We start from the raw sequence: 111,935 nt of genomic DNA, 5'->3' as shown, positions 1-111,935 counted from the left end.
TTTTTTTTTTTTTTTTTTTCGGTACGCGGGCCTCTCACTGCTGTGGCCTCTCCCGTTGCGGAGCACAGGCTCCGGATGTGCAGGCTCAGCGGCCATGGCTCACGGGCCCAGCCGCTCCGCGGCATATGGGATCCTCCCAGACCGGGGCACGAACCCGTATCCCCTGCATCGGCAGGCGGGCTCTCAACCACTGCGCCACCAGGGAGGCCCTGTTGGTGTTTTTAACAGTAAACATTAGCAGAAGAATAACCTCTCCAGCAGCACGTGTTCTGAAGACATGGAGACGGTGTTGCAGGGACTCAGTGAAAGAACTAGGCCTTGTGTCCAGGTCTCTGGATTCTCAGTATCATGCTTCCTTCTCTAGCCCATCTGTCTTTCTTCCAGTTTTAGAGCTGGCCTTATTAGATGTTTAACCCTGTAGACTTGATCTCCTGTGTGTCAGCTCCAGAGTAGTGTGTCTCTTCTTGGTCATCATTACTGTTTTTTATAGGCTCTACTATAAATTCTGAAACTTGGCCCATCAGCTTGCTTTTATCCAGTGTATATTATTTATTAAATGTGTGAAAAGAGAAAAATAAAAAGATTAAGCTGTTAAAAACATGCCCCAAATTTATATTTTTAAAAGACCAAAATTTGGTCTTTCCCACTAAAATAAAACCTTCAAAATTATTGATTATTGTTCACACAGGAGCTTCTCCATCCACATTTAATTGTCATCCACTTGCAGAAGGGTTTATGGTGTTCAAAATATTTTAGTTTGAAATTAGCTACAGGAGTCTGTAAAACCAAGAAGTTGAACAGATAATCTAAGTCTAGGGAAAATACTCCAAAAATTTAATTTGTATAATTATATAACTTAGTATGGGACATAACAGTTGCAGTGCATAGGATTCAACACACTTAGTGTTTAGACAAGTAAACAATAAAACTATCAGAAAACCCCATCATTCAGAGAGGTCCAGGTCAGGAGTGATGGACTCTGATGGGCGGGGGAGCTCAGTGGATCCATAGAATATGCAAATTTGACATTGGCGTTGTCATGTTGTAGTGCCTCTGTTTCCCTTAATGTGTGCTAAGACCATATTTATAGAGGTTCTAGCTACTAGATCAGATTTAGAGTTTGCAGAGGTTGGAGGAAGTTTTTTGAGACATAAACTTGTTCTGAAAATGGGCCCCAAGCCTGGAGCCATTAGATAAGCCACAGACTGATAAACTTGGGGAATGCTGAGGGAAGAGATGGAGTATGCTGATGGAGCTGTAATCCTTTTCCCCGCTACCTTCCTACCACTCATTCTCCCCACTTAAAAATCCGCCCCCCCCAGCTTTATAAAGGTCATTTGGTTGAATTGTTACTGAGTATTACAATCTGATGCCACATTGAGTTTGCATTTCTTTTTGACTTCCAGGGGTTTTCTTTAACACGTTTGATTCATAGTTCAGTGTGGAGATAATAGAAGAAATTGTCCTTTATAGTCAATTAATTTATAATTCTATATCAAGAACATCACTGCTTATTTGTGTGATTCTTGGTTTAAATAGGGTTTTGTTTAATTTACACTCAATTTGTGGTACTTTCCCCTTTAAGAGAAAGTGATAAATCATGGAAAATGCTAATATTTGGGATTAATATTTTTAAAAGGAACTTACTATTTACACTATGCTTCAGACCCCTCACCTACTAATGATTAAAACGATGACCCAAAATGCTAAAGTAATCTCAGTCACCAAGGAAATATTTGTTTGGTGTACTTTACTTAGCAATGCCAAAAAGATAGACAAATAACATTTTAAAAGTATTTCCAACAATAAACAGAAGAAAGGAATTTTTGCTTAATCCTGAGTTAACCAGAAAAATCCCTTTTATTAAAATACCTCTTAAATATTGCTCATCAATTTCCTGTACTTGAAACAAATTTTTCCTGAACTCCTGAGCACCATTTAGGATACATGAAGAAAGCTGATGTGCTTTATTCTTCTGTGTTACCTGAGTATGGATACAACTTTTTAACTCCTTGCTCTTTGGAGACATTGGGAGCTATTTCTATGGAGTTGCCTGGGTAAGGATGGCAGAAATGATTTGTAAAAACACTGCAGATGGCTCTTCTTTCCCAGGTTTTATGAAGAGAGGTGTAGAAGAGAAAGTCAGATGATACCTGCTGGTCTTTGGTGTCCATAACCCTGTGCCCCATGCATCCACGCAGGGCCTCCCTCCCTTCCTAGAGAGTATGGCCATCTGTGCAGCCAGGCCACTACCACCAACTGTGGAGCCAGCTCTTAAAATTTGACATTATGTCTAAATTAAGTATTGCTACTTTGGTGTCTAGTTGTTGAAAACATTAGCCCTATCTTAAGATTAAAAATCAGTTATGTGATCTGGATGGGAGTGAGGAGAAAGAGCCACCAGAGATGCACTTTGAAGACCTTTCCTGTTTCACTCCGATCTCTTTTCGCATCTCTGGCGCCCCCGCCCCCCCATCAATAAGGATTTGTAGATTAAGACATGGACACCTTTATCTTTTCCAAACTCGGTGTGCATTTAAGCTCTTTTTAGAGCTCTGCCCGCCCTCTTTGCTGCTGCTCACTATTTACTAAAGAGCTACCTGATGGGTAACTCAGAGCTTCACCCACGACATGTGTCTTTCCTATTCTTGTCTAAAGAATACATGGATTAGTAAAAATAATAATAATAATGATAATGGGAAAGAAATAATAAAAGTCTATCAAAATGGCCAGGCAGGGGGCTTCCCTGGTGGCGCAGTGGTTGAGACTCCGCCTGTCGATGCAGGGGACACAGGTTCGTGCCCTGGTCAGGGAGGATCCCACATGCCACGGAGCAGCTGGGCCCGTGAGCCGTGGCCGCTGAGCCTGCGCATCTGGAGCCTGTGCTCCGCAACGGGAGAGGCCACAACAGTGAGAGGCCCACATACTACAAAAAAAAAAAAAAAATATGGCCAGGCAGGAGGCTCTACATAATTTATGTTCTGGGGAAATATGAGTTTCTCAGTGAGTTAAGGAGGATTTGGAGCTGGGAAAAATTACCCTCTGTTTCTCACCTGTCCAAGCAAACAAACAACCACACAAGATGGAGGAAAGCTTCCCGCACAAGCCCACTGGCGATCCAGTCAGTCCATACAGAGACCGGGGTGTGTTAAAATGGAGTCGTCGAGGAAGGTCAAATTTTCAAAGTTACGACATACAAACGGCATCAATTTCTAGGGTTAATGTTACGATCTCCCAAAACATTAACCTTTGGTTAAATAGATGAGCATTAATCAGTCCTAAGCTGAGAAAGAAGGCTTGGTTTATAGAAAGTGGACTGGACGGAGACCTACAATTTAAAACTCATGAGTGTTGGCCCATGTATATACACGTATACACGTTATAACATTTAGCTTCAAATTACATCGCAATTAGACTTTTCAAAAGACTCCTTTTATTTTTCCATCTTTTAATGATAACAGTTCTTGAACATACCAGTCTCGGAATTATCAGGGATTATCAGGAATGGTCAAATAAATGGACAAGATATATCTTAATACCAGAGAGTGCAAGGGGTCAAGTTCTCTGATGACCCACCACCTGTGGCCAGGAGGTCCTCCAAAGCGGACTTGGATGCAGACAGAAATCCAAGTAAAAGTCATCCAACGTTGTGTTCATGAATTTAGTTATTTAAGCCCAGAGTCTTACCATGCTTCCTGAGGCTAAACTCTTCGAGCACCTTTATCATGTTGTTTGGGAGCCGTTTTTATCACCCCTTTCCCACTTTTAAAGGTATGGGATGTGTTTCTCATAAAATTTTGAACCGTATCATCTCTGCTGCCTCTTGCTGTTCTTGACAGATATTTTTTATGTTGAAAGAATTTTGCCTTCTGTAATACATCTTCTTTGAGCGTAGCTTTATGTGGTCCAGGAAGGAAGCTATACAATGAAAGAAAAGAAACCCCATAGAAGATAAATACCATTTCAACTGTAACATATTCTATGTTAACCCATGTTCCTAAATAATTGTGCACCCATTCCTTGTTGCATCCTTCCTTCAGGGTAAGTTTATTGAGATGATTCAATTGGGGATTTACACTGAACAGATATATTAGAAGCTGACGAATAAGATATCTTGTCAAAGTATGCAAAAGTATAATTTTAACAGCAAAGTTTCTTCTTCATGGAGTATATTCCACTCAGAACTTCACATGGTTGGCTCCTGTTTATTCAGATGTTGGTTCAAATGGTACCTCCTTAGAGACCACCAGATGCATAGTTTTCCTGGTCCCAGTCACGCAGCACAACATGCTCTTATTTTTTTCCTAACACTTATCACTATCTGATTTTTATTTACTTTTAAACTTTGTGATTTGTTCCCCACTCTTCCACCATCCCAGACAGAAAGTGTCATGAGACCATGTCTTGTCACCATAGTAATCCCAGGAACCTAGAGGAGTGCTTAGCACATGGTAGATATAAGTATTTGTCTAGTGAAAGCATCAATGAATGCCTCTTCTTCCCTCCCTTTCTCCCATCCATCCATCCATCCGTCTGTCCGTCCATCCAAATGTTCATGCTTTACGGAAGGCACTGTGTTAGGTACAGTGGGGGATGCAGAAATAGCGCCCAGTTTGGCAGGTACACAAGGGGTTTGGTTGGGAGTCAAGAGTAACCCAACAATAAAGGGAAGCTGGGGTCAGACTCAGGGAGGTCTTGAATGCCAGACTGACGACGGGGAATCAGAAGCCAAGTGCTGACCAGAAGTCCTAGCCTGTCCAATCAAACTTTCTGTACTGATGGAAAAATGTCCTATGATCTGCACTGGCCAGTATGGCAGCCACTGGTCACATGTGGCTATCGAGCACTTGAAACGTGGTTAGTGTTACCAAGAAGCTGAATTTTTAGTTTCATTTAGCTGAAAGCTAGTGGCTAGCACGGAAAGGGAGCCATTTCAGACCTCATCTCACAGGGAGGCAGTGGAAAGAGCCTTGGGTCCTGGAACATTCTTAGATTCTAGGTCCTCTAGTTACTAGCTGGGCAGCTCTGAGCGGATCACTTAACTAGAGGGAACCTTGTTTCTTCAGGTGTAAAATGAGGACGAAAACCACCAATGTTGCTGTGAGCGACAATCGAAATCCCATGGTGTCTGCTGGTTACAGATGAGGAGACTGAGTGTGAGGCTGCAGGAGAGGCAGAGCTGAGGCTCCAATCAACTCTTCTGATAGAGTCCCGTGTGACTTCCACTCAACTAGGGTTTTATCAAGACCTATCAAGATATTTGGAATAAGAAAGTGAAATGATACATGTCATGCTGTCAGAAGCACCTGGATATGGGTGCAGAACCACAGGTGGGCAGGTGGCCTGGGGCAGAAGTTAAGAAGCTATGTGGAGCCTGGCACATAAGCTCTTCATAAAATTTTTAGAATAAGTGAGAGCCTGGTGGCATAAGAGAAACTAACTGAATTGTGGTCACGGGAAGAGTCATGAGAACTCCAAAATGTTGAGACCAGGAGGACAGTGGCAACATTCACCATATGCACCATGATCCATTCCTTTGCATTTGGATTTTTCTGTTTTATCCAGCTATAAATCTGATCTGTCTCACAAAAACATCACTATTTAGAAAATGAGTAAAAGTAGAGAATGTAAAAAGACTTTAAAGTTACTTTGCTTTCCCCTTTTTCTCTCTGTCTTTGTCTCTCACAAACACTCACTGCATATTCTTCTTTCATCTGTAATGAGAGCTGAGGGTAAGGGAGACATCAAACCAACCGAGAAGCCTACTATTCATGTCACACAGACCCTGAGGCCTCCACACCTTATATACTGTATGTCTGGGCTTCTGTCGGTGCTACCAGGGATGTACTACATTGATCAGCAAACTCCTCCCAATCACCAAGAACAGCGGCCACAGCTAAATTCCAGTGCAAATACAATTTCCTTACACCTTCCCCCATTTTGCTCTTCTCTATATTTTCTTGTTAATTTCCAGACTAAATATTATGAACCCAAATCCTCCAAAGTTGTAACTGTATGCACAAGCTATGGCCCCACAGATCGTGAGGGGACATTCTTTCAGGTCTGGAACATACGGTTTCCATGGCTTGAGTTTATCTTGTCTATACTGGTCTCTCCCCTCCACCCTCATTCTCTTTCCCTTTGCATTGGCTCATTTTTATAGTAAATTTAGTTAACTTTGTTGTCTTCCTCCCTCTTTGTTAAGAAAAAGTTGTTAAATTGGTAATTGCTTCTATAGTATTGCGTTGCTATTTTTTCCTCTCAAATATTTTTATTCTTAAAAGGGTTGAACATGATAAACACCACATCTCTGAATTTCCACCTTTTCCACTGTGTCATACGTGGAGTTGGTATTGGAGAAGCATTTGATAAGAATCATTTGATTACTCTGGGAATCATACAGACTTTCTGCTTTTCTTTCTCCCATTCTGTATTGCTTAGATACTTCTTTGCTGATGGGTAACTTTGACAATACGTAATCAAGATAAAGAAACAGGAGTGAAATACCGTCCATTCATTTTGCAACGTGTGCCCAGCACCAGTAAAGCTTCTAGAAAGAAAGATGTGGCAAGTAGGTAAAATGCGGTGGGTGGAACTAATTGTAGATTTCAATCCTCTGTGATCACAGATTCCTTCGACCATGCAGACAACCAGGAGTCAGCCCAGCTGCATTTATTAGTTGACTGGATGCACTAGAGTGGAAAATGCAGGCAAGATTACTTTTATTTTGAGAATTCTTTTTATCTTAATACACATTTTTGTGTGTCTAGAAAACACACTTTGGAAAGCAGAATTACAACAGATGTATATTCATATGACACTGGCGACTGTGTCCATTTTTACAATTCAGTTGTTCCGGTTCTGGCCTGTCATCGCTTTCAAGTCTGGCACAGGTGCTTGTCTGCCTGGATGAATAGGCAGGTGGCTTTCAGTCTTTCACTGTCTCTGAGTGGATCTAAGTGCTTACATAGAGGCTTCCCTGCAGTCTCTCCTTCGTGGGCATCTTTCTCTTGCTTGTGGTTTGGTTCAGTGTCTTTTACCAGAGAAGAACAAGCTTTTACCTGTATTTCTCAGAATCTGACAGCAGAATGATCTAATTCTCGCGTGGCAAGTCATCCTGTGTCCAGGCCTCTTGCCTCTGCATCCCTTCTGTTGAAGAGCTCAGGCAGGCAGTTTCAGAAGCAGCTGTGTGCTTGTTACCTTTTATTATAGTCTTTGATTACTTAAAGAAGGCCCGGGGAGTCCCAGCCTAACACATGGTCAGGGAGTCACTGATGGCAGTGCGGATTTCATGTCTCAATTCCTTATGCCCCAGTATTTCCTGACATTTCACCATTCCAGGTATGTGGGAGAATCTGAGCCTCCAGTGTATCTTAGGGCAATGTGCAGAAGCGGGAAGAAACACAGGGTGGGAATGGTTTCCAAAAACGTCTTTAATTTGTATAAGCTGGCTCCCGCACCTGCCTTTGCAATTATCTATAATATGTGGAGCCTGATCCACATGCAAATTTGAAGCCCCTTTCCATGCTACCAGACACCTGCAGCAGGGGGAGCCCTGCTCCTCCTGGACTGACCACACAGGCCTGATTAGACCTGACTTCAGAAGCATTTGCTGCTGGACAGTTCCCCTGCTTCCCAGCAAGGTAAGAGGATTCTTGGAGCTTCTGGAGCTGGGGCTTCCGGGCTGGGGGGGAGGGCCTTGGGCCCCATCACCACACAGGAATGCACACACTGCACAGTAGGAGAAGCCACACTGTCAGAAGCATCTGTCTAAGTGTGATTCTCAGGGGCTGGGACACTCTGATTTCAGTCAGATGTGGGGCACGTATGCGCGTGTTAGCATGATTTACGCTGAAACAAACAACCACCAAAACCCCCCACTCTCCTAACTGCTTGATTTCAATTATTTTTTAATTAAAAAATAAGTAATATTCATACATGCAAAGGCTATGATATATATGTATATTATTATTTTAAAATAACTTTTGCCTTTGTTGCTGATAAATTTTTTTTAATTAAGATATTTTAAAAAGTAAATTCTACTCTTATTCCATTTTTTGGGTATATTCTATTTTTTTCTATAACATCGCTTTAAAATATTTATTTTTTTAAATTAAAAAGAAGTTTTTACATCTTTTAAAAAATGAAGTATAGTTAGTTTACAATGTGTTAATTTCTGTTTTTGTGTGTGTGTGTGTGTGTGTGTGTGTGTGGTACGCGGGCCTCTCACTGTTGTGGCCTCTTCTGTTGCGGAGCACAGGCTCCGGACGTGCAGGCTCAGCGGCCATGGCTCACGGGCCCAGCCGCTCCACAGCATGTGGGATCTTCCCGGACCAGGGCACGAACCCGTGTCCCCTGCATCAGCAGGCGGACTCTCAACCACTGCACCACCAGGGAAGCCCAATTTCTGTTTTTTAATTGTATTTCTTTATTGAAGTATTTTAAAAATTTTAGTATATATTTTTTCTATTACACCTTAAGAGCAATGTTTAGCTCATTAGCTTTTAGAGTTTAAAAAATTTTTCCTAACGTACTATGGAAAACACTATGGAGGTTCCTCAAAAAATTAAAAATAGAACTGCCATATGATCCAGCAATTCCACTTCTGGGTATTTGCCTGAAGAAAATGAAAACACTAATTTGAAAAGATATATGCACCCCTATGTTCATTGCAGCAAAATTCACAATAGCCAAGATATGGAAGCAAACTATGTATCCGTCGACAGATGAATGGATAAAGAAGATGTGGTGTATATAGACACAATGGAATACTACTCAGCCACAAAAAAGAATGAAATAATGTCATTTATAATATGGATGGACCTAGAGGGTATTACGCTAAGTGAAATATGTCAGACAAACACCATATGATTTCACTTATATGTGGAATCTAAAAAAACAAACAAAACCCACAGAAACAGATACCTTGATACACAGAACAAACTGGTGGTTGCTAGAGAGGAAGGGGAGGGAGGATGGGATAAAATAAATAAGTCACGGGGATGAAATATACAGAACAGGGAATATAGTCAGTAACAGTGTAACAATTTTAAATGGGGACAGATGTAACTAGACTTATGGTGATCATCTAGTAATGTATATAAACGTTGACTCACTACGTTGTACACTTGAAACTAATATAACATTGTATGCCAATTAAAAAAATTTCCCTAACATAAGAAATAAAACTATAAACTTATATGTATGACTGATTCACTTTGTTATAAAGCAGAAACTAAAAAAAAAAGCTATAAACTTTCCTAAAATATGAATTCTGAAGCATCCCACAAGTTTTGGCATGTAATATTTTGATTATTATACAGTTCTAAGTATTTTTAAGTTTTCACTATCATTTTTTCTCATTAGTTATTTAGAAATGTGATTTTGATTAAAAAACATATGGGCTTAAAAAATATTGTTTGTATTAATTTCTAACTTAATTGCACTGTGATCAATTTGGACTGTATGAAGCCAGTTCTTAGAGATTTGTTGACACTTGATTTATAAGTTAAAAACTGCACAATGAACACCTGTACACCCTCCACGCTGATGCAACAGTTGTTAATGTTCCGTGTGTTCAGAAGAATGTCTCATTCTTCTGTGCAGGATTCTATACCAGTCTATTAAATCAAGCTTGTTACTTATGATTAAATCTTTATATCTTTAATTTTTGTCTGCTTGACCTAACAGTGTTCAAACTGATGTAGCGAAATCTCCAACTCTGATGATATTTTAATGCCAATTTCTCCCTTTTCAATTTCCACATTGTATATTTCAAAATTATTTTATGACCCTCTTATAAATTTAGAATTGTTGTATCTTCTTCATGAATTAAACACTTATCATCATGTACTGACCCTCTTTATCTCTACAAACTGGTTTTGTTTAAGAGCATATTTTATAGGGCTCACTTCACTTAGAAACTAATACAACATTGTAAATCAACTATACTTCAATAAAATAAAAATTTTTAGGTATATTTTATCTGATATTAATATAGCATTTCCAGTTTTCTTTTTAAAATATTTGCCTGTTAGACTTTTTTCCCATGATTTTACTTTCAACTTTTCCATGTTCTCATTTTGTAGCTGTGTCTCTTGAAAACAGTTATACCTGGATTTTCTTTTGTTTTCTTAAATCTGTCACTCTCTAACTGGAACTGGCATGCTTAGTCTGTACATTTTTGTTATAATTACTGATATATAGAAGTGGATTGGATTCGGCTGTCTTACTTTGTGCCTACCACTTGTCCTTTTTTTCCTTTCTTGCTTTTTTATTTAAAAAATACTATGTTGTTGTTTGTTTTTATTCCATTTCCCTTACTACATTTTGGGTAGTTACCTACTTTTTATTTTTTTTCATGTGTGCCCCCCAAATTTTAATGTATTTTTATTAACATCTTTATTGGAGTATAATTGCTTTACAATGGTGTGTTAGTTTCTGCTTTATAACAAAGTGAATCAGCTATACATATACATATATTGCCATATCTCTTCGCTCTTGCGTCTCCCTCCCACCCTCGCTATCTCACCCCTCTGGGTGGTCACAAAGCACTGAGCTGATCTCCCTGTGCTATGTGGCTGCTTCCCAGTAGCTATCTATTTTACATTTGGTAGTGTATATATGTCCATGCCACTCTCTCACTTTGTCACAGCTTACCCTTCCCCCTCCCCATATCCTCAAGTCCATTCTCTAGTAGGTCTGTGTCTTTATTCCCGTCTTACCCCTGGGTTCTTCATGACCTTTTTTTTTTTTCTTAGATTCCATATATATGTGTTAGCATACAGTATTTGTTTTTCTCTTTCTGACTAACTTCACTCTCTATGACAGACTCTAGGTCCATCCACCTCACTACAAATAACTTAATTTTGTTTCTTTTTATGGCTGAGTAATCTTCCATTGTATATATGTGCCATATCTTCTTTATCCATTCATCTGTCGATGGACACTTAGGTTGCTTCCATGTCTGGCTATTGTAAGTAGAGCTGTAGTGAACATTGTGGTGCATGACTCTTTTTGAATTATGGTTTTCTCAGGGTATATGCCCAGTAGTGGGATTGCTAGGTCGTATGGTAGTTCTATTTTTAGTTTTTTGAGGAACCTCCATACTGTTCTCCATAGTGGCTCTACCAATTCACATTCCCACCAACAGTGCAAGAGGGTTCCCTTTTCTCCACACCCTCTCCAGCATTTATTGTTTGTAGATTTTTTGATGATGGCCATTCTGTCTGGTGTGCAGTGACACCTCATTGTAGTTTTGATTTGCATTTCTCTAAAGATTAATGATGTTGAGCATCCTTTCATGTGCTTGTTGTCAATCTGTATATCTTCTTTGGAGAAATGTCTATTTAGGTCTTCTGCCCATTTTGGGTTTGGGTTTTTTGTTTTTCAGATATTGAGCTGCATGGCCTGTTTGTAAATTTTGGAGATTAGTCCTTTGTCAGTTGCTTCATTTGCAAATGTTTTCTCCCATTCTGAGGGTTGTCTTTTCACTTTGTTTATGTTTTTCCACTTTGTTTATGTTTTTCTTTGCTGTGCAAAAGCTTTTAAGTTTCATTAGGTCCCACTTGTTTATTTTTGTTTTGATTTCAGTTTCTCTAGGAGAGGGGTCAAAAAGGATCTTGTTGTGATTTATGTCATAGAGTGTTCTGCCTATGTTTTCCTGTAAGAGTTTTATAGTGTCTGGCCTTACATTTAGGTCTTTAACCCATTTTGAGTCTATTTTTGTTATGGTGTTAGGGAGTGTTCGAATTTCATTCTTTTACATGTAGCTGTCCAATTTTCCCAGCACCACTTATTGAAGAGGCTGTCTTTTCTCCCTTGTATATCCTTGCCTCCTTTATCAAAGATAAGGTGACCATATGTGCATGGGTTTATCTCTGTGCTTTTATCCTGTTCCATTGATCTATATTTCTGTTTTTGTGCCCGTACCATGTTGTCTTGATTACTTTAGCTCTGTAGTATAGTCTGAAGTCTGGGAACCTGATTCCTCCAGCTCCGTTTTTCTTTCTCAAGATTGCTTTCTCTTTTCGGGGTCTTTTGTGTTTCCATACAACTTGTGAAATTTTTTGTTTTAGTTCTGTGGAAAATGCCATTGGTAGTTTGATAGGGATTGCATTGAATCTGTAGGTTGCTCGGGGTAGTATAGTCACTTTCACAATGTTGATTCTTCCAATCCAAGAACATGGTATATCTCTCCATCTGTTTGTATCATCTTTAATTTCTTTCATCAGTGTCTTATAGTTTTCTGCATACAGGTCTTTTGTGTCCTTAGGAAGGTTTATTCCTAGGTATTTTACTCTTTTTTGTTGCAATGGTAAATGGGAGTGTTTCCTTAATTTCTCTTTCAGATTGTTCATCATTAGTGTATAGGAATGCCAGAGATTTCTGTGCATTAATTTTGTATCCTGCTATTTTACCAAATTCATTGATTAGCTCTAGTAGTTTTCTGGTTGCATCTTTAGGATTCTCTATGTATAGTATCATGTCATCTGCAAACAGTGACAGCTTTACTTCTTCTTTTCGGATTTGGATTCCTTTTGTTTCTTTTTCTTCTCTGATTGCTGTGACTAAAACTTCCAAAACTATGTTGAATAATAGTGGTGAGAGTGGGCAACCTTGTCTTGTTCCTGATCTTAGAGGAATTGGTTTCAGTTTTTCACTTGAGAACGATGTTGGCTGTGGGTTTGTCATATATGGCCTTTATTATGTTGAGGTAGCTTCTCTCTATGCCTGCTTTCTGGAGAGTTTTTTTTATCATAGATCGGTGTTGAATTTTGTCAAAAGCTTTTTCTGCATCTATTGAGACGATCATATGTTTTTTCACCTTCAGTTTGTTAATATGGTGTATCATATTGATTGATTTGCATATATTGAAGAATTCTTTCATTCCTGGGATAAACCCCTCTTGATCATGGTGTATGATCCTTTTAATGTGCTGTTGGATTCTGTTTGCCAGTATTTTGTTGAGGATTTTTGCATCTATGTTCATCAGTGATATCGGCCTGTAGTTTTCTTTCTTTGTGGCATCTTGGTCTGGTTTTGGTATCAGGGTGATGGTGGCCTCGTAGAATGAGTTTGGGAGAATTCCTCCCTCTGCTATATTTTGGAAGAATTTGAGAAGGATAGGTGTTAGCTCTTCTCTAAATGTTTGATAGAATTCGCCTGTGAAGCCATTTGGTCCTGGGCTTTTGTTTGTTGGAAGATTTTTAATCACAGTTTTAATTTCAGTGCTTGTGATTGGTCTGTTTATATTTTCTATTTCTTCCTGGTTCAGTCCTGGAAGGTTGTGCTTTTCTAAGAATTTGTCCATTTCTTCCAAATTGTCCATTTTATTGGCATATAGTTGATTATAGTAATCTCTCATGCCCCTTTGTATTTCTGCAGTGTCAGTTGTTACTTCTCTTTTTTCATTTCTAATTCTATTGGTTTGAGTCTTCTCCCTTTTTTTCTTGATGAGTCTGGCTAATGGTTTATCAATTTTGTTTATCTTCTCAAAGAACCAGCTTTTAGTTTTATTCATCTTTGCTATTGTTTCCTTCATTTCTTTTTCATTTATTTCTGAACTGATCTTTATGATTTCTTTCCTTCTGCTAAGTTTGGGGGTTTTTTGTCCTTCTTTCTCTAATTGTTTTAGGTGTAAGGTTAGGTTATTTATTTGAGATGTTTCTTGTTTCTTGTTTCTTGTGGTCGGCTTGTATTGCTATAAACTTCCCTCTTAGAACTGCTTTTGCTGCATCCCATAGGTTTTCGGTTGCCGTGTTTTCATTGTCATTTGTTTCTGGGTATTTTTTGATTTCCTCTTTGATTTCTTCAGTGATCTGTTGGTTATTTAGTAGTGTACTGTTTAGCCTCCATGTGTTTGTATTTTTTACAGATATTTTCCTGTAACTTATATCTAGTCTCATAGAATTGTGGTCGGAAAAGATACTTGATACGATTTCAATTTTCTTAAATTTACCAAGGGTTGATTTGTGACCCAAGATATGATCTATCCTGGAGAATGTTCCATGAGCACTTGAGAAGAAAGTGTATTCTATTGTTTTTGGATGGAATGTCCTATAAATGTCAATTAAGTCCATCTTGTTTAATGTTCATTTAAAGCTTGTGTTTCCTTGTATATTTTCATTTTGGATGATCTGTCCATTGGTGAAAGTGGGGTGTTAAAGTCCCCTAGTATGATTGTGTTACTGTCGATTTCCCCTTTTATGGCTGTTTGCATTTTCCTTATGTGTTGAGGTGCTCTTATTTTGGGTGCATAAATATTTACAATTGTTATATCTTCTTCTTGGATTGATCCCTTGGTCATTTTGTAGTGTCCTTCTTTGTCTCTTGTAATAGTCTTTATTTTTAAGTCTATTTTGTCTCATGAGAATTGCCACTCCAACTTTCTTTTGATTTCCATTTTCATGAATATCTTTTCCATCCCCTCACTTTCAGTCTGTATGTGTCCCTGGGTCTGAAGTGGGTCTCTTGTAGACAGCATGTATACAGGTCTTGTTTTTGTATCCATTCAGCCAGTCTATGTCTTTTGGTTAGAGCATTTAATCCATTTACATTTAAGGTGTTTATCGATGTGTATGTTATTAATGTATTTTTTTTTTTTTTTTTTGCGGTACGCGGGCCTCTCACTGTTGTGGCCTCTCCCGTTGCGGAGCACACGCTCTGGACGCGCAGGCTCAGCGGCCATGGCTCACGGGCCCAGCTGCTCCGCAGCATGTGGGATCTTCCCGGACTGGGGCACAAACCCGTGTCCCCTGCATCGGCAGGCGGACTCTCAACCACTGCGCCACCAGGGAAGCCCTAATGTATTTTTAAAAGTCTTCAATAGCCTAACCACCAGCCCAAAGAACACAGATTCCTAGAACAGTTTAATTCCATTCACTTCCCCAGGACATATTATTGCCCCTTTTTTCAGTGCTGTCTTTCTTCCGTTTAAAACTCAAGGCTTCATTTTTTAATAACAAAAGATAATTTTATTGTTCACTGTCTTTTCTCATGTTTAAATAATTAATATTTATTAATACTTATATTTATAGTGTTAGTACAACTTGTTTTTTCTGTTAAAGCCACCAAGGGCCAAATGTTTTATTTTCATAGCTTTGTTAACAAGTACAGATTTTTGGTAACCCTACAAATTTGATATGACTATAATTTAAAAGTGCAACACTTATTTAGATTTACCTAAATATTGACAATTTTTTTATCATCTACTGTTCTTGCAGCACAGCCCTTCCTTCTGCGGTCTTTATTTTCCTTAAAGCACATACTTTTTTTTTTAACCTGGGCCCCCTGCATTAGGAGCGCAGAGTCTTTTTTAAATTAATTAATTAATTAATTAATTTGGCTGTGTTGGGTCTTAGTTGCAGCATGCGGGACCTTCGTTGTGGTGCATGGGCTTCTCTCTAGTTGTGGTGCGTGGGCTCCAGAGTGCGTGGACTCAGTAGTTGCAGTGTGTGGGCTTAGTTGCCCCATGGTATGTGGGATCTTAGTTCCCCTACCAGGGATCTAACCCATGTCCTCTGCATTGGAATGCAATTCTTAACCACTGGACCACCAGGGAAGTCCCTGAAGTACATACTTTAGAAGTTCCTTTAGCAAAGGTCTTTTTGTGATGAACTATTGTTTTTGTCTTTCTAAATTGTCTTTGTTTCACCATTTTTATTTTTTATAAATTTATTTATTTATTTTTGGCTGCATTGGGTCCTTGTTGCTGCACGCAGGCTTTCTTTAGTTGCAGTGAGCTGGGGCTACTCTTCGTTGTGGTGTGCAGGCTTCTTATTGCAGTGGCTTCTCTTATTGCGGCGCACGGGCTCTAGGTGTGTGGGCTTCAGTAGTTTTGGTGCACGGGCTCAGTAGCGGCGTGTGGGCTTAGTTGCTCCACAGCATGTGGGATCTTCCTGGACCAGGGCTCGAACCTGTGTCCCCTGCATTTGTAGGCAGATTCTTAACCACTGCACCAGCAGGGAGGCCCTCATTTTTTTTGAAAGACAGTTTTTCTAAGTTGGCAAAATTTTTTTCCCACTATTTAAAGTGTTCTCAATAGTTTTGTGGCTTCTACTACTGCTACTGATTATTCAGTTGACAGCCTAATTATAGTTTCTCTGCAGATGTCCTACTCTTTATTTCTGGCTGCTTTTAAGTTTTCTTCATCCTGGTGTTCTGCATTCCCCTACACCATTCCAACTGCTGCTTCTTTCTATTTAGCCTGACTGTTGTATACCTTGTCTTTTCTTCATCTTTTAATTCATGTCTCTCATAAGTTCTTGAAAATGATCTTCCCTGTACGTCTTTGAATACTGTCTCTCATTTGTTATTTCTATTTCATCTTTCTAGAATTCCACTTAGCTATATGTTAAATCTTTCCAATCTGTTCTGTCTCTAAACTTCTTATATTTATTTACCTTCTTTGCATTCTGAGTAATTTCTTCAGCTTTATTTTTCCAGTTCATTATGTTTCTCTTCAGATGTGTCTATTGATCTGTTTAATCCATCCACTGAGTTTTACAAGTTATCTTTTTACTTTGAAAATTGTCAAATTCACAGAATATTGTAAAGATCAGAGAACCATGAATAAATACTGGTATATCTTTCATCTAGATCAGTGGTCCCCAGCCATTCACCAGGGACTGGTTTTGTGGAAGACAATTTTTCCACGGACGGGGTGTGTGGGGGAATGGTTCAGGTGGGAATGTGAGCGACGGGGAGCAGCAGATGAAGCTTCGCTGGCTCTCCTGCTGCTCACCTCCTGCTGTGAAGCCCTGTTCCTAACAGGTACTGGTCCTCGGCCCAGGGGTTAGGGACCCCTGATCTAGATGGGTCTCCACCTGTTACCATCTTGCTACGCTGTGTGAGTGTACACACACACACACATACACACACACACACATATATATATATACACACACACATATATACATATATATGCATATACACATATATACTTATATATGCATGCACACACACTTTACTTCCTTTTAGGAAACCATCTGAAAGTAGGTTGCAGCCACCATGCATGTTACCCCTAAATACTTCAGCATACCTCTCTCAAGAAAAAAGACATTCCCTTACACAAGCATGATACTTTACCACACATAAGGAAATTCACATGAATCAATAATATTACCCAACATATTGTTCATACTCAAATTTCCCCAATTATCCCCCAAATGTCATTAATATAAGCTTTTTTTTTCTAATCTAGGATCAAATCAATGTTCACACCCCTACATTTGGCTGTTATGTCTCTGTAGTTTCTCCAATTCTAGGACACTACCTCACATCCCTCTGCTGTTCATGACATTGAAACCTAGGAAGAATATAGGCTGGCTGTTCTGAAGAACATCCTATATTCTGGAATTGTCCAATGGTTTCCTCATTATTAGACTTGGGTCAAACATCTCCAGCCAGAATCCCACATGGGTGATACTGTATCTCCCCCTGCCTCCCCTCAGGAGACACATAGTGTCAGATCCTGGTTACAGTGGGTATGGCCAGACCTCACCATGTAAAGGCATATTTCCCCTCTGTCATTAATAAATATGTGAGGGGTTCTGTGTGACTGTAAATAGCCTGCCCCCCAACTTGTCACCCACTGGTTTTAGCATTCCTTGATCCTTGTCTGACTCAGTTATTACAATAGGGATTACAAATTGGTAATTTTCTAATTCTACCACTTTTTCTATATTTATTAGCTAGCATACTTCTATAAAAAAGAACTTTTCCTCCCCTCCTCTCTTTTTGGGTCTCTAGATAGATTTGTGGATTTTTAAAATTCAGTGTTGTAACCCATTACCATCATTAGTCTTTCTGATGTTCAAATTGTTCAAAATCGGGCCAGTGGGAACCCTTTCAAGACAATTCCTTTGTCCTTTTGACATGACAGTTTTTGCTGCTTTCTTGATTTCTGGCATAACAAATGTTCCAGGCTCACATTGTACTTTCCCTGTTACAGCTTAGGATTAGTTATTTCTCCAAGAAACCTGGTTCCTTTTAGTGGGGAATGATACTTAGAAACCAAGATCTGGTTATCAGGTCTGCTCATTGCCACTGGGGTGTCCCATTGGTTGTTTTAGTTCAACAATTAGATTTTCTGTTTTAAAAAACTCTTATTTGATTGTTTTCAGATCAACCTGGTCATTTTTTATTATCTCTCGTTCCCTCAAATTATATTTTATTATCATGTAGAGGTAGATTTTGTCCAAATAGGATAAAGAGGGAGAAAAGGAGGAGGAGGAAGGGGGCACATTCATTTATCAAGTAATACTAAGCAGGTAATACCTTCGCAACTGGCGCAGGGGCTGCTGCGGGTCTGCAGAGCTGAGTCTGTAGCACTTTGCTTTGATGTTTATTGGTGGATATTTGTTGATTGCACCTAGGAAGAAAAGAAATATGTGAGGGGACTCATTCACAGCAATTAACGTTACAGCAATCTGCTCTGCATGCAAAGTGTCCCTTCACTGTTTTCAACATCCATCAAGGGAAGACACCAACTAAGGTGGCCATATGAGATGAAAGCATATTTCTCAGGGTAGTCTCTAAAATTGGGTTTAGAAAATGCATGACTGTCAAATTTATAGGTGGAAAAGTCAACTTACTTTTCAATGAGATACCCTTAGCTGCTAAAGTCCATCAAAAATTAGAGGAGAAATCACAAGCCCATCCTAACAGTCTGGCCTCTGACATGAACTAATCAGAATAGTTATTTTTTACTTGCTCCTTTGGAATATTAAAATCAAAGGGAAAAGGATATTTCCTTTATGGTCTCCATATCATTAACAACAACAGTAACTACAGTGCCATCTTGGGTTTAATTCATTATAATTCATTTCATCTGAAGTATATTAATTTTTCATAATATGAAAGCATGCCTCTTCCCACACGATTTAAACATTTAGAAACCATTTTTTTGATGAGAAACTTTAAAAAATGCATTATTATTTCCATGAAGCTTTTAATTTAATTGTGTGTTAAACACAGTTAAATCTCTTCCTGGTGGTCCCAGGTTGTCATAAGTAACAAGTTGGTCCTGGGCTGTGATCCAGTACTACTTTCTGAGCTGCTATTGTAGATTGGGCTGTGTGTTTCTAGACTGAATGGCCAAGACTGTGATGTTTCCTTTATGTATATCTGATTTTTAATTATCTGTCTTAAGGTTGTCAGTCAGTAGTTCTGCATAGAAAATATGTCGATTCTGATGTGAACTGTGTCTGATAGCCAATTCTCTCACAGCAGTGTGATAAAAAAGAGTCACTTAGAGAGGGAGCTGGACTGGGATGACTAGGAGGGTGAGGACCACATCTGTTTTGGTCCCTCCTTGATAACCCATACCTCAACAGTGAGTGGCTTAAAGTAGGTACCTAATACATACATGTTAATGTTGAGGGGTGAGTGTGGGTCTGGGGGCCTGCTATTGAATGGAGCATGTAGGATTGAATATGATTATGTTAACGTCTTTTCAACTTTTTGTACTTTCACAGCTATAGTTTAAAGATTGGAGATTTCTAGATACTTAAAGTTTTAGAAAACTTTAAACCCCAAGTAATTCTTCTTAAAACATCTCTTCCCCTTTCCCTGGGTGATGCGGGTGGTGTCATTTATCTAATCATACAGTTTGACTAGTTACCATGAAACACCACTAAGAATTTTGCTGAGTTGGGGAAGGAAATTCCATCTTAACTTCCTTTCAACTTTCTGCCTCATAAGGAGTGTTTCTTTACAAGTTGCTGAGAGTCTTTCAAGGTGTTCTTTTGTTTTACCCTTACAAATGCCTTGTGATTTCTTTTTTCAGAATGACCCCTGGCCTTCATTTATTTTTTCCCTTATTTTTTTCCAGCTCCTCTTCCTGGATCCTATTCCAGAGCCCATCCACACAAATTTCATTCTGGGAGCAACTGCTCCTATACCAGTGTTTCTCAAACTATAATGTATATATGAATCACATGGGGATCTTGATAAAATGCAGGTTCTGGAACAAAATGTCTGGGGTGGGGCCTGCGATTCTGCATTTTTCACAAGCTCCCAGGTGATGCTGGGATGTTGGTCCTAGGCTTACACCTAGAGTAGCAGAGGACCAGAGGACATGACATTAGCCCCGCCGACTATTTCCCAAGGCTCCTCAGACCTCACTGACCCTGACTAGTCAGTGTCTTTGCAGCCTTAACTGTTCTCACCATGAATGTCAGTGACAAGTTTGAGACACAGTCAGAATTTTCCTTAAGCTACACTGGGTGCCCTTTAGCCTGTGTGTTCACTTTCTTTTATCTGTACTCCAAAAGTAAATTCACCACAAAAATGATCAGAAATCTGACAGTGCTTTTCTTCAACCTCCAGAGTCATATCAGGACATAGCTTCTCTTAATCCATCCTGTTGCATTCAAAATGAATTGCATACTTTCAAGGCAAGCTCACTCCAAGAAATACAGCCCACGTTTCTTTTTCATGGGCACCAGTTACACTAATACTGGCATCATAAAAACTCATTAACAAAGCTAAGAAAGTTTTGCAAGGATGTATCTTTTATTCTGACAGGTAAAATGGTATCTCCTAATACTTCAAACTCTGCCTTTGGAACTTGTAAAAGCAAAGCCAAGGATTGTTGAATTTTTCTCTGGCTTTCTCTTTTGGGGTGTTAACCAGTCAAACTTTTCATCAAAGGGCAGCATGATAATGTTACATGCCAAGCGTTTCTACTTTGTAGCTAACAGTCCAGGCTGTGATTTCACACCCCCAGACTGTGCTGCTCCATGTAGACTGTGAGCAACTGCTTGTTATGATTGTTTCTCCATAGGAACCAGAAGCATAAAAAAGATGAGCCAGAAAATTCAATGCTTAGAAATCAGAGGCTTCCTCCCTCCACATCCATCATTACATATTTTCCTTGCTGAGCCTGCAGTGCCCTTGAAGACAGAGGTTTCCAAGAATCCATGTCAACTCATCAACCCTTCTTTGGGGAATACCAAGTATACTCTTAATGTGTAAGAAAGAACAGATTTTATGACTTACGCCTGACTGAGCTTATAAAGGCCTTCACGAACTTCACACCATATCTGTGGTCAGGCTTATGAATGCGGCCAAGCTGGACCAAGTGGTGATCCAAAGGGTAGCTGGCTAGATCCTCCAGTTCCTGGTCGTTCCAAGAAGGGCCAAGGGAAAACACAAATAAGGCATAACCTTGACACTTGGCTCTCAAGGATTCTTTCTTTAAAGTTTCCCTATCCAAGTGACTGGTTTCCCCAGCAGATATCACAAAAATGACTTTATTTTTTCTCAGATTGGGTGTACTCAAGAAGATATTGTTCAGAGTCCACTGTAAGGCATGACCAATAAAAGCATCTCCATTGAGCTGCTGAACTGATTCTTCTATGTGTCTCTTCATGAGGCGTTTACTCTTGTAGGTGGTAAGGTTGAATTCACTTCTAACGGGACTCCTCTGAGTGTTGGGTAGGAAGTGGGGGGGAGCATGGCTTAATAGGGCCACCCGGTCTCCAGTGACAGAGGTCTCAGGCTCTGGGGTGATTTCAAAGTGATCTAACAGTGCTCCCAGGAAGCCTCTTATGTCCTCAAATTCTGCACTTCCCACATGCCGGGAGCCATCCAGAAGGAAAGCAGCATCCATGTAAGATTGCACGGCGAGTGGTCTGGCTTGGTTGCAAGAAGCATCTGGCTTGCATACATCTGCAGACAAAAAGTCACTTAGGGTTACTAAACAGAAACGGACAGAAAAGGAAGAGATAAAACATTTTGACATTTGGAATCTGCATAATCTTTGACGTTAAAGTAGTAACTAAATGACTTTGAGGTCAGCAACAGGAAGATTTCCTAGTACGTGGTTTGCATTTTGTTCCCCAAAATACAGATTTTTATACACAGCCCGTGTCTTGAGTTCCATTCACTAATATTACCTGACTTTTTAAAATTAGGTTGCTTTCAACAGAAGTTTCATCTTGGCTCTGCTTTAAGTTTATAAAGATTGAAGTGGACAATTCATCTCATGATTGTACATGATATACTGTATCATGACATAAAAATGAATGATCTCTCTAATTGACAATATACAGGTTAAACCAATGACCCCTATCATCCCACGCACACTGCTTTACTATGAAAAGTAATCTGCTTAAAAAGTAAGAGTGAAAAAAGCAATGCATCTTTTATTTCAAGTTAAATAAAGGTTTATAACTCTAAGTCTATCTATGTAGAGACATTAAGGACAAAACTACCGCTCATGTCCTATGTCCAAAGTACCTATTAGTTGAAAGCTCAGTATGTGTTTGTTAAATAAATGAATATAAATACTACATGTTAACGGACTTTCATAAAATATGAAGTCATTTTAATAATTATGCATATCTCATTTTTTTAAAAGTATAGTAATAAAAACAGAGAGTGCATTAATTTATTGAACCTGACCACAATGAATATTCAGAGGAGTAAAAAATAACTTGGAAATGAAAGGATCTTAGAGGTCACCTAATCTTCTATATTTACGGAAGAGTCTGAGGGCGGGAGAATAGAGTTATTTTGCCAAAGGAGACACCAGCATTTCTAGAAGGGTCTGCGTATGAAGTCAGTGTGGTACTGTTTGAGGCAAGGCCACATAGTACAGCAGAGGGGAGGCCCCTTGGCCTGAGGGCCAGGATGCCTAGGTTCTGGTCTAGCTGTCCCCTGGAACAAACATGCTGTGCGCCCCCGTCCAAGCCAAGACTGGGCCTTAATTCTACACAACTAGGTGCTTGGATTAGATTCACTCAGAGAGCCCTTTCAGGGTTGATATTCTGCAATCCTAGATTTCCAATAACAGTTGATGGTTAAGGATGAGAATTAAAGAGAATTTTCTCTTTAAAAACAAAAGAGAAATGGAAAAACACACGTGTGGACAGCCAGTACTTAGATATGGGCCTGGCCATGAACAAAAGCTATCAGATGAAAGGTTAATAACCAGAGTGCAGATCCTTAGGGGATGGAGCAGACTTCAGAACTTCAGTCTTACTCATGGACTCAATAAAGATATAAGCTCTGAACAAGTTATGATTCCCTTCTTAAAATTCAATAAAATTTGATGATGCTGTTTAACAGTCAGATGACAGCACAGTCACCTGTGTGCAAGGCAGTTTCTAAAATCAGGGACAGTAGCCTGCCCATTTACTCAATTTTGTGGGGTTTCTTAGTTGAAGGAAACAACAGCCAAAATACCTTCCATTATATACCTCAGAGACAAAACAAGGATTTAAGCCAAGAAATGGAGTCAAAATATATCCCCAGACACACACTGGCAACTTCTGACCATGCATCAGACCAGCGCATGCATCACTGATATGTCTATGCACAGGTGAGAACTCGGGGGGGATGTATCTGCCCATGGTGTGGTGAGCTCTTCGGGAGGCGGGGGGAGGAAATGATCAGAGGGCAAAAGAGGGGAAGACAGAAGGAAGAGAGGGTTATTAGGAGAAATCCCACTTCTCCCTTGGAGTTGCCACCTCCCTATGAAGTCACTCACATGACCAGAATGAGCATCTCATTGACACACATGCAGAAGGAGAGGAATTAAACATTTTCTTCAAGGCCAAATACAGAGTTTCAGGGAACAGCATAATAGGATCTGTGTTTCTCATAAATTACCAACTTTCTTGGGTTTGATCTAGCTGTGAGCAAACTATTTCATCTCATCTGTAAAATGGAGCCAATAACATTTCAAACATTTTAGGATGATTATAAGGATCGAATGAAACAATGAGTGCTTAGAACACAATAAACCCAATAGCCTAAGCATTAAGTATCATCATCATCACCATCAGTGTTATATAAAGCAATTAGAACAGTGTGTGGCTAATAATGAATGTCTGATAACTGTAAGCTATCACACCCACCAGTAACCTCAGTGGGTCCCACTCTCTTTGTAATTATTAGAACATTCAAATTATTAGAATACTCGAATACAGGTCTGTCCGGTTCTCCGGCTAGAACTATAGATTGTGTATAAAACACAACCACAGATAAAGCAGCATTGCAAATCTTTCTGGTGCTTAACATTTGGGAGTCCGAGAAAACCTCTTTCCAATGAGAAATGCATGAATTTCTGCTAATTTCCACTCCCACTGTAAAGCATTTCTTTGGGGTTGTGAACATTTGAGATTTAGAAAACTCATAAATATACAGCATGAAAAAGGTGGCAGTGGGACAGGCTAAGTTTATCTAAAAATGATTCCTGTTTCCTAGAAGCTGCGTGAGCTGAGAGGCTCCATCTGTGGATGAGGCTGTGTGGCGAGGTGAGGCCAGAGCCCCAGAGAGATCCTCCCAAGGCCACAAGCGTCTCTGCTGCCAAGTTCCAGCCGCTCCTGCCAATGGTGACTCACTGCACTGCTTAACGGGCCTGATCAAGTTATGTTCTCCCTGTGGGTCTCACCGTAGCAGAAAGTGCACCGCTGGAGTCCCTCTAGTGCTGGTGCAGAGTCAATCCTGTGTGGAACCATGATGACTTGGAATCTGCCAGTGTCGTCAATCTGCAAGAAGCAGAAGCAAGAGGAAGAAGAGCTTCATGGGTGGGGCTGCAGGAACCTGCCAGGATGGTCCAGAGAGCTGAGATCTGCAGAGGGAAGTGGGAGCCCCTCCCTCTAAGAGGGTCCTGGGGAGGCTGAAGGGCAGAGGGGCTAAGAGCACTGTTGGTTTAACCCATGACTTTCTCTTTAGCTGGATGACAAGTGGCTTTGCCTCTGTTTCCACATCTGTGAACAGAATAGTCATACTACTCCCTAAGAGGGCTACCGTGGGCACTAAATGAATTCATAATTGAAAAGCACTTACTGGCACCAGGTAGGTGCCATGTGGGTCATCAGAGACCGCAAAGCACTTCCATTCACAGCCCAGTGAGATCGTTCTTAAGTTCATCATTCCCATTTTACAGACGAGGAAACTGAAGCTCAGAAAAAAGTTAAAGGACTGATCAAAAGATACTGGACATGGAAACCATTTAAGGAAAAGGACCAGGGACACCCCTCTTCCCAAGTCCAGACAAGTGTGTGAAACCACAGATGTGATTTAGAACCGGCTTTGAGTTCCCACCATGAACAAGGCATTGACCCTGGCTTTGAAGTGCAGACCCAGATTCACCTCCAGCCAGCTCTCCTCTGAACAACTTCCCACCCTTTCCGATTTGGCCCTATTATTAGTAACCTCCCCGAGGAATTTGAGGCTGGAGAGAGGCAGACAATATGGAGGCTCCAAATAATGAAGAATAATTAGCTTGTCAGTTAATTGACTCAGAGATCACTGACAGTTGAAAGCGTATTGTGGGTGTGATCCTACCCAATGCCTCAGAGATGTGTCACACAACATTTAGTCTCTCCTGTGAACCCATCTGGCTAACCCCCTCCCCTCCTTCTCAGGGAAGCTTCCTTCCCATACTTGATCCACAGAGGTGCGACTCAGGCAGCTGTGTTGGTGTGGGGTGGCCCCGTCTCTCAGCAGAGTGGATTGCATCACGGACACCTGAGACGATCAGAAACCCAGAACTAGGGTCCTGAGGGCAGTGCGTCTCCCTGTCTTAGTGGTGAGCACGGACAGGGCTGCAGGCTGGTCATCTTCTATGTTGTTCACTGAGGAGCAACGGACATGGGAAGGGGGGGTGGGGGCTTTCCTGAGAGTTATCTCTGTTTCTGCACATCTTTTATTCTCCTGTGTATAACAGATGGAGAAATCAGCACTCCCCTGAATTCCTCTCTGGGAGACCACTGTGTTTGCCTTCCTAAGCCATCTGGGTGACAGGGGAAGGCTCAGAGGGAGTAAGCGGTAACTGAAGCTTTTAGCTAAATTTCTAGGCACAAATGTATAGAGAAAGGAAGGTATGGTGTCTGACAAAGACTGAGAGGGAAGAAACAGAATGAGAGTGAGCATCGTGTGGTTTAAGAGAAGAGAGAAAAAGAAAAGACTCTGTGATGAAATTCCACATATAAGCAAGTTTTTAAAAATGGTACAAATGAACTTATTTACAAAACAGAAGTAGAGTTACAGATGTGGAAAACAAACTTATAATTACCAAGGGGTAGGAGGGATAAATTGGGAGATTGGGATTGCCATATACACATTACTGTATATAAAATAGATAACTAATAAGAACCTACTATATAGCACAGGGAACTCTACTCAATACTCTGTAATGACCTATATGGGAAAAGAATCTAAAAAAGAGTGGATATATGTATATGTATAACTGATTCACCTTGCTGTACACCTGAAACTAACAACATTGTAAAGCAACTATAATCCAATAAAAATTAATTTAAAAAAGAAAAGACCTTGTGATAGTCAGGTGGCAGAAAAGGGACAGGTGGTGGGGACATAAATGGGGACATTTTGTGAATGGGGACCTGTAAACACAGTCTTGACTCTTGATTCTTGTCCACCAGAAGACACAAATAGCCTGAATTATTAACAGCTTTTAATAGGTGTCTGGGCAATATTTCCAGTGAATCTCCATTGTTTCATCTGGACTGTGATGAGGGACAAGGAAACCAAATCCAGAGAGCATGGATCAGTCCATCTGATAGGGGCAAAATAATTTCTTATTTCCAACTATCAGGGTCCAGGAAAAAAAAGTCACAGAAGGCTTGAGCTAGAAGAAATCTTAGAAGCCAATCCCACCATTTCATAGATGAGGAAAGTTAGCCCAGAGTGGGAGGAATACAGATGCCTCCAGTTTAAACTTTGCCTCCTGCACTGTTGGTGGGAATGTAAATTGATACAGCCACTATGGAGGACAGTATGGAGGTTCCTTAAAAAACTAAAATTAGAACTACCATATGACCTAGCAATCCCACTACTGGGCATATACCCTGAGAAAACCATAATTCAAAAAGAGTCATGTACCACAATGTTCATTGCAGCTCTATTTACAATAGCCAGGACATGGAAATAACCTAAGTGTCCATCGACAGATGAATGGATAAAGAAGATGTGACACATATATACAATGGAATAGTACTCAGTCATAAAAAGAAATGAAATTGAGTTATTTGTAGTGAGGTGGATGGACCTAGAGTCTGCCATACAGAGTGAAATAAGTCAGAAAGAGAAAAACAAATACCGTATGCTAACACATATATATGGAATAAAAAAATAATGGTACTAATGAACCTAGTGGCAGGGCAGGAATAAAGGCACAGACGTAGAGAATGGACTTGAGGACACAAGGGATGGAAGGGGAAGCTTGGGTGAAGTGAGAGTAGCATCGACATATATACACTACCAAATGTAAAATAGATAGCTAGTGGGAAGCAGCAGCATAGCACAGGGAGATCAGCTCCATGCTTTGCGAGGACCTAGAGGGGTGGGAAAGGGAGGGTGGGAGGGAGACGCAAGAGGGAGGAGATATGGGGATATATGTACACATATAGCTGATTCACTTTGTTGTAAACAGAAACTAACACAGTACTGTGAAGCAATTATACTCCAATAAAGGTGTATTAAAAAAACAAAACAAAACAAAACAAAAACTTTGCTCTCCCCACATAAGACCTACCTTCCACCCTCTGCCTGAGCTACTTTGACTGTAGTTTTGTATCAGGGGGTTCTAACTTGATTTGGAACAGTGTTCTCACCATGTCACCCAGAGATTGCTGCCCTTTGTTCACTAGTTTGTGTTCTGTGTGTCTACCATGTGGCAACTTCCATCCTTCTGGCAGTGGCACTAGTTGATAAATTAGGCTTCACATTTAACCGTGTATCAACATGTTGGTGTCAACCTAAAGCCATACTTTCCACTCATTGATTCTAGTGCGTCTTTTTTTTTTTTTTTTTTTTTTTTTACTGGGAGAGACCTCAGGGGGTCTGTGCTCTCCACTCCCCTTCCCCCAAGTAATTTTCTAATCAATAAAGTTTGGCAGATGTGGTCTTAGAGATCACTCATCCTACCACACGTCATTGGAGCAACTGTAATTAGCATATTACAGAAAAATTCCCCAAGATGAATGTGAGTTGGGGATTTAAAATAAAAGGGTCCCATGTGTCACTTTTCTTATTGCTCACTTTCCTGTGGATTCAAAGATGCACCAGCTTGGATGACCCACAGATGGGTAAAATGAGCCTTCAGTACATCATTCTGGATGATACCCTGCTCTTTGCTTTCTCAACATCATGGGGCTCCATGAATTGGTGCATTCGAAAAAGATACCATTAACACTCTTTAGACAATTCTCTATTAACAAAGGAAATCCATTTAAAAATAAAAGGGCAGAGTGCTCAGAGTGCTGAAGTTTCCCATTAACCCTCTCTCCCCCCAATTTCAGCTCTGTTTCTTCACTAGAATAATCTGTAATGTCAACTATTACACCTAATGTTTCTCTCACCCGCGACGCTAAACAGCAGAGTAAAGGGAAGAAAATAAGGCTAGCTATAAAGGACACATTTCTTATACATATATTAGAAAGGGAGACTCAGCCCACATTAGAATTCTTCACGGGCAGCAAATAAAATTTCACCAGAATTAAGAGGTAATTGCCCAACAAATTTAAAGGAAAAACCCTACGGACAAAACAAAGCTGAGATTGAGGTTTTTCCAATCAAAAATGGTCTTCCATTCCAGAAGGATGAACAGCTCATCACTCGGCTTCAGAACATCATGAAAAATTTCCAAGATGGTTATCACACAACACATTTGCTCAGAAACATAGGGAAATGAGCCCATGTTTTCAGAGCAGCTGCTTCTGAGACCTGCCACACGTGTCTACACAGGTTCCAAATTTCAGTTGGATTCTATTGAACTCTCAGACGAATCAAGATATAGAAAAGTCACAATGGTTATGAAATGAACAAGGGGTTTTGTGATATGGCCTCCAAATAAAAATTTATTGTGTCATTAAAATTTTAAGCTCTGTTCTTAAAGTACTAATAAATGACAGTTTAAGAGCAAGTGAAGAGAATGGATAGAAGAAAGAAACAGAAGGGAAATGGAGAAGTAGTAACATCATCTCTCTTCTGCAATGTCAGGTATTGGGTTCTCATCAATTTGTTTTGAGCCCTTCTAGACAACCCTGCATAGCTCCATCCTCTAATAGGTGAGGTCTTTTGGTTTTCTACTTAATCTTGTGTCCGCAGAGCCTAGGATGGCACCTGGTATATATGAGCTGCTCACTCAACATCTGTTGGATGAATGAACCTTGGGACCAAGTCCGACTTCTGTCTGCAACTCTAACTCTTTTTCAACCCAAGGGATGTTGGGGCCAATACTGCTCCAATCTGTGAGGGTCATTGTCAAGAATCTGAACCTTCATTGGTGCTCTTTTGAGATAAATTCCTTCAAGAAAGGAACAAGGAGTCTCTAGGTGATATGGGTAGAATCTCTAAGTGGGACTGTTAACACTCCAAAGTTTAAAAGAAAAACTCTACAAAATATATTTTCTAAAGTTATACGCTATGCACATACCTTTGAGAGGGTAGGTGGAATTGCATCTGTTTAAATTTGTATCGCAAGTACCATCAATCATTTGTGTCAGGATATTAAGCTGTCTCCTATTTTGTGACTAAATAAAGCCAAGGGACAATGGGCACTCCCAATAAACAGAGGGAATTAGGAGGACTCTGTGTGTAACCAAATCCACTTACAGAATCTTTGAGCCGCTGCCTCTCAAAGCAGCTTCATTAGCATAAGCTGGCCCCAGTCTTCTAATTTATGTGCATTTTCTTTTCTGAGCCTCGTAGATCAGGCTGCTCATTTGCATAATTCTGAGTTAGTTTCAATGATGCTAATAGCAGTTTCAGCTTCTTTACAACCCAGACTTTAATACAGTTAAACAGATTTTAGTTCACCATCAAGAAACTGATAACAATAATAATTAAAGCAAGAGCTACCATTCTTGAGTGTTTGCTATGTCCTAGGCACTGGTGCATGGAGTTACATAATTTCTTCTTCACACCAATGCTAGGAAACAAGCGCTGCTTTCTGCATTCTACAGAGGAGTACTATATTTCAATTCTGGTCTGCTTAGTTTAGCACTTTCACAGAAAATTAGGGAGCTGGAGAGGGTCTCAAAAAAGCCACTTAATCCTAGTTCTCCAGGAAAGACAGAAGTCACCCTTGCCAGGTGAGTGACCATCCCTACAAAAGGCCTTCAGAGAAAGGTGGTGTCATGACCACCTACATTTAGCCATCTGGCCCATGGCAACGTTAAGTCAATCTTGCCTTCAGAAAGCTCTTACTCAAATCTAAACTGGAGTTTCCACTGCTATGATTCCCAGTTTCTCTAATAAGAGATTTTACTAACTTGGAGTTGGCTGACTAGTTTTCTCCAGTAATAATCCTCCACACACCTGAAGGCAGTGACTCGGTCACTTCTCACTTTCCTTTCTCTACGTGAATTAATTTTTAAACGCTTGTCCTTCTGGTTCAGGTTGCATTTTCCAATACCCTTTGCAGATGCATGGGGTCTCTCCTCATGGCTTCCCCATGAATGGAGAACAAAACAGCATGTTGGGTGGTCACAGATGACCAGAAGGACACTCTGCCAGGTCCAGCAGGTGTTTTGTAAGGAACCCCTGCCACTGAGGCTCTATTGATAGAGGGTTTTAAAGGTCGCCATGATCCCAGGTGGTTTATTTAGAAATGCTACACAATAAGATTTTTTTTAAAATTAGTTAATTAATTATTGGTTGTGTTGGGTCTTTGTTGCTGTGGGTGGGCTTTCTCTAGTTGCAGCGAGCAGGGGCTTCTCATTGCTGTAGCTTGTCTTTGTTGCAGAGCACGGGCTCTAGGCGCGCTGGCTTCAGTAGTTGTGGCGCACAGGCTTAGTTGCTCCGTGGCTTGTGGGATCTTCCAGGACCAGGGCTCGAACCCATGTCCCCTGCATTGGCAGTTGGATTCTTAACCACTGTGCCACCCAGGATGTCCCCACAGTAAGATTTTAATCTTCAACCTAAGAAGCTATAACTGGAATGGCTTTTCCTTTATAAAGTACGGATATTTACATGATTGGTGAAGTTATAAAATCAGTCCTTTGGTTTCCATTCCATGACCACATCAGTGACATCCACAAATATTTACTGGCTACCCAGATTTAGTATCTTTACATCCGGAGCCAACTCAGAGAGTCCCTTGGAGAAGCACTAGAATAGAGGCCTGGATTCAAGCCCTGACATTGCCACTTGTCAGCTGTGTGAACCTGGGCATAGGGTTCACTTCTCCAGACTCAGTGCTCTTACCCGTACAACGGGAATAACAATGATTCCCATCTCATACACGCCGCTTGTGGGAACTAAACAGGATGATGCATATCAAGGGCTTGACATGTTCCTGGTACATAGTAATAAACACTTAGTACAGCTCCATGCTTTCTTGTAAATGCCCCTGAATACAGGCAAAAAAGAGAGAGAAGAGTTATGAGGCAGCTAGCCTTTCTTACCACAAATGAGCGTTTGATGGCGGGCACCTGGCTGAAGGCAATCACCACCGGGATAATGTCCAGGGCGCTGAACTCCAGGCCGGCCGTCGTGATGGTCTGGGCATCCGCAGATGGGCCGCCGCTGAAGAACGTGGCGATTCTTCTGGTGTGAGCCCCTGGGAGCATCCGCTTGAAGACATTCCTGGAGACAAACCTCATGGCCTTGCCAATGTCCCTGCTGGACGTGGACTGCTCGTAAGGAAGGGCCTCGATCTCTCTGAGGAGTCTGTCCTTCCTGTAGGCGTCGGAGAAGCGGATGAGGAGCCTGGCGTGGGAGTCGTAGGTGAGCACGGCCACGCGCGCGCCCACAGGGCAGTGGTTCTCCCGGACCCGGAGACCGCCCAGCAGGGAGGTCATCATCTCCTTCATCCGTGCAAACTCTGGCTCCGTGACGCCCCGAGACTGGTCCAGCGCGAACACCAGCTCCGTGGGATGCACAGGGCACCGCGGGGCTCCTAAAAGGCCAGAACATGTGCCTTAGCACGAGAACACTCGCTTAAAAATGAAAAAGAGATATGCACATAGAAGGCGAAGTAATTTAGATGTTAAATATTAAAATATGGAAACACAATCATTAAATGTAAATAACTTAAATAGCAAAACAAACACTTAAATATTTAAATCTTTAATAATTAAAATGGTATTCTAAAAACTGACTTTGATCTTTTAAATAAAGCAAAAGATGAACTCATTTATGAAACAGAAACAGACTCACAGACATAGAAAACAAACTTATGGTTACCAAAGGGGATAGGGGTGGGGATATATTAGGAGTTTGGGATTAGCAGATACATGATATTATATATAGAATAGATAAACAACAAGGTCCTACTGTATAGCACAGGGAACTATATTCAATATCCTGTAATAAACCATAATGGAAAGGAATCTGAAAAAGAGTATGTGGGTGTGTGTGTGTGTTAGTTTCTGCCATACTCTAGAAACTAACACAACATTGTAAATCAACTATACTTCAATTTAAAAAAATACAAGAAAAGTCTATAATTCAATGTGAGTTTTAATGAAATTTGTAAGTTCATTACTAAAACTCCTAAATAATAAAGAGCTCATGGACATGCCCTTTTACCTACAGAGATTGGATCAATGGTACCCTGTTTGTTCCTGGAACTTTGTTAAATAAACTAAAACATACATTCTTTACTTAATGAGGAAATTTAACAGGGGTTAAAAAGGTATGGATGTGAAAGCTCTGTTGATAATTTCAGACAGATTGGGATTTACCCTCTCTGTGCCTCAGTTTGCTCATCTGTAAAATGACAGCCCTAGCCGCACCCACTGCCTAGGCCTGTGTTGGGGATTAAGCGAATCAACACAGGTAAAGAAAGCACTTAGGATCACAGTGCCTGGTACACAGCAGGTGCTCAACTAATGTTCACCATTACTGTTATTATTACAGACTTACTCATTGTGAGAGAGAACAGCTATATTACTTAAAAGAATGAGGAAAACTTCAACTGATAAATCTTTATTTAACAGTTAGAAATGCAAGTTTAACCAATAAATATGCCTTATTACTTAGAGAAACTCTGAATTAGGATTGTTAAACACGAATGTAAGTGTTAGGATTTATTCATTGATCCCAATTCACTCATTCTAATCCCAGTATCCTGCACTTATCACAGCTGGAGATTTATATATGTTTAATTATCTGATTAATGCTTGCCTCTCCCACTACTTTATGAAGTGTGGAGACAGGGATGATCTCTCTCTTGACTGCCAGATTCTTAGTCCCTGCCATATAGCTGGGATCTCATAAATGATGAATGAAAAAGAACCAAACAAAGGACAGTTCTTTGCAACAGGTACAGGAAAAACAGAACTTTCTGGATGGGTGAGATGCCTGGTGTTGAGATACATGTTGGTAAAAGGAAATCTGGCTGATATGCTCCCCTTGGAGGGGGCTGTCTCCTCTCATTCAGAGGCCAGAAACTCAGCTCTTGCCAGGTGAGCTCAGGACTCAGACCCACCAGGACTGGCTAGGTTGGCCAGGCTGGCCCAGGAGGGGTCTCCCTCTCAGCTGGGCTTCATCACCTTAGTGCTAGATTATCATCTCCTCTGGTCCTAGACTCTGTGACCTTCACAGGCAAAAGGACCAGTAAGAATAAATGTTCAAACCCAATCAAACTGTGTATCTCAGTGGAGACAGGACAGGATTTATTAGCCTCTAAGTCTAATTTAGTGGGCTGAGCAGATATTAAAACAATCAAGGTCACGTCAATTTTACAATAAAAAATGGGTAAAATTATGACCAAACATGACAGTGGTCTGCTAGCTCTTTGTTTGGGCTGCTATTTCATATGGGAACAACAGCAGTGATAACAACAATGCAGCTTCAGCTGTAATTTAGAGGTAAAGGGGAAAAAAAGATGTAAGCACTGGCTGTTACCAAGTTTTCAGGAAAAAAAACACCTAAGGGCTAACTCAGCTTGTTGCCAGGACCCCAAGGATCTTGAGGAAGGCTAGGCTGGACTGTGGAGGCACCGAGGAGGCCCCCCTCAGACGTGGACCCCCACATGGAGACCCAACTTACTGACCACAGCAGGTGACAATGAGTAATGAGGAAGGCAAACCCAACACCCACCATGTGACTACCACCCAGCAGTGGCGGCCCATCCAGGCCGCCGCCGTATTTGCCTGGAATAGCTTCACATGGCCCCCTCCCCCCAAAACTAGTCCTCTGGCTTTTATGCTTCTCTTCCCTACAATCCACTCTCCCACAGTGGCCCAAATGAGCTTTAAAAAATTGTTCATCAGTTCACGTTTATACCTTCAATACTTTTAATAAGCTCTTTAATACCCTTCCATTCCAATCTGAATAAAATCCAGCCTCCTGATTATAACCTACAAAACTCAGTGCGATCTGGTCCCACTTCTTTCTCCATTTTTGCACATGCCATGTCCCCCTCCTCACCGTGTCTCAGTCACACTGGGCTTCCGTCAGCAGCTAGAAAACACCTGGGTCTGTTTTGTATCATGGCCTTTGCACTAGCAGGATTCCCTGCCTGGATCTTGCAAAGCTGGCTTCTTTTTATTCTTCATCCAAACTTCAATGTCATTGTCTCAAAGAGGAGCCCTCCCTTCAAAGGCATTTCTCCCCTCCCCTAGTGTCATTTTGTGACAGGACCTTCCATTTTTTATCTCTTTCACAACTACTAAAGTATTCTGTAATTCTTTCCTTTGTTTACTTACTACCTGGATCCCTCCACTAAAATGGAAGCTTCTGAAGACAGGAATTATGTCCCTCTTATTCAGCCCTCTGTCCTCAGTGTCTGGGACAGAGACTGGAACATAATAGGCTTCCAAAACACATCTGTTGAATGAGTGAACAAGCAACCAGAAGGCATGGATTGATGGATTTATACAAAAGGTATAAGGGTATAAAATATAAGAGGGTGATGATGGGTTTATACAGAAACATCATGTAATAAGCTTTTGTAATATTCCTGAAAGCTGGCCCAGAAAGACATTAAGCCAACTTGGTAATTAACATCAGCCAAGAGCTCCACAGATTTCAGCACTATCTGAGCTGCATATGCAACTTATTTGCTATCTGATCATCCCTACCATTGTTCCACACACTTCTGCCCTTTGCATCTTAATCCCTAACCACCAGACTACAGAGACAGGATAACAAATGGAGAGAGAAAATGGAGGGAGGGAGAAATGTTTTTGAAATTACAAAAAAAATCTATTGGTAAGGTAAATGGCAATGTTAGTCATTAAAATATAAATAATTAAAAAATCAAACCACTTGGTTGGCAAAGAGCTGTGAGACTCAGCTTAAACTCAAGTGATTTATTGGAGGCAGAGCTGTGCTACCAGTATGAGGCAGCAAAGAAGTCCAGATAAAATTTTTATCATTTGTCAGGCAACACATTGTTCTAACTCATCTTTCCATATGTACCACATTTTGGAGCTTGATTATAATATGCTGTAAATAAAGATTACTCACCATGTCTGCCAGCTGGGGAAGAAGAACAGAGGAGGTTGGGTTATTATTGGGTAGGGGAACAGTGTTCTGTATTGTGTAAGAAATCATGGCAGCCAAGGCTCCGCCTTGTGAGCTTTTTGTAGATGACTCAAAAACCAAGGCAACAAATAGGGTTTGGAGAAATGCAGACAGATCCAACATGTTGGTAAAAGCACAGGTCCTTCCATAGGGAACGGGATGGGAGAAATAGGAGGGCCATAAATCAGCAGCATACAGCCAGCTGTCAGAGGAAAAGGATTTCTGCCTGGGCGGGAACATTATGTTGCAGAGAGGTGCACTGAATTTGGAAAGTTAAAAGGTCCTAAACACTCTTTACTCTAGATTTTCCCCATGTAGATATCTATAGCTATCAATTACATATATGTATACATATATGTGTAAATATACGTGTGTGTGTATATATATATAATATATATATATATAAACATCAGAGATGGATTTGCTCATAAGTAAATGAAGCTTAAACTTTACGACTGTACTGTCCAATATGAAAGCCATTAGCCTCATGCGACTATTTACACTTGAATCAATTAAAATTAAATGAGGGACTTCCCTGGTGATCCAGTGGTTAAGAATCTGTGTTTCAATGCAGGGGATGCCGGTTCGATCCCTGGTTGGGGAACTAAGATCCCACGTGCCGCGGGGCAACGAAGCTTGTGCGCCGCAACTACTGAGCCTGTGAGCCACAACTAGAGAGCCTGCGTGCTGCAACTACAGAGCCCACATGCTCTGGAGCCTGTGAGCTACAACTAGAGAGAAGCCCGTGCACTGCAACAAGAGATCCTGCATCCTGCAACTAAGACATGACACATCCAAAAAAAAAAAAAAATTTAAAAAAAATGAAATAAATTCAACTTCTCAGTTACACTAACCGTCTATCAAGGCTCAAAGTCCCATGTGGCTAGTGGCTACATATTGAACAGTGCAGTGGATACGTCCATCATTGCAGAAAGTTCTGGACAGCACTGCTCTCGACCTCTCACCCACGGGGCCCCTTGCAAGGCCTTGAGAAGGGCCCTAGCCATGTGTTCACATGATCATATGATTTTATAATAGAAGTCAGTGGTTGTGATTTCCTTTCTTGTCCTAAAGGACACTTTTGAAGTAGTTTTGTACCTACTTTTGGATTTATAATTTTGTATTGAACCCCTCAAATTTTAAAAGATCAGTCCTCATCATACTTAGATTTATCCTTGAGTCATCATAGTTCACATGGCTCCCATGTCAGAAAGCCCACTCTGCTAATCCAGCCCCAGAGCAACCAGTCTTCACCACCCAATGCATAGATTTTGATTCCCACATACGGATGGCTCCATTCTGCTAAAAAAAGGCAGAGTTAAGGTCAGCACTGCATTCAAAGCTTTCTAAAGTCTGTGTCTTTGAGACTGATGCTCTCTACAGAAATGGGCTCTAATTTGTCTATCTTCTCCCTTCAAATACACTTTCATTTTAGAAAACTGAGAGACTTCCAAAAAGCCTGGAGGGAACTGTGACATTCTTTTGAGTCCTAGTGTTTATTTGGGAAGTTGTTACGCATTTGTAGGTGAACATTAAATAGCCGACTCTCTCCTCATCTTGTCCATGGCGTTCTTTTGATGCTGCTAACACGTATTTTGATAGAAGATGCTGCTATAAGGGTCTCAAAGCAAATTCAAAAGAGCATTTGCCAAATCAAAACGCCTTTTTGCTTTTAAAATTTTGAGAGTAAAGAAAATAAAGGCAGAATGAGTAATTTTAAAAGCAAATGAGTCTAATTCAAGGTAGTCAAGCACACCTTCTCAGGGAAGGAGTAACAAATGATAAACAGAAGTCAGGGCTCCCACCCACTAGGACACCCCTTTGGCATGGCTGGCTCTTTTACACCAGCTGAATTCAACACTTAGTTATTGTCAGGGGTTAATCACTTTAAAAAGTTTAATGTGACTCCCCACTGATTGATTTCACCATCAGGGGAGTTCTGACCTTGTGTCTCCATTTTCCCCTGATTAAAAGCACCAGATATAGCCTGACTTAGTGCTTGGAAGCATTTCTATAGACATGCTGGCAGCCAGAGAGGGAGTCAATAGTCACCAGTGTATGCTGCCTCAAAATATACACAGTGACATCTCTAATTTTAAGAAATTGGCTGGTAAATTGTCTCAATTTTGAGTGCAGAATTTGCTGCTTTTCTTCTATGAATGCTGACACCCCGGGTGATCATTCTAAGTGGGGTACTTACGACTGTGGTCCTGCACATGCTGGATGAGCTCACATGTCTGCTCAAAAATAAAACAGAAGGAATTAACCAACAGACTTCCAGGTCCTAGAGTTGAGAAATAAATGTCACAGGGCGCTCAGGCTCCTTTGGAGTTATCAGGTACGTACGGAGAAGGAAGGTAATCCTTTGGCCCCTTTCACACCCTAGGGAAACAAAAAGAGTGTGGTTTCAGGGCTTTGGACACACACATCAGGAGCCAGAATGTGCATCAACATTACTCTAAGAAAAAAAATAAATTCTTAACGTTTTTATTCTAAGTTCAAGGGAGAAAAGAATTCATGTAGGATACTCATCACCTAATTAACAATAACATTCTAAGGGGAATAAACTGTAAGCAGCGAGCGTCCAATGGCCACTTTCCCCCAGATGCATCTCTGGATGATAAAGGTTGTCCAGAAGCTAAGGATGGAGCTGACAATGAGACACTGGCAGGGAGACTCTGGAGCAGGTCCTCAGCCTAGAACTAAATAAGCCTGAACCATCCCCTGTGCCTGCCCGTCCTTAAGGCAGAGGTACAGAGTTCCCCAGTGCTTGACCTTGGCCACTGGGCAGCCGCTGAGCAGAACCTAAATCTATTCCCGCCACTGGTTGGATGACAAAAGGAACAGACTCAAACTGAACTTCTGGAAAGGTAATCCCCATTGTCTTCCCAAAATGAATAGATATATCTCTGGGTTGGGGATAGAAAGAACAAAGTGGAATTGGTTTGAATTTCATGTGTTCAGTCTCATCTTTGGAACAGGAAGAGTCTGGCTGCTCTCATACAGAGACAGGGAAAAATGCGATGGTGCCCCACCCAAACTCCCAAAGAAAATAAGTTCCATGTGAATGCAGCATTGGTAACTTAGTTATTAATTTCCTCTCACTTTCTTTCATTCACTGATAACTTACTGACTGTGAGAAAAGGGCAAGGATTGGCCAGATAAATAAAATTCACTGATCATTGAGAAATCTCATTCTAGATGAAATGAGAAATCTCTTTTCATTTCCTCCCTCAATTCTCCCCACCACCCAAGAAATGGCAACTCATATTTAATCGACATTTTTTCCCCTCCTCTGAGCACATTAAAGGTGGAAAAATAGTGAAAATCGTTGCCAAACTGCAAAGACTGAAAGCACACACATTTGGATAATGAAGACTTCAGGCACTGACTTTTTATTTGGAAAAGGAGCTGATGTGATTTATGGGTTTTCAATTTACCTTGCGTCCAGGAGGTCCCAGCTCCCCAGGGGATCCCGGCTCTCCTGGAAGCCCAGCAGACACCTCAAAGCAGAATTTATTTACTTTAGAATTATACATACATGTTTGTGTGTTTGTGGGTGTGGGTGTTTTACATTTCAAAAGCAATACACTTTCATTTTAGAAAATTGAGAGATTTCCAAAAGGCACACAGAAGGAAAAAAATCCTCAGCAACCTCTTCTCCCCAAATAATCCTTGTTGACATTTTGGTGTCTTTTCCTCTGGTCTTTTATTTGTTTATCCTTTTCGTATTAATCTACACATATTTTAATATATTTTTATACTTTTTCCTGTTGCCTTTTAAACTAAATATATATCTTGGGGCATTTTCATGTTACTAAATATTTTTTCACAAAAATCACCTTTCATGGCTGCCATAGTATTCTATTACATGGATATACCATGATTTATTTAATCAGTCCATTATGGTTGGCATTTAAGTTTGCTGTTGTTGTAATAAGCATGCCACTATAAAGTCATATGTGAAATTCTGATTATTTCCTTAGGGAACATTGTTAGAACTAGAATTGCTGGGTCAAGGGAGAAATTTTTATCTAAATAAATTTTTATCTCAACTTATCTAAATTTAGTAGGTGACTAAACTGAAAAACAAACACATGAACAAAACCCCAGAAAAATAAAAATTTAAATATAAAAACCTTTGAAGTAACTACAACAAAAAAATATTTAGCAGTTGGCTGGAAATATTTGTAGTAAAATGGGGAATAACAGCAGTAAATAAAAACAACATTTGTTCACTATTTACTTTATTCATGTGCATTCAACAGTATAATTTATCATAAAGAAAGCTAGAATTTAGTTTAAGAATTAGGAAAATATTCCTTTGCTCATTTACAATGTCATGTTTTTTATAAGAATAAAAAACAAAGTTGTCTAAAATCAACTTAATTTGTAAAAGCATTGCCTATGGAACAGCAAATAATTATTGATGTCCTTTAGGTCTTCCAATGATATTTACAGCACGCTGGGTTGAGTAAAAAAACAAACAAACAAAAAAAACCTTACTGATCATATTTTATTTAGAAGATATAGATTAAGCTCCAGGGCAAAAAAAGGCAGATTGAACATTGGCATTTACTTTTGCTCCCTCCAGTGTCTTACTAAAATAATAGTAAGCATATTTTTTAAAAGGCAAAAATGTGACAAGCATGGGGAGAATGAGAAAGGAGACAATAACCATCAAACTTCAGAGGCTGGAAAGCAGAAGTACCAGTGTTAAATGACTTAGAGCTGAAAAAGCTGAAGCCTAGGCCAGCAGCAGGGAAAGCCAAGAATCTGTGTGTTTTATAACACACTCTCAGAAGGTACCTCCAGAAGTGGAGGTAAAGGAGAGAGGTTTAATAAGGCAGATTGGTTGAAGATCATTTTAGGAATCCCCAAGCCTCCTCCCCATTCTCTACCATTGGATGAATGTCCCTTCTTCCTCCTCAGTGACAGAGGTAAAACCGAGGTGTCTGCACTAGGAAACCCCAGGCAGAGCTGAGGGCCAGTGGTATACCATCCAGAAAATAGGGTGATCAAATGAAGGTGTGGAATAGATGTGAGACCCCTAGAAAGCTGGGGTTCCCAGAAAGCTGGCAGCCAGAACTTCACCCTGAGGCAGGAGATGGAAAGAATCTTCTCAGGGGAATCTGACTAGATTTGAGAAGAAAGACCCAAAGATGCTGATATTAGACGTTTGCTAAGTAACAACTCAGATCACTCTTCAGTGACAGTTGTAGTTGATGAGCCCACCCATGTCCTCGGGGTTTCCAATCGGAATTTTTGTCCTCAACTCTTCAATAGAGAGAGTTAGCCCATTCCCCGGAAACATGAGAAAGAGAGAGCAGGACAGAAAAAAAAAACACACGGCAGGGAACAGACTATGTTGGGCAAAGAAGGCTCCAAAAATACTAATTTATATCCTCAGGGAGATGAGATGTTTCAACCATAAAACAAGAGCAGGATAGTATAAAAAAGAAATATTCTGACAGCAAAAAAATGAGTGCTTGAAAATTAAACTATGAGAGAAGCACTGTAAGATAAAGTCAAAGAAATCTCCCAGAAAGTAGAGCAAAAAGCCAACTTTCAGTGAAATAGGAGCTAAGTGGCAGAGGGATTGTCAGGTTTTCCTAACAAACCTTGTGAAATTAGTTGACTCTCTAAACCAGTGGTCCTTAACTGGGGGGTGGGGGGGAATTTTATGTCCCTCAACCCTGACTCCTGTAGGGACATTTGGTAATGTCTGGAGACATTTTTGGCTGTCATAATGGTGGGGGAAATGTGGATGATGCTGACTCTAGTGGGTAGAGGCCAGGGATGCTACTAAACATCCTTCAATGCACGGAGCAGCCCCACAGCAATTATCCAGCACAAAATGTCAGCAGTGCTGTGGCTGAGGAACCCTGCCTTGAAGTATGTGCATGTGTGTCAAGTTGATAAAAAGTATAAATAAATACAAACATACCTCTATACCCAAAATAAGATAGGTTAAAAATCATGGCAAATTAAAAAAAAAAATGCTTCAGTTGGGGGAAAAAGGTGAAGATTTAGAAAACTGAAACTAGGAATGTAATCATTCGAAGAGAACTAAAGAGACACTCAAAGATTTATCACTAAAACCTTCCAATGGGAACCTCTGATCTTTCAAAGGGAAAACCTGGAAGTTTTCAGTGTCTAAACTTCAAATTCAAAAATACTCACAGAGATGTAGAGAAAGCAGCATGGCAGGTGAAATAAGCAAGTTAAAAAACAGTGATGAAGGGCTTCCCTGGTGGCGCAGTGGTTAAGAATCCACCTGCCAATTCAGGGGACATGGGTTCAAGCCCTGGTCCGGGATGATCCCACATGCTATGGGGCAACTAAGCCTGTGTGCCACAACTACTGAGCCTGTACTCTAGAGCCCGCAAACCAAAACTACTGAGCCCACGTGCCTAGAGCCCGTGCTCTGCAACAAGAGAAGCCACTGCAATGAGAAGCACGTGCACCGCAATGAAGAGTAGCCCCCACTTGCTGTAACTAGAGAAAGCCCGTGTGCAGCAACAAAGACCCAACGCAGCCAAAAATAAATAAAAATAAAAAGTAAATTTATATTTAAAAAAAAAGTGATGAATTGTCCAATGTGGGAAAAAAATTCAAGTAACCAAAGGCCAAGAGAAAAAGATGATATATTTATTCCCCATTAGTTTATTGTTTTTTAAAAATGATTAACGTGCCATTGGGCAGGAAGGGAACCCAAGAAACTGCTGACCATGTTTGCATGCCTCCAATGTTCAAGGGTAAACTACCTCATTAACAAGTAGAGGGAAAAGATCCAGAGATCTGGATTAATTTGAAAGTCTTTTCAAATTATCTTTCTTTTATCAGTCTTCTTCTTCTTCTTCTTCTTTTTTTGAGAACAAAAATGTTAAAGGATAGTCATCCAAAAACATGTATGAAGAAAAGAATTATATCCAGGAAACAGTCCTCTTGGGAAAAGCAGGATGGAGGGAAATAAGTTTCTTTATTTTGTACCCCTAAAACCCGCATAAATAATCTCTTCACATAAAGTTTTTGTTATACTTTTTAGGAAAAAAACAGATCAGAGTAAAACTAACTATGGTGACAAAACTGAAAAACCACCTCAAATAATAGTTTTATCAGACTTTGTGTTTTTCTTGTCCAGCAATTGACATGGTATCAAGATCAGTTTACCTGATCAGTGCTGTTCTGAAGAAAAGAGATAAAGATGGTCTCAGGAGATAATTGTCATAAGATTTTGTCTCTTATAAAGCCACCATCTCAGTTTTGCAGCTTATGATATATAAAGAGTCAGCAAAGGCAAAATCCATTCTTAGCACACGAGAACCCAAGGCAAGCTCGGGATGCTGATGCTTCTGAGGGTGCTGGAGATGGGTGTTTATTCTGAGTGGCCCAAAGCATTAGGCAATGTCCAGGTCCTCCAGGGAATAAAAAGGACACATTCATTACAGTACATTATTTTACATAATAAATGGAAACTATCTCCTAGAGCTCAAGAGATACTTTCTTGAGCTGAATTGGGAGAGGACCACCTCATTAAAGTAGTTTAATGAGACCTTAACAGGGGAGACAAGATGCCAGTGGGCATTAAGTTACACGAGATCTGCCGGGGGAATGGGATTAAACTGGCCATATTTTGTGGTGCAAAAACAGTTTTGACCACAAGGATTCCTTAAGAAACAACACACAACTTATTTCCAGTGTTAAGAATGGTACCTTGTCAACCAGATCAGGTGAACTTGGTCACTACGAGCCTTATTGCTGGCAATGAAGGATGAGTAAAATATCCATTTCCCTTTCCCAAGTTTGCCTTAACAAAAACCACACGTTTTACAAGTCTTTGGGACCAAATGACAACTCAAATGACTGTAAAAGCATGAAAAAGGACTTCCGTGGTGGCGCAGTAGTTAAGAGTCTGCCTGCCAATGTAGGGCACACGGGTTCAAGCCCTGGTCTGGGAAGATCCCACATGCCATGGAGCAACTAAGTCCGTGCGCTACAACTACTGAGCCTGCGCTCTAGAGCCCGCGTGCCACAACTACTGAGCCCACGTGCCACATCTACTGAAGCCTGCACGCCTAGAGCCCGTGCTCTGAAACAAGAGAAGCCACCACAATGAGAAGCCCGAGCACCGCAACGAAGAGTAACCCCCGCTCGCCGCAACTAGAGATAGCCCGTGCACAGCAATGAAGACCCAACGCAGCCAAAAATAATAAAATAAATAAATAAATAAACAAACAAAAAAGGACTTCCCAAAGTAGCTGAGGTTGTAAGGCTTTGCAGCCTGAGAAACTTACCATCTTGCCTCTAGTGCCCTTGGGTCCAGTTTCTCCTAGACCACCAGGGTCCCCAACCTCACCCTAAATAAGTTCAGAGAAATAAAATAAAATGGTTAGTAAAATCAAAGGGATATATCTCATTGTATTTTTATACTGATTCCAACATGAAGACATTTTTCACATATATTTTTATTTTTAATAGTCTTCTTTGAAGTGTTCCCCTCAATAACCCCTCATTTTTAAATTCTCAACACAGTACACTGGAGCCTCACTGTTTTATTTCTCTGTCTCTCCAGCCAGAACACAGCCTCCTTGGAGATATGAACTGTGCTTTTCATTTTGTCCCTTGATCCAATCACAGGACCTAGCATTTACTGAGCTCAGTCAATCTTTCCAGCAGAAGTGAAAGCCTTAAGGTAGAGGACAGCATCCCTAACTTATTTTCTGAAGGTGCCTTATAAACACGTTGGGAGAATTGAGGCAGGTGAGATCAGGTAATTTTGGTTTTCCTTACATTTTACTTCCTTTTGAGCAAAGAGGAAAATACATATGGTAAAGGGGAAGGAGTACACATGAGGAGAAAAATAAGGATGATTTCTTCCTTTACTTATGAATTAAAAACTAGAAATGAGGGACTTCCCTGGTGGTGCAGTGGTTAAGAATCTGCCTGCCAACGCAGGGGACACGGGTTCAATCCCTGGTCCGGGAAGATCCCACATGCCGCGGAGCAACTAAGCTCGTGCGCCACAACTACTGAGCCTGCACTCTAGAGCCCGCAAGCCACAACTACTGAGCCTATGTGCCACAACTATTGAAGCCCGCGCACCTAGAGCCCGTGCTCTGCAACAAGAGAAGCCACCGCAGTGAGAAGCCCGCGCACCGAAAAGAAGAGTAACTCCCGCTCTCTGCAACTAGAGAAAGCCCACAGGAAGCGACGAAGACCCAATGCAACCAAGAAATAAATAAATTTATATTAAAAAAAAACTAGAAATGAAATATTATTTTTAAAAGTCTGCTTCCTCCTTCTCCCCTTTCCCCATAAAGTTTTCTTTTTATTCATTTATAATTAACTATCCTTCTATTATCCTATAATACATTTCATAAGCCCAGGAGTATCTCTGATTGATCCCTAGTTAGTATGAAGTACACGGTACCTTAGGTCCAATTTCTCCAGGGAATCCTTCTTGCCCCTATAATCGACAGTGGAGAAAATTAATATATGCACATATCACCAGGATAGGCTTATATTGACTTTAATTTTGCCTGCTGCCTTATTTAGTTTAAGTGCCTCTGAACCGAGGAAGGGCCAGAACAATTGAAAATGAAACTGTATGGCACGATTTGAGAAACTAACTCCAATTTCTAAATTAAACTATTTACTGGTCTCACCAAAATATCATAACAACCTAAGACCAAATGGGTAAATGCACACATCTGAGGAATTACACATCAGCTCTCCTTCAAATGTAGACATTCGACAGGATAGCTGGCCATCTGGCCACGTGTTTCTGAAACAGTCTTCTTAAATGGGTTTCAATTTTGGGGAAGAAATTGGGGAAGCCTGCCGTCTAAATTTGATCATTTGTTTTCTGGTCCTCTGTTTACCTTCTTTGGCCACAGACTATAGTTGAAGAGGTATGATAATCCTCATTTGATGAAAAACATATTTTATTAATATAAAGTTTATTTTCTGATCATTAAAAGTAAGATCTCCTCAGATATATTTAAAATATAAAAGGATAGAAAGAAGAAAAATCACCCAAATCTCACTTCCCATACTGTTACTATAAATATTTTGCATATTTTCTTTAATCTTTCTAAATGCATTTCTAAAATGCATTTTAGCACAATTGGGATAAGTGTTTTTTCTTATTACATTCTGATTTTTACTTGACATTGTCACAGAAGTTCTATACAATTATGTATAAACATTTACATTCATTTTAAAGAGTGGCTAATATTTCAATGCTATAAGCTACTCAATAGTTCCATTTTTAACAAATATTAAGGTTGTTTTCAATTATTCTCTATTCTAATGAAAATTTCACTGGAAATACTTCATTCATTAGGGTTTTTTTTTTTTAAGAAATTTTAGCTGTTTGGGGTTTGTTTATTCTTCCAGACAAGCCTCTTGCATCATTCCCATTGGGATTTCATTTAGAATTACATTGATCCTTTATAATGTTTAAGACTTTCCAACAAGAACTTGGTATGTCTCCATCTATGAAATTTTATATCTCAGTAATTTTGGTCATAGGTCTTGAACATTTTTGTAGAAAGGATATTCTTAACTATATTATGTTTTTGTGGATGTTATTATGATTTCTAAGTGGTTATTGTTGGTATATAGCAATCACTGCTTTTGATAAGTTTATCTTACTTCCAGACACTTAAATATTCAGTGACAATATAAAGTTATAATTCTGATAGAAAGTTACAAGGTTTAATTTTGAAGTTACTGCTTGGCCCAATGCATTTGGAAAGGCTCTGTAAAACTTCTCACTAATGATTAGAGTAAACATAGAGGACAAATTTTGGAATGCCTCCCTAAGGCTCTAGATTAGATGTACTATTCAGGCTGAACTAGTCAGGCCCTGGCTGCACATCTCTGCAAAGAACAGAAAATTAATTTCAGGTTTCACTTGTTGCCTGGCCCTTAGGTTTAAGTTGTTTTCTTTTTTTCTACCATATTCCCCACAAAATATCAGCAAATAAATGATCAAAATCTATCTATAAAGGTCCAAGTCTACCTTATTCACTACTTTCTTTTTTCTCTTAAATGTGACCATAAGGAGCAACAAAAAATAAATGGAAAATGACCAGCTTTCAGTCGATGTGTCTTACCTTTGCTCCTTTACTTCCAACACTACCATAACCTGGGTTGCCATCATCACCCTGTAAACAAAGCAATTATTTACAAACATCCCTTACTGCAGACAGAAGCAGGCTTATTCACAAGAGAACTGGACAGACGGTTTTTTGGTTTGATTAGGAAAAATTAGGCAGCAGGATTCTCCCTCTGGGGCAGGCCACTGACATAGTGGCACTAAAGGAAACTCTCAATAACAGGCACAGACAATGCACTGTCCCTTAATCTCACTTGTCTCATCTGTAAAGATGAATAATAATTGTACCTGCTCATCATGTTATGAGGATTAAATGAGAAAATTTCAGGTGTGTAATAATCTTAATAAAAGAAGGTAGAAGTGTTATCTCTCCTGGAACACATTTGTATTTTAATACCTTAGCTCTAAACCATTTTCAGTTTTCTGGATAAAAGTAAGATCTCCTAAATGTCTGGGCACTGGCCACTGTTGGATCCTTGTCGAGGTCTTAGTGAGAAGCCCCGAGCACCGGGGGAAAGGTGGGCTCAGTTTCCCATGAACAGGTTTGGATGAGAGGAAAGAATGCAAGAAAGGTTATGGGGTTGTAAAACACAAGTTTTGTCCATTTTATCATTTGGCTTCAAAAGCATCCCAGCCAGGATGCTTGGTACCTGGGAAGTTGCTACCTTGGAAAAGCTGGTCAAGAAGAGGATGAAATCTCAATCACTAGAAAGCTCTACAGCTAGATTGGGATGTTATCGTCAACACGCTCTTCAGAGAACCACACCTGATGTCTATTGAACTAAAAGGATTCCAAGAGCCAGATCAAAAGTAGGAATAAAATGCAAACCGGCAAGCCTCGAGGACCCCAAAGGCCAACGGCTCCCTTTTCTCCCATAACGCCAGGTTCTCCCTGTCAAAGAGAACAATGAAATGTGTCCTTATTAGATTGTTTTTGTAAAGGAAATTAGAAATGATGGCACCAAGACAAGAATTTTCAACTGCATCCATGTATATCACAGTGACAATGACTTTGTGGCCAGGACTGTGTCTGTAAGCAATACAAGAGGAACTGCTGTTGTTGGTGAGTGAAGTCTCCTCCATTGATAAATGAAGCCCCAGCAAGTCTGATGTATTGTTTAGTGCAAGTTGCCATCTTAGCAGCTCAGTGCTATGAGCCGCACCCTTGGAAATGTCTTACCATGAGTCAAAGAGGAGGCTCTGTACTGTCTTAAAAAATTAACAAAACAGTTTTCCATGATGATCCATGAAAATCTTCTGGCTGCTGCAGAAACAAGAGGCCTATTAATCTACTTTAAATCAAGATAGCCAAGGTAGCACGACATCCCTGGCAATAGTTTCTGACTTCTGACTAATAGAATACCTACTGTGGATTATAAATCAACCTCAGTATTACGGTGAGGAAATCCAGCTACTTGGGAAAGTTAACATAGGTTTACAAAAGAAGGTTAACTCCTCTTCTTAAAAAAAAATAGCTTTTGGGGCTTCCCTGGTGGCGCAGTGGTTGACAGTCCGCCTGCCGATGCAGGGGACATGGGCTCGTGCCTCGGTCCGGGAAGATCCCACATGCTGTGGAGCGGCTGGGCCCATGAGCCATGGCCGCTGAGCCTGCGTGTCCGGAGCCTGTGCTCCGCAACGGGAGAGGCCACAGCAGTGAGAGGCCTGAGTACCGCAAAAAAAAAAAAAAAAAAAAAAAATAGCTTTTAAAGTTTAGATTTTAAATGTACAAAATGTTGTGAAGACAGTACAGAGAGTTCCTATACATTCCACATTTAGCCGCCTCTATTGTTAATATCACATTAGTTACATTAGTAGGAACATTTGTCATAGCAAATACATGGATATTAACTCATTAACTAAAGCCCATACTTTATTCAGATTTCCTTAGCTTTTACCACTTAGTCTCCTTTTCCTGTTCCAGGACCCCATGTCTCTGTAGGCTCCTCTAGACGAGGAGAGTTTATCTGGTTTTCTGGTTTCTGATGACCTTGACAGTTTTGAGAAGCATTGATCGGATATTTTGTAGAATGTCCCTCAGTTGGAGTTTGACTGATGTTGTGCTCATGATTATGCTGTGTTTTATGAGTTTGGGGAGAAAAGACCACAGAGGTGAATTGCCCTTTTTATCACATTGTATCAAGATTATATCCTATCAACATGGCTGGCACTGTTGATGGTAACCTTGACCATCTGGCTGAGGGAGGCTTGGCCGGCTAAGTTTCTCCACTGTCTAGTTATTCCCCCTGCCCTTTCCACAAAGCTCTCTCTGGGAGAAAGAGTGTGGAAGGGTGCCCAGCCCATGCTGAAGGAGTGGGAGTGGTTTACTCATTGTTAAGGACAGAATGGCAACACAGTACATGTGAGGAGTCCAAATGAACAAATGTCCACCGGCACTGACTGACCCTGGGGGCAGGCAGTGGGAAGAGAGAGGGTTCCATGGAAGGGAGGCAGAAGATCACCTGCTCTGAAGCCTTTCTTTCAGGGTGGTGTCCCCCACAGTGTGCTCTGGGGGCCACCTGCCTCCAAATTACCTGGGGTCCACGGGCAAAAGGAAATTCCAGGACCCCATCGGTATCAGTCTCTGGTGGTGGAGCCCAAGGATATGCCTTTATAAATAAGCTTCTCAGTGGATTCTTACGCACACTGAAATTTGAGAACATCTGCTTTAAGGCAGGAAGACAAGGGAAGCCATGAGGCTTGTCCAGGGTCAAACACTTTATTATTGGTTACAGCCAGGTGTTGAGCTCAGTATTAATTGCTGGGTTGCTTGCCTCCCTGGGAACTTGAGCTTAATAGAGTAAGGCAGGAGTAAGTGTCTGGGGCTCATCTCAGTTAATTATGAGTCTAGAAGACTTGGTCCACCTTGGGGCGGCCCAAAGGGTTTGGGTTTGCTTTGAGGGCACTTACCCCCCAAATTCTTGCCTCTCCCATTCAAAAGTCCCTCTTATTAATAATGATATTCTTTGGCACAACTACCCTGCTCCTATCTATCTCCTTCCATACTTCTTTCTACACGCTCAGCTACATCCCCCTCTAGGGTCCCTCCATCCCTGTCTTGGTCCCTTCCAACACACCCCATGGAGTGCCTTCATTTCACATGCAAACCTTCACTATACACCCATGATGTCTGCACACACACATCCTCACTCTAAGATAAACTGTGTTCTTACCAGTGACGCCACTTCCCCTCCAGCCCTCTCCAGGGCAAGAAGGCAGCAATGTATCTCTTCCAAACTTTCCTTTCCAGACCATTATTGCTACACCACATGCTCTAGTAATCCCTTCCTTTTGGAGCTGATTATCCTTGTCATCCATGGATCACATTTCATCCTGCAGTCAGCTGTCTTTGTAACACTCGGCTGCTGGCTCCATCATGTCCGCCCTTCTTAGCAGTTCTCCATTCCAATGCTCGCCCCTCTGCTTATGCCCTCAAGAAATTTCTCCATTAATTATCTACACTTTCTCACATCTTCAACTTCCTCTTTTCTCTCTGTTTTTCTTTTCTGTTTATAAAAGTAAACTACAGCCCCTCTGCTTATGCCCTCAAGAAATTTCTCCATTAATTATCTACACTTTCTCACATCTTCAACTTCCTCTTTTCTCTCTGTTTTTCTTTTCTCTGTTTATAAAAGTAAACTACAGCCTCTTCTATCATTGAAAACAAATAAATAGCCTGCTCCAATCTGTTCTAGACCTTGCCAATACCAGCAGTTAATGTCCCATCTCACCCCCAAAGCCTAGTTTCTCCAAAGAGTAGTTTACAGTCCAGCATCCATTTCCTCCTCATGAACACATTGTTCAGTCCTCTGCAGCCAGTCAATTGCTACATTTTGGAATCTATTCTTTGGCTCATTTAGCCATCAGATGTGGTGGCTTCTCCAGTCCTCTCTTTCTTACCTGCTTGATGCCAGCTGAGACTCCTGACCTCCCTTTCTAGGACTCTCCTTAGCATCCAGTGTACTTTTCTGCTTCTTTCCCATCATCCACTTACCCTTCTTACAAATGGTCATCACCAAGAGTCCTTTTAAACTCCAAATGATTCTGAAACCTCCATCTCCAACCAGTCCTAGACCCTCTCCTCTATTCCCCAAACCAAGCATTTTGTCTCACTCCTATTCCTCACTCTGACTTTCCCACTTCTGTGATGGGGTTCCTGCTCATGCTGGAAGCCCAGAGTCATCCAGCCCTCTTCTCTCTGCCTCAGTTCCCTCTTGAGAGAGCCCTACAGAGTCATCATGGGTCTCTCCTGTCCTCACCCTGTTAAGTCATCCAATCACTGCTGGTCTTGGAGACTGTGAGAGGACACCAACCTGCCTCCTAGCTTCTAATCTCTCAGCCTTCAAAATAGTCCCACATTGAGTTGCCTATTTAAAACCTTCCAAAGTCTGGCTGTGCTTGTACATGCCAATCACAGATTGTAAATAACACTGTGCTGGCTACCTAGTCAAGTCAGTCACCACAGACTTTCTTGTTCTTTATGGTCCCCCACACAGGATCGTTTTTCATCCCCCAAATACCGGCTCATGGGGTTTTTCCAATCCTGTGTTTTCCTTCACATTATTTCTTCAACCTAAATTCCTCATGCCCCCTCTGCTTGCCAAATACTTCTTACCTTCCAAAGTCTACTCAAATTCTATATCCTTATGATGCCTCTTTTCCCAGCCCAGAAATACTTCTATTAACACTATGTTTAAACCTCCATTTCAGTCTACTATCCCTGACTAGTGTTTCATGTCATAGATTCTTGTCTTGAAAATATTCTCAATTCTGTGGGGTTGATTCTATTTCATATTTATCATTACACAATCCAGAAATTCTTTCATGAAACAAATATTTTCTAAGCACTTATGACATGTCAGGTACTGTTCGAAGCTCTAGGGATACATCGGTGAGCAAAACAGGCAAAGATATCTGCTCTCCTGGAACTGACTTTAGTCCAGCTGAATGGCAGTGTAGTGTCTTGGTCTTTAAAGTTATTCAGCGAGAGTTTGTATTAATGGAGGAAAGAAATAAAGGAAGAATAAAAGAAGAGAAGGAAGGGTGGAAGGTGGGGGGAAGAAAGGAAGGCCTGCCCTAGAACAGTTCCCCTTCCCTGATATCCCCAGCTCAGATTGGGTGTAGCCTCTTGTGAGATGATGCTGAGCTGGATTCCCTGACTTCATCTGGGTCCACACCCATGTCCTTAGATGCTGCTGGCTCTCTAAGAACCAAGCCAGGGTATAGGGACAATGAGATATGTTCTCTTTTGTGTTGAAAGGGCTCTGGCTAATATAACCAGACACACTTCCCTTGAGGAGAAAACCTCAGCTTTGGTGTGTATAAAAGAATGTGACTTACTTTATTCCCTTGGTTTCCCACATGGCCTTGACTCCCTGCCTCTCCTGCTGGTCCTGGAAGCCCCTGAAACAAAACAAGGATTGCAAATATAGCTGAACATAAAGCAGCTTTCCTTGAAACATTCTGTGTCTCTTCTAAGAGGAAAATGAACCACAGATGGGAAGAGTTATGGCTTTGGAAAAAAGTATCACAGCTGTCAAATGAAGACTAGTAAATAAAAGAAAATTAATAAAGTAATTCAGGCCAGATGTTGCCTAAATGATTGTGTTTCCCTGTGAGTCTTCTCTTCGAAAGAGATTTTAGTTTCTCACTGTTTTGCTGTTATAGCAGATGTTGCTAAAATGTCTAAAATTTGAAGAAGGCATTTCAGATGACGTTTGCCTTGGACTGTATTATTCCTGGTTCCTCGTTTTGAAAAATCATGTTGTTAAGGTTAGCTTATCTTTATTTGCAAATAATATGATTAATACAATAGAAAACTCAAGAAACTTTACTAACAATAATTAGCACTCATAAGATATGTTCAGGTGGTACAAGATAAATATTCTGACATCATTTTCTCTTTCCTAGAAAAGTTAGAAAAGTAAATGGAAATAAATTTCCATTTATCAATATGAGGAAAAAACTGTAAAATACTCAGAATAAATTTAACAAGAAAGATAAAAGACCTACATAAAGAAAGTTTTAAGATTTTACTGAAGAACATAACAAAATTTAAACAAATATATAAATATACCATGCATCAATATGGAAAGTCTATTTGATATAATAGAAGTCTCTCTAATATTCTAGAAAGCATACTTTCTTGGAACAGCTTTAGAGCTGAACATTAAAAAATTCCAATTCAGAGGCAGCCCAACTGCCTTCCTATGTTATTGACACTTGGGATCGGATTTTTCCTTGGGATATCCAAACATATGGCAACAGAAATCTCTTTTGGTTAAACTGTTTACAGGTACTTGTAAATTGTCCAAACACCAGTGAATTGAAATCATTTTCACATTTTTTTGCCATGGTTACTATAATTTAAAAATAAATAAACCAAATCTGTGTAATAAGCATGATACTTAGTAAGTTAATTTTATGAGAAAAAAATTAACATTAACCTTTTCATCTTTTAAAGAATTAAAGATGTAATAAGTTGGACATAAAAAAAATTCCTAATAGGAAAGATTGTTGAACAATGAATTAGTTACTAGGAAAGATAATAATGATCTTCCCACAACCTTCCATTTTCCTCTCTTCTTCATCTTAAAAAAGAAGTCTCAATTTCTTCATCCTCCAAAGCTCTTAACACTTTCCCTTCTAACTTTTACCTCCATCACTGCATGGAGCTCCCATGACCTGCATGTTCAATCCAGTTGACTTTTTTCTGCTCTTACCTTATTTGAATTTGATCATGTGTTCTTTGAAACTTTTCCATTAATTTCTGTAACATCAAGTTACCATGGTCTTCCTGGCCCCTTTCTGGTCTCTTCTCAGTAAACTTTGAAGATTTTCTGTCTTCTATTTGCCTCTTAAATCTCCATGTACCCCAGGGCTCCTCTAACCTTATTTTCTCACTTCATCCCCTCTTACTGAGTGACAGCCCATATATTTTCACATACCACTTCCACAAAATGATTCCTAAATATATGACTCTGGTCCAAACCACTCAACTGAACAGCAGAATCATCTATTAAAATGCCTATTGGGTATTTCATAGGAAATGATTACCAAAGAAAATCATATTTGCCACAAGTCATGCTCAGTCCTATTCTTTTCATAAGGAATGGTGTCACCCTTTACTCTCTTGAAACCCAATCCAGAAACCTAAGAATCATCCTAGACCCCTCCCTCTAGTTCATCTCTCAAAATCAATCAGCTACAAGTCCTACAGGTTCTATCCCCTTTCTGTATCCATCTCTCTTCCATTCCCATGGCCATCACCTACGTTCAGGCCCTTCTTGCATTCTTGCCGAAATTCCAGGCTTCCCTGAATGTAGCCTGGCCTCGTTCTAATCCATTCTCCTTCCTTTTTCTCTTTTGATTTAAAATGTCAGGCTGACGATGCTATCGCTTTGTCTGAAATTCTGAATTCTGAGTAGATTTCAGAATAAAATTGAAGGTCTTTATTGATATGTAAAATCCCTCAAAATGTGGGTATTGCATGCCTCTGCAGTCATCAGTCACTCTATGGTCATGCTCATCAAACCATCTGAAGTCCCCAAATTCTTCCCATTGTCTTATGTCTCCACACTTATGCAAGATGTTCCCTTAGCTGTTCCATTTTCCCATCTAGGGAGAGGTACAATCTCCCTTTCTTGAAAATCTTACTTTTAGCATCACTGTTTCAAGAAGAAGACCTGAACTCCCTGGCTGAATTGGGCCACATAATTATCCCACAGATTCCTCTACTCTGTAGGTAGTTGTTCATTTATTTCTCTCATCCACTAGATGCCAGCCTGTGCACTCCTTGAAAGAAGGGGCACATCTTATTGAATTCATATCTGTGGAACTTAGTATTGTATGTAGAACCAATCAATCCACCCATCCATTTCTCTATCTATCCATCCACCTATCCAGGAATGGTCCCCAAGAGGGATGAAATAGTGTGTTTAGCTTGTTGGTCTTCCATATGAAATTTTCATGAAACGTACTTCTGAAGTAGAGAGATTTTAATTGTCCTTGACAATAAGAGGTATATTGGAAATCTTGCTTAAGAGCTCACTTTTTGTGTTTCCTTCAGACATAATGAGCTCTATGAGATGAAGGAGATTTCTCAGAGATTACTTCCTGTATAGTCCCCACAAGCACACGCAAGCACAATGAGAGATAATCCTGTTTGAAACTCCTTCAAAATAAAAGATTTCTTGGATGGATGGATAGAAATGGACAGTCTTGTAATTAGAACATCAGAAAACCTGATCCTGTTTCCTGTGCAGAATCACACAAAGTACCAAACCAGGGTTTGTGACTGCTTGAATGGGGCTTAAACTTCAGTGAATTGTTACCCAGATATATTACCTACTCAAATATAGCTGGTTGTAAAAGAGACTATGTTTGTAAAGGAAAGAAGGAAAATTCCCTGCCACCCCTAAGATATCAAGAGTCAAAAATTTGCCTGGATCTGAGATCAAGAGCAGCTGTGGAGTATAAAGAGGAGCTCAGGGCATCTAAAGGGAAAGAGCATTAGCCAAATCTCCATTGGCTTTGTTGTAATAACAGCCCTTTATTGAGCATTTATTTTGTGGAAGGCACTGTACTAAGAGGTATATATTTATATATAGGCTTCTTCAATCCTTACAACAACACAATGAGATACATATTCTTTTTTTCTTTTAACATCTTTATTGGAGTATAACTGCTTCACAATGGTGTGTTAGTTTCTGCTGTATAACAAAGTGAATCAGCTATACATACACATTTATACCTATTTCTCCTCCCTCTTGTGTCTCCCTCCCACCCTCCCTATCCCACCCCTCTAGGTGGACACAAAGCACTGAGCCATGAGGCTGCTTCCCACTAGCTACCTATTTTACATTTGGTAGTTCAGATACATATTCTTAACACCATTTTACCACTCAAAAATAGATTCTCAAAGCATTTAACCACAAATTACTCGGTTAATAAGAGGATGAGATGGGAACGCAACCGGATTCTGACTCTAAAGACTGAACTGCCAGCCACTCTGTCTGCTGTTCTGAGGCCGATGTCTGGGACATCTAACCTCCAACATGGGAACTTGGGCTGGGGATCATGTTCACTTTGAGACTCTGACACAGAGTCCTTGGCAATCACAACTGCTTAAGTGAGGATAGAGAGGAGGTGTTTAGAGGAGGTGTAAATGTTTTAAAAATGTCCTCAGGTAGCATCTTATCACAAGGGATTGTACTAGGAGTTTGGGATAAATGGCTGGGGCACTGCCAAGAACACTTTGACTTTGGATGGGATATGGCAGGGCAGGGGCAAGAGGTGTGGGTTCTTCCCATACTTAAAAGGAATTTGTCTCAGTTTTATGGGGGTAAAATCTTTTCTACACTCACAACCAGCAAATATCATGCTGGGATGGAACAACTCAAGGAGATTAAATGCTCAGCTTCTGTAAGAGTCAGATATGAGCTAAGTCTGAGAAATAAAAATCAAGAGACCAGCAAGGGGTGGGCTAATGCAAGAGCAAACCCCAAGACACCTGAGAAGATGCTGCCCTGGATGGTGCTAGTGTAGGAGATGGCCCCCAACCTCAACTTCTGATCCTTTTTCATGCACCCTACACTCCATCCACATTGAACCATTTATGGTTTCCCAAACTCACCTTGATCTCTTTTCAGACAACCTGGTTCCTTTCCTGTGCCTGCCTCTCCCTTGGACACCTGGAAAACACCTCCTTATCCTGCAAAAGCTAAGCCACTCTTCCTCCTTTAACTCCATCCATTCTCTCACCACTCTACCTTGGGTATAATTCTATTTTAACATTCAGTATGTCACATCTCAATTTGTTTGCATGAGTTTCCTTTATGAGATTGGGAGCACTTTAGGCTAGGGTCTATGTTTCATTCACCCTTTTATTTTACTACAGGGCCTGACACACAGGAAGTGCTCAGTACATGTTTGTCAAGTGAGTAAAAGAAATGGTTGATGGGGCTTCCCTGGTGGCGCAGTGGTTGAGAGTCCGCCTGCCGATGCAGGGGACGTGGGTTCGTGCCCCGGTCTGGGAAGATCACACATGCCGCGGAGCGGCTGGGCCCGTGAGCCATGGCCGTTGAGCCTGCGCGTCCGGAGCCTGTGCTCCGTGATGGGAGAGGCCACAACAGTGAGAGGCCCGCATACCGCAAAAAAAAAAAAAAAAAAAAAAAAGAAATGGCTGATGGATCATCCAATCTGGATTATGCAGAATGATGAAATTCAATGACTGCAATATAGATTATATATTGTTATAGTGTTAGTATTATTATGGCCTTCCTTGGATTGGCATTAGCATGCTTTGGGCATAAAATGAGCCTGTTAACTTAGGTAATGTTGATGCAATATAGTAGTAAAAACATTTATATGATGCGTATTATATTGCAGGCACTGTTCTAAGCTCTTATATATATTAAAGCATTTAATCTTCGCAACAGTTCAATGTGGTAGCTATTATTACTATTCTCAGTTTACAGCAGGGAAAACTGAGACACAGAGAGGCTAAATAATTTGCCCAAGGCCACACGGCTAGGAAGATACAAACCTGGCAATCTAACCCAGGCAGGCTGGCTCCAGACTCTGTGCCCTTGACTACTATGATATGCTTTAAAAAAATAACAACAGAAATTATACTTTGTATCCCAAATTTGCACTGAATGATTTCAACCTTCCTTGGTATTTCATATGATGCTTGATATTTCATATGATATTTCTAAGTATTTAAAGAATAATTCCAGCTCTAACTGGAATTAGTATTTTACATCTGATTTTCTATTTCTTTTCTAAGCATTGGTTATATTAGTGTAGGACTTGAAGGTAAACCAAACAAGAAGGGAACAAAGGAAGGTACAAAAGAATATGCCATTCCTTTCAAAGTTCTTTCTTCTTTCTCATTGTACCATGGACTGTACTTCTTTTATCTCATAGCTATATACTTGGCTGGATTAGCACGTTTGATCTAAGCAGAATTCCCCAACAGTGCATAAATTAATGTCTTCAGAACACTGTCAACAGAAATCACATCCCTTTTTCTAAATGTACATCCTAAGAAACACTTTAAAGCCTGCAGTTAGAAAACACTCATGTAGATTAATCTCCAAAATTTATAAGCAGTTCATGCAGCTCAATAGCAAAAAAAAAACAACCCAATCCAAAAATGGGCAGAAGACTTAAATAGGCATTTCTCCAAAGAAGATATACAGACTGCCAACAAACACATGAAAGAATGCTCAACATCATTAATCATTAGTGAAATGCAAATCAAAACTACAATGAGATATCATCTCACACCAGTCAGAATGGCCATCATCAAAAAATCTAGAAACAATAAATGCTGGAGAGGGTGTGGAGAAAAGGAAACACTCTTGCACTGCTGGTGGCAATGTGAATTGGTACAGCCACTATGGAGAACAGTATGGAGGTTCCTTAAAAAACTACAAATAGAACTACCAGATGACCCAGCAATCCCACTACTAGGCATATACGCTGAGAAAACCATACTTCAAAAAGAGACATGTACCAAAATGTTCATTGCAGCTCTATTCACAATAGCCCGGAGATGGAAACAGCCTAAGTGTCCATCATCAGATGAATGGATAAAGAAGATGTGGCACATATATACAATGGAATATTACTCAGCCATAAAAAGAAACGAAACTGAGCTATTTGTAATGAGGTGGATAGACCTAGAGTCTGTCATACAGAGTGAAGTAAGTCAGAAAGAGAAAGACAAATACTGTATGCTAACACATATATATGGAATTTAAGAAAAAAAAATGTCATGAAGAACCTAGGGGTAAAACAGGAATAAAGACACAGACCTACTTGAGAATGGACTTGAGGATATGGGGAGGGGGAAGGGTAAGCTGTGACAAAGCGAAAGAGAGGCATGGACATATATACAGTACCAAACGTAAGGTAGATAGATAGTGGGAAGCAGCCGCATAGCACAGGGAGATCAGCTCGGTGCTCTGTGACCACCTAGAGGGGAGGGATAGGGAGGATGGGAGGGAGGGAGATGCAAGAGGGAAGGGATGGGGAACAGATGTATATGTATGACTGCTTCACTTTGTTATAAAGCAGAAACTAATAAAAAAAAGAAAAAAGAAAAAAAAAAGAAAACACTCATGTAATTCCATTCAAGAGGCTGGTCCTTGTGCTGTAAAACATTATGAAGCCTATGTCAGTGAATTTATAGAGCCAATAAAGAATAATACTCTCCTGTCTATCTGACTGTGTTTGTCTCCCATGGTTTTCCTTTGAAAACAACAATTTTGAGATCTAATTCATCACCTCCTGAGCACAGAAAATTCTATACATCTTTGAAATGGCACATTCACTGTTTTGACAAGGGTATTTCCAGAAAAGCAATCAAAGAAAGAAACACACTTTCCAGCCAGTTAAACGGAAGAGCTAGGCTAGAGGGAAGTGGTGCCTTTTGACTAACTCTGGTGATGCCAAGAGGCTGGATGATTTATGACTATGACCATTCCTGCCAAGGTGAGATTAAAGGGGACCCTCTCGTAGAAGTATGCTACAGGGCAAATGGAATATCTTATTTGAGTAATAGCCACTTGGATACAATTTTGGATTCTAGAGCAAGGGAATTACCAAGCTCTTTGGATTTCAAACCTTTTACATCTCAATATTTCATATAAACAGATGAGATAATCACCACATATATGTTTCCTTTGGCATTTACTGTTTTTTTTAAAAATCCCGATTTGTGGTGCCAGCAATGATTCAAGGATGTGAATCCAAAATAACTACATTTCATCAGTTTAGTCCTACATGAAATTTTAAAGTTTTCATGCTTTTTGAAGGGGCACATTCATCAAAATTAGGAACAAATATCATTATGAGCAGGAATTAATATGCTTTAAAATATTGTGTCATGAGATGCAAGTTCGTGCAAATAGCTTCTGAAAAATTTTGATGATGAACATATCCACTTAAGCATTGGACCACTGCCCAGTTTAACTAATGGACACAAAGTAATGGATTCCCTTTATCTTCATGTTAGCCCAGAGCACAAGTCCCAACTGAGACTCATTCATTCATTTACTGATTAATTCATTATACAAATGTGTGTGGAAGCACTCTTATTCTGGGCTCTGGGACAAAGTCCTAGCCCTCACAGAACTTACAGTCTAGAAGGGAAGACACACAGCTAAGCAAATAAGTATATTCTATAATAGCTGGTAGTCAAGGACCAGATCATGTATAGGGACTTGCTATTCAGAGTGTGGTCTGGGGACCAGCAGCATCAGCATCATCTAGGAGCTTGATGGAAGTGTAGCATCTCAAGCCCCATCCCACAACTACTCAATCAGAATCTGCATTTAAAAAAAGTTTATTTATTTATTTATTTATGGCCATGTTGGGTCTTCATTGTGGTGTGTGGGCTTTTCATTGTGGTGGCTTCCCTTGTTGTGGAGCACGGCCCCCATGTGCGTGGGCTTCAGTAGTTGTGGCACGTGAGCTCAGTAGTTGTGGCTCGTGGGCTCTAGAGCGTAGGCTCAGTAGTTGTAGCACACGGGCTTAGTTGCTTTGCAGCATGTGGGATCTTCCCAGACCAGGGCTCGAACCCATGCCCCCTGCATTGGCAGGCGGATTCTTAACCACTGTGCCACCAGGGAAGTCCCCAGAATCTGCATTTTAACAACTTCTCTATGTGATTATTATGCACTTTGAAGGTAGAGAAGTGCTGATATTGGACAGTTAATTCCCAATTCTGGGTGTGTATATTAGAACCACCTGGAGAGAATTAAGATTTAAGTGGTCTGGGGAGAGTTCCAGGTGGTAGAGTGTTTAACAGTCATCCTGGGAGATTCTCGTGTGGTTAGTTGAGAACCACTGAAGTAGGTTGTATTCTGGGTGCAACGAGAAGCCCCTGAGGATGGGGATAAGGAAGTCACGTGACCTGATTTACACAGAGGAGGAATTCTTAACCTCATAGTAATGGCTGAGCTGCCATCTTCTACCTCTGTGTCTGATTCTGACATAACAACACCCACTCTGTAAGGTAGGGAACAGAATGTGATGTGGCCACCACATCGACCCCCAAAGTCAAACTTCATACACTTTGCTGGTTCACAGGCCATAGATAACTCCATTGGCAGGGAGGAAACCATAAGGACATCCACAGTCAAGCCAAGATCAAAGCCAGATGCAGTCACTGTCTCTCATTACATACCTGGGGACCTTTACTTCCCAGACCTCCTTTTTCTCCTTTCATACCAGCCTCTCCTCTTGGGCCCTACAACAGAGAATTAAAGCATTATTCTCTCCCTAAAAGAGAATACTAGATTATTAACTTGAATACTAAAAATGGAAATGCTAAGTCAGTAACGTGGACAGAAATTGGAAAGAGAACTTCACTCATGGTTTTGGTTCTGTCTTGATCGGTCGAGCTCACCCTCTCTGCAAGGATACAGGGTCAAAGCTGGCCCTTAAATGGTTGGGCATTTGTAGTCAAAGTGAAGAAATACTGAACAGCTGAATTCTCCGGTATTGCTTTCTAATTATCCTAAGCATGTTTGTACTCAAAAATAAATGTATTTCTTACATTAAAAAAATAATCCTTACTTATGTAAATCTGAAACTGGGATAATTAAGTGGATTTTCTGTTTAATGACCACACTGAATACTGGTCATAAATAAGACATGGCACATGGTAAGATGAAATTTAGATAATTCTACTTCTGTAATATTATGTTGACTATTAACTTTGGCTTGATATGTTATGCAGAGGAACCTTCATGCTGTGTTTGGTTTCTGCATCTCCTTTTAAATTATGTCATAAAAAAGTAAGAGTCTATAAAATGGAAGAAGAGATGTAGTACTACTTGTTTAGTATGAAGTAAAACCAGCCAATCTATTGAAACGCTTCCCCACCATCTCAGTGGCAAATATTTCTCACTTGAAGGTAGGAAAAGTGAACATTCCTCAGCTGCCAAGTAAGACAAAGAAAATCCATTGAATCAGAAAGAGACAGAGGTCCCAGGGGCAGACTGTTTACTGCTCTGAAATCTTGGTAAAATGTGGATTAAGTTTCTCCTCTGATGTCTAAGGATATTTTGCCCAACTTCAGTGCAGCAGGCTGTTAACATATAATAGTTACTTCAATTTTTTTTATCTATGTGAATTAAAACTTTGAAAAATTGCAGGACCATTGCTTGTCCTGCATTTGCCAAAGAGAAAATTTACTTCTCAAGATTTCAAAAGTAAAAGTTTGGAGAGAAAAAAAAGTGTTCTAACTTTCTTATATCTGACCTTTCTTTCATCTCAGCATTTTTGAGGACTTCCTTTCCCTTCTCATGATTATTTTAGGCTATATTTTGCTCTTTCTGGCACATGCTTCCTTTCCCCTCATGTAATCAGGGTAAGAGCCAACCATGGCTTGTTCCCTGCAAAGGAAAAAGTGCTCGAGGCAGCTCTCTGGAGAAGTGAACTAGAAAGATGACTATAGATAACCCCACTGAAGACCTCAGCTCTATTTGGAACAATTCTTTCCTAGGCTAGAGTCACTTTTTCTACATCACAGGCATCCAGATATAAAACACTGAGCTCTTACTGTGCTAAATTGACCAAAATTTCCAGTTTTGAGGCTCAGTATTTTCCTTGGCTCGTCTCCCTAGGATACAATAGCCAGCCTGGACCCTGTCCTGGACTAGCCAGCACAGGGACCACTACCCAGCGTGTTCATTCCCTTTCCACCTCTTGCCTGGGACAAAACTCAGATAAAGGAGACCAAATGTTGTACAAGTCAAGACTGTGTTGCTTCCTTACTTTACTACCCTGAAAACACTTGAAACATCTGTACTTCTGCAAGGGAGTTGGAGGTATTCTATCAAGGCTTCAGATTCTTCTTTCTGTTCTCAAAGCCTGACTAGTCTTTTTTTTTTTTTTTTGAACATCTTTATTGGAGTATAATTGCTTTACAATGGTGTGTTTCTGCTGTATAACAAAGTGAATCAGCTATACATATATATATATCCCCATATCTCCTCCCTCTTGTGTCTCCCTCCCACCCTCCCTATCCCACACCTCTAGATGGTCACAAAGCACCGAGCTGATCTACCTGTGCTATGCGGCTGCTTCCCACTAGCTATTTTACATTTGATAATGTATACATGTCAATGTTTCTCTCTCACTTCGTCCCAGCTTACACTTCCCCCTCTCCATGTCCTCAAGTCCATTCTCTACATCTGCGTCTTTATTCCTGTCCTGCCTCTAGGTTCTTCAGAACCATTTTTTCAAAGCCTGATTAGTCTTGATACTTACCTGAGGACCCTGAAGTCCCAGTGACCCTGCAAGTCCATCTGGGCCTGGGATGCCCTTTTTCCCCTGTGGGGAGAGAGAGATCAAACTGTTAACATCGTTTCTTGAGAAATTTTTTCTTCTTTTTGTGCAAGATTCTAAATATTTTTCCAGTCACAAAGGCAGTGCAGAATCTTTGCAAAAAATATGAAAAAGAAAGGTAAATACAAGAAGGGAAATAAAAATCTTCTAGGGGCTTCCCTGGTGGCGCAGTGGTTGAGAGTCCGTCTGCTGATGCAGGGGACACATGTTCGTGCCCCGGTCCGGGAAGATTCCACATGCCGCGGAGCGGCTAGGCCCGTGAGCCATGGCCGCTGAGCCTGTGCATCCGGAGCCTGTGCTCAGCAACGGGAGAGGCCACAACAGTGAGAGGTCCGCGTACCACAAAAAACAAAAACAAAAACAAAAAACTTCTATAATCTCATCAAGCTGAGATAACCACAGCTAATATGTTGGTGTATTTGCTTTCATTCTTTATACACATGCATGCGTGCATGCACACACACACACACACACACACACATCCCTTCTTTTCCTATAATACTTGTTATATGCTGTATCAAACTTGGGTGTTGGCCTGAAAAAACTCACAATTTACTCCACATTTTCTTAAAAAATCTCCAGGCATCTTACACTGTATTTATATTCAAATAGATTGAATATCTAGGGACCAAAAGTTGAGCATTCCCTTCATATTGCCCTTGAACTCTGCCACAGATAAGAATTCCAAATAAGATTAAAAAGTTTAATTTAGACTATTGGATAGCCTAAGCTTACATCTCAGTTTTTACACAGTTAGATGAGATTAAATGTCCCTCACTGATGCTTTTCCTAGAAATCATAAAGGGGAAATTTCTCAACACTTTCTCTTCCCAATCTCATTTCATTCATTTCACGCCATTTTTCTGGATTCACTCTCCATTTTGTTGCAGTCTAACCTTGAAAAAAGTGTGTGCGGGTGTGTGTGTGTGTGTGTGTGTGTAACATCTGTGGATGGTAAATTCTTAGTCTTTGTCTATTTGAAAATGTCTCTTTTACATTCATTCATAGTTTAACTAGGTATAAAATTCTAGGTTAACAGTTATTTTTCTTCTGCACCTGCAAAACATTACTTTGTTGTTTTTGGCATGTTTTATTGTTGAACAGAAGCCTGCTGCCATCTAATTGGTTATTCCTCTCATGGGTAAAAGTGTCTTTTCTCTCTGGTAGTGTTTAAGGTGTTTTCTTAACATTCTGGAGTTTTACCATGATGTGATTGTGAGTGGATTTGTTATTTATCCTCATTGTATTTTCAATCTGAAGATGTGTGGTTCCTCAATTTTTTAAAATTCTTAGCCACTGCTCTTTCAAAAATATTGCAGTTTCATGTATTTATTTATTATTTATTTATTCATGATATATTTATCACCAATATGTACAAAGGGGATATGATATGACAGTCGGTATGGTCAACTTTTGAACAAAACATTCAGATTATCTAATTTGTATTAAGGTTTTATTGTACTCTTGGTTAAAAAGGGGTTTGTGCAAATTATAAGTAAGGTTCAGAGTTAACTGAACAAAAATCTAAAAGAAAGATCACCCACTGAATTACTAGAGTTTGTATGAATACTTGAAATCCAGACAAAGTTAAATTTAATGATAATTGGGCCAAGTATATCTCTTAACTTTAATTTTTAGAGTTTTTGATTAAAGTGCTCAAATTTTAATTTTCTTTTAAGGTTTGAATTCTTTAAATTGTAGCCTAAAAGTTTTCCAAAATTTGATTCCACAACCATTATTATCAAAAAGCGAAAGAAATTTAGGCTTGGAAGAGACTTTCCAGAGTCTTTATTCAGGCTCCTTGACTAGACACAGAATATTTATCATTTGCAGTTAAGAAAAAGAAAAATCACTGTACCTGTGGGCCTGTATGTCCCCTCTGGCCATGAACTGCCTACAATAGGAAAAAAAAGGTAGATATCTTTAACTTTGAAAAAAATGCTTTTTTATGTTTAATTTAAATTGGTAATGGACACCTTAAAGCACTGACATTAAAAGAAAAATTCCCACATATTACTTTAAATAATCCACTTCATCATGAAAGCAAAATGTTGCCAAATCTGAATTTCTATCCTCGGGCAATAGGTAATTAAAACTATAGATAATGTAAATCTATAAATACTTGTGAGAATAGACTGTGGTCAATAATTTATCCTCCACTAAACTACTACTAGAACTGGTCACAAGCACCAAAATTGGCTGATTTGAATTGTACTTTTCATTTTTCCAAAGTACTACCAAGTAAGTCAGAAATCAGGAGTAGAAGTGGCCAAAAGGCAGGAAGCCAGAGCAAACACTGAGAGAATTAACTTTATGAACTTTATTATAGATGAATTTCAGAAGCTAACAATAGCCAAACTAATTTTATCCCCCTCCCCTTCAAGAAGCCAAATATGCTTACCTGTCAAAAATGAAAGAATCATCTTAAGCATTCAAGAGTTACTCAATTCAATAGGTTAATAAAATATTCAATCAAAAAATGGTTAATAAAATATTCAATCAAAAAAAATGGATTTTTCCTACTACTCTCATATATAAGGTTAATGTCTGAGTATATTCTAGATCAATATTTCATAAATCTGGGAATCAAGAGACAAAGATATTTTATTGTCTAACTTAGGATCTCTCAATAAGGTTATAACATCCAGGATTTACAAAATTCAATAAATATCAGACAACATTTTCTTGATGGAAATTTGAGATATTCAGGTCAAATTTCTATGTGAGGTCAGTATTGCAGACTTTAAATTCTTCTAATCATATTTCAGTCAAAATCTATTGTTATTTCAGAAATAGACTATGTGTCTGGGGAAATGGTTGGAGGCCTATTTCTTTAAAACCTGAAGAGTTATCTTGAGATGAAAGTGTAAACCTCCCTATCAGAGGGATGAAGAGCAGCTCTCTCTACTCTTTTTACACAAGGGTTTATCTTTTCTAGTTCAATTCACTGCAGTTTCATTCAGAGAAATATATATATCTAAGATCTACTATCCACAAAGCATATAGGATGGGAACCATAGGAGCATAAATATGACACACAGTTCTTGACCTCAAGGAAACTCACTCTCTGGGTTAGTGGGGAGGAGATAAATATTACAAATATTTATGAGGCAGAATATGTCAAACAGCATAAGAAAGGGGAAGACAGAATTATGGGTTTCTTCCAATCGAAAAATGGGCAGAAGATCGAAATAGATGTTTCTCCAAAGAAGACATCCAGATGGCAAACAGGCACATGAAAAGATGCTCAGCATTGCTAATTATTAGAGAATGCAAATCAAAATTACAATGAGGTACCATCTAACACTGGTCAGAAAGGCCATCATTAAAAAATCTACAAATAACAAATGCTAGAGAGGGTGTGGAGAAAAGGGTACCATCCTACACTGTTGGTGGGAATGTAAATTGGTGCAGCCACTATGGAGAGGTTTCTCAAAAAACTAAAAATAGAGTTGTCATATGATCCAGCAATCACACTCCTGGGCATATATCCAGACAACACTATAATTCAAAAAGATACATGCACCCCTAAGTTCATAGCAGTATTGTTCATAATAGCCAAGACATGGAAGCAACCTAAATGTCTATCAACAGATGAATGGATAAAGAACCTGTGGTACATATATACAATGGAATATTACTCAGCCATAAAAAAGAATGAAATAATGCCATTTTCAGCAATATGGATGGACCTAGATATTATCATATTAAGTAAAGTAAGTCAGAAAGAGAAAGACAAATACCATATGATATCACATGTGGAATCTAAAATTGGAGACAAATGAACATATCTATGAAACAAGCAGACTCACAGACATAGAGAACAGACTTGTGGTTGCCAAGAGGGAGGGCAGGTGGGGGAAGGATGGATTGGAAGTTTGGGATTAGCAGACGCAAACTATTATATATTGAATTGATAGACAACAAGGTCCTACTGTATATCATAGGGAACTATATTCAATATCCTATTATAAACCATAAGGAAAAAGACCATATATATATATATGTATATGTATGTATATACACACACACACACACACACACACACATATATATCTGAATCACTTTTCTGCACAGCAGAAATTAACACAACATTGTAAATCAACTGTAATTCAATAAAATAAATTAAAAAACAAAGAAATATGGGTTTCAAAAAAAGCAATCATATCCACTTGGTCAAATCAGGAAAATCTTCCTAGAGAAAGAGATTTTTGAGATGGGTTTCACAGGATGTGTAGGAGTTTTACAGGTAGAGAATGAAAGAAGTCTTTCTAACAGAGACTACAGCCTAAGTAATGAAGTAGAGGTTGGAAACTAGGAAGAGTATTTGATAGTCTGGGTCAAAGGTGAGAGAAAAGGGGAGTAATAGGGTTACTAGGCTGAAAATAGTAGGCTGAAGGGTTCATACTCCATTTAACAGAAACCACGGGGTTTCTTGGAGCAGGAAGTGTATGTGCTTAGACTTGGGCTTTAGGTGGATACATCCGGCTGTGGTAGGAGAAACTGAATGCAACCCTATATTCAGGCAAAGTAAGGGATATGGAACTTGTTTTTACATCCAAAATCTTTCTCTGGTTCACTGTCACGGTGTTTGAAACACTATCAATAAACGTTTGTTCTCAGTGTCTTTCACTTGTATTTAATAAAAGGAAAAACAAAACAAAGAACTGGAAATGTGAGGTGGTAATATTTCTTTTCTTTTTCTTCTTTTTTTTTTTTTGCAGTACACGGGCCTCTCACTGTCGTGGCCTCTCCCGTTGTGGAGCACAGGCTCCGGACGCACAGGCTTAGCGGCCATGGCTCACGGGCCCAGCCGCTCCGCGGCATGTGGGATCTTCCCAGACTGGGGCACGAACCCGTGTCCCCTGCATTGGCAGGCGGACTCTCAACCACTGCACCACCAGGGAAGCCCGAGGTGGTAATATTTCTTGACAGTAAGAGATATATAATTCTCAAAGAGGAAAGAATGATTATTTTTAAAAAAATGTAAAAACTAGGAGGTTAGGATATGTTTGTGATACATATTTTAGCTTATGATGATGTTTAGACATTGACCCCCTGCAATGAAAGATGAGGACATAGTATTTTGGAACTTTCCCCATACCTTTTCCCACTTTTCTATTTGCAGATGGTCAAATGTATAACATTTACATTTTTTCCTGTAATCATTATTTCTATGGTTTAATCTTATTTCTACACAAAGGATCATGGGGGTTATATTGCTTGAGTTTTTGAAGGCTTGATCATATTGATTACTTATATGCTTAAAGGACATCTTAGGTAGGTATAAAGATCTTGGACCACTTTATTTCCATCAGAACTCTGTAGCCATTGTACTGCTCCCTATTGGCCCTGAATGTCGAGAAGGCTGAAGACAGACTGAGTTTTCTATCTTTATTGCTTGGAAATTCTCGATTCTTCTTTTCCATAATAAGTTTGAGAATTTTACTGCAATGTGGCTGAGTGTTGATATTTTTGTATCAGTGTTTTTTTCTGAGTCAGAGTATGCCTTTTCTTTCTGCATATTTGAGTCTTTGTTTCAAGAAGTTATCTTTTATTACATTGTTGAAAAGTTTTACATTACATTTGGTGTATTTAATAACACAAATTGTACATTTATTGGCTCTCCATTGTCAATATTCCATCTCTAGCACTGCTTTTGTAGCTTCCTGATTGCCATATGCCTGGATATATTTTCAGTCATCCTTGTTCTAATTTTTTGTTGCTTCTAATACATCATAGTTCTACATGTATTTCCTTCTCCATTGCTCCCCAAGCACTACCAGTTTGCTTTCTTCACTTTCTATTGTCTTGTCAGATCTTTAGACTCTTAGAGCAATCATTTGTCTTAATTTTTTTGGAGAACTATTTGCCAGAGTTATTATTCTTTATCCTTGAATACTTCCTCTTTTAATGAGGGTTTATCTGTCCTTTGCTCATGTAGTTTTCCTCCTCTTCTCTTGCAATTTCTATGCATAGGTCCTGATTAATAATCATCCAATTAATTCATAATAAAGCCTATGAATATTTCTGATTATTAATCACTTTTGAATAGGGCCACCCATTTACTGAATAACTGTATGGGTTGTAGCCGGACTTGTGACAGTAAACTTGATACAGATATGTTGTTTCAAACACTTTGTCATTGTGAATTATTTCTTTTACTTATGGCTACCTCTTCCTTCAAATTTTGGCCTTTAAGAGACATGAACTCATAGAAAGCCCTTTAAGTCATAGTTTCTTTGAGTTGTAACCATCACTGTTTCTTCTGTCTTTGCAGCTTCCCTGGCCTAGGCTACTAAGTTGTAATTTTAAAAATGGAATAGTCTTCAGTTTCTCATTATTTCTGCCTCCTCTGCTAAACCGTATTTGTATCAGTATATTCCCATATTGTCTCAAAATCTACAGTACCCCTGGATTTTGTTCATCAGCTTTTTCAGGACTAGAGCAGCTACTTTTAGATACATCTGATCCCTGATTCAGGTTTGAGTTGGTATGCATCAGCTTCCAAAGCCTGCCTTATTAGGATCCAGATTTTAAAACAGTTGGCCAAACATGAAAAGATGCTCCACAACACTAATCATTAGAGAAAGTCAAATCAAAACTACAATGATGTATCACCTCACACAGGTCGGAATGGCCATCATTAAAAAGTCTACAAATAACAAATGCTGGAGAGGGTGTGGAGAAAAGGGAACCCTCCTACACTGTTGGTGGTAATGTAAGTTGGTGCAGCCACTATGGAGAACAGTATAGAGATTCCTCAGAAAATTACAAATAGAGTTGCCATATATGATCCAGCAATCCCACTCCTGGGCATATATCCAGACAAAAGAGAAGACACATGTACCTCTATGTTCATAGCAGCACCATTCATAATAGCCAAGACATGGAAGCAACCTAAACATCCATTGACAGATGAATGGATAAAGAAGATATGGTATATATGTACAATGGAATATTACTCAGCCAAAGAAAAGAATGAAGTAATGCCATTTGCAGCTACATGGATGGACCTAGAGATTATCATACTAAGTGAAGTAAATCAGAAAGAGAAAAAATACCATAGGGTATCACTTATATGTGGAATCTAAAATAGGACATAAATGAACTTATCTATGAAACAGAAACAGACTCAGAAATAGAGAATAGACTTGTGATTGCTAAGTGGGAGGGTGGGTGGGGAAGGAATGGATTGGGAGTTTGGGGTTGCAAACTATTATATATAGAATGAGTAAACAATAAGGTGCTAATGTATAGCACAGGGGACTATACTCAATATCCTGTAATAAACCATAATGGAAAAGAATACGAAATAGAATGTGCATATATGTATAACTGAATCACTTTGCTGTACAGCAGAAATTAACACAACATTGTAAGTCAACTATATTTCAATAAAATAAAGTAAAATAAAACCTCTAAAAACTAAAATAAAATAAAAATAGTTGGCCAATACCGTCACCATGCGTGGCTTGAAGCTGTGGTCATTCTTTGTTAATTTATTTTAAATTTCTTTCGTTGTTTTTGGTGAGTTGCACACAAGGGGAGTAGTATTTTAAAAACCCTTGACTGTGCCATCTTTAGCTGGAATTCTACTTTTACTCAATGACACTGCTGAATCTACAACCCAAGAAGGGGCCATATTTTTCAGGAGTTGTGTGATTTAAATAATACGTGGTGATACTGCCTTAGCCTGTAGAGAGATTATAGCCTCTATGAAACAAGAAAAGTACATTTCCCATGCCAGGATTTTTTGGATGATATTCTTTAAGTTCAAAATATTTTCCTGGGGTATGTAAGCTGGATACACCCTTTCAGAAAGTAAAATAAATAGCAAATGTATTTTTTAAATCTTTAGATGCATTAAAAAGGGCTTTCCCAATAATTAAATTCTACACGTTTTAAACATAATCCCTGTTCTTATTTCCATTTTCTCTGCCTTGCAAAGAAGAGTGTGTTCCAAGACATAAAAATATTTTCCCGATGGAGTATAATAGCTGGTTCTATGAACTTCTGCTTTGAAAATACAATGCATAATAAATGAAATGTATTAAACTACTCTATTTGTGCTCAATTTTAAAACATTATATATATATATATATATATATATATATATATATATATATATATATATATATATATTGGGAGGGGTGGAGGACATTGGAAAAGGCTGGATAACTAAATAAAGAATGGAAAGAAAATGTTGCACAATGAGAAGAGACAGGTCTAATTTAGAACCCAATGCAGGCATTTAAGTGTATTTTATTAGTTATCTCCTCTTAATGGATAAAGATTTTGTTTTATAATGTCAGTACTTTTCCAAGAAGTCAAGCACAGAATCTTTTTTAAAAAGTACTTAGTGAAAAAAATAACAACAAATGAAAAAGACTCCAAAAGGTTTCATAAGCAAGTGACTTAATTTTTCTCTCAGATATATTTTTATAGGCATACATTACATATAATCTTTTTAGCAGCATGGAGGTTCCTCAAAAAATTTAAACAGAGAACTACCCTATCAACCAGAAATTCCATTTCTGGGTATTTATCCAAAGAAACAAAAACACTAACTCAAAAAGATATACCCCTATGTTCATTGCAGCATTATTTACAATAGACAAGACATGGAAGCAACCTAGGTCTCCACTGATGTATGAATGAATAAAGAAAACTTGACACACACACACACACACACACACACACACACAGTGGAATATTATTTAGCCATTAAAAAGATGGAAATCTTACCATTTGTGACAACATAGATGGACCTTGAAGGCATTATGCTAAGTGAAATAAGTCAGAGAAAGACAAATATCCTATGAGCTCACTTATATGTGGAATCTTAAAAAACCCAAAAAACCAAACTCATAGATACAGAGACGAGATTAGTGGTTGTCAGAGGTGAGGGATGGGGGAGGGGGTGAAATGGGTGGAGGGGGTCAAAAGGTATAAACTTCCAGTTATAAAATAAATGTCATGGGATGGAATATACAGCATGGCAACTATAGTTAAAAATACTATATTATATATTTAAAAGTTGCTAAGAGAGTAGAGCTTAAAAGGTTTTCATCACAAGAAAAATATTTCATAACTACGTGTGGTGATGGATGTTAACTAGACTTACTAGCTGAATGGTGGTCATCTTTAATATATACATATATGGAATCATTATGTTGTACCTCTGAAACTAATACAATATTATCTATCAATTATATCTCAGTAAAATATATATATTTTAAAATTTAGCACAAATAGAAACCAGTTTAATATATTGCATTTATTATGCATTCTGTTTTCTGAGCAGGAGCTCACAGAACCATATATTGTAGTCCACCCAAGAAACTATTTTTATATCTTGGAACACACTCTTCTTTGCGAGTCAGAAAAAATGGAAGTAAGAACAGAGGACTCACACCAGGACTGACTGTTCTAAGCAGTCATAAAACTGGGCAGAGGAATGGAGTTTTGGACTTTAAGCCTCAGCTGGCCTAGTGAATAGGCCAAACTTTGACCGCTCTTCCCCTAGTTGGCTGCTCTTGTGTTCTCTTTGCCCAGCTCTTTCCTCTGATTGGTAACTTCTCCTGCAGCCAGCACCTTCCTGCCTCAGCTTCAGGGCCCTTCCGGAGTCCTTTGCCAGCTCTGTCCCAAGTCAGTTTCCCTAAGGTAGTGAGTCCCAGTGGAACCATCCTGCCCACTCCCACCATCAGCCATTTTATCCTAATACAGGCTCTTCTGCAGTGGGCTGACTTGTCTATGGGGGTTCTTACTGTCTTTCTTCTGGAGCCTGGGGTTCCAGGGGGGCCTGGCCAGCCTCTTCTTCCCTGTCAAAGGAACAGACAGATGTATGACAATAATGACACAACATTGACATGTGCACTCCCACATTGGCTTGTTGTGCTCCTGGGAGGGTGGATGGGGACACACCAATTAGAGTTATCCTCCCTATGGGATGTGGCCTTAATCCACTGGTCACAAATCATATCTCTCTGTGGGTATGACTTCATCTGTTTATCACCACTGTCTAACTTGTGTTTGGGCTATAAGTTAGAGTATTCAAATCAAACTGTCTCCACTGTGTTGCCACAGAGTGGAAAATTGAAGCATCCGTGTGTCAGGGATGGCTACAACTCGTTTGGATTTCTACCTTTGGACTCCTTGCCCTGTCTGGCTAACCTGTGTAGATTAACACCCTAACGTGAGTAAAATCTCACAATACACACAAGTCTTCCCAAGGTAGAAAAGGGGGGAATGACTATGAGTCTACAACAAGACTTACATTTATCACTTAATAAAAATGGCAGGTAACTTTTACTGAAGGTTTATGATGTGGCAGGGTCTGTCATCGAATTCCCACCATCCCCTTCAAAAGTAGGCTATTTGTCTTATTTTGAAGATAAGAAAATTGAGGTTTACAGAGAGTACCTTGAGGTCACAGAGCTGGTAAGGAACAGAGCATGAAATATGGCCTAGGCCTTTTCCCAAAGCAAAGATCTTTCTACCATATCAGACCTCTCCCACAGGTGGAGTCATCAAAGAACTTCCTTACCAAGAAGATCCAGAGACACACATTTTCTAGATAATTATTTTTCAAAATTCTGAAAAATCTCATATTTCATGGGATTAATAGATCTACCAGACCTTGTTCTTGTTCTTTTTTTAAAAAAGATGTAATTTTATTTATTTTTGGCTGTGTTGGTTCTTTGTTGCTGCGTGTGGGCTTTCTCTAGTTGTGGCGAGTGGGGGCTACTCTTCGTTGTGGTGCACAGGCTTCTCCTTGTGGTGGCGTCTCTTGTTGCGGAGCATGGGCTCTAGGCACATGGGCTTCAGTACTTGTGGCTTTCAGACCTCAGTACTTGTGGCTCGTGGGGTCTAGAGGTTGCAGGCTCAGTAGTTGTGGCGCACAGGCTTGGTTGCTTCACGGCATGTGGGATCTTCCCAGGCTGGGGATCTTATCCACTGTGCCACCAGGGAAGTCCTAATCTTGTTCTTTTTTTATCATGTACTATGTATAGCATGACATCTTTTTAGGCTATGTGTCCTCTGGATCCTGGGAAGGCCAACAACTTTTTTGCTAGTGCTTTCTATCAGCTACCTTACAGTTTAAGTTAGAGTTTAGATGTTTGCATTCATAAATTGAGACCTCAGGGGTATGGCTTGGTGAAGAAAGTCACCCCAAATTCAGAAGAAGAGAATGTGTCTTAAATCCCAGGGTAGTAGATAAGGAAGAATAAAAGATCATTCTGCTCCTAAAAATAGTTTTTCTGTATCAAGTATATTCACTCTGATTCCAAATTCTTTATATGCTTTTTGTATTCTACCACTAAAACTCTGAGCCCCACAGTTGTCACATCATTACATGTTTACTTCCAAAAGCCCACACAGTTACCTGTCTTCCGTGTTCCCCTTTCAAGCCCTTGGGTCCTTCTATGCTATTGTCAAATCCAGGAACTCCCTAAAAAATAGAAAATAAAGAGCAAAATTGATAGGCTTTGAAATTTTTTCCTTAAAAATGTAATTTGTGTGTAATACACCTGGTCACCTCCCAAAAAGGTGATGAGAAGTTCAACCCATTTGAAAGCAGAAATAGGTTAAATTATAAATGGTTTACAAATGTTTTCTTTTCCTCCCATGCTTTGCATTATCAGAGGAGAGAGAAGACCTAAGATGAGTGTGTGGGGTTGAAGTGAGAGCTCATGATGGAAGGCAGAGCCCAGGGAAGCAAGGGTGACATGACTTGTGTTTAGGTATTTCCTTCTTGCTACTACCATCTTTCTCTTAACTTCTGGTCTTCTTTCTTGAGGCCTCGGCAAGTTTGTACTCGAGGGTTGGTATATTTTACTCTCCACAGCCCTTGGGAGAAGGCAAAGATTTTTTTTATTTTGTTTGTTTTTATTGAAGTGTACTTGATTTACAATGGTGTGTTAGTTTAAGGTTTTGGAGACTGATGTTTGGGCATGGTGATCAAAGGCCTGTAGTACTGAGGTCTAATTGGACTCGGCATATCCCCTAGGTTGGCGTGGGTCCTGCTTCTTTTGGTGCAGGTCGTGCCTACTCAACTGGGTTGCATCCCCATGACAGTAGGTGTTTCTGGGTCATAAGTTTTGCTTAATGTACTTTTAGCTGGCTTGGACTCAAGGAAATGAAGCTAATATTTTTAATTGAGAAAGACTCTTGGGGAATAGAAAAAAGAGATGGCTTTGTTTCTTTCATTCTGTCCATATTTCGAGATACCCAGAGGAAGATAATGGAATGGAGAATTCCTTCATAGCTCTGAAGCACAAGGACAGTTCTGAATATGTACGCTCAAAAAATACATGTGCAAACAATGTGCAAGGTCTTCTCACTATCCATACTCATACTGTATATAAATAGGATCAGGCACAAGAGACCTACTTTTAAAATTCTAAACAGTTGTGCCCATGATGATTTCATTTCAGGACTGCTATTGTAGTACCTTCAAGTGGGCTCTCTTTCCCTATCAGAAGTGCTGATGGGAAACAAGCCCTGACGTGATGTTAGTTTGCAGCCCCGCAGTCCCAGCACTTACAGGGTCTCCGCACAGGCCCTTTGCTCCATGGTCACCAGGAATCCCTCTTTCTCCTGGGATTCCCTAAAGTTAACACAAATCAGAAGAAGGACAAGATAAGAATTTTAAATAACATTAATAAAAACGAAGAGCTTATCTTCTCCTTGATTTGAATTATTAAATATTTTCCTGCTAAAGTTACTTTGAAACTAGAAAGAGGAACAACTGATAGTTTCAGGCATCGTACAAATAATTTAAAAGTGACCTCAAGTATTTGCCACAGTGGTGAATGCTGTGTTCCAGACACATTTGTTGTCTTGTTCAGTTTTTACAACTACTTTATGTGGCAGGTATTGTTTTTTATCTTTCTTTTGTTGAGGCAGCTGAGATTCAGAGAGATTATCCATTTTCCCCAAAGGGGTTGCATCAGCTAGAAAGTGGGTTCTTGACTCAGCTGTTCACACTCTCAAGACAGATAAAGTGGATGGTGGAAGTATGGCTGCTGCTGGGATTTGTTCCAGATGGAAAGGGGTGACAGACACCTTCAGAGTGTTGCCGACCCCAAGGCTCTCACCAACACCCTGTGACTGTTGTTAGCATGGTAGCTGCTTTTCAAGATTACCCCCAGTTCTTCACTTTTCTCTGTATCTATTCCCTTTGCCGTGAAACTCTACAGTGCCTTCCAACTGTGGTGGGGCAAGATTCCCTACCCCTGAGTTTGGCTGTGACTTGATCTGACCAACAGAGAGAGATGCAAATGTCGCCATGAGAGCTCCAAGCCTTGGCCCCAAGAAGCCTTGAGAGAGCCTGTGTGTTTCTACTTGCTCCCTTGTTCTTCTGCCACAGCCATGAAAAGGTCATGGTCAACATAGCCAGGCAGCTCTCCAGTCCCAGAAGGAGGATAAGAGACAAGTGATACAAAGCCCCCAGCCAACCTAGAGACACATGAGCGAAGGTCAGCCATGCTCAGCCTTAATCAGCTGAACTTCTCAGACACAAAAGAAATAAATGTTTATTGTTGCATGTGACTGAGGTCTTGTGATCATCACAAAGCAATTTTGTGGCCTAGCTGACTGGTATACCTGGGGTAGCTGTTTTACTGTTAATCACACCTTTAATTCCCAGCACAGTTTTCATGTTGTCCCTTTATTGAATACCAACCTGGGCTCCTTCATCTCCTTTTTCTCCTTTTGCTCCTGGAAGACCATTGTCACCCTAAAAACAGAGAAGAATAAACTCAAATTCCCATTTTCTTAGTGAGAAATAGCTCAGAAGGGTCGTCATGGTACAAAGAGAAGGCTCTACCTGTTCTCCATTTAACCCATCAATTCCACTTCCCCCAACTTCTCCCTGAAAAGACAGATGTGATCAGAATAGAGTGCATTGCATTTATGTGGAAAGAAGCCAGACACCAAACAAAAAGTCTAATTTTGTGTTCCATATACAGGCTCTTTGCTAGGCTGGCCCTGGGTTCTATCAAAGATTACTGAGTCACAGAAACTGTCAACAAATAATATACATTGCCTGCAATAAAAGGCAAGAGTAAACAAAATGAAATGGTTAGCAATAAAAAAGGAAGGTCAACAGAAACTTCAATTGTGCAATCTACTGGTCAATCATCTCAAAAATAAAAACATTTCTAGATAACAGATGGGCAGATAAAGGATGTTTGGTACCATACCTCCTGTCCATTTAGTCCCCTGTTTCCCTGAAAATAGAAAGGACAGTAGAGGTTAGCGTAGGAAGAAGGAATTAATGTTGGGAAGACTTCACAGTGTCTTATGTGACCCTTACCTTAGGACCTTTGGCACCATAGCATCCTTTAGTACCTTGCTCTCCCATTGGTCCGGTGGCTCCTCTTTCCCCCTGAGAAAGAGCACATATTCAGGTAAGCTTTTTCTATTGTCATCTGGAATCTGTCTTGGAAATTTGACAACTTTTGTGTTGGAAAAAAAAAATTGCAACTACTCATGGTTTACAACCCAGAATTCATGCTTATAAAAACTGAGAATGCAAGTGAATCAGAGCCACTCTGATGAGAGCTGTTTGTGTTGAATCCCACCTGGATACTTCCCAGGGTGGCGTAGTATCTAAATAAAACAGACATGCAAACAACTGGCTGCTAAAATGCATTCTCAAGATTTCAGGAGATATTCCAGGAACAGATAATGAATAATTGGTGAGACATCAGAGCAGGATGCTCTAGGTATGGTCTAAGCAAGAGGCAGATTTCTAGACCAAATTCCATCTCCCTTCTCTCTTTTTCTCTTAAACCAAGAACTGCTCCTGCAATCCTTGTCTTGGTAACCCCACCAGCCTGTGCAGTCTTGTGAGCTGGAAACAAAGATGTCATCCTCAGCATCTCGCTCTCCAAGTCGTCACTAAGTTACATCCATTCAACCTCCTTAACATATCTATTCATACTGCCCTAAACTAAGATTGGGACCTCTTTGTCTTGCACCTACTACTGCAAGACTTCTACCTGTAATCCTTACCTTATCATCCTCCGTGATGTTGCCTGATCATGCTTTCTAAACCCATACCCTAATCATTTTTAGTCCTGTGCTTAACATCATTGAATGATGCCCATCAATTGGAAAACACCTTCTAAGTCTTCCACAGGGTATTCAAGACACGCAGTACTCTGGGTCTTGCTTGCCATACAACCTCCTCTCATGGTGCTGGGTTCTGGCCATGTTGACCATATGTTATTCTGCAAGTACACAGTTCTCAGTTACACACCCTTGATCACACTGTTCTCCCTGTAATAGAATGTTCTTCCCACAAACTTTGCCTGGAGAAAGTTCTATCTGTCCTTCAGATGCCTGCCCAACCATCAGCCCTTGTCTACAGTCTTCCTCTCCCAAGCCCTAACTGTCACGAGGGCTGTTACCTGATGCTGTTAGGTATTTGCACGGCCACACTCTATCACATTGCACCACATTATACCTCTAGTAGGGTCCTTGTGTATAACAACTGGAACTACTGTTGTCTCATATGCCTTTCCACTAGTCTGGAAATTACCTGAGATAGGAGCCATAGTTTTTCTTCTCTTTCTTTATTTTTATTTCTAGGGCCTGGCACTGTGCCTGGCACATGGTAAGGCACCTTAATATATATTTGTTAAATAAATGATGAGTGCATTTATGAGTGAGGTGTTTGATAAATAATATGGTAAATTGTAAGATGCTTAATATACACTTGTCAAATGGATGGATGGAAGGAAGGAAGGAAGGAAGGAAGGAAGGAAGGAAAGATAGATGGATGAACAGATGCAAGAAAGGGCGAAGTCTTTGATAAGCAGTGTGGTGAGTTGGTTTACTCATGCAAAATGGATCAGAAAGGGGGAAATGGCAGTGATTTGACTCCCTCAGTGAAAAAGATAACTTTTGCATTGAGTTTATTATACAATGTTGGTGGATAGTCAAAGAGGAGACAGTAGGTTAATAAAACACTTGTGACCACCAGAAGCCTGATGAAGATTAGGAAAGACCTCAGACTTTGCCTATGAATCCTTAGAACTTGACTTTTCTTGCTTCCTTCTGAATTGACACAAATGATTTCATATTATAGATATGTTCTTAGGAATAAATGGAGCTGGAAAAAACCTTGACTTACAGCAATGCCCTCCTCTCCCGGGTAGCCTTCACTGCCTTTAAAACCTGGGGGTCCCTGGAAATAAGGAAAGGAAGGATACATTAGCACTCCATAGACCAAAAACCAGAGGTAATCAAGCAAAATTCTTCAACTTTACAGTTTTACTTTATGTAGAATAGTATGAGTTTGAAAAAAACGGTTCCCCCTCCACAACTTAAGCTGCATTTATACACATAAAAATAAATGGAATTTTGAGACAAGTATCCAGATAACTCAAGGGTGTGTGTGTGTGTGTGAATCATAATATTTTCCATAACTCTCTCAGGTGTTATATATAGAGCTGGAGTTTTTTTTTTTTTCTAGACAAGCGTTCAAATGAATACAGCTATATTTGCCTCTGACAGACTAGAATTATCCTCTTTTCATTAAAAAGTTCTTTTTGAGGATTTATGCTACACATAAAATAGACTACACACATTTCTTTCCATTGTTATTTTCTGAGACCTGTTTAAAAAAAATTCTACCATTCTTGGGACTTCACTGTTGGTGCAGTGGGTAAGATTGCATGCTCCCAATGCAGGGGGGCCGGATTTGATCCCCGGTCAGGGAACTAGATCCCACATGCATGTCGCAACTAAGAGTCCGCATGCCACAGCTAAGGGGCCCACCTGCCGCAACTAAGACCCAGTGCAACCAAATAAATAAATAAACATTAAATAAATAAATAAATAATTTTAAAATTCTGTCATTCTCTTTACATGAAATCAAAGCATTCAGGAAATAATTAGTCTAAAAGCTTTCTTCAGAGAGACAGCCATGGTGATTTGAAAGTTATAGTGCTATCTATAAATTATTCAAAAATCAAACACACTTGTAAATAAGCAGTATTGAAATTGTTAAACACACCCATAGTATGTTTATACATATTTGAACATTTCCTCAAGCCCCAAATCATATTTTTACATAAGGATACATCAACTTCTTTGGGTTAGGAAATACACGAATCTGTTGTTAGTTATTGTTTTTATGCTTGGCCTGTTTTACTTGGCAACATTTTGGTCTGGCTAGAGCTGAATGAAACATCTTAGTGTGTCTTGCTATGACAGGGTGATCTGATCTAGCTTTTCAGCAGACTGCACAACCTATTCCCTACTTTATTTAAATTCCTCTGCTTCCATTAAAAGTGGAAATGGAAATAACCAGTCAGTATTCAGGAGGTTTTCATTATTCAACATGAGAGATTACAGTTTGTTTTTCTGCATCACGGTCATCACTGCCAGAACACTGGATAATCAATGATCTCTGCAGTTTTTCTCTTGATACTTGTATAGAAAGGTTTTTTAAAGTATCCAATTTAGAAAGCCAAGAAAAGCTAATTTGACATATAAGAAGAAGAGTATGATAAGAAGAGGAGTATGACATATAAGAAGAGGAGCTTCTACCTAGAAGCTAAAAACATTCCTTATTTCTACCTAAACTTGGGTCTGAAAAACGTATTGTATTCAAATAAAGTAAGCCATGATCATAACTAAAATTACCTTTTTCCCTGCTGGTCCAGGGTCTCCCACTGTGCCATCTCCTCCAATGCACTTGCAGAATAAACAGCAGCATGTCCTTTCTGCAACACTGACCTTGGGGAGGGTAGGGATACATTACATTTGGTGGCATCACTTCCCAAATCACACACCACACAAGTTCAGGGATGTGATCTGAGAAGCCTGTTCACTACTCAAGTGACAGTGCTCTGGAGAGGATGCAGGTGACATTCTTTACCTTCCATCTTTCCTTCTGTGATCTGCACCATACAAGGAATTCAGAATCAACTCAAAGACGTTTTGTGTTCTCAAAAAGGCATCAGTTTAGCCATGGCCAATTCATTGCACACTGATTTATTAATGAGATCTCCTGTGCCCACACCATCCTAGTACTGACCATGGTATTGTTAATTACCCTATATAATTCTACCCCTAATATTTTGTTCAATAGAATGAATACATGCTGTTTTCTCCTTTTCCTGTTTTGTGAAAGCTTTGTATGCCGGAGGATATAGACAGTGTCCAATGTCACACTGCTTGGCATGGAGTTCAATGGTCAACACTTCCAGAACAGTTTGTGTGGGACAAGATTTCAAAGACACCAATTACATGTTCAACATTTCAGAAGCACTTGCTGTAGAGGGTGGGCACGTGAAGAGATTTTATACTCTGGTCACATTTTATAGTCTGGCTCCCAAAAAATGTTTCTTTGGCAAAAAAATTTGAGTGAATTTCATCCTGCACCTAGTTAGTCATCCCCTAAAAAATGGACATATTCCATTGCATTTTTATAATTAACCCACAAGATTTATTTTTACGAAAATTCTGCTTGCAATAAATACTATGTTTTGCCTTAGTGGGGTAGAATCAATCTTTGTGTTGAGAAGTTTCCTATCAAAATTCTAGTGTGATGAAAAATGAAAATCTTTTGTTATAATCACTTAGCAACTTCCCCTCTTTAATTATTTCTTATTATATAATGTTTCTTTTCTGACATTAGAAAACTCTCCGTTTTTTCCCCCTGAAAACCCAATAAAACTTGAAATGTGTGAAACCAAATAACAACAACAAAATGGATTCTGTGATTTCATGTTAGATGATATCAATTTTCTTTGCATCACTAAAATCCTACAGCATCAACTCTTTTACTATTAACACTAAAACTGGTTATTTCTACAATTAAAATTTTCTTATACAGTGTTGCATTTATGTGATATCTAAAAAGTGATAGGCTTGTTTGAAGAATAACTTCCTCCCTCTATGGATTACCAATTTGAAATTACACATTTCAAAGAGTAGTAGACACAAAAATTTTTTTGTAGACACCGTCTTCCCATGTAGAAAGGAATTACAACAAAACTTCCATATTCTCTAAGTAATTATTTTTACATAATTACTACACTGAACACACTGTTACATATCTATATACAAACTCTATAGGCAGAAAGTAGCAGGAGCTAGCACCTTATTGGAAAGTGTCTTGATATGCTGATTACAGATTTTATAAATTATAAGCAAATTACAAATTATCAGCCATTCATTAAAGGTGAAAGTAGTGCTAGATATATTGGTAATATTTCACCAAGCTAGTTGAATTCTTGTATGTTTCTGAAAGAAATAGGATTATGATGCATCTTATCTAGGTGTTAGGTTCTAACAATAGATCATAAAGCAAAAATCTCCGTCAGTCAAGACAACCATTAAAAAACTTTTCATTCTAAAGTACATCACAGGAGGTCTATCATCACATCACTAGTTTTTCTTCCAAGATTGGATAGAGATGCTCTTTTCTTACTTGAACTCTCAGTGGATTCGGCTCTTGTTCACAGGCCATGTTGCAGAGAAAACACACATCTTTTAAAATTTTTATTGGAGTAGAGTTGATTTACAACGTTGTGTTAGTTTCAGGTGTACAGCAAAGTGAATCAGTTATACATATACATATATCCATTCCTTTTAAGATTCTTTTCCCATAGAAAAGAATCTTCAGAGTAGAGTTCCTTGCGCTATACAGCAGGCTCTTATTAGATATCTATTTTATATAGAAAACACACATCTTAAACAGAAGAATGATATTCGGTTTGGTGAGTCATGGCACTTAGGATCTAAAAGGGATGTGAAAACTGGCTGGCTGAGGGAGCAGCCTAGTCACCCCTACTGGTCAGACGCTCTTGGGCGCTTATGTTTATTGACTGTAATTTGGGCAGGACTGTAGGTGCTATTTAGTTTCTTCTTCTTTCTTTGTCTTCTTCTTTTTTTTTTTGCCAAGCATATAAATTAAACATGCTTTCAGACATAGGAAACAAACTTATGGTTACCAAAGGGGAAAGTGGGGGGGGAAGGATAAATTATGAGTTTGAGATTAACATATACATACTATATATAAAATAGATAACCAACAAGGACCTACTGTATAGCACAGGGAACTATACTCAATACTTTGTAATAACCTATAAAGGAAAAGAATCTGAAAAGAATATATATATATATATATATATATATATATATATATATATATATATATATATATATATATAATAAACTGAATCACTTTGCTGTAACCTGATATTAATACGACATTGTAAATAAACTATATTTCAATAAATAAATAAATAACAACAACAAAAAGAAACATGCTTTGACGTCTCTCTACTATATTACATTTCTTTCAAAACACCCTCTTATTTGGGCTTTGCACAAAATCAGAAAAGCCTGACTTCACTCCCAAATGAACAAAACTAGTTCAAATTCATAAGCCTAAATATGAAGCCTATATACAAAACAAATAGAAAGTTTAAACTCACCAGCTTTTTCTGAATAACTTACCAGGTGCTTTGACAGTCGGCTCCCAAGATCCCTCATCCCAAGAGTGAGCTGTGTCCTGTACTCAAATCCTTTCCCAAATTCAATGTAGAGAAGGTCAGCCAGGTCATTGGAATTGGTGACTCCATCCAGAGCAACTGTGATGAGGGCATTCAGGCCTAGCCAACACAGTTGACAATTCTCCAGGTGAGGGAAGTTTGGTTACTTTAATCTTTTTGCATATGTATCTAAGTTGTTATTCCAGGAAACCAGTTGCAAGAGGAACACTCATTTTACTGTCCACTTCCCCCAACCACACACTGTAAAACTGTCAAGTGACAAGACCATCATCAGAGAACAAAAGGAATTCCATTTTTCAAAACAAAGTAAATTGGAGAATAATTTATATAATAAATTATCACAGATCCTTGAGTTCTCTGATGATATGAAGTAAAATAGTGAGTTTAAGAGAGTCCACAGAGAAAAGGGAACCCTCCTACACTGTTGGTTGGAATGTACATTGATGCAGCCACTATGGAAAACAGTATGGAGATTCTTCAAAAAACTAAAAATAGAGCTACCATATGACCCAACAATCCCACTCCTGGGCATATATCTGGAGAAAACTCTAATTCAAAAAGATACATGCACCCCAATGTTCATAGCAGCACAATAGCCAAGACATGGAAGCAACGTAAATGTCCATCAACAGATGAATGACGTAAAGAAGATGTGGTATATATACATACAATGGAATATTATTCAGCCATAAAAAAGAATGAAATAATGCCATTTATAGCAACATGGATGGACCTAGAGATTATCATAGTAAGTGAAGTCAGAAAGAGAAAGACAAATACCATATGATATCACTTATATGTGGAATCTAAAATATGATACAAATGAACTTATTTACAAAACAGAAACAGACTCACAGACATAGAAAACAAATTTATGGTTACCAAAGGGGAAAGGGGGTGGGGGAGGGATAAATTAAGGGTTTGGGATTAACAGATAAAAACTTCTGTATATAAAATAGATAAACATTAAGGTCCTACTATATAGCACAGGGAATTATATCCAATATCCTGTAATAAACCACGATGGAAAAGAATCTGAAAAAGAATATATCTATATATCTGTATCTATATATATCTAAATCACTTTGCTGTACACCAGAGACTAACACATTTTAAATCAACTATACTTCTATAATAATAATAATAATAATAATAATGAAGAGTCCATAGAGCATGTTAAAGCACAGAGGAATTCATATGTCAAGAAAGGAAGTATTCTAAAGTTTTGTCACTTGAAGGGGAGATCCTTGAAGCAGCAGCACTGCCTTCACCCGGAAGCTTATCAGAAGTACAGAATCTCAGGCCCCACCTTAGACCCACAGAATCAGAATCTGTATTTTAATAAAATCCCCAGGTGATTCATATGCACATTAAAGTTTGAGAAGCATAGCTCTAAATGACAATCCAGTTGGAATTATAGATAAAAGAGACAGTAAAGGACCTCTTGTCAGGCAATCAGGAACAAATGTCATATAACTAACCAGAGCTGTGGCTCATAGGCTTGGAAGTTTATAGAATACTTCAAATAAAACTTTTAGAGACTAACAAAAGTTTGACTTATTTTGCAAAGTAAGGACATTAAATGATGATAGTAATAAACCTGGCAATCATTAGGGTGGAGGTAACCATGGCAACAACTGTGCTCTCATTTATTAATAATTACTATGTGCCTGGAAGTTGCCTAAGTGCTTTACATGCATTATCTTATTTGTAAGATACAAGCACAACATTATAGGTAAGTGCGATTACAGCTCTATTTTACAAACAAACAAAGGTTTACCCCAGACAGCCTGACTCCAATGCCTACACTCAGAGTACATTTTAATAACAAAAATGAACTAAGGACATAATAATAAAGAGCAGTCCTAAAGTTGAATAAATTTAGTTTTATGAAAACATGACTATATTGGCATAACTTTTCTCATTTTATTAGGGATAGGTGAAGAATTCTTTGGATGGGACTTAAAAACCAATGGCCCAGAATAGATAGAGAATGTTCAAGGACTTGGCAGAGTTAAGAGTGCCTTCTTATATGATAGAAGTATGACTCTGAGAGGAAGAGGAGAATGAAGAGAACGCAGTTTCAGGGACACAGTGGGGAGGCTCAAGTTCTAAGAGATGCAAACAGTGTGGTTGCTGAAGCGGAATAAAGGAAGAATCACCAAAGAGTAAGGTGACCAACTTGTCCTGGTTTGCCTGAACTTTCCTGGTTTTAGTGCTGACAGTCTCTGGCTTGTCTCAAGCAAACAAAGACAGCTTGTCACTCTTCCAAGAGTGAGAAGGATGGGGAGAAGAGTGATGAGGGCTGGGAGAGGCAATGAGGAATGCTGAGTTCATCAGCTGGAGTTTAATGATGAAAAGAAGGCATGCCAGTGGGTCTATCTATAAGGGAAAAAGATCTCACATCTGATTTTTCTTATAAGTTCCAGGAAATGTAAAAGTTTAATAAGAGTTATGAGAACCATGGGATTGTTTATTTGCAGAAAATATGCATATAACTATAATTTGTAACGCTTTTCTCAGGATGGAGGACTTGATCCTTTCAGACTCATCCAGTACATGAGTCATATGATCTTAAAAAGTGTCTTCAATTCCTAAAAAATGAATTAAGAAAGAAAAGATTTCAAAAATTGGGAGAATAAAGAATCACTGAGAAGATTCTAGAGTACTGGATTTTTTTAAATGAAGAAACTGATTCATACCCCAATCCACATGGATTAAAGTGATATCCATCACTGAGGATACTTTTCTCCTGGTCTCCTCTTGTTCCACGGTGATGGCACAGTTTACATGTATAAATTCTGGGCCTCAAGTTAGGGAGGATCTCCTGGGTTAACAGGTCATAGGGCCCAGCATCAACTGAACTTGTCTATATTTAGATAAGGGAAGCCAGAGCCAGAGGTGCTCTTTGTTCCTATTGCGAGACATTGGACATTTTCCAAAGAACATTATGGCCCACACCCCTTTATCTTTCCCATTCAAAGCTTGTAGCTAGTGTGAGTCCTCCAACTTTTGCCTCTTTTTCAAAGTTGTTTTGGCTATTTTGGCTTCTTTGCATTTCCACATACATTTTGAACCAGCTTTTCTAGATTAACAAGTATCCTGCTATGATTTTGACTGCAATTTAATTGAATCTATAGATTTGTTTGGAGAGAATTGAAATTTAATGATATTGAGTCTTTTTATCATTGTTTAGTAATTTTCAGCAAACAAACAAGTATATTTTGTTAAATGTATACCTCGGTATTTCACGTTGTGTGTACATTGTAAATGGCTTTTTAAATTTTGTTTTCCAGTTTTTCATTAGCATTTGGAAATATAATTGATTTTTGAATATTGAAAAAAGATTCTAAATTTCTGAGGATATTCAAAATCTAGCTTCTGAAGTTAAAACTCATTTACTAGTTTTTCCTTGGGAGTTGGAAGAAAGAAGATTGGTCTTAGAAATCTGGGTGTTCCAAGAGAAACTTCCTGGAGAAAACTCTGATGTTTTCTGCAAGAGAAACATCTTTCCCCCACAAAAGAAAAGCTGAAATTGAAAAAACCCTACTCTAGGGTCCTGTTCTCAGTCTTCATTTATATCTCCACCTCAGATCAGGAAAAAAGGCCAAGACTTGACAGAATAAAGGGAAGCAGATTTAGTAAATAAAATAAAAATTCTTACTCTTCAGTTGTGAATTCAGTGAATTCAGCAATTTGTGTAAGATGGAGGAAAGAGAACCAGACAGAAAAGACAAAATCTAATCAGCCTCTAATAGTTAACCTGGGAGACAGATGTCTCAGGCTAAATTCCCTAGAAGCAGAGCCTGAGATAGCAATTTGGACACATACAATTTATTGAGGAAGCACTCTCTAAAAGAAGGGGACAAACGTAAGCAGGGTAGGGCTGGGGAAGGATCTGAGCAAGACAGTGTTTCAGCTAACATCTAGCGTCATCCTGATCCCTTGGGAACTCTGGAGCATGAGTTACACTATGCAACTGGTGCCATTTTGAGGCAAAGGTCCAAGTCCCTGTACTCTACCTGCTGCCCAGGGGTGGGATGGGGAGTAACATTCCAGGTAAGGTGGCTCCCACTGGCAAAGGGCAGTTCCTCAGAGAAAGGGGAACCTGTGGGTAATGTGTTAGCAGTTGGAGGATGGGGGAAGCTGTCTGTAAAGGGGTCTGGGTGGAGTACCAGTTACATCCACTTACAAAAAATTATTTCTATTTTCAGTCAAACCGGAACATGTGAATGCATTTTTCTTCTACAGATCCATATTTTAGTATGAACTGACAATGAGTCAGAATGGGCATTGGTTTCTAAAGCCGAAATCCTGGTGCCAGAGCTTTACAAACTCATAAACACCATAGTTGGTCCGTCTGTTATCTGAAGGAAGGAACTGATTATCAAGTCCCGAAACATGAGTAAACTTGTCCAGCACTGCTTGTAACTCTGGAAACTTTAAGAGTGTTAGAAGAAAATAATCCAACTCTCCCATTCCTTAATCAAGGAGAAATATACATGGTTCACTTCTACTGACACTAAAGACATAGCAATATTAGATAATGCGGGGCAAGGGAGACAGGAACATCCTCCAGGAAAGCTTAGGAAGAAGAAATAAAGTAATATGAGAGAAAGGATAGGACACTGTATTCAGTGCTGTTTCATATGGGGAGAAGAAAAAGTAGGTGTTAAAATGCTGTGAGAGCTCATTTGCTCTGCCAAGTGCATCCAGAGTGGAGAGGCTGGCAAATTCAGTGATATTTGAGTGTCTGGAAATGTAAGAGTTAGAATTGAGTTTTGAGATTATAAAGTTCATCAACACTCCTTTCCCAGTCCTCCCCATGCTTGGTACCTTCTTTTCTAAGTTCATCAGATTTTTGTTCAAGTTTTTCAACATCATCATCCAATCCATCTGAAAATAAGAGAACCACCTAGGAAAGTATTCAAAAAAGAAAAATGAGTAAAAAGGAAGTCATTGCACCAAAGACCAATAAATAAAATAAAACCAAGTTACCTTTCCCCGAGCAGCTGATTTATTCTGAAATGCACCCCACAGAGAACTCAAGAGGTTTACGTTGAGAAGAGATGGTCTTTTAACTGTTACATTCTTCAAGCTGTCCAGTATGTTTTCACTGTAGATCTCAAACTTGGGGGAATATTTTTCCATGGCATTGGTCACTTGAAAAGCCACACTAACCTGAGTCTCTGTGCCCACCTCACAGCTTACCCCACTGAGGGACCCGATGGCACGTAAGATGTCTTGAAGGTAAGTTTCCATCCAAGACTGACCTTCAAGCAAAGTCTGCCCATTCTGCTGAGTTGAGATGTCAAATCCCACCACAATGTCCACAAAGCAATCTAGGATTCAAGGGAAAAGCATATCTTATTAGACTAGCAAATAGCTTTATTTGACTTGGATGTCATGTCTAAATCATGGGACTTGGAATTCTTCTTTCTGTCCCAGTTATAAAGTTGGAAAAAAAGAAAGAACATGAGTGAATAATGGAAGAGGCTCAGAATCACTCTTTCACAACCTGTTAAAGTGTTATTTTTTTAGCATCTATAAAATCTAGATGATTCTATAATGAAGTTCTGAAAGATTTCATTGTGTCCATTGAAAAAGCTATATAGTCACTTAAATAGTTGAAATACGTTGTGGAAATATTAACAGTCTAAAATAGGAAATCCATATCATGCCATTATAACTGAGGTCATTCAACAAATATTAAATTATAATTATAAGGGAAATATAAAAACATTTGAATAGAGAAAGTAATTTAGAAATAATAAATCACAGAAGACTCCTAAAGGAATGATTTTGATGATTTATCTTTCTGAAAAGAATCTTTGATTCCTCTTTTTGTCTCCTAACATCCACTCAGAAAAGAAAAAGTAGAAAGAAAAATAGAGACTCAGTGAGACCCTTTGAGATCTTGCTTGGTTGAAGTCCTTCAAGTGAAGAAACTGGGTACCAAATTACCCATATTCAATCGTGTCAAAGATGGCTTTGTGCTCAGAGCTCAGCCACTCAGGAAGCCAAAGCCACTGCTATTTTGGAGTTTAAGAAATACTTAGAGAAGCATTGCATTTAAAGTGCTTTGCTCTCATCCTTATTAACTCTAGAGACATTTAAGCACTGGAGAAACTACAAGGGCTTGAAATTTTAAGCTGAGCCTCCTAACAGGAAGATAATGAGAAGGGTAAAATCCTATGACATATACACTCTTTTTTCAAGAACTTTTAGGTTGACTAGAAACTTCAAACTTCTCCAGCAAATTCCACACACACACAGCTTGCTTGGTAAAATAAGGCATAGGGATGTTTATTTTTAATTTGCATTATTTAGAGAAGCAGTTTTTCAGATATTTGTTGTGTAGACCAATGCCCGCCTTCCAGACACACTGGTCAGTTGGGCATTTGCAAGTCTTTGAAACCAAAATATCAGTTTCAGTTCTTAAAACAAGGGACAGGAACTTGATTCACTTTTAATGATAAAAGAGTTGGGTGAGGGAGAAGAAACCTTATTTGATAATCAATTTTCACCACGACATCTGAGGTAAATCAAAGTCACCAAAACATCTGAAAGGTGAGTTTTCTTAGTTTACTGTACTTAATTGGAAAATGTCTTCTCCAATACTCAGAAAGTGAGATAAAAAGAAAGAAACTAGTCAGAAGGAAGCACTTGAATATGTCCTTTCCAAACTTCCTCTTAAATCTATATCCTTTCATTTCTATTTTGAGATTGAAAGTTTCACTCTTGGATGAACATTGTTTTAATCCCTGAACAGAAAACCATTCATTCACCAAAACACATTACTGCCTTCAAGGAAAATAGTCTCTTGTGAAAAAACAAACATTGACAAATATGCCAAAATGTCATTGAGTGTTCCTGAAAACTGTCCCCTTTAAAAATAAAGCATTTTAACTTTTTGTCTAGATTACTGAGATTATAAACTCTAGTAAACAAGTTCCTGGTGTTTATTTAACTAATTCAAATTGACAAATGAGTCCATGATAATGTGATTAAAGGAACGGAATTTGGGGAACAAGTCCAGAGGTGGCAGTCATATGTCTACAATTACATACAGTTAGAGGGAGTGGGCCATGCAAGTCATGGAATGGCCTTGCAGACTCTGCAGGACATCTGCCCTCAAATCAAGAGGCCTTTGAAGAGGCAGGGATGATTTTGGAAGTGGGCTAGGAAAAAGGCTAAAAGTGGATTTCCAAAGAGAAATAATGAAGGATTGTAGTATCAATAGAATAGCAGGAGTGGGAATCAAAAGGGGGTAATAAATGCAAGGGAAATTAAGAAGGTAATTCATGGGACTGGCTACAGAGGGTGATAAACACTAGTAAACTAGTACTCTGAGAATTTGCCAAATAGCAGTGTGAAACCCTGGATTGGGGAGGCAGAGTTAAGTTTTAGTCTTATACAGGTCACTTCTGCGTTACTACCAAATAACTTCTGCCAAATCTCTTAACCTCTCCGGGCATTAATTTTCTTGTCTATAAAAATAAGAAGATTATATATTTCAAAATAAAAATACAAAAGAACAGAAAAAAAAAGGATTGAACTAGACAGTAATGGTCTCCTGCTAAACCCCAAAGCTGATTTTAATTATCTGACTTATAAAGAAAGTCCTTAATTGGAGTTAATGATGGCAGATTTTTAGTATTAAGAAATACTGTCAAACAAATGAACATATTTATGAAACAGACTCACAGACACAGAGAACAAACTTATGGTTACCAAAGGGGGAAGGGGATGGGGGAGGGATAAATTGGATTAGCAGATACAAACTACTATATATAAAGTAGATAAACAACAAGGACCTACTGTACAGCACAGGGAACTATATTCAATGTCCTGTAATAAACCATAATGGAAAAGAATACGAAAAATAATATATATATATATATGTATGTATGACTGAATCACTTTGCTGTATAGCAGAAATGAACACAACATTGTAAAGCAACTATACTTCAATAAATTTTTTAAGAAAATAAAGAAATACTGTCAAGATGGTAAGGTATATTTTTAAGATTAGAAGACAGATTTTTGAGATTTTTCCCTTTTTCTGAAAAGTTTTTGAGCAAAGGGCAAAGTCAGGCTGTTGACTGTTATTAGCTGGGATAAGAGAAAAATTTCTTTGGAGATTTGAAAGAAGGGGATATCTTAGATGAAACAAAGAGAAAGAACGATCTAGAAAATATAGTTAGGTCAAGACCTAGTTTATATACCTCCCAGATTGCTTCTGCCCTCGCCCTCCCTCGGCCCCGGCCGCACACACACCCAGGAGTTGGACATTTGTCCACTGGAGAGCCTCGGCAGCCGCCATCACTGGGTCTCCCACGCTATGTGGGGTGGGCAGGCTTTGACAAGGCCTCCATCATTCTCACTGCTGTAGTTTCTCAATGACTCTGGTGCCCACGTCCAACCCAGCTGAACTCACGGGAACTCTGGCCCCTTCCACTACTTCAGCCACAGATACAACTCACTGCTGACCCCGTATCTGGTTTTCCAAAGGGCTGGATAGCACGATGCAGTAGGGTGGGAGAGTAAGTCTCCATGGGGTGAACTCTGACCAGCGAGAGGCAGTAGATAGGAAGGAACCGGCAGATAACCGGCCTTTATTCCCCCTGATAGGCTGGTCTGTGCAGTGGTTCTGAGGCTTCCCTGGGTGATGTTCTGTAGGACCAACGTACCAGTGATGCTTTCTCAAAAGCTGTAGCTAGCTTGGTGATGTACATCTTGTATGTACTTTTCTCTTTCTTGCATCACTTCCCTCCACTCACTCTTGCTTCCCTGGGACTGTACTCCCACTGGAGTGTTAGCACATAAACTGTGCTTTAAGCTCTGCTTTCTAGAGAATGCCATTAAGACAGGAATATAAAGAGATTCTTGTCAAGAAAATTTGGAAATGGCCATCTATTTTTTCCTTATATTTCCCACATTCCCTGAGTCAATTCCTGAGGGGGTGTCTACTTCATCTTCATCAGACTGGCCTTTTGCTGAATCTCCTTTTTGACTCATCTTCCATGATGATGCAAAAGATGAGAGGTACTCTCGATTCTTTTGCTACCCAGTCACGGCTCCACACCAGAAAAGGCAGCAAGTCCATATCCTGAAAACTGCCTGGGGTCTCCTTTGGGTGGTCAGAATAGGCAGACTCCAAGAAAAATCAGGAGAATAAGCATGAATGAAGATAAGAAAACAGGCTTTGGAGTTTAGTTGTTTAGGGGAATTTGATGCATGTTGAGGCATTAAATTGGAATATGGTTCTGAAATGTTGCTAAACTATTAAAGTTGCTGAACCAAGAAACGCTTGGTACATTGTCCTTCTGTGAACTAAACTACCCCATCACTCCATGTACCTGTGTTAACGAGATCACTTCAAGATAGCCTCTGTAATACGCTGTGAGAGTTACCAAGACATGCTGAACATTTATACACACTTCCCATGCATTCCTCACATGTCCTTATGAAACACAATAAGTAGAAATGCTTCTAATTCTCATTTTGCAGAAGGGGAAGCTGTGACTTAGAGAAGCTGGCCCGAGGTCTCATAGTTATTATGGTGGATCTCGCACATGGGAATCAGATCCAGGCCTGTCTGGTGCTCCTACGCTGAATGACCTTATTTCACCACCTCCAGGGTGTCCAGTGATGCCAGATTGTGTTAGAATGTTAGTGTTAGATTGTGTTAGATTGTGCTGTCGGAAGTGACAGCTTAGCAGCGAGTGGCTTCCTTAGGGAGCAGCAGCTTTTGAGATATAAACCCATGATGTCTTAATAAGTTTCATCTATTAATTGTTGAAGCTCATCACTTATAATGTAAGCATCAGATAACCTAGACAGCAATTATATCAAGAGAACTGGCAGCTTATATAACAACCCACAAATGGGTTGGAATCAGACAGACCTAGGTTTCAAAATTTGCTTACTTTGTTGCCTCCCGTATGATCTGGGTCAGGTTACCAATATTCCTTACAGCCCCAGTTTCTCATTTATAAATTGGAATGAAATCAAACCACAGAGGGTTTGGGAGTTTAATGAGATAATGCATTTAAAACACTTTAAAATGCTTGACCCTACACAGATGCACAAAAAAATACTGATTCTTCCCTCATATCTCCATGCAGCTGACCATCCTGTCCCATAAATTGAATCCTAAGTACAATCAGAGAAACAGAGATGATTTAACTGCACAAATGAGAAAAGTAAGAAAGGCGAGTGACCTCTCCAAAGTGGTGCATATTTTAATAAGAAGCAAAGCTGGATGTTCAAGCTCTGAATCTGGTTTGCTTTGAGAGACACCAAGCTACTGTCTGATTTCCTTGATTTGGGGGTTTATCATTTAAGAGGAGCTGGTATTCTCTGCTATGTTTGCACAGGCTTTTGAAGCTTTATCAGCTTTATCAGTCTAGCCTCATTAGTCCTCAGCCCAGGCTTGGCTACAAAGGCCTCATACATTCTTGTTTGCTACAGTAATCACTTCAAGTTTATCTTTATAGGGTACTTTCCTTATTTGTTTGTTTGTTTATTTATTTACTCATTCATTCATTCGTTCATTCATTCATGACTGCTGTTTTGACTTTCCACATGGTTTTCTTTCACCCATTCTAGGACAGACAAGATGGTTCCGGGATCATATTCTGCCTAATAATTGGAAATGGGTATTTCATGTGAAAAAGGAAAGTCATGTGGAAGGTTTGGCTGAGGTCACCAGGCACATTCCAAAGTATGGGAGGGATTGTAGAGTGAGATTTACAAAGGCAATCATTCCTCACCAATGACAGGACTCTTAACCTTTGGCTCACACACTGGGTCTTATAAAAGGTTTGAGCTTGGAGTTTAGAGGAGCACTTTTGGAGAGGATGGTTGGTGTGCCCTGAGGTCTCTCCCCACAAACACACACACACACAAGGAGAGGAGGTAACGTCCTCTTTAAGTCAAGAGAGAGGAGATTTGAGAGGTAACTTGGAGATGACACAGCCTAGAAATTCTAAAGAATGAGACACAATGGCACGCTGCTCTCTGCAAAGGAGAGGCACCCACACCAGGGGGCTGGAACTTCCAGTATTTACTGGGGAAATTGACATGTAATTGTTTCCCATGGAGGTGATATGGCTGCATGTAAGAAAGAGCTGTGTTGGGCTCCTCTGATCTCCCATCCAAGAAGGCCACCTGGAGGGGCAAAGAGCTGGCAGCAGATAAAGCTGGAGGCATCACTAGATGCCCGGAGGCTGAGAAAGGCATAAGGGAACATCTGGAATTGAGAGATGCTCACCGTCCTCAAGGGAGCTATGGTGGAGAGACAGTGATGCTCTGACAAATGTGCTTTGGTGGGGGTGGAGGGGGTGGGGGGCAGGAGGGGAAGTCTTTGAAACATTCATAAATGGGCCCAGCTTTAGACATGGGCTACTGAGAAAACGAAGTCCTGAAAAGTGCCATCAAGTAGGAACTTTCCTGAATCTCTTTGGCTCCTCTCCCTTCCCCAGCCCATTCTGGAGAGGCCAGAAACCATGGTCAGTAAGAAGAGGGCAGGGCCTGGGAGAAGGGGGCAGAAGTGGGAGGTGGGGAACAATGGATAAAATGCCAACCGTGTGTAGTTGCTTCTGTCATGGTGAGTGGCCTGTGGCAGGGAAAGCACAGTAACCTTCACGGAGCATGAAGTTTGAATAGTTCCACGGGGATGGACATATTCATCACCAAGAAGAGGTTCACTTATTTCCTGAAAGTGACTGAGGGCAAGGGAAGAGCTGACCCCCATGAATAAACTGAATGGGCCAACAGTAGAAAAAAGTGAAGTGACTTTATAATGGCATACCAGGTGTCATGCTTATTCAAAGTAACGTTACATATGCATTTTCTCATTTCATCTTCACAGTGATCTTCTGAACTAGGTGTTCTGTCATTCACATTTTACAGAGGAGAAAAATTTAAACTTAGAAAAGTTAAGTTTAAAAAATTTTTGTCCAAGAAAAAATGGCCATGGAGTGGGGATTTGCAGCCCAGTTAACTGTCCATTTCCAGAGCTGCCTCTTAGCAACCGTGTAGCCTTCCTCTCCCAAGTGGAAATCCAGGGTTAGTTATAATCCACAGGTAGTTATACAGAATCACAGCTAACCCCATCAGAACTTTTATAAAAATAGAAAAAGTTATTTATCCTTGAAGACCTTTCTTTCCATCTATTGGAAAATTGTCAAAATGTGCTAATTTTTAAGAAGAGATTTACCAACTTCTGCAGTGAAGTTTCATAACAAAGCTCTAAACCACTACGGATGTTCCCTCCCTACCTGTGGCAGCACTTGGCAGCCCCGTTGCCAGGCAACCCAAGTCTGTCAAATAGTTCATTTCTTTGGGACACATTCCTCAGCCTCTGAAACCAGCCAGAGTGTAAACAATGGCCTTCTCCTCACACCTTTGGAAGCTGAGGCGTTCCCATTCACAGAGGGGGCATGTACTCCCAGGAGAAGGGGAGAGAAAAGGACAGTCTCTCCAATATCCTGTTTCTTAATCCACAAGTCACAAAAACTACTTGACAACTGTGAAAAGTTTGAAATCCAGAGGCACAAAGCTACATTTTCCCACCAGCCCCAGGGAAGGAACAAACACGAAGGACACTTTCAATACTCACTGCTCTCACCCCGCGAGGTACAGATGTTGCGAACGATCCTCTTCTTGATCTTTTTCAGTTCGTCAAAGTTGTGAACTGTCAGTTTTTTATCGGCGGTCCCAGTGATCTGAACGAGCTGCTGGTCATCCACATCCCCGATGCCCACGGAGTAAATGCTGATCCCTTTGTGTCTCAGCTCTTCGGCGGCCTGAGCCACTTCGTCTTGGGACTGGCCATCTGTGAGGACCAGCAGCACCTGCGGGGTACCTGTGTTGATCCGGCTGCCCATGTCTGGCTGGAAGTAGTGCCCTACCTGCTGGAGAGCAGAGCCAATGTACGTGTATCCAAAGATCTGCTGGATGTTTTCAATCTGAAAGGAGATCTCCTTTTTGCCCATGAAAGTTCCCAGTGGAAACTCCGGCTGGTAGGTGTGGCTGAACTGGGCAGCTCCTATACGCACTCTGTTGACACTGACATCGAAGTCTTGAACGACAGATGCCAAGAATTTCTTCATCTTCTTGAAGTCATCTGGATGAATGCTATTCGAACCATCCATGAGGAACACAAGGTCTACTTTTTCAATTTCACAATCTACAAAGTACACAGCAACAAAATCAGATTTTTATTCTTTCTCTAACCCAGCAGAAGTCAAACATTTCCAGCTACAGAGAAATGCTATTTCTGAAGGTGGTTTCTTAGCTTAAGCCACCCTGTGGTCCCATTAATTGGAGAGGAAACAAAAACTAACAATTGGTCATAAAGGCAGCATGAGGCATATACAATTCCCACGTCCTTTTAGGCTTCTCTTGGCTTTTCCGTTTGGTCTCACACCGAGATATCAGAGAAATGGGTGTGGTGCCACAGAAATATTGCTCTCACCTGCAATCTAGCTTTAACACTTCCAGCAAGCTCAGTGACAGTAGCAGCATAGCAAGAAAAAACACACCTCCATTTAGGGATGCAAACAAGAGACAGATGGTCTGTATTATTGGCTTGGCCTTGCTGGCCATTTGAGCCAATAAGTGCTTTTCTAGTTTCTTAGGGCAAATTGAGCTTTGAGAATCATGACTTCCAACCTATATCTAGTCAGTTTGTTTCTTAATCAGCCCACTTTCTGGTATATACAGGCAAAAATGTCTACTTGAGAAAAATGTTTTTGAACAACGCACTATGGCTTAGAGATGCTTCCCTTGTCTTAACACAGCAAATTAACAACAAGAATGTGAAAGGCCGTTGCCAGTGAATGAGTTATGCTTGGCATGAGCTCATGTGTGTTCCTTAGCCTTCTGGAAAGCATTATCATTTCCTTGAATTCCCCAGAGAGCTCACCATTGAACTAACTTTATTAATTCTCATTTTAATCTCAGAAAATGTTAAAAGTGTCTGAGATTCCTGTAGCTGAGATAAGCAAGGAAGAGATAAAATATAGGGTAAACAGATCCTTCAGGAATTGGTTAGTTCATTAAATTCCTTTGTTTCAGTGCCCAAGATAAAACTTTCAGTATAAAAATTCAATTTCAACTTCTACAGTTCACTTGAAAGGGGCAGATTGATTTTTAGATATTGGCCAACAGAAAGTCAGAGATTCATCCCAGTTTTCAGTGAGATCCAGATGGATTTTGTTAGTTTTGTGAAAGAAAAAGACAGTAGCTGCATTCTCAGGAGGCAAGGCATATGAAAAACAGGAAAGTTAAATAAGATTTAAAAGGAGCTGCACCAAGATACTGAAATCCTTGATTAATATTAATTCTTCTAATAAAAAATACTTGGTATTTTTGGTAAAACACATCCTAATAGAAATACTAAGGAATTTTAATAAACCACAACCTCCCTTTGAAACAAAAGTGTAAAGTGGCAGCTGAATGAATGAATGCATACATACATACAGCAATGCAATTTCCAGCTGCCGGAATAGAAACACAGTATCCAGGGCAAAAGAAGTCTTGCTCACAATCTTCTCTGGAAACATCTGAGGCTAAAACCGAGGGCTTAACATTGGGCTCCATACTGCAAATGAATCTGTGCCATAACAGAAACGGGTGAAGGCACAGGGGACTTCCAGAATGTAGGAGAGAGGACTTCAAGCAGTGGTCGCTGGTTCTTAGGAAGAGAGGGATTTGATTTCTTGAGTAAAGAACAGGAAGGAGAACTAGCGAGTCAAAGAGGCATGTAAACACATCTGTGTTCCAATAAATAAAGCCTGTTCGAAATGGAGAATTTTCCATCGTTGGAAGAGTTTAGGCAGAAGTGAGTGGGAGTGTTGTGGAAGGCCAAATGAAACATCCTTGAGGTCTTTCCAACCTGAGATTCCACAGTGTGGGAACTTCTGCAGAACCCTCAGTTCCCCTTCTCTTTGGTTTCTCCCTTATTTGGACCTCTGCTGATAATTAAAAACGTAATGGATGAATCTTACCTACTTTTGAAGAGTTACACACACTGGCGGACACATCTGAAAATATCCCCTTCAGGCCTCCAAAAGTTTCCACAAAGAAGTACTTGTCACTCGATCCTGCCATGGCCAACAACTCCATGGGGTTGGCACCAGCGATCCCCACGGCCAGGACAAGGATGCCCTTGTCCCGCAAGGCCTTGGCTGTGGCATTGAGTTTATCGGCATCATGGGATTCCCCATCAGTGATTACGATGAGGACCTGGGGGACCCCCTTGTGCAGGCGGCTGCCCCGGGCTTCAGTGAACATGTGGTCTGAGAAGCCCAGGGCCTTGGCGGTGTAAGTGTTGCCTCCCATGGGTTGGTCATTTTGGAGCTCCGAGATCACATCCCATTTTGTGTCAAATTTATCCAGATAAAACAGCACCTCTGGGTCATCCGCGTACTTCAGAGCCCCAAACCGGACATGATTCTTGCTCACATCAGCTTTTTTCACCAAGTCAATCATGAAGTCCTTCATGATATTATACTCATCATGGTCAATGCTGCCAGAGTTGTCAATTACAAACACGACGTCTAAAACTTCAATGCGCTTGCATTCTGAAGGAGGAGGAGAAAGGAAAACTGGACGAGATTAGCTTGCATATCATGCAGGACTCCCCTCCCCTACCTGTTTTTTAAATGCCAGTGTCTCCTCTCCATAGGATCAAGCTGTACATTGGAATGTCCACCCCCTGGACAACAGACACAACACACATGCATTTGTGCTGCCAGTACATAGTAATGCTCATTTAGGTGGCTTTTAGGACAAGGCAGATGTGACGTGAAGCCTACTGCAGGGGTTGGGAAGGGGGTGGGAAGGTGGGTCACAGGATCATCAGGGACAAACATGTCAAGTGCTTTTGGACCAAAAAAACAAAATTCAAAATTATGAGGAAATTTTCCTGTGTAAGTGGTACCTTCAACACGTGCTTTCACTTACACTAATTTGTTTATTTTTTTTAAGCCACAAGGATCATGAGATTTTATTCTTAAAATGAACCCTGGGGAAATGACCAGATGAAAATGAATTTGGCAACACTATATTTTTTCATGATTAACTTTTCAAGGTTACATTTTCTCCCTTTTTGACTTTCTTAAGACATTGTCTGTTTTCGCGATTGGGCCTCATCATAAAAATAAACCCATTTCATACCTGGCCCAACCAAGTGGTCCTAGCATGACTTCTTGTTAACTTTTTAAATGTAGGGTCAATGCCATGGAAAAGTAAAGCAGGAAAGACCCAATTAGTCCATGTGTGTATCACATTCTAACTCAAAGTACAGAGTTCCAAACTCCAAGTCACTCATTCTGGAGAAGTGGAATTTTAAGATGGTGAACGATTTAGTCTCTATGTAGCACCATCCCACTACAGGCCTTAGGAAAGTGTGTTCCAAATGTTAACTCATCCATTCTGGAGAAATGGAACTGTGAGAAGATTCCCACCACCCCCTCTGAGGCTCACCACATTCCCTTCCTTGACAGCCACTTTATTGCTCCGTGGTAGGGCTGTTGCAAATCCGAAAGCCAATGCACTTCATGCCCCTAACTAGAGGCCATGTGTACAGAGCCATAACCAAATTCTCCAGAAAGTCTGGGTCCACACAAGAAGAAACTATGCCCCTCTGGCCTTCGGCTGCCCAGGGGACCAGCTTGGATTACCCAGGGGGCTGGGGAGTAGACTGCTCAGTGCTGGCACCCTTCAAAAAGGTCAGATTTGTTCTGGGTGGAGCTACCAGGACATGAAATCCAGGTGTATTCCTCTTGCCACAAAACATAGACCGCAGTCACCAAGACTCCTAGTGGGAGTTGACCAGAACTGTTATTTGTACAACAGAACAATGTCCCTCTTTTCCTTCAAAATTCCATTAAGATCCATCTCCTTCATAGAGGTTTTTCAGAATGCCTCTGTCATCAAGTCCCATGGGTCGCAATATAAATCAGCCCCTTATTTCTAAGTTTTATCACTTCCCTTACTCTGCAGTCTCCTAGGAACACGTTGGTGACCACCCTATTTATTTCCTTGGAAGCATCCATTGCTCAAGTTCCTATATTATATTCCTCCTTTATAGGATTTAATAAATATCAACATGTTTTTACAAAGATTATCTCATTTTATGTAAGTATTGATTTTTAAAAATTGTAAAATGAACAAACATGTATAGTGGATGTTAGGTCAAAGGGGAGACACCTTGCCCAGGAGGTTATACCCCTCTATCGCCTGTCTCGGTGGACCACACGTAGCCCCCAAACTCAGATTATACAAGGCTGGGCCCCTGCCTTAAGGTGGAACCGACTCTGTGATGTAATTCATGCTCCAGTGCTCCCCATGGGATGAGGCTGAAGCCAGACTCCAGCTGAGACCACCTCCTTGCTTAACTCTTACCCATGCCCTGTCCTGCCCTCCTTACTTCTCTTCTGAAAACACCTCCTCAATAAATCAAAAAGTCTACAAATAATGAATGCTGGAGAGGTGTGGAGAAAAGGGAACCCTCCTACATTGTTGGTGGCAATGTAAATTGGTGAAGCCACTATGGAGAACAGTATGGAGATTCCTTAAAAAACTAAAAATAGAGCTACTGTATTATGTTGCAATCCCACTCCTGAGCATAAATCCAGAGGTAACCATAATTTGAAAACATACATGCATCCCAATGTTCATAGTAGCACTGTTTACAATAGCTGAGGCAAGGAACAACCTAAATGTCCATATATATTATGGAATATTACTCAGCCATAAAAAGAATGAAATAATACCATTTGCAGCAACATGCATGGGCCTAGAGATGATCATACTAAGTGAAGTAAGCCAAATAGAGAAAGACAAATATAATATGATATCACTTATACTGTGGAATCTAAAAAGAAAAAGATACAAATGAACTTATTTACAAAACAAACTCAGAGACAGAAAACAGACTTATGGTCACTAAAGGGGAGGAGGGGGGAAGGGGTAAATTAGGAGGTTGGGATTAACATATACACACTACTATATATAAAATAGATAACCAGCAAGGACCTATGGTATAGAACAGGGAATTATACTCAATATTTTATAATAACTTATATGGGAAAAGAAACTGAAAAAGAACATATATATATATATATATATATATATATGTATAACTGAATCACTTTGCTGTACACCTGAAACTAACACGACATTGTAAATCAACTATACTTCAATAAAATTTTTAAAAAATGAAAAGCAATAGATAAATAAATAAATAAATCACTTCCACAAGAACCCCTGACTCAGCTTCTGCTTCTAGGGAACCAGACCTAAAATCCAGTATGATACTATTTTCCTTAAATGGAGGATTCATCACCCTAGTGCTTTGTCTACAAAAGGGAAAGAATCTAGGTGGATCAGAATTGTTCCTTACTGTCTAATTTAACAGTTCTGTTGAGGAAACTTTCATTTCTATAAGCAAGTCAAAAGCCACTAGGATACAATGTTCAAATAGTAGTCTGCTTAGTTCAAGAAGCAATGACTAACATGTATGTGTGGCATTTGGATAATCCCCCTGTAGTGAATATGCCCACGCCTACCTTCATGGGGGCTGCATATTCCAAAAACAAGGTCGTCTTCAATGTGCTGCAGAATGTCAAAATTCTCAACATAAAAAACCATCTCTGGCCTCCCACTGATCTCCTCAAGCTGGGTGACATTGGAGCCAAACACCCCCACGGAGTAGATAATTATGCCTTCTTGCCGAAGTGCCACTGCTGGGTCCTTGACTACGTCCTGAGCCTCACCGTCCGTGATGAGGATAAGGAACTTCCTGACGTTGGGCCGGGCCCCCTTGGCAGGGCTGAAGTACTGAGACACGAAGGTCAGGGCGCTACCGGTCAAGGTATTTTCTCCAATGTGAGCCATTCGGTCTATTGCATCTGAAATTTCCCCCTGGGACATATATCTGTTGAGCTGAAACTCCTCCTTATTGATGTCACTGAATTGGACTACACCGATTTGCACCCTATCTCCCCCAATCTGAGATTTGTTCACCAGGTTTTTCATAAATGTTTTCATTTTGATGAAGTTTTCAAGTCCTATACTGCCAGAACTGTCCACCAGAAATATGATGTCGGCCTTCATCTCTTTGCAGGCTACACAAGAGAAAGAAGATGGGTTATTCAAGTTGGCTTCGTGTAGAAAGATTAAGAGTGAACAGGAGGGCTTCCCTGGTGGCGCAGAGGTTGAGAGTCCGCCTGCCGATGCAGGGGACGCGGGTTCGTGCCCCGGTCTGGGAGGATCCCACGTGCCGCGGAGCGGCTGGGCCCGTGAGCTATGGCCGCTGAGCCTGCGCGTCCGGAGCCTGTGCTCCGCAACGGGAAAGGCCACAACAGTGAGAGGCCCACATACCACAAAAAAAAAAAAAAAAGAGTGAACAGGAAAACCCAAAACACAAATAATTCTATATGTAAGTTAAGCATGTACTTGGTAAGGGCTGTTATCAGGTAAATAATGCATTGAAGGCAATGAGAGGGAGCCTATTCTCTTTGTTATTTAGTAATTTGCTTTAATATGTAACTCAGGGTTTCTCAACCTCAGCACTACTGACATTGTGGGCTGGAAAATTTGTATTGTGGAGGGCAATCCATGTACTGTAGGATACTGTAGGATGTTTAGCAGTATCCCTGCCCTCTACCTGTTAGATGCCAGTAGTGCTGCCCCAAATATGACCACCAAAAATGTCTCTGGACATTGCCAACTATTCCCTAAGGGGGCAAAATCAACCCTAGTTGAAAACTACTGATCTAACTCTAGAAGATTTCATACACATTTTATCAAAAAGCAATTTAAATAAACCTGTAGTACTACTTAAAATCAGAAATCATTTGATCATATTACACAGGCAGTGTCTAATCTTAGATCTATCCTCACAGGGATTTGTGGGGAGAAGCTAATTAATACTTATTAGAAGCTAATTAATTAGCACTCCCCTAGTTATCACCACCAAAATTGTCTCTAGACATTACCAACCATCCCCTGAGGGGGAAAAATCACCCCTAGTTGAAAATTACTTATCTAGCTCTAGATTTCATACAAATTTTATTAAAAAGCAACTGAAATAAACCTGAAATATTCTTCTTATGCTTCAGATAATAATAATTAGAGCAACACTATAATGGGCCCTTCATTTTGTCCTGGATAATAAACAGCTCCACGAGTCAATGAATCTCAGCTTGGTCATTTATGCTGTTTCTGCACACCTGCAACATCAAACACTGCAGAAAGCAGATGCAAGTTGTTATGTATAGGATGGATAAACAAAAAGGTCCTAATGTACAGCACAGGAAACTATATTCAATATCCTGTGATAAACTATAATGGAAAAGAATATGAAAAAGAATGTGTATATATGTATAACTGTACAGCAGAAGTTAACACAGCATTGTAAATCAACTATATTTCAATTAAAAAAATAAAAAAAGTATAAAATACTGCAGGAAAGCAATTTGGGAGCTGAAGTCCAAAGGCAAGGAGTCCTACCTTCTTCGGCACAGATTTCTTGAACAACTTGGTTTCTTATGTCTTTCAAGGCATCAAAGTCATGCACATAGTACACCCGCTTCTCCTTGCCTGCGATTTCTCGCAGCTGTGTCTCGTTAGCCTCCTTGACCCCGATGGCATAGACGTGGATGAGCTCCTCTCTCAGTCTGTTTGCGGGCCCCAAGATGCTGTCCTGGGACACGCCGTTGGTCAGGAAAACAAGGTGGCATGGCACTCTGTTTTCCCGCTGCCTCTTTGCTTTCTGCAGCAGCCCCAGGGTGAAGTTCAAGGCTGCGCCTGTGTTTGTGTTCCCACCCAGCTGCCTGATGTTCTCGATGGCCTTTCGCACATCATGCTTGTTGGTGTATTTATTGATCTCAAATTCCAAGTCCCAGCGGTCAGCATACTGGACAGCCCCAACTCGCACCTTCTGGGGAGCGATGTTGAACATCCCTACAACCTCCGACAGGAAGGTCTTCATTTCCTGGAAGTCCGTGGCCTGGGTGCTCCCAGAGCCATCGATGAGCAGATAGATGTCTGCTTCCTCAGTGTCCACACAACCTACAATGCAACACGAAAACTGAGTGTGGCGCTGGGGCAAGTGGGACAGAGACACAGGGGCAGGTGGGAGGAAGGGCAAACACCAGCCTCATCAGACAGAAAAATGGGAAACAGTTTCTCCGTGTTAAGACCCAAATGAATTGTCTGTGACAGTTTGAGATGATTTGTATCAAGAATCAGAGTCAATCTGGATGTAGTAGAAGATTAGAAAGAAAACATGTAGATGCTTTTTACAAGTCACTTCTCTTAGCAGGGAGTAACTGCTTAGCAAAATGTTAAGTGGTGATTTGCGTGCTAGAGAAGGTAGCATTTAACTGGACATGGTGGACAAAGTGCTGTCTTTCTTGAAATCTTGAACAAAGTATTTACTCTTCATCCACTCCTGGTCAGTTAACACAACCAGGGGTCTTGTCAGTGGCCTTATTTATGTCAGGCAGTGACACTTCTGCAGTCGACATGCTCTAAATATTTGTTGAAGGATGCAGATATATATGCGTATTGCATGCACACACATAATTTATGAAAAATACATATGTATGTATGAAATATATGAAATACATTGCTCTCTGTCTCTCTCTAAACTCACTGATACTAGAATAGTACCTCCCAATAAATTCATTACTCTGTCCTCAATCCAAATCATGATTCCTGTTTATTCTCTAAATTGGAATTTGAGGCTGAGGGAAGAAGAGGAGGGAGAGAAAAGTACTCACACACAAAAAAAGAAAGGAAAGAGCAAGGAAACATGAGAGGCAAAGGTGAGAAAGGAAAAAGTGCAGAGGAGGAAATAAAAAAGGAAGGTATTCTGGAGTGTTGAGAAGTAACACAGAATCCAAGTAAAGCTGTGCAAAAGAGCAAATAAAAAAAGAAATCCCTTCTTCCCATTCCAACACCTCAATAGCTTTTATTCTCCCCCAATTTATGTTTCCTATTATCAAGTTAAATTAAAAAGTCAGGAACCCACTCTCCCTCCCTACATCATGCCCGCCAAGCCCTTTTGTAGACAGAACACCTGCAAGACAAGAAAAAAGCAAAACGATGGGAATAATCCTTCTCTCAGCAAAAGGCTTTACCAGATTTGAGGGTTTCAGTCCTTGCGGAAATGACAGAGACTGTGTGTGTGATCTGGTTCCGCAGTTTCTTTAGAAACGTCTGGTTGTGGGCAGCCAGGTCGGAGAAGGTTTTCAGTTTGGAGACGTACTGCTCGGCAGGGTGAGATGCGATCTTCTCCAGCTGGGCGTCGCTGGCCCCCTCTATGCCCATGGTGAAGATGGTCACCCCCTGGCGCCGGAGGTTCACAGCAGCCCTGGTAACGTTGTCCTCAGACAGGCTGTGGGTCACCAGCACAGCTATCTGTGGCACCCCCTGATTCTTCCGACTGCCGTGCTGCACGCTGAAGACCTCCTTCCTGATCTTTCTCAAGGCAGCTCCAGTGTAGGCCTTCCCGGCCTGGGGAGAGAGGCTCTGTATATCCTGGAGAATCTCTGACTTGTTTATGCCACTGCTCAGTGGATTAATCACCTTCGTCTCATTGCTATAGGCCACAAGGCCAACCCTCATGCAGTTTTCCTTGATGTCCAGAGCAGATACACTTTCTTCCAGGAATTCTTTAAGATAGTCAAAGTCCTCCCAGCTGCCGTTGATGGACATATCCAACAGGAACACAACATCTGCCACAGAAGCGCCTTGGCAAACTGTGGGCAAGGAATGAACAGGCAGAGTTTCAATTCAGCATCTCTGCTCAGCATTAAAAGACATGGAGAACTCAACCAGAACTTAGTTATGCCCTTAAAGATGGAAGGAGGTGTACAAAATGATTATGAAGCTGAGATCAGAGGGTCCTGGGTTCAAAGGTGGGAGCTTAGCTAGCCTTCCAGCTCCAATTTCCACAGCTGTAAAATGTAGGTAACCATAATATTGATCTCATAGAGTTGTTATGGAGATTAACTGAGATCATGTGTTTAGCATGGGGCCTGGCACATAAAAGTCACTCAGTGAACAGAAGCTACTGCTATTGTATTAAAATCACTAATAAAATCAGCATTTATAGTCCACATTCTTAAAGGATGGTAATGGAATAGCAATTGACATTCTAATATTTTATTTGGGAAAGATGCTAGTAATAGGATTCCCATATTTTCATAGATTGCTACAAGAAAAGCAGCGTTCTCCAGTATCAATAGACAGTTATATATGTCATCTCACTCAAACTGACTTAACCAGACATAATGTGAGTTTCTTACATCACTTGTCTGGACTTGTACACTTTGAGCAAATTATTTTTTACTGGCTCTCTCCTGCCCCTCTCTTGAATGATGTTCATAAACTCTTGGCCATTCTTGCTAATAGGAGAGCACAAGGGGACAGACCAAGACAGCAGGTTGGAGTTGGAGCAGAACATGGGGAAGCTAATTTAGAACAGAGCCGCAGGAAGGGGCAGCGCGGGACTGAAACCACACAGGCGTGGCTCTGACTCCAGACTGCAGCCTCATCCAGGACCAGATCACATCATCTCTAAGAGGGCCCGCAAGTTCCTCTCTGTGGAACAGAGGTTTTGGACTTCCTGAAGTTGTTTCAAGCTCTAACATCCTGTGATGACATTATATGGCTTCTGGAGTCAAGGATTTTTTTAGGAGCAAATTGACCTTTTAAATGAACCAGGAATAAAACTACATAGCAACTGAAGCCCAGGAAGAAAGCTCAGGCAGCTGGGTAGCAGGGTGGAGGCAGCCTGTGAATGACGAGCAATAAGTGAAACATGGAAAACCAAGGCTCACCGAGTTCACTGGATTTAAAAAGGCCACAATCATTCCAGAATGATTTATGCAGAATTTAACATCTGAAAATGCAGCCCAGCTTTTGGGGAAGGGGGTGTTCATAGAGTCTCCATCCTCTCCTCTTGTTGATCTTCCAAAAGCATTTTATCATCATCGCTACACACGCGCCCTGAACCCACCTTCCACAAGAATGTCATTGACTGCTCCTTCCTTGTACTGAGCCGCATCCTTGAGAATCTGCGTCATGTTTTGGGAGAACGTGCTGAGGTCTCGGACCGTCCGGAGGCTGTAGTGGAACGGGCCTGTGGCCATGGCCTTCAGGGTCTCCTCGGACGCCCCCTGCATCCCCACGGAGATGATCCTCACCCCGTCGTTGCGCAGCACCTTGGAGGCCTCTTCCACGGCATCCTCAGACTCAGCCGAAGCCAGGACCACCAGGATTGGGGGAAACTGTCTCCTGTCCCTCCTGTTTGAGAAGTAGGTTGTGTGCACCTCCTGGAGAGTGTTCCCAATCCGCAGGGAGCCACCCAGGAACCTGACGTTCTTCTTGAGGTGGTTCAACATGGGGCCTCTGCTCTTGAAGGTGCTGAGCTGGAATTCTCTGTGGAGCCCATCGCTGTACTGGGCCAGGCCCACACGGTACTTGTGGGCCTCTATGGGGAGGCTGGTGATCATTTTGTTGATGAATGTCTTTACAAATGGGAAGGATTTAATTCCCAGGTGGTCAGAGCTGTCCACCAGAAACACCACATCGGCATACTCAGGGCCTACAAATCCACAGACAAACACAAACAAAGCAAACTTCAAAAATTTACTACCAAGTTTAATGCCAACCATATGGGAAAAACATTACTTCCCTCTTTTGCTTGTATTTGTAATATCTTTCCAATGCGCTGAAAATAATACACATTCTCTCAAGAAAAATATTGTTTCTTGGGCTGATTCTTTATACACTCCCTTGTTTGAACTGATCATGAAATTAAGCATCACTTTTGCAAGGAATTAAGTAGAAATAGGTAAATATAAAGAAGTAAAAAATCATGGGTTTTTATGTGTTTAGTGGATAATTTCCCCATGTCTTTTTTTTCTTTCAGGATTTGACCTCAATTTATATCAACACGATAAACATTTTCATTGAGAATCTAATCAAATTTGTTTGAATGGAGAAATCTAAAAAATAGCCTTTCATTGTGATTTCCACTTAAGCAATGCAACAAGTGATCTGATTAACTTATAAATATATTAGTTTTGTATTCAAAGTGTCAAATTGGTGAAGTTTAAAAAGAATCCTAAAAATCATAAATATGAGATTGCATTAATCTACCTTAAAGTTATTTACAATATTTTTTGATGAGTGCGCATTATAATTGGTAAATTTATTCTCACAAATGTAAAATGTGATAGAAACATTAACATTAGCATTCCTACCTTAAGCTAGGAATAGGATTATACTTTTAATTTCTATTAAGAATATAATTTTTATAGAGGAATACAATACTTTGCTGAGGTTTTAAGGCTTCATTCGATGCCAGATTCAATGCTAGGTATGTAAAATTATATTTTTATGTGATAGAGAGTTATTTGGTTCAAGCACAAAATATCATTTGCTCATGGTCTGTCTGCTGGTTTGAATTCAGAGCTTTTACCACTGTTCTGTAAGCTCCATTTCTGGTCCAGGGAAGGGAGGGAAATATTTGTGTGTGTCTGGATGGTGTATGTTTAAGAAAATACAGTGTAATTGAACAAGCAATGTGAGTCCTGACTTTGTTATCAGCTAATTCTTCCAGCTCTGTCAAGCCATTCAGTATACTTGGGCCTCAGTTTCCTCATATTTAAAATGAGTAGATTCAACTAGAAAATATCTAAGGTCTCTCCTCACTCTGAGTTTCTGATTATCTGAAATAGTCACAAGATAAATTCTAATCAAATTAAAAGAACTTTAATCTTTTCCTGTCTACAACTGCGAGGAAATCACCTTTGGCACCCCAGCATGTTACTTCATTCTCTTTAGAGCAGTCTGATCAAGGCATAGTGGATAAAATCATTCTTTCTTTTCTTCTAAACAACCTGATTTCAACCAGTTTGAGATTGCTTTGATGATCATATAGCCAGCAGAATCTCAGGGGAAAAACTAATTGAGGGGGATCAACATCTTCCTCCAAGAGAAGGCTGGAACCCCTCTGAGGACTGTCAGGTGAGTACTGCCTAGGATGGCTTGACTTGTGACCAAAAGTGACCTTTCTATTCATGGACAAATCCCCACATTTTGTATGGAGAAAAGAAATGCAGCCACTGGCACAGGAGGCATATTTAGGTTCTAACCAGGCCCATCACTATATCGGAACCACAGAACAACTGGGGGAAAAGCACTGCCTTTCTTTAAAAAGCTTAATAATAGGCCTAGTGAGACATCAAAGGAAGATGTTTGCAGGGCAAAGTCTAATCTGTCTCTCCAGAAAACTTGTTTCCAAGGTCAGAGTCCTTGAGAAAACTGTAAAAGCCAATCTAGGTGGCCCTGCACATGAAGTGACCAGTATAAGAACTGATTATTTAGGAGGTGGTAGAGGCTGTGAAGGCTTGGCCAGTATTTTGACTTCAAGTCCACTGGACATAGATTGCTGAGAGTGGATGGCTCTGGAGCTCTCTCTTCAGGGTAAAAGCACTTTCTTTACAATAATCAGACACTCAGTTTAAATTGGAGCAAAATCTGGATGCTTAACCAAGACAAATGTTTCAGCACAAACAAATTAGGAAGAGACATTTCAAATTTTCCAAGCCTGAACCTAATGTTAAAAGAGAATTTTCATGCAACCTCCCAGACCTAGAAGGAGTTGAAACTGAGGACAAGAAAATAGCTCTTATATCCTCCTATTGTGAACAAGGAATAAGATCCAAAAACAAATGATCTTCAAAGGAACACAGGGTGGCATCAAAAGAAACTGAGCTGCCACTCCCACCCTTACCATCATCAAAATCAAAACAAAGCAAAACAAAACTCTTAACTTTTAAGCAAGTCAAACTCATATATTATTTTCCATAATGAAAATTAAGAAAATAATTCTTTTCATTTTTTTCCTTACCAGAATGTTGGTTGACAGAAACATGGGAACAAATTATCATAAGGAGCAAAGTGAGCAGCATTTTCATATTATAACCTGAAAAATCACCAACTTGAAATCTGAAAAGGCAAAAATATAAACATCTAAAATTGTTGTGTATATTACTTGGAAATCAAGACTCAAACACATATGAGCACACAAAATTATATAATAAATTGGGTGAAGACAAGGAATTTCTGAGGTTCCCTGACCTTCAGCTCTGTGAAGTGCCTTGGAGAAAAATGAACTGTCAACACTTACAGTATCACAAAAGCTTCTTCTGGTCCCCAGACCCTGTAGAAACATGAGATTTTAGATTGTCAATGGAAGCAGCCAGATGCATTCTAGTTCCACCAATATTATGTGTTCCTACTAATCAATTTTCCTATAGCCTCATGTCACCCTCTGTCCACTCATTGCCAAGATAATTCAGAGTTCACAGTTGGGACACAGTCTAAGAGCTGATTTGCAAATTTTCCTTCATGAACATGTAGGTGTGTTTCATACTTGAGAAGTATTTCTAGATGTGGTCAAAATTCTCTTTTCTCCTTTTCCTACATGATTAGAAAGGTAACTATTTCCCTTTATTCTTAAATTTGAGAGAAGACATAAAGAAATAAGTAGTGATCCTCCATATTGCATACAATGTCTTGGTCCTCCGAATGATGCAATTGGTACCATTTTTCTTCCAACAACCTAGAACCGCATGAAGCAAAGTTTTCCAATTCTAGTTTGGCCTAAAGCATTTTCAGCCACCTTGAATTATTCGTTTCATGGGATAAAATAGGATATTGAAGATATTGACAATAAATATTTCAATTAAACAGGTTGGGCTCATTCATTCACTCATTCATCCACTGAATAAAAAATGAATTGATCTGTGTTAATAAACTAGTATTTCTGTTTCTTGCTTAATTCGTACCCAAACGCGTATTTGATACAAATGGCTGTCTCATTCCTTGTCAGGCAGGCTCCTATTGTGTAATATTTCACCCTTTCAGAAAAGGGACCTTTGCCATGAAAAATTCCATCCCCATTTCCTTATCTACTCCATCGTCCCTCTGACATTCTGGGATTTGGGACTCTGTTCTGTTCCTTCGTAGGAAGCCTAGATGATTTAAACTTTTCAGGCTGTGAGTCAATTTATCCATCCTATTTCAGAGGAAATCAGTAAGCTGGAAGGGGCCTTTAAGAGGTTGTTTTTAGTCCAACCTTTCATTTTAGAGGAACTTTGGTCCCAAAGTGGATTGTCCAAAGTGAAAACCAAGTCATACTATGTGTACAAATTTTCTACTAATGTGTATAACAATAATGGTCAGTCTTGACCATGTTCCATGCCAGAGGCTAGCAGCTTTATACTTGTTCTCCTGTTTCATATCGATAGGAAATCTAGAAGCAGGTCATATTATTGTTCCTATTTTGCAGATAAGGAAACAGATTCATAAAGGGGAATATGATTCAAGGTCACACAGATAAAATG

The 111,935-nt window shown here is 39.9% G+C and overlaps 1 protein-coding gene across 1 annotated transcript; it reads right to left on the bottom strand.

The window, feature by feature from the left end:
• Nucleotides 1–3,701: 3,701 nt before the first annotated feature.
• COL6A6 (collagen type VI alpha 6 chain) lies at nucleotides 3,702–110,498 on the bottom strand (the record flags this gene model as incomplete). Its single annotated transcript, XM_079705245.1, has 36 exons — nucleotides 3,702–3,918; nucleotides 18,280–18,373; nucleotides 21,004–21,675; nucleotides 24,404–24,500; nucleotides 31,389–31,882; nucleotides 35,401–35,412; nucleotides 37,658–37,694; nucleotides 37,804–37,839; nucleotides 38,898–38,960; nucleotides 43,755–43,817; nucleotides 44,891–44,926; nucleotides 46,581–46,631; nucleotides 47,412–47,474; nucleotides 51,920–51,982; nucleotides 60,777–60,839; nucleotides 62,867–62,929; nucleotides 64,803–64,838; nucleotides 72,715–72,768; nucleotides 74,334–74,399; nucleotides 75,495–75,557; nucleotides 76,635–76,688; nucleotides 76,779–76,823; nucleotides 77,155–77,181; nucleotides 77,268–77,339; nucleotides 79,092–79,145; nucleotides 80,609–80,701; nucleotides 83,432–83,586; nucleotides 88,324–88,402; nucleotides 88,486–88,829; nucleotides 96,116–96,685; nucleotides 98,508–99,083; nucleotides 102,075–102,632; nucleotides 104,020–104,580; nucleotides 105,654–106,274; nucleotides 107,537–108,124; nucleotides 110,438–110,498. The coding sequence occupies 36 exons, from the start codon at nucleotides 110,496–110,498 to the stop codon at nucleotides 3,702–3,704; spliced, it is 6,801 nt and encodes a 2,266-aa protein (XP_079561371.1).
• Nucleotides 110,499–111,935: the final 1,437 nt, after the last annotated feature.

Source organism: Hyperoodon ampullatus, assembly GCF_949752795.1.
Source record: "Hyperoodon ampullatus genome assembly, chromosome: 5".
Taxonomy (NCBI): domain Eukaryota; kingdom Metazoa; phylum Chordata; class Mammalia; order Artiodactyla; family Ziphiidae; genus Hyperoodon; species Hyperoodon ampullatus.
The sequence above is the reverse complement of the archived record's forward strand: the minus strand, read 5'-3'. Positions and strand labels throughout refer to the sequence as shown.